The sequence below is a fragment of the Phascolarctos cinereus genome, unplaced genomic scaffold (genome assembly GCF_003287225.1).
Source record: "Phascolarctos cinereus isolate Bilbo 61053 unplaced genomic scaffold, phaCin_HiC Scaffold_726;HRSCAF=1367, whole genome shotgun sequence".
NCBI classification, from domain to species: Eukaryota; Metazoa; Chordata; class Mammalia; order Diprotodontia; family Phascolarctidae; genus Phascolarctos; species Phascolarctos cinereus.
The window spans coordinates 180758503-180902681 of NW_027556098.1; the positions used below are offsets into that span (position 1 = coordinate 180758503).

The window sequence follows — 144179 nt, forward strand, 5'->3', positions numbered from 1 at the left end:
ATGAGAATGAGGCCTCTGAACATTAGCAGTCTCACTTCCCAAGGTCCAAACTTCTTTAAGTGAATGTGAGAAAGTTACAAAAGGAGAGAAAAGAAGGATGGAATGGTGGGATAAGAAAGGGTCAAGGAGGAGAATAAGGAGAGGCAAAATTTTTGCACTCACATTACTAACAGTCTTAGGCATGACTGACTGAGGCTGAAAGGTAATATACTTGTTCGTCCAAGATTTCCTGTCAGGCAGCAAAGAAGGGAAAATGTAAGAATCTTGTAAAACTCAACTTTCCAGTTAGGGACTTTAAAAGTTTCTCTTATTTTAAGAGAGGATAGTACAGACATGACAGTACCCTGACCTCTTCACATGGAGTACTTCTCAAAATCCAAGAACTAAAATATTTCCCACATACATTAGGGCTTAAATTTACTTGTCATCCCTTTGCAGCCCTATATTTAACACTTAGCAAGCTTGGAGCAGAGGGATCAATTAAAACCTGGGTGTTCTGGGACCTTAGAAGGAGGGAAATACTGGCATAGTAGTATCTGTAAGCCAGGTTCTTGTGGGACACTATACCCCTTTTGTTTGGATTCCCTGTTGACAAGTATTCTGACATATGTTTATTTATATTTTTTTACATATGTGTGTATGTCTTATGTCTCTGAATAGCTTATAACTGTAGGAGCTATAATTTTTACTTTATATTATTTCCATAGCATCTATTACAATGCTTTATAAATGGTTGGGTGCTTACAAACATTATTTGTCAATTAAGGGGTTGACATATATTGATCAAACTGGTATAGTCATCTTCTTTCTCCTTAGTCATGATGCATGTCACATGAAGAGTTGCTGATGATTGGCATTGCTTATCTCAAATGACTATTCAGTTTGTTTATATAGTAGACAGTTTCATGCATAGCTGCATTTGTAAAGCAGCTAAGTCACACAATAATTAGAGTACTAAACTTCTTTTACTAGCTGTGTGACCTTGGATGAGTCACCTACAAAAAGGAGATATCAATAGCACCTTCCTTCCAAGATTTTTATAAGAATAAAATAGATAATTTTTGTAAAACATTTTGGAAAACTTAAAGAGTTATACATATGTTGATGATGGTGGTGCTGGTAATGGTTTTGGTTCATAAAAGTAAGAGAAACCCTGTCAGGAGAAGTGTAAGAGATACTTGTGATGCTTAAACTCCTGGGGCTTTCCAGTCAAGAGGGCAGAACAAGAATTTAGAAGAGGGTCAGACTTATTTGATGTCTCTCAAAAAAAAAAACACAGAAAAAGCAACACCACAAAAAAAGAAAAAAAATGCTAAAATGCTAAAAAGCCACATAGAGGGACATAGTCAAACAAAATAGAATATGAGTAATGTGTACAAAAAAAAGAAAGAAAATAAAACATGCCAGGATATAGCTGAAAAAAGGCTAGAATGCCAAAAAAGGCTAGAAGCAAATGCTAAATGGAAAAAATGAAATCTAACAACATAAGATATAGTAAGAAACAACTTCAACTGGATAAATAATGTATATGTCATTAGCTCCCCCCAAAAATTGGTATGAACATCTTAAAAGCAAAGGAATTTATAGAAGTGTTGTTGTTCCACAGAAGCAACTGGGTTACTAAAATGGAAAATATATCTATAGTAATACCCAAATGGGAGAACATGCTGGGAAAATGAATCAATTATTCAAAAATATTGAAAAATCTACAGTTTATTGGGCATCTGCAATGTCTGTCCAAGACATATCTACTGAGGGACCAGCCAGGATTAGAATCTATAAGGAAGCAATGACACAACTCTCAAAGGGTTGTTGGGAAGGGCATATAATAGGAAACGAAGTCTACTAGGCACTGGAGGAGAGAGAAAAACCTGTGGCAGTTCCTACCTTCAAAAAACTCACAGTCCACACATTTACATTTGTGGTTATGCCTCATTTTAAAACACAAATTATATTTACTGAGACTCTTTCTCTGGTATGTCAGAGTCTTAATATGCCTGATGATGCCCACCTATGCCCTCAAATTTCAGTTGATTATTTGAAACAAGTGGCCAAGTTTCTAAGGATGCTATGAGATTTCTTTATTGACAAATTAATCAATGGGCATCCTGGTATACACCAGGCTAGGTAAGTTGAAAGGCTATTATAAACAGGGTCAGAGTGTGGGTGACATTTTCCAGGAGTGAAAACTTACTAGGAGATGACTAATACTAAAAAAAAAAAAAAGTGTGGTAGTTAATGGCATGGGGCAGGAGGTCCCTTGAAGCCTCTATTGGCTGATGATGAGATAGCGTGAATGAGGTTATGTGGAGCTTTTGGGAGGTGGGAGATAATCCCTAAACCTGATTCAGATTCGTGTGTGAGCTTTGCATTGAGATGGTGGCTAATAAAAAAGCTTATTGGACGAATGAATTGGGAGTGCTGCTAGGCCAACAGCCAATCACAGATATTGATGGTCACTTTTTGGTTCATATCTTTGTTCTGGCAGCAAGTTGTGGTGGATCACTGGACCCAGAATCAGAAGACCTGGGTTCAAGCCTTGCTTCTGACACTTACTGGTCATATGACCTTAGGTCAACCACTTAGGATTTCTGAGCCTTGATATCTTCAACTATAATATCAAGATAATAAGTTTCTCTACTTTGTCTTTCTAGATCTATATCCTGCGAAGACGACAGATGTCTCTATTATTTATGAAAGGTCAATGAATAGATACCTTGGTACTCTTCAAGAGGAAGTCACAATCTACTACTTCTCATCTCTTCTTCCTTTGTATGACCTCCCTCCTGATGGTACTTGTGGGTACACACCATAATGCAGACACTCCAAGGGCAAATCCTGGATCAGCTGCTTTCCTGCGTGACCCTGGGCAGTCACCCCTTTCTCTTAGTTTCCTCATCTGTAAAATGAAACGGTTGAATTAGATGATCTCTAAGGTCCCATCTCATTCTCAGCCTATGAATCTATGTTCTTTGGGGCACAACTTGTTTCCTTTTCAGAGGCTTTAAGGAACAAACTTATTACTTAACTCTAGGTATTCAATGTTTCCTCTTTTTCTCTTCCTTTTCTATGTCATATTCTTCTACCTTCCTACCTCCTGACATGAATGCGAATTCCCTTTGGCCTTTTATTTGTTTTCTTTCTTTGCCACTATGAAGCATTTCTTCCATTCTTTCAAGGAACACTTCATTCTCTCTGATAACCTGGAAAGTGCATCAGCTTCCACAGTCTTTTCATTATCTCTTTGAAGGGGGATACCAACCGGCATTTTTGCAGACACTTAGTTGTTACTAGATGTCAGCAGAATTGCAAAGCACATTCCATGAGAAATTTCTCATGTAATTTCATGGTATTTAGAGCTGGAAGGGATCTTAGAGGCCATCTAGTTCAATTCATTCATTTTAAAAAGTAAGAGGCTTGAGATCAAGAGAAGCAAGTGACCTACTCTAAGTTACACAGCAAGTACACTGAGGAGTCAGAATTTGAGCTCAGGTTCTATGACTACAAATCCAGTTCTCTCTCCACTACACCAGACAGTTTTCCTTATCCTTGGTTCTTTGTCTTTACTGTTGGTTGCTCTTGTAACCAACTCTCATATCAAATTGTCAGGGTTAGCTGTCTGTCCTTTCCTCTCATTAGTTGCTTCATTATGCTACTCAACAGTGGGTAGGGGGAGGGCATCTCCAGTCATCCTTATTTATATCTTGCCAGTGGACCCAGATGGCTCAGGAGGAGAGAGTAAGGTTGGTGACTTTACACAGCCCTGTCTCACTTAAATGTAATTCAGTTGCAAGTCAGGACATTAGCTTCCCAATGTCATGTTCCTCTTCAAGAATGAAGGAAAAACAACAACAGCAATAACATCTTCATAGGAGAGTCAGACCTGGGGGGAAGACAGAAGAAAGCAAATGGTGAACACAGGTAAATTAGAAACAAAGGATGAGTTGGTTTGACATGATACAAACTCATCTTTGATTAACAATGTATGTTTTTTAGTTGAAAACATTTCAGTACAAAAACTGGAAAGATTATCACACACTGAAAGGAAGTCTGTCCTTTATTCCCAGAGATTGTTACCCTCACAACTTTCAATCACCAAGATTGCAAGTAAAATGGAGCTTGTTTAAAGCCTGTAAAAAAATTAGGGCAGCTCAAAGAAATGAATTGAGAGAAATAATTATTAATAGCCAGTTATTTGAGGAGATTGAGATCTCTCTTTTGTCTTTTTTCTTCATTTCAAGACCTCAGTCTCTGAAGGTTGAGTTAACCTTCCCCTCTATTCAGACCCCACCCATATGGAAACCATTGTGCTTTACTCAGGTTTGGGTGGGGATAAATTCCTTCAATAGATCGCAGGACACTGAGGGTAACTTAGAAGTAAAGACCATAATCCAAGTTCAAGCCCAGCCCCTCCTTGTAAAATTCATTCTCTCATTAATCGATAACCAAGGAGCACAACCAACCATCCCCAACCAAGAGTTGATTGCTACCCTTGGGAGAACCTCTCTTCCAAGGGACATACAAGCCATAAGCTGCTTCCATGATTGTCTTTGGTCTACGAGAGAGATGGCCAAATGACCATGCTTTTATTAAAATGCTGGCATTCTTAATAAAATAATTAAATTACTCAGAAATGATGTCTTTTCAACCTTTTAAATGCCATAGAATGTAATTGAATGGGATGTCTGATATTAATCACAGGAGTGCTATTCAATAAACACATAAAATTGGAGAAGAAAAAATGTCCACTATTAAAAATGAAAAAAAAAAAAAGCTAAAAAATGCGAAAAGAACCCACTAGCCTTGGGCCCTTGCTCCTATTGTATATTGATTCTGTTCACCAGGTCTTGGGTGTTAGAGGAGCTTTGACAGTAACTGTGTAAATGTCACAGCCAAGGCATAGGATAGAGTAGAGACCTCAGTTGTGGAGAATATTCCTTTGCTCAATGGAAAATCATTTCTGTATTTTGACATAAAAGTAATCCTTACAGGGATGTAAAGATGCTCTCTTTTATCAAGTAGCACTCCTGGAAATTGAAGTCTAAAAATGAAGTTAGAAGATTGACCCTGGAACTCAAATTTTCAAAAATTCCCAATAAACACTGCTTCAGGTATTGACTCCTCTAACACAATATCATAGATAATGATCATAACAACTGATATATAGAGTATTTAAAAGTTTTCAAAACATTGCATTACAAAAAACTACATTATCTCATTGAGCCTTTCAAAAACCCTATTAGGTAGGTACCGTAGGTATTATTATGCCTATTTACATAGAAGGAAACAGTGTCAAAAAGGATAAGTGACTTGCTGATAGTTGCAGAGCTTATGTATCAAAGGCTAGATTTGGACCCAGGGCATCATAACCCCAAGGCAAGGGGTCTACCCTGCCTGTCACTGGCTTTTCCATAATCAACAAAGATTTCCTCACAGAAGAGTTAAGATGATTCCTTAATGAAATATGATATGTTCTTCTGAGTTTCCATTTTTTTGTGTCTGTGTAGCTCAGTAAAAACTACTGAATTCTCAAGAAGCACAGCCAACCATCCCAGACCCTGATAACCCAATACACTTTTCTCTTTGTATTTCCTGTTCTGAAGATTCTTATAGGAAGATGGTCCCTAACCTTTGGAGTCATTCAATAGACCAACCCAACCTATAGCTCCCCATTCTGTTCTCACCATGAAAAGAAGTGATAGATGAAAATTAAGTGAACATACATGTCCAAGAGAGAATACAGTTGACTAGGGATGAGAAATCTTTCTTTATTTTCTCAAGTCTTTTGTGAAGGGAAGAAGGGAATTTTTCTATCTGCCTTCTCTTTTAGGTGCCATGAAGTAGGGCCAGTGTACGTAACTGGCAACCCTCAATGCTTCTCCTTATCAGACCAAATTACCCAAATTAGACAATGCAGAACTGACTTCCCTACTCACTGCAGTGATTCTTTCCCAAACTTCAGTAGCACCAGTGCTTGGAGGGTGGAGTGGAAGGAGAATTTATAATTGGTCTTGATTTCTCCTTGGAATCTCATCTCTGGATACATCACAAACTCAAGAAATCTCTTGAGTTGGGGGAACAATTAGACCTTGGGTGTTCTGAGATGTTAGAAAAGAGACAACTCTCTGGTGGAGGAGAGTGTCATGATATTTTTCTGGTAAAGCAGCTTCCAGAGTGTCACAGGTTCACAAATCCTTCTCTAAGTTTATTACTTTCCCTACCCACACCCCCCAAATTGTTATCAATTATAAATACAATGTGAAAAATTCAAAGGGCTCCAAGTGAGAACAGAAGTGAACCTGAGAAAAGAGTGACCTCTGACTCAATTTGGGAATTCCAGATCTGTGTGATAGTTGTAAATCATGGGACTTAACCATGGGACTTTCTCACTTAATGAATATTCATTTTGTCAATAATATCTTCTTCTCCAATAGCATTGTAGATCCACAGTGCAATTATTTAGGTAATGCCAAAGGTGGGAATGAACTTTTATTTCTTCTGGTTAAGTAAAGTCTTTATGTAAGAGCTGTCTTCCCATGGCAAATCCAACATAAAGAATGTATTATTATACTTTCAGTAAACAGAATAGTGCTTCTGAATTGTCATAATTTGTGGCCCCTATACCACCACTTTTAAGTTTTCTGGACACTGAACTCTGATTCCCACACAGGAATTCGGGAAAGCTGGAGTACTTACTCCTCTTCAATCTTTAATCCTAATCTTCCTTCCCAAAAGTTATGAGGCCCTGGACCTTTCTCTCCCTCTGCTCACCTCCCTGACTGATTCCATCAAATAGTCATTCATACTACTTCAATGAACTAGGAGTCACAAATTAATATACTTTTGTTACTGTAGAGAATCATCAGACTTTACCATTTGTATTGCTAATCCCTTTCATCTACTCTTTCTGATCTCCTTACCCTAGCACCCATGTCTTAACATTCAAGATTTTATAAAGCTTTAATAACAGGTGCTGGTAGGCCCTGAAGGAGGAGATTGGGAAGAATCTTTTCCCACCCAGATGCTACCAAGATCTTCCCTTCCCCCCAAACCTCTCTGTCATCTCTCCTCTTCCCAATTGATCTTCAAAAGTTTGTTATTCCTATTGCTTCATTATTCCCTGTGGATGGGAGTTTAGAATGCATACTTCTCTCTAACCTTTAGACTTATTCTCCCTTCCCCCTTCCGAAGACTGTGGGACCGTGGAGCCTCTACTTTTCTCCAAATGGTCACTCATAAAGCTTAGATGAGTTAGAAGTTACCAACAACAATCCTTCTGGCAATGTGGAAGAACACTGGACCTTGGATATACCCTCAAAACCACTAGATATTTCAAACTTCCCTGCTGATGCACCCAAAGTACCCATGGGTTTTATGATCTACAGCTGACCCTTACCATATATGTCTTCTCTTCTAATTAAAATGGGAGCTCCTAGGACACAGAGAAAATTTCAGGTTTCTATTTCTAACTCCAGGATATGACACAGTTCTTGCCACATAGTAAATGCCTAATAAATGTTTTTTCACTCACTCACACACTCATTTGGTATATAGAGACTGCAATATTAAATACTGCTCTCTAAACTTGTGTAAAACTTATAATTGCCAAATATGATACCTTTTTCTTAATTCTCATCCTTGACTTCTCTACAAGTTTTGACATTGTTGATGACTGCCTTCTCCTGGATACTCTCTTCTCTCTATTGTTAAATTACTTTTTCTTATCCTAGATGTCTGACTATTTGTCAGTCTCCTTTGTAACATTTATATCCAAGTTATACTTACTAACAACAGTGTTCCTGAAGGCCTTGACCTGGCCCCTTTTTTTCTCCATGGATGACATTTCACCAGTTGTTCTCATTAGCTAATGACAGAGTATGGCAGAGCCCTAAAACACAACCCAGCTCCTGAACCTTCCCACATGACCCCACCTAGATACTCAATAATCCTTTCAACTGTCCTTCCATTTTGGCCCCACTAAGCCCATCCTTCAATACACTGTTACCTCTGATCCAGCCCAGCCCTTCATCTTCTGATACCTCCAGACCACCCCAGGCTGCTTCCCACCCTTAATCTCATCTAGACCCCTTCTCCATAACTTCCAGGTCACTCCAGGCTATTTACAACTCCTTGATCCCATCCAAATCTTTCCCCATAAAAAAGGTCAGTCTTGTCCCTACCAAATGTGCAGATTCTAAAAATCTCCGCCGCTTCTATTGGTGACACAATAAACTTTGTTTTGGACTGAAAGGAGTCTTGAATGGTCGGATTCTTTCAAGTCAAACCCACATCCTTTGCCCTGTCATTTCAGGGTTCTTAGCACCCTAGACCACAACACAGACACTCTTTTTGCTTTTGTATTCTCAGTGCTTATCAGGTAAATGGCATACATTAAGAATTTTATAAATATTTCTTGACGAAAATTATGAGAATAAATGTGTTCTGGTATTTTTGAAGCTTTTCTAAATCCTTAAGTATACTTACAAATACCAAATGTTTCTGTAACCATTGGAAACAAAAGGTCTATCTGGTTGAAAAAGGCAATTAGTAGAACAATGAATAAAGTGCTAGGCCTGAAGTCAGGAAGACTCATCTTCCTGAGTTAAAATCTGGCCTCAGACACTTAGGAGCTATGTGACCCTGGACAAGTCAATTAATCCTTTTTGCCTCAATTTCATCATCTGTAAAATGAGCTGGAGAAAGAACTGGAAAATCACTTCATGACCTGAATGGGGTCACAAAGAGTTAGACATGACTGAAATGACTCAACAACAACAATATCTAGTTGAAAACCTACTTGATTTCATAATTGCAAACAGTGGGAAAATAAGTCATTCAACAGAAATGAGCATTGCATTAAACTTTGCTATACCTTATCTAGTTGGCAGAAAGAGAAGGGCAGAGAGACAGAGTAAGATAGGACCTTAAATGCCAACTGAAGGAGTTTTGGTCAATAGTTAGTAATACAAAGTTTTAGAAATGACTAATACGTATTTGTCATAAATTAAGAAGTCCAGCTAGTACGAGGTCCCTCTTGGTTCTAAGTCAGTAATGGTTCTAGTCAGTAGTGATTATGGGGGTTTTATGGTCTTAAAGTTCCTATCTGTGTCACAAAATGTTAAAGGAATATGATTGCTAACAGATTTGCCAAATTGATCTTCTGTCATTTCAGGGAGTTCAGGTGAAAAGCATCATCCAGCACAGAAAGAGCTTTAACAAACTTTAATCCTATTCACTAGAGAAAGAAGAAAACAGCTACTAGTAGGAATAGTCTTAGTGTGCTGCCTCCGTGACAAAGCGCAGGGTCTGGGGAACTACATTTTACATGAAGACTAAAAAACCTTTGGATTTGAGTATATCTACACACATATATATGTATATGTATATGTATATATGTGTATACATACATATGTATGTGTGTATACATATGTATACATATATGTATACATATATAGAGAGACAGACAGACAGACAGAAAGAGACAGAGACAGAGCATCTCTTATATCTCTGGGGATTTCCCTGTTATCTAAAGGGGTCACAAGTGGGAAAAGGTTAAGAAGCTCTGATCTAGTGGACCAATGAAGGTATTTTCTAAATTACCTAATGGAAAGGTTACAGTGCAGAACAGAGAAATGAGAATGAAGAATAGAGAAGTAGGACTATTAATCCCAATGTTACCATTCTGGCAAGATACTGAAAATGAGGGCCTGGGACTGTATCAATCAAGCTGTGTTTCACTGGCTCACATCTTTCTAAAATACAGGTCTGGCTACATGACTGATGATTCAATATATTCTAGTGTGTCTCTATTACCCTCCAGAGTCAAAGATGGAATCCTCTGACTTTTTTTTTCAGCCAAAGACAAGGTTTATTAAAGATCAGTCATATTAGGCAGACTCTTAAGGAATCTAAGCATTTGTGTCACTAATGCAAGTGGGCCAGATTTTAAGAGTCTGAGCCCTTGGCTAGACACTTAAAGAATCTGAGCCTCTGGCTAGATTTTAAGAATCTGAGCCCCTTAATAGAGACAAGATGGACCTTATATACAGAAAGACTGTGGGAGGGATCTAAGAGTGGCCAAGTAGTTTGAGGTGACTGTAGGAGGAGTCTAAGGAGGATCTGGATGGGAGTGGCCAGTAAACTGGATCTGGATTACATGGCCAAGGAAGAATGGAGTCTAGCTAGGATTAAGGGTGGGAAGTGACCAGGGGCAATCAGGAGGTAACAGAACAGAATGGAGAGATTGGACATAGCCACAATGAAAGGCCAGTTAATAGGATTATAGACTCCTTGGCCAGATGGGAAAGTCCAGGATTTTTCCTTTTTGGGGTCCAGATCCCAAAGACATGGTCTTTTCCTTTTAGGGGTTCAGATCCCATCCCCATCATCCCCCCTCAAACAAATGGGACCCAAATTCTTTTGAGGTGAAGGGCGAAGGTCTTGGCTTCTGAAACTGCTTCCTGCTGGCAAGGGGTGTAGAGCTGTCCCTGCCCTGAGGGTGTCCCAAAGAAGAGGTTGACTGGAGCCTAGCATAGGCTGCATCCAGAGGATGATGGGGGGGACATTGGCTGGTACCCGCTATTTGATACCAACTGTAGGTGAATGGCCCTCAGTGTGGAAGACAGAAATCTGACAGAAAAGAGTGCAGGGCTCGGATATAGGGAGAAGCAAAAGTGTAAGGGCCCCATTAAAATCATTTACATTTGACCTGCAGGATTATCTGATCTTGTTACTTTTTCAAAAGTTTAAATAACACTTTTGCAAGTAGAAGTTTTTCACCCCTGGGTTCAATAATTACACAAATGAATTTGCCAAGAGATTTACTTTCACTTCAATTATCATTGAAATTCTTCTCCCCAAACCAAACTGAAGATGTTTCTGATTTAATTTCAGTTGTTTGGGGGTGTTGAATGATTACACATTCAAGTCAAAAAGCTTTTTGGCAAGTTTACACATTAAAACAATAATCAACAATAGTCAAATTGTTTTAGTTGTAACCAGATTATGAAAAGTTGCTTGACATAACTGATACAAAAAGTTCACCAATTTGAAATTTGAAACAAACCTTTACCAATCAGGTGACTTCAGTTTTGTTAAATGCATTTCAAAATTACTTTGCACATAAAATCAACATCTCATCATTAAAAGTTAAAACTAAACTTTAAAAGAGTGTGCTGGGGCCTGTAGGTGATGAAGTGGATCTAGCACTGACCTTGGAGTTGGGAAGACCTGAGTTCAAATCCAGCCTCAGATACTTGACATTTAGTAGCTGTGTGACCCTGGGCACATCACTTAACCCCACTGACTAGGAAAAAACAAACAAAAAAAAAAGAGAGAGTGTGCTTACCCAAGTTCTGAGGCTAGTTTCTTTATCTTGATCCATCCCCCTTCCTTCTCTCCCCACAGCTGCTGGGAGTTGAAGGGGGTAAGCAGAATGTGCAAACCTGGGTGATGCTTCCAGGCAAAGGTTGCCCAAGGCCATTTGCTAGTAAGGTCCATGCTATACCTGCTGCCCCTCCCCCCTCCTTCCTTTCACGAGGTGGAGGAGGTCGAATTTGAAGGTGAGTGGGGGAGGGTGAAATTCTCTTCTCCTATGAGAGGGGTTAACAAAGATACCCTCTTGACTTAAGGGGAGTGGGAGAAGGGAGTTACCAGAGTTGTAGGGAGGTGTTTCAAAACTCCTTAATGATTGATCACAAAACCTCCAGAATCTCCTGAGATGTTTTTAGCTGTTCTAACTTTTTCCTGTAACCTCCAGGAAGGAGGATTCAGGGGTGTAGAGGGAAAGGAGTAAGTAAGGCTCAGGGAACCAAAAAGCACCTGCAGTTTTTCCAATTCCCTAGCACTGAGAGAATTGACAGAATTGGGCATATGGTTCTGGATAGGGTGTCCATCCTTATTCTCTATGCTATGGAAGGTGTACCTAGGTCCATGGCCTTGAACTGAACCAGTGGACTGAGAGCCTGAGAATGTCAGGCCAAGTGGGAGACAGTCTCATAGCTGCCTACCAGAAAAGCGCCTCTGAGTCTTCCTTGGTGCTTGGAGAGTGACCCCAGCTGCAGGGCAAGAAAGAAGGGGGAGAGGCTTACATATCTTCCAGTCTTAGCTAGAGAAGAATTTGAGATTAGGCAGTGTTTCCTGGTGAGGGAACCATAAGTTGAGGTCTAGAGGTTTAGGGGTACTGGGACCCCAAAATCATGACAAGTGGGTCTTGCCCAATTAATTCAGCCCAAGTCTTCTTTCAGCCAAAGACAATGTTTATTAAAGATCAGTCATATTGGGCAGACACTTAAGAAATATAAGGATTTGTATTGCCAGTGCAAGTGGGCCAGATTTTAACAATCTTAGCCCTTGGCTAGACTCTTAAAGAATCTGAGCCCTTCACTAGATTTAAAGAATCTGAGCCCTCTGTTTGACTTTCAAATCCTTTCATAATCTGCCTCCTTTCTACTCTCCCATTCTTACGGTTTATTCCCCTCACTTGCTCTGCCATCCTGTGACACTGGCTTCCTTGTATAGGCCTCATCACCTCACAACTAAATTATTTCAATAGCTTCAGGTGGGTCTGTCTGCCTCAAGTCTCTGCCCACTCCAATCCATCCTCCAATGAGCCACTAAAGTGCTTTTCCTAAAGTGCAGGTCCAAGCATGTCCCCCTCCCCCACTCCATAAACTCCAGTGGCTTCTCGTTGCATTTCAGATCAAATACAAATGCTCTACCATCCAGAGCCCTATATAACCTAGCCCCTTGCTGTCTTTCCAGTCTTATACCTTACTACTTGACACATCCTCTTTGTTCCAGTGACACTGGCTTCCTGGCTGTTCCACAAACAAAATACTCCATCTCTTGGCTCTAGGCATTCTCTCTGGCTTGGAATTATACATGCCTAGAATGCTCCCCCATCTCCACTCCTTCTACTGACCTCTTTGACTTCCTTTAAGCCCCAACTATTATCCCACCTTCTGTAGGAAGCTTCCTCAACAGCTTTTGATTCCAATGACTTTCTTCTGTTAATTATTTCCTCCTTATCCTGTATAAAGCTTACTTTGTATGTATTTGTTTGCTTGTTGTCTCCCCCGTTAGATTGTAAACTCCTTGAGGGCAAGGACTATCTTTTGCCTCTTGTTTTGTTTTCTTTTTTTTTATACTCAGTACTTAGCACAGTGACTGACATATAGTAGTAGCTTAATAAATATTTATTGATTGATTGCCATTCCTCACACGTGACATTCCATTTCCTATCTAGAGATGTTTTCACAGACTACTCCTATGCTGGCAATTCTCTTCCTCCTTATTCCATTTCCTGACGCCTCCACTTTCCTTCAAGTCTCAGCTAAAGTGCCTCCTTCTAAAAGAAACTTCCCCCAATCTTTCTGAATTTTGACACATTCCCTCTGAGATTACTCCCAATGTATCAAGTACATATCTTGCTTATACATAGTTGTTTGCGTGTTCTTCCCCACCACCACCACTTCCCCTTTTAAACAGTGAGCTCTTTGAAACCATGGACTATCTTTTATCTTTCTTTATATCTCCAGTGCTTACCACAGTGGCTGACACATAGTTGACACTTAATAAATGTTTGTTGACTGATTGACACTGTCAACGATTTTTAAATAAATCTGGAGAGAGGCAATACAGGATTGCAGAAAGAAAAATGTTCATCTGATTTTTTTTTAATGATAAGAATGGAGCCAGCCAACTTACTCCAGTGAACATGACTTTGATTCTTGGTTTAGCATCTGAGACATCATTCCCCAGAAAATCTGCCCCAAATCAGGGTGATTTTATGTCCATTCAGTCCACAGTTTAAAAATCCTCACCAATGTATGTACTTTCACTATACATCAAGGGGAATAAATTCACTCAAAGAAATGGCATTTAATGAAATAGCGTAAGAAAATAGCAATACCCAATACCACCCACTTGGCTTCTTCACCTTCAGGAGTATAACATTTGAAAAAGGTTATTTTCCTCTCCCTGTATCCCCTTTGGGAGAATTTAATGGCACCTTAGAATGGAAGTATGTTGCAAGATGCATGCATTTGCTCAGGTGGCCTGAGAAAGGAGTTTCTGACCTTGGGCTTCCCAGCATTCTTCTTTTTTGTTACTATCTGTGAGCACAGGTCAGAGAAAAGAGGTCTGATCATGTACTTCCCTAGACCAAGAAATGACAAAAGCAGAGACAATGATTGAAATCTTGAAAAAACATATGTGGAAGTAGATATGTACTTTCCTACTTGGCCTAAAATGAAATATCTCGGACCACATCACCTTTGTGTTTTCCCTCAAAAGTAGTTTCAATTTCAAATTTCAAGTTGGAACCACCTATAGCGGGGATTTCCTTAGCAACATAACATTTAGAGAAAGAAAAAGAATGTCCACGTGATCTCTGCAATGGAAAAGTAGAACTATGACATTTAATGGGTGGGAGGAAGAAAGGAAAGAGCATAACCTTACCATTAATTACTACCAACAGCCCTCCTTTCCTCCCCACACAATTACTGTGAGTTATTTGGATAATATAGGTCCCATGGAAAGGCAGTTTTTTTATACAGCAGCTGCACAGCATGTTTAGAAAATTGGGGAGACTAAACCACAGAGGGCAATGAATCTGGGAGGTACTGTGTAGGAACTTGTCAGAAAGCTAAGAGTTCATCGCAGTGGTAAAGTATTGTTTTGCTGGAAATCATGAGTTCAGATTTTTCTGAGGATTTGTCATTAGTGTGTTATATATTTTCTATATCTGTTTGTGGATTCCTATGAGTCCTTTGCATTTTCTAAAGGTTGAAATAAATTTGTTAACTACTATATGCATTTTTGACTTTGAATACTTATATGGGACTTGAGAAGCCTATGACCATAGTTGTGGAAATTTGGACAAAAATTATACCAAAACTTTATTTGAGAAATTTTTCCAGAGTAAAATCTGAGTAGAAATGTTGTAGTCTGAGAGGTTGAGACCTCTCAAAGACTGGAGTATAGGACAGGGTGGTCTGGAATGAATTCACAGACTCAAGCATTCTTTAAGTCAAGGTGGCAAAGATTTCTTGTTATGCTATACAGCAGGAGAGGATTCTCAAGGAACTTGCAATGGTGGGCAGAGCTCCTTAGGGAATTTGCAACCTAACAGGAATGATGTTAAAGCTTATATAGGCAAAGTAGTGGATTATGTGAAAGTATACTAATTGGGTGGTAACATACAACCTTAGGCACCAGCATCATTTTTTACTGGAAACCTCAGGGAAGGGGGTGTCCTAAGAGGTATGTTTTTGGTCTGTTATATCTGAAACAAGATAGCTTTGGAAGTTGACATCTATAGCTTTACCTCTGGATTACATATGGTAACTGTGGGAATCAGTACTTCATAGTTCTGCTGGTACAAGATAGTACTATTCATGCAAGGGAAATTCTACAGAGGTCAGCTTGTTCTTGTAACAGGGAGAGATAATTTGCCTCACTGGGCCCACTCATGTGTTATTGCCAGCAATAGGGTCTTTGGGCTGGGGAGAAAACTATCAGGGATAGTGCCTTTAGGCTAGGGAGAAGTATGATCTCAGAATTGAGGTCCAAGTACAGGCACTCAAGTACCCCATCAGAAACAATGGCCAAAGAGAGATGATCCATTTGGGATCCATCTGCAAGATTGGGTCCAGTGCATGTGAGACCACAATCTTGAGAGCCCATTCCTCTTGGGAGGAAAGGCATTCAGTGAGCCATGAGCTATACATTTCCCATTATCATACCTTTGCACAGGCTGTTCCCCATATTTGAATTTCTATACCCCCTACTTCTTAGAAATATGTAGGTTCTTACTAGATAGGATTCATATCAGATTTATATATACTCATTCTCAGTATACAGGGGCTTATGTAGCTTTCTTCAATGCTTCACAGAAGTGTCACTTCCTACATAAGTCCCATATTGATTTTCCCAGTAGTTAGTGCCATTTAAACCCTGATTTTAATTTTTATTTACTTTGTTCGACACGTATTTTTTTTCTCATCTGTTTATACATTGTTTCCCTTCTCTAGAATGTACGTTTCTTGAGGGAAAGTTTTTGTTTCTTCAGGACCTAATATAATACCTGGCAAATAGTATACTCTTTTTTTCCCCTTGGTGATGTAATTGGGGTTAAGTGACTTGCCCACAGTCACACAGTTAGTAAGTGACAAATATCTGAGACTGCATTTGAACTCAGGTCATCCTGATTCCAGGACCAGCGCTCTATTCACTGTGCCACTTAGCTGCCCCAAAATAATAGATTCTTAATAAATGTTTTTAGAATAAATAAGGTATTTAAACTATCAGTGTGAAAAGCAGATATGTATTAAGTAGCATGCTTTGAAAATACATATGTATGCAACAAATGTGGTCAGCACATATGCATGGGAAGGGAATAACAAAAAAACACACATGACCAGACATGCATGTGGAGAAACCATATGTAAGAGACCCAAAATAAAGAATGAGATATACTTTTTTTGATACAACAAATATAGTAAATTCTTTTGCTCCACTATGCATATTTGTCAAAAAGGGTTTTAGCTTTCTTTTCTTCTTTCTTTCAAGGTTAGGTGTGATTGAGAGGGAGAAAAAGTTTGAGTTTTGTAACAAATAAAAGAGCAGTGAGTTGTAAATACACACACACACACAGGCTTAATATAAGAAGAAACTTCCTTACAAAAAGGCTATCCAAAATTAGCTTGAGAGTTACTGAATTCCTCCTCATTGATGGTTGTCAAGAAAAAGAAGTATGAGCACTTATTAAAGATGCTGTAGAAATTTTTTCAGGTATATATTGGAGTAGATGGCCACTGAGGTCCTTTTGAACTATGAAATTCTATAATTGCATGATTATTTGAAGGTCTAAGGGTAGAGCATAATTGATTGGCTGAAGGCCATCTTTACTCCAGGTAGTAAATCTAGGGCAAAGAGGTCCTCAGTCAAAAGTGATGTCCAAGAAGTTAACAGGTTATAGGGATAAAAATAAAATAGAATAAAAAAAGAAAAACCAGAGCAACATTCCCTGGAGAGGTTCATTGCAGTGATAACAGATATAAAAATTCAATAATTCAAGTCTTCATAAATTTATTAAAAATTGCCGACCATGTACAAGACCTACAGCTAAGCGTGGGGTTTCCTTCCAAGTAAAAAATGAAATAATGTCTACTGTGAAAGAACTTACATTCTTGGGAGGATAAGAAACGAATACAAAGGGAAAGATCTTGTTATGACAGCCACCCAAGGAATCTGAGCTTTCTTTCTTTTTTTTATTAATTTATTTTAAACTTAAATATTAAAATTTAAATACACAATAAGAAAAGAAGAAGAAATGTATTATAGACTAAATACTAAAACTTAAGTAAAAAATAAGGAAAGAAAAAATAACATTGCCATGTGCACAGCAGAAATAAGAGAAGATTCAAAATATACAGCAAAAAAATTTCCATTTCTGTGGGAAAATTGGAACACTAATACATTGTTGGTGGAGTTGTGAAATGATCCAACCATTTTGGAGAACAATTTGGAACTATGGCCAAAGGGCTACAAAAATGTGCATACCCTTTGATCCAGCAATAGCACAACTAAGGCTGTATCCCAAAGAGATCAAACAAATGGGAAAAGGACCCACATGTACAAAAATATTCATAGCAGCTCTTTTTGTGGTGGCAAAGAATTGGAAATTGAGAGGATACCCATCAATTGGGGAATGGCTAAGCAAGATGTGGTATATGAAATGTAATGGAATACTATTGTGCTATAAGAAATGATGAACAGGCTGACTTCAGAAAAACCTGGAAAGACTTATATGGTCTGATGCTGAGTGAAGTGAGCAGATCCATTAGGACTTTGTACACAATAACAGCCACGTTATGCAATGACTACGATTGTTAAACTGAACCCTTCTCAGTATTACGAGGACATCTCCAGAGGCCTCGGGATGGAAAATGCTGTCCACATCCAAAGAAAGAACTATGGAAGTCGAATCACTATTACTTATTTTTACCTTCTGTTGAGTTTTGTTTCATCTTTCTGATGGTTCTTCCTATTGGTTTTAATTTTTACTTACAACTTCACTAATGTGAAAGTATGTTTAATGGGTATGTAAATGTAAAGCCTATATCAGATTATGGGCCATCTTGGGGGGGGGTGAGGGGAGGAAGGGGGAGAAAAATTTTCAACTCAAAAGCATATGGAAGTGATTGTTGATAAATCAAAATAAATTAATAAAATTTAAAAAATAAATAAAATGATTGAACAATGGGAAAAAATTTCCATTTCAAGAAAGTATAATGAATGCTTCACATTGTGTTCAGAGCTGTCCATCTTTTCATTACTTCCTTGTGAGTTTTCTTTTGTTCTCTGCTGTGCACTTTTTACTTTGTTCTTTTTCCCCCTTCCCTTCCCCTCCCCCAAGGTTACAATTAAGCACACACACACACACACACACACACACACACACACACACACACGTGTGTATACATACACACGCATAAATATATACACAAAAAACATATACATACACATATACACACAAGTGTATATACATATATATCACATATATATATACACTTACATATGCTTAGCTATCTATAGTTGTACTAATACATAGGCATATACATTCATATGCATCTATGTAAGACCATACTGTACTTATTTGTTCTGTTTCTCTGAGGATGGATAACATCTTCCTTCATAAGTCCAAGTCTTTCCATATTTTTTAAAGTCCACCAACTCATCATTTCCTACACCATGGCAAAATACCAACCTTATAGTGTTTAGTTATTTTAAATAGTCTGAAACAATATTGATTAATATGGCTGACATATAGTGCAGTTGCTCTCTTTTTTCCTTTTGATTAAATCTATTTTAGCTTTAACTTTGTCCGGGATCATGATTACTACCTGCTTTTTTTCCCTAATAAATTCTACTCCTGATCTTTATTTTATGTTTGTATGTATCTCTTATTTCCTATCCCTCCTGATTCCTCTGCTTTACTTCTACTTGCTACCTTGCCCCCCATTACTTAAGTTACTCCTCCTTCAAAGATCCCTCCCTTATCCTCTTCACCTTTTCCCCTTATCCTCTTGTTTGTATCTGAATTTAGAAGACTTTTATAGCCTTCCAAATATATATGGTATTCCCTCTTTATCCCATTCCCATTAATCTAGACACCCTTCTATACCCCTCCCTTGTCCTTTTCCTCACCTTCTTCTTTATAAATTTAGAAGACTTTTATTCCCTTCTCAATGTATATATTCTTCTCTCTTTAACCCAGGTCTGATGAGTAGGGTTCCCTCTAATAATACCTCCCTTATCTCCCCTCCACTTCCCCTCAGCCTTTTCTTTCTTCCTGAATTTAAAAGGCTTTTGCACCTTTATATATACATGTATGTGTGTAAATATATATATATATATATATATATATATATATATATATAGTATGTGTGTATGTATATATGTATTGTTCTCTCTTTAACCCATAGCTGATGAGGATTCCAGAACTACCAGCCCTCCTCCCCCATCTAATTCCTCTATATTATTTCTCTTTCTTGTACCTCATTTGTATAAGATAATGACTGTTTTACCTTTTCCTAAATGTTTTTTTTACTTTTTAGAATCACATAATACTCAGATGTGCCTTAATCTTTCCTTCAAACTATCCAATTACTAATAACAAGCTTAGACATATGTTTTACATTTCCTCATATAAAAAGTAAACAGTCTGCCCTTATTGAATCCCTCATAATTAGTCTTTCATGTGTACCTTATATTTCTCCTGGATCTTGTATGTCAAATTTTCTATTAAGTTCAGGGGTTTTTTTTGCAACAAAATCCTGAAAGCCTGGCAATTCATTGAATGTCTTTTTTTTTCCATTCAAGATTATGCTTAACTTTTCTTGGTATGACAGATGGGGTGACTGAGTAGCTGATCAGAGGGGGATTTTAGGAATCTCTTTGCTGGTGCTGAAGCAAGATTCCCTTACTTTACCTGGGCTTGGATCTGGGTCTCAGTACTGCATGGCAGTCCTGGGGCAAGGAGGAGCACTGGTGTTGTGGAGCTGGTAGTGGTGGTAAAAAGAGAATCTTCCTCAAGATTACAAGACAGAAAAGAGTGCTTGTGGTCACTCACAGACCAAAGCACAGGCCAGGAAAGGAGCAAACCTTAGATCATGCCACCTTGGAAGAACTGAAAATTTACAGGTCCCTAGGAATGTCTCTGAAAATAGCTGCACAAAACTCCTGAAGTTTGGGACAGTACACCCTCCACCCCTACCTTAACAAATGATTTAAAACTCAAATAATTGGCTGGGAACATGAGCAAACTGTGCAAAAAAGGGCAGACCATAGAACCTTTCAGTGGTGACGAAGAAGATCACAACATACAACCAAAAAAAGATAACAAAGTCAAAGCTCCTACATCCAAAGCCTCCAAGAAAAATATGAATTGGTCCCAGACCATAGAACTCAAAAAGTATTTTGAAAATCAAATAAGGGGAAAAATTGGGAAGAGAAATGAGGGTGATGCAAGAAAATCATGGAAAATAAGTCAACAGCTTGCTAAAGGAAACCCCCCAAAAATGCTGAAGAAAATACTGTAAAAATAGACTAAATGAAATGGCAAAAGAGGTCTGAAAAGCCAATGAGGAGAAGAATGCCTTAAAAAGCAGAAGTGGCCAAACGGAAAAGGAGTTCCAAAAGCTCACTGAGAAAAATAATTCCTTAAAAATTAAAATGGAGAAAATGCAAGCTAATGACTTTATGAGAAATCAAGAAATTATAAAACAAAACCAAAAGAATGAAAAAAATAGAAGACAATGTGAAATACCTCATTGGAAAAACAACTGACTTAGAAAATAGATCGAGGAGAGATCATTTAAAAAGTATTGGACTACTTGAAAGTAATTATCAAAAAAAAGGGCCTAGACATTATCTTTCAAGAAATTATCAAGGAAAACTGCCCTGATATTCTAGAACCAGAGGGTAAAACAGAAATTGAAAGAATCCACTGATCACCTTCTGAAAGAGATCCCCCCAAAACTCCTAGGAATGTTATAGCCAAATTCCAGAGTTCCCAAGTCTAGGAGAAAATATTGCAAGCAGCCAGAAAGAAACAATTCAAGTAATGTGGAAACACAATCAGGATAACACAAGATTTAGCAGCTTCTACATTAAGGTATCAGAGGGCTTGGAATATGATATTTTGGAGGTCAAAGGATCTAGGATTAAAACCAAGAATCACCTACTCAGCAAAACTGAGTGTAATCAATGAGGGGGAAAAATTGATATTCAATGACATAAAGGAATTTCATGCATTCTTGAGAAACCAGAGCTGAATAGAAAATTTTACTTTCAAATACAAGACTCATGAAAAGCATGAAAAGGTAAACAGGAAAGAGAAATCAAAAGAAATTTATTAAAGTTGAACTGTTTACATTCCTACGGAAAGATGATATTTGTAACTCATGAGACCTTCCTTGTTATTAGAGTAGTTGGAGGGAATATGTATATAGACAGACAGCACAGGGTGAGTTGAATATGAAGGGATGATATCTAAAAAAGAAAATTAAAGGGAATTTTAAAAATTAAGGGAAGAGAGAAATGTACTGGGAGAAGGAGAAAGAGAGAGGTAGAATGGGGTAACTTATCTCACATAAAAGAGGCAAGAAAAAACTTTTACAGTAGAGGGGAAGAGGGGGGAGGTAAGAAGGAACAAGTGAATTTTACTCACATTAAATTTGGCTTAAGGAAGGAATAACATACACACCCAACTGGGTATGGAAATCTATCTTACCCTACATGAAAGTAGGGGGGAAGGGGATAAGAGAGGGAGAGATGATAGAAGGGAGGGTAGATTGGGGAAGCGGGTATTCAGAAGCAAACCCTTTTGAGGAGGGACAAGGCAAAAGAGAGAATAGAATAAATGGGGACTGGGATAAGGTGGAGGGAAATATAGTTAGTCTTTCACAACATAACTATTATGGAAGTGTTTTGCATGACTACACATGCATGGCCTATGTCAAATTGCTTGCTTCCTCAATGAGGGTGGGTGGAGGGAGGAGAGGAGAGAATTTGGAACTCAAAGTTTTAGTAAAGAATGTTAGAAATTGTTTCTGCATGCAACTGGGAAATAAGATACACAGGTGAAGGGGTATAGAAATCTATCTTACCCTACAGGAAAATAGAAGGGAAAGGGCATAAGAGGGAGTGGGGGAAATAGAATGTATTGGATGAAGGGGGAATCAGAATTCATGCCATCATGGGGTGGGGGGAAGGGAGGGACGGGGAGAAAATTTGGAACTCAAAATCTTGTGGAAGTGAATGTTGAAAACTAAAAATAAATAAATAAATTGGGGTGGGGTAAGGTAATGCTGCCAAAAAAAAAAAAGGCTCCTTGGACCTAAGCACTCTTGTGTTGACTCTCACCCCTCCAATGGCCAGGTGAAAAGGAAAACTACAATACTGCTCAGTCATCCCTTAATGGCCCATAGTCAGAATATGTCCTTTTTTCAGTTATAGTAGATGACCTAGCTTGGAGTCAGAAGACATGGGTTTCAGTCCTATGGTTTAAGAAAAATACAGAATATGTAATCTTGCAGAACTAACAACCTCTCTACCACAAGCAACTTGCTAAGAATACGTTGCACTTTAAGTTGCTGATCTACATTGTTGGAGGGCATTCCCATATAGGAAGTTCCTCACCCCAATGAAATAACAGAATTAAACTGTCCTTTTTTTACCTCAAAGAAATATCCATATTTCAATGAGGGAATATTTTCCTCAAGATAATTATTACTAGGTTTTTGTTTTGTTTTGTTTTTTGGCTAGGCAATGGGGTTGACTTGCCCAGAGTCACACAGCTAGTGAGTATCCACTGTGCCCCCAGCTGCCCTCAAGATGGCTATTTCTATGGCATTACAGTCATTGCTGTCTTAGTCACAGAGTCTTCCTAAAATCCAAAAGGAAAGTGAATCCAAATGAGAGGGTTCTTCAAGAGAAAAATGAACTCATGCTACTACTATTTCTCCTGTGGGTCTCATTTCTGGCATATACCATTCAGAAATCAGAAAATGATGACAGAGAGAGAGCAGAGACATGCCTGGCATTTCATTAGTGGAGGACAGTATAGGAATGTGACCAACAGGTTGCATAATAAGATGGCTAAAGGGATTGAACAAGGAGACTGAGGCCTCCTTATTTAAACCTCTGCAAGTTAGTCCTGCCCCACACAAAACTCTTCCCAAGGTTCTTTTTACTTCCTTGTCCCTCAGGGAAGAGATTTAGTAGTTCAGCTAGGTGACACAATGTTATTCAAAATTTCAACCATATCACCAAGCAAAGAGTTGGGTGTGGACTGAAAATAGACGATGTTAATTAGTCCATTGGCACACATAACTGCAGTGAAGTGGGCACTGCAGGTAGAGAAAGTTTTGCTCCTGTCTTCAGCTGAATGGATTCTCAAAATGGCTGTTCTAATGCAGGTATAGGAGACAAGAACAGTGAAAAATAATGTTAAAGTTAGAAGGACAACATTAATGAAACCCACCCTCTGGATCAGTGAGTTGTTAGCACAGGCCAAAGGTAGGACAATAGGAATGTCGTGTAAGTAACAGTCTACTTCATTAGGGCCGCAGTAAGGAGACGGAAAGTGAGTGATGTCAGTATAGTGGCATGGATACAATCCATCAATGAGGTACATGTGGCTAGGACATGTCTGGGGTTCATAATGACTGATGGCAACAAAATGGTCATAGGACATCACAGAATATAGAATGCCCTCAGTGTACCCAAAAAATTATAGAAGAGTCGGGAGGCACATCCCTTATGAGAGATGGCTTGGCTATTTCTAGAGAGAAAGATCAGCAACTTGGGGGAGCTCACTGAAGGAAAAAAATATGTCAAAAGTAGATAAGAATCCCAAGAAAAAATACATGGGTGTGGGAAGGTGAGAGGAGAAGATGATGGCCAAGAGGATGAGCAAGTTCCCCAGCAAAGTCAAGAGGTAGATGAATAAGAAGATGACAAAGAGACAACCTCCAGCTTCTCTGTGTGTGGGATTCCCAGAAGAATAAACTCAATCACCTGTGTGTGGTTTTTATCTTCATAAGAGAGTTGGCCCTAGGGAAACACAGAACAGTAAAGATAGTTATTCAAGGTATGAATTTTTACCAATTCCTACGTCATGTAGAAAAATACTGACTTTACATATTACTTTAAAGTTTGCAAAGCACTCTGCATACAGTATCTCATCTGAACCTCATGACAGTAGTGTAAACTGTGTTCTTATTGTTATTTAGTCATTTCAGTGGTGTCTGACTCTTGGGGACTCCATTTGGGCTTTTCTTGGCAAAGATACTGGAGTAGTATGACACTTCCTCCTCTGACTTATTTTACAGATGAGAAAACCAAGGTAAAGAAGGTTAAGTGACTTGCCCAGGGCCACAAAGCTAGTAAGTATCTGAGGCTATATTTGAAGTAAGGTCTTCCTGACTGCAGGCCCAGTGTTCTATCCACTGTGCCACCTAGCTAAAGTAGGTGTTGCAGGTTTTATTAACTTCCATTTTTCAGATAAGGACACCGAGGCTCAAAAATGTTAAGTAATCATTGCATGGTCACAGAGTTAATAAGGGCCAGAGGCTGATTTGGTCCCAGTTCTTTCTAATTGTAAGTCTAATAGTCTATCCACTACATCATTCTATTTCTCCAGGAACAGCAAATCCTTTGTCACAGAAAAGGCTGAGCTAAATGTTTCACAGAATATTGTCCAGACTTTTCAGCCTTTATTCTTTGTGCCTGTATGTTCAGGTAAAAACTGCTGAATCCTCTGGGTCCAAGGGGTTCAGTCACCCATCCTCAGGCTCATAAATTTGTTGTATTTTACCTGCTGTTCTGAATTGTCTAATAGGAAAATAATCCCTAATCATTTTACAGCCCCATTCCACTTTACTTTCACTCTGAAAAGCAAATAGATGGCCAAAAATTTAGTGAATTCTGGGGTCAAGGGTATACTTATTTGGCTGAGATTTAGGTTATCTTTCTTCCTTTTCTCTAGTTTCTTGTGAGGGAAAGATTGGGGTTTTTCTATCCATACCTCCTTCTGTTTTAGGTGCCATGAGGCAGGACTAGTATTTTTTGTAGCTGGAGTTCCTGAGTGCTATCCTGAGCAGGCAAAATCACTCAGATTAGACAATTGACCTTCCCTATCCATTGCAATGATTCTTTCCTTGATATCAAGAACCCCAGGACTCACACAAGAATGAAAGTAGCATTAAAACTTCTTAATTTCTCTTTGGGTTTTCATAAAATGAGGGAATCTGTTGAGCATGGGGAACAATTAGACCTTGGGTATTTTGAGATTTTAGAAAAGAGGCAACACCTTGGTAGAGATCATACACACACACTCACACACATATATACATATATATACATATACATACATATATATGTGTGTGTGTATGTGTGTGTGTGTTTCCTGGCAAAGCATTATTAGAGTCTCACAGGTTCACAAAATCCTTCTGTGCGTTAGTTTTGCCACTCCGGCCTCAACATTGTTATAAACTACTGATACAATGTGAGAAAAATCAAAAGCCTTTGATATCTTCAAGTTAAAACATGACAACAGGAAAAGAAAGTGACCTCAGACTTAGTTGGGGAACTCCAGATGCCTGTTTCCTTTATAAACCACAAGACCTTCGCATTAAAATAAGATCTACTATATTAATAATAATGCTTCTCTTGCAACAGCTTTGCAAGACACCAAGTGCAAATGTTCCAGTAATTCCTAAGGTAGGCCTGAGTTTGGTTTTCTTCAGGGCAAATTTTAACTCCATAAGGAACGCATTATTATACTTTCAATCAAAGGAATAGATATAATGAAATCTCACTTTGTAGTTTCCGTACTTACACCTTCCCAAAATGAATAATACTTCTTTGCCTCCCCTACAATATCCCTATAACCTTAACGTGGAAAATTAACTAGCTGTTTCATTGTATAGGGATATAGCTGTGAAGAACAAAAATTGTGGTAACAAATACAATAAGTGATTTTAAAAGGCTTCCTGAATTCTTAAATATAATTAAGTGTGTCGAGTGATTTTATTACTCCTGAGGACAAGCATCTTTCTGTTGGAACACTAATCTAATTTCATAATGGCAATGAAAACAAGACACAATAGAACTGTGTATTTGCTAAGTAATTCTGAGTCATTTATTCTGGTAAAAATCTAAAAGAAGCCCTTAACTGCCAGGAAAAGGAGTGTATCTTTATTTAACAGGCTACAGGCTTCCACTAAAGGAATTTAAATGCTTTGTCATTAAGGTACACAATTCAGATATTATCAAACCCTCATAATTCTGAGTTATGAAGCCAATGATGTTAACTAGGATTTTGCAGACTTAACTTTTCCAGTTTTGGTCACTGAGAGTTAAGGAGATATGATTTCTGAGCTACTATTCTTTGAAAGACTGTAGAGATTCTTCAGTAGATAAATGGTATAGGGATATTCACAGGATTCTCAAAAGCAAGCTATCAATAACCAAATTAAAAATTGCTCCATAATACTAATAATAAGAGAAATACAAATGAAAAGAATTCCCAGGTTCCACCCAATATATCACATTGACCAAAAAAGAAAGGAAAATGAAAATTGCTGAAAGCAATGTGGGAGAATAAGTAATGTATTGTTGGTAAAGCTGTGAATTAGTCCAACCCCTCTAGAAAGTCATTTGGCTCTCTATCCCAAATTCTCTAAATTGAGAATAATCTTTGATCCAAAATATCACTACTAGGCAATTATTCCCAAAAGATTAAAGATAGAGGGAAAGGATCCATATATATGAAAATATTTATTTCAGCCTTTTTTGTTATAGTAAAGAACTGGAAAAAAATTACACACTCACCAATTGGGGAATAGTGAAGAAGCTGTGATATTTGAATGTAATAGAATATTATCACATTATAAGAAATAATGAAAGATGAATTTAGATAGATCTGGGAAGGCTTGTATGAACTGGTACAGAGGGAATCAAGCATAACCAGGAGAACAATTTATACAATAACTACATTTTAAAGGGAAAAAATGAATGGCATAAAAATTTTGGTTAGCTTGCCATAGCTTTAAAAGGTTTATGATTAAAAATGCCTCTTGCATCTTGGCAGAGACTGATGGACCATTACTGGAAAATGAGACACACATTCCAGACATGATCAATGTGTGAATTTGTTTTGCTTGATTATAATTGCTTATTATAAATAAGGGTAGCATTTTGTTTATTGTTGTTGTTATTTTATTGGCGGAGAATTGTGGGAAAGCACCAGAGGGCAATAGAAATGGCAATACAAAATGGCAATACAAAAAAAAGGACAAGTGCACAAATAAATTTTTTAAAAATACATAGAAGACAGCAGAAGGAAGTTCAGAATGGGACATAGACAAACAAGGCAGCATTGCTTCTGCAATGATAAATTTAATACATACTTTTTAAAAACTGCATTTCATACATGTAGAATTTCATATTCTTTATTCACTCCCTTCTCTCACAGCCCCTACTCCACAGCTTCCTTGCCAATATTCTTGGTGCCTGCATACACATTCCTCCCTGCTCCCTTCTTCCCATAGAGGGTTTGGGCTGGACTCTAATAGGAAATGATGGGGTGCTTGGGTACTTATGTTTGGGTGCTTGTGCTTGGACCCCAATTTCTCCCTAGCCTCAGAAACACTATCCCTGACAGTTTCTCCCCAGCCCAAGGACACTGTGCCTAGCAATTACTCATGAGTGGGCCCGACCCAGACCTTTATCTCTCTCCTTGGTGCAGTTACAAACAGCATCTGAAGGAATTATTAGTTTGAACTGGCTTTGCACTGGGTCATAAAGACATTCTGACCCACTGGACTATCTATAATACCACCCTACCTCATTATCTACATCCTGGGCTCCTCATTAACTGTATTCTAGACTCAAGACATATGTATACTCCCTACATCTATCTTGTCAAACAAGACATTGATTGGTGGCAGACTGGACAACTCTCAGTTACCCCTGAACACTAGTTAACTTAGTGACATAGCAGGCCTAAAACCACACCTCCATGTGGCCCCCCCCTTGTGGGCCTTTCCCAGTGAACTCTGGGTAAAACGCTTGTGCAGTAGGTACAAGAAGTGCATGTTCTTTTAAGAACTGACCACTCCTTAACACTCCCTGATCCCACCCTGAATCACCTGGTTAGCATATTTGGCACATGCTTTATTGTATTTTATCCTATATAAACTTTAACTGTACCACTCTAAGGTTGCAGGAATCCTTAAGAATCCTTGCCCACTGAAAAGCATAACAATAAACTTTGCCACCTTGACTTAAACAATGCTTAAGTCTGTGAATTCATTCTAGACGACCCATCGTGTACGTCAATCTTTGAAGGGTCACAACCTCTCAACCTCTCATACTGCAACAGAACCAAGGCATGAACTTAATCCCCTTCTCCTCTCCTGAGACTTAAGTGGTACAAAACATTGAGGGGTTTGTGTCTCCCATTGCTAAGGGGAATGTATTTGTGTGTTTGTGATTATATCTTTTGAAGTAAATTATCCCTTTGTAAAAGATTCAGAGTTACATTAAAAAAGAAAGATTATGGAGAATTAGAGATGTATCACAAGACTGGAGAAGCACAAATGTTGATCCGGTATTCAGGAAAGGGAAGAGAATGGAGTCCACAAACTAGAATACAATGAACTAGACTTTGATTCCTAGTTTGGCATATGAGGCACTCCTTTCTTATCTTCTGGCCCTCCAGAAAAGCTACCTCAGAGGCAAGATATTTTGTGGGTCTACATGGACCCAAACTATATACTTCACAAGTTCTTACTGAGGTATTTACTTTCACTAGTCAAAGGACATAGTAAATTCAGAGCAAAAACATATAATGAAAAATAAGACAAAAAGTAGTAATAGGACATTACCCCTAAGTCTATACCTTTTAAACTTTCCTTTTACATTATTTTTAGAGTCCCAAAGGACCAAGGGACAGACTTTTCTCCTCTCCATATTGAACAAGCAGGGAGTGACAATTTGTGGAAAACACACATGGCCAGGTGCAGGTGTTTCCCCAGGTGGCCTGCAAAAGAGTTCTTCAGCATCAACTTCCCAGTCTTCTTCAATGATGCTAAGCTATGCCTTTCTGGTTACCTTCCTGAACACAGGTCAGAGAGTAGCAACCTGATAGTTAACTTTTCCACCACAAGAGAAGCTTTCATCACTTCTTCCCTGGACTTTCCATGGCTCCAAAACTAGTGTCCCTACATCTGGTCTTTCCTGTTCCAATCTGTCTGACACTACTTGGTTAATTTTCCTAATGCAATGTACTGCTCTAATCATGTTGCCCATCCCTGTTCCCCTCCATCACAAAACCTCTATGCTTGTTGCATATTGAAAAAAAGGCCACATTCCTTACCTTGCCCACCTTACCCACCTCCCTCTACCCCCATCTTCACGTTATACCTTGATCAGAGAACCATAGTATCATACAATGTAGAACTGGCAGGAAATGGAGATATTATCTAAACCAACTCACTTATTCTACGAATGAGGAAACTGAGACCAATAAAGATTAAGTGACTTGCTGAGGTCATATGTAGAAGTCATATGTAGCAGTGCCAGAATGTGACCTAAGTTTCTCTGACTCCAAGTCATTTAACTATTTTCCCCTTTAACATAACAAATGAGCAGAAGTTGGAATACAAATTATGCCAACGAGGTCTATTAAGGCTAGTTACTGATATAATGACAAAGTGATAGGAAGCATCATAAGGATGGAGCACTAAGCTGAGGGAAATGGATTTTGGGGCCTCAGGGGATTGTTGGTTAGGGGAAATTTGTTTGTACTCTTAGACTTAGAGATCTTCTCTCCCATCATACTGGGAGTTCCTTAAGTGTAAGTCCCTCCCCCCATTTTTTTTTTTTACTATCCATTATGATAGAGACCTGGATCCAAGCAGAACTGAATGAATTGCTTTATCTGAGTAGTTCAAAGCTGCTGCTGGAACCTTTTTGTAGCCACATCAATAAACTGGAACTGGTGGAATGGAGGAGAAGGGATGAACTCAGAGAGGTTGAGAGGTACAGTGAAAACAGCACCTTTTCAACCTTTTATTACACTGTTCTTTCCTTCATTGTTTCTTCCATTCTTGTCATATTGGATCAGCCACCATTCCCCAAACACATCTGTTGACATTTGCTTATACTATTCATTAACATAGACCATTCTTTACTTATTGAAGTCCTACCTACTCTTCAAAGCCCAGGCCTACTTGTGGCCCCAAGTGAAATATAAAGGTCAGTGGGGGAAGGGTGATGAATCGGCATTCAGGATTAGCTTTCTTTAGTGTTAATTCATCAGATCACTTGGTTGAGCTTCTTGTTCTTTTATCTTGTGTCTAGTCTTCTCATTAGTCACATGACTTAGAAATCCTTTTGCACCAGAGGTTTTTAACATTTTTGTGCTATGGACCCTTTTGGCCATCTGATGAAGCCAATGGGTCCCTTCTTAGAATGTTTGTAAGTATATAAAATAAAATACATAGGATTAAAAAGGAAACCAATTATATTGAAATGTAGATATCAAAATATATATATTTTTAAAAATAACAAGTTCATGGATGCCAGGTTAAAAACTCATACTTACACTGACTTTTAAATGTAATTGATTACTCTTTAAACATAGGTGGACACTAACTTTTCAATTCAATAATTGTTGAGGTGTAGAGGTTTAGGGATACTGGAACCCCAAAATCACAACATGCGGGTACTGCCCAAAGAATTCGACCCAAATCTTTTTTCAGCCAGAGACAAAGTTTATTAGGGATAAACCATACAGGCCAGACTCTTAAGGAATCTGAACATTAGTGTTACCCATAAAGATGAGCAGTCATGAAGAAGTCTCAGCATTTAAATGAGGGCCAAGGTGGATCTTATATACACTCAAATAATTTTGGGTGTTCAGAGGAGAGGCTGGGAGAAAGATCTTGAAGCTGGGGTAAGTTTAGGGAGAATTCCAATGGGAATGTCTGGGAGGTTGAATAGACAATGGGAATAAAAAATGAAGGGAACTGGAAGGAAGAGGTTTGAATGGGGTCTGGATAAGATCAAAGGTGGAGATATGCTAGGGTCAAAGATTAAGCTTCATTAAATTTTCAAAGGGAGATAGGGAGAGTTGATAAAAAAAAAAACCATTGAGTAGAGTATGCCTCAGGTAACTGTTTGAGACCAGAGTGAGGTCAAAGAAAGTTTAAGAGTTTTCTGGGGCCCTTAGACAAATAGGACCCAAATTCTTTTTGAGGCAAGGGACAAAAGTCTTGGGTTGGGCCCATACCCCATCATAATGACAATTTGTCCCCCAGAGTATGAGCCAAGCAAGTTATGCTGGTATATACCAGTACTAGCTGCCAAAATAATAATCTAGGCTTCTAAGGAAACTGGGACTGGTAGATTGCTTGACCTTGAGAATTCTGAACTATAACAGGACTAAAGCCGATCAAGTGTCCTCACTGAGTTTGACTACTATGTGATGAGCCCCCTGAGAGTGGGTTGAACAAACCTAGATTGGAAAAATGAAGCAGGTCAAAGCTTCCATGTTAATCAACAGTAGGATTGGGCCTATGAGCAGCCACTTGACCTCCAGCCTTGGTAAGATAGGGAGACTCAATTTCCTTCCTTTTCTTTACAAAACAAGTATAAGTCTTGTGAGAGAATGTATTTCTGATAGAGAACTAGTCTAGCTAAGTTCAAAGAGATCATCATTAGGCTGGTTAAGAGTGATCAATTTTTGAAAACCAATTCAAATTGTAGAGAAATTCTGCTTACATTGATGGAGAGAATTCCAATGCCAACAAATCCATAGATCCTAGAAACATTGAAGTTTGACAGTATTCTTAATATATGAAGATTATATTAACTCATTGTCAATGCATTTTCTTTGACCATGTTGTAGTGTTATTGGATGTGGAACTCACTGAGGTGAGTCACTTCTCTGTAGACTATGGTTTCTTCCCTTCCAACTCAAATAATCTTTGAGTTACTCTTTCACTCAGGTTGATTGATTTATATTAATCCCCCTCCTTACTCTTATGTAGTATCCCTTGTGACCCATGGTGTATTTTAGTTATACAGGTATCCAGAGTTTAGGGGGCAAGTTGTACTACCTATTGGACATCTCATAAGTACTTTGAATTCAATGTATCTAAAACAGAATTCATTATCTTCTCTCCCCTGGCCAAACCTGCCCATCTTCATTCCAAAGTCCCTTTTTTCTGTTGAGGCCACCACTATCTTTCCCATCACCCAAGCTGGAAATCTTAGAGTTATCCTCGGTTTTTTACTAGCCTTCACTCATATATCCAATCAACTGCTGCATCTTGTTTATTGTACCTCCATGGCATCTCTTGCAGCTGTTCCCTTCTTTTAACTAATATAATAACCACACTAGTTTAGGTGTCACATTTTGCATGGACTATTGCACCAGACTCCTATTTTTTTTTTGCTTTCCAGTCTTTCTCCTCTCTAATCTATCATTCACTCAGTTGCGAAAATAATCTTCCTAAAGTCCTAAGCATCTACCTGCAAGTATTGTTGTGAGGATAATCAGTCAAATGAGATATTTGTTTAAAAAAATAAAGTGCTTAACCCAGTGTCTGTGCAGTAGGAGCTGCATAAATGCTTGTTGCCCACTGTATCCTGGGCCATCACTGGTCATCCTGACTTATGCTTTGCCACTGAACTCAGGTGACTCTGGAGAGGGAGTGAGGTTGATGACTGCATAGCTCTGTCTCACTTAAATCCAATTCACTTACAAGCCAAGACATTACCCTTGTGATGTCATCGGTCCTCTTCAAGAACAAAGGATGAACAACAATGATGGCAGTTGTAACAGAACAAAGCTAATTGACCATCACTTCATAAGCATCAGATTCTAATCAATTGTATGATAAAGAAAGCAGACAAATTTAGACAATCAGTCCTGTTTTTGATAATATATACCAAATGAACCCTATGAAATGAGAAATGACAAATAGGTCGTTCTCCAAGTCCCACTGTAAAAATTGTGAATGACCAAATATCTACGATAAGTCGGTAATTTGGTAAACATATTGACATTCCACATCAATTTTTCAGGAGAATAGAGCTTGAAGAGAAGTACATTTTAGCTCAATGGACTCCTTGAAGCTGTTCTGCTTTGGGGAGATGTGGATTTGGGAACATTTGTGGGTAAGAGACCCTCTGGGTCCAAATTCCTGGCTTATTTCCACCTTTTTCTGTCAGTGCAGTAATGATGCTTAGTCTGAGAACTATGGAAAGAGAAAGGAATTAGCTCCACACATCTTCCAACTACTCTGCTTGCCAACTCATTGTCCCAATGCTTAGAATTAGATGATTAGGACTAATTTTTGCTTTATCCCTACATGTGCACAAATGCATACACACACAGAACTAGACAAATATTATGTGTGTGTGTGTGTGTGTATAATATATGTATGTATACATATGTATATGTGTATATACATGTATAGGATAAAAGTAAAAAACAGATATATGTCCTTAGGAAGGAAGAATAAGTAAAAAAAGAGCTCTTAAATAAAAGTTTTTGTTTTTCATCATAATAATTTGTTTAAATAAGATGGCATTAATGCTCTATGATGTTAATTATAATCTTTGAACTATAAGTCTCAGTTAATACCTTCTTGGTCTGATACATTCTTTTATTAAGCATTTATTAAGTTTTTACTTTTATGTTTACTATGTTCAAGAAACTGTTCTAGGTTCTGGGGAGACAATGACACAAATGGACAATAGCCCTTGTCCTCTAAGACCTTATAAGGGACCTTGTAAGACTTTACATGAGCATTAAAATTAGAGTCAAATGGTCTGGCTTCAAATTCTGGCTCTGCTACCAGTGTGCCCCTGAACAAGCCACGGTTAAGAGGCCTCTGTGCTTCAGTTTCCTCATCTGTAAAATTAGGGAGTTTGACTGGATGATCTTAAAGGATCGACTCTAGCTCTTGGAACCCTAGTTTATCATTTGAAATAGGATTATAGGATCATAGTCTTAGACTTCAAAAAGACCCAAGAGATCATCAAGTTCAGTTCCCTCATTGTACAGATGTGGAAACCGAGGGCTTGGATAGATTAGGTGACTGTCCAAGGTTACATAACTAGTTAACTGAGGAGAACTTGAACCCAGGTGTGCTTGTCCTCATTCACTACCCTCACTCTGCATCAAAGCCACATTCCATGTCACCTAGTTGTGTGCCTTCATTTCTGATCTTCTCCTATGTATCAGGAATTGTTGGCCTTTTCACATTAAGAAAATTCACCCAAACACATGCTGTAAAGATTGATTTCCCAATGCACAGAGAACATCCTCATGCTCCGCTAATGGATCTGTAAATGTGGAAGAAGATGTGGGGCCTGTTTCCAAGGGATTCAAGATAACATGTAATGGGAAGTGCTCTGGATAAACTTTATCAGCAGATATTCTCTAACTGGTTCTGGTCTGCTAATCATGTGGCAGACAGTAGACTTTTTGAATGGTCACAGTTGTGGAACTGGAACTATGGCTAACTCTTCAAAAGACCTTGGCTATCTCTCTTAATGGACCCTACTCTTGAGACTCCTTTGCTGACAGTATCCAGTGAGAGACAATGTTGTGAGGAGGGAAGCCTTATGCCCACTCTCTCCAAAGTCAGCATGCGGCCCTTTGAAAAGAGGCCTTGGTCCTTTCACTTGGCATTGGTTCTTCCATTGTGGGTGGAGGAATTGAAAGCTACAACCTTGTGAATCTCTAAAAGTCAGGACAGCAAGCTTCTAGATAACTAGATGTCCAGCTATTCAGGTGTCCTGGAATTGAGTCAATCTCATGTTTTGTAGCTAGTCCTCCTTCAATGCCCTGAAGAGTAAAGAATGATCTTTTGAACTCAGTCCAACAATATCAGAAACAATGAGTCATTTGGTATGGATTCTACATTTAAACTTGAATGTGTTGGGACCAGCATTTTATAAGAATTGAGTGAAGTCTGAGCATACCTGCCCCAGAGAATGAGTTGGTGTAGGAAATAGTATGCCCCTGATATGGGTGTGGGGCCATGTGGAGGGGAAGGTGTTTGTACTTCTAGTCTTGCTATATCTTCGAAGTAAAAATCCCTTGATAAAAGTGAATTGATGTTAATTAGTTAAGCAAAACTTCTGTGCCAGTCACTGGTGTGGATGGAGGGAGGAAAAGACATACACAAAATGAAGGCAGCTTAAGTCAACAGCATTTAGAGAAGAGAAACCACAATGTCCCAGGATTGCCTCTAGAGCCCTGAAGGTGAAATGTAACAACTTGGGATGCAGGATAGTGAGCCCAGAGGGAGTATACCCTACATATTATATCTACTCTTCATGTAATTACATATATATATATATATATATATATATATATATATATATATATATATATATATATATATATATATATATATATATATATATATATATATAAAACATATATATATATATATAAACATATATATATATATAAAACATATATATATATATATATAAAACATATATATATATATATATAAAACATATATATATATGTGTACAATTGTACAATAAAGGAATTATATATATGTGTGTGTGTGTGTGTAATTACTCTGTATTTAGAATGTAAATTCCTTGAAGGCAGAGGTGATTTTTTCCTTTTCTTTGTATTGCTGGTACTTAGCACAAAGCCCAGAGTAAGCGCTTGATAAATGCTTATTGATGGATTGATTAGGAAAATATGATACATGCAATAAAATCTCCAGCTACCAAATAATTATTCTTCATAGTAGCATTAAAGAGATCCAGATTAATTTGCTACTTGTTCTTTCAAGGTAAAGAAATATTTCTTTGCCAACCATTAATCTGTAGGAAGGTTTTGTATCTTGTCTAAAATGATTATCCGTGAGTAGCATAACTCCACATATACTGGGTTGCTCCATAATTATGTCTCCTGTTATTCCTTATGCAGGTAATACTAAAATTAAGGCTAAGATGGTCTTGAATGAGGAGTTCATGAAATTTCCCTGATGCTCCCAAGGTAGAAGTTATCTCCTGCTCTTATATAATATAGATAATACTTTGTATCTCCAAATTTATTTTCATTTTTTATATTACATTATGATTCTTTGTGTAGACTCTTTCTCTTTACTCAACTTTAACTTACATGACCTTATTTGATTAACTGTTTTTAATGTATAAAAATATTGGTATCTCCCTGAGGCAGTTAGGTGGTTCAGTGGCTAGAATACTGGCCCTGGAGTCAGGAAGACCTGAGTTCAAATCTGGCCTCAGACACTTACTATCTGTGCAACTCTGGGAAAGTCACTTAATCCCAATTGCCTCCAAAAAAAATTTTTTTTAAATAATTGACTCAGAAAATAGATCCAGGAGAGACAATATGAGAGCCATAGGACTACCTGAAAGCCATAATCAAAAGGAGAAACTAGACAGCATCTTTCAAGAAATTATCAAGGAAAACTGCCCTGATATCCTGGAACCAAAGGGCAAAATAGACATTGAAAAAATCCACCAATCACCTCAGGAAAGAAATCCAAAAATGAAAACTCCAAGAAGCATTATAACCAAATTTCAGAACTATGAAGTCAAGGAAAAAAAATACTACAAATGGCCATAAAAAAAATCCAATTCAAATATTGAGGAGCCACAATCAGGATTACACAGGACTTGGCAACTGCAACATTAAAAGATTGGAGATCATGGAATATCGTATTCCAGAAGGCAAAGGATCTAGGACTACAACCAAGAATCATTTACCCAGCAAAATTAAGCATAATGCATGAAGGCAAAAAATAATCAATCAATTAAATAGAAGGATTTCAAGATTTCATAAGAAGACCAGAACTAAACCAAAAATTTGGCCTCCAATATTAAGACCCAAGAGAAGTATAAACAGGCAAAAATGGAAAAGAAAGCACAAGGGATTCCATGGAGTTAATTTATTTACATCCCTACACAGGAAGATGATACTTGTAATTCTTAAAAATTGTATCACTAATAGTACAGCTAGAAGGAATATACACAGACAGAGAGTACAGTGAATAAGGTGAATTTGAGGGAATGCCATTAAAAAAAGGATGAAAAAGGGAATACAATGGGTACAGAAGGGAGAGGTAGAATAGGGTAACTAATTTTGCATGAAAGGGCTTCAAAGACCTATTACAGTGGAGGGAAAGATGGGAATGTGGGCATCTCTTGAAACTTACTGTCATCAGTATAGGCTCAAAGGGGGAATCACATACACAATAAGTTGATATAGAAATCTATCTTACCTGACAGGGAAGTAGGAGGAGAGGAGACCAGATAAAGTGGGGGGAAGGCTGACAGAAGGGAGGGCAAATCAGGAAAGGTGGTAAACAGAAGCAAAACACTGGTGAGGAGGGAAAAGGTGAAAGGAGAGAGATAAGAGACAGGAGGAAGAATAGGACAGAGAGAAATACACAGATAGTAGTCATAAGTCTAATGTGAATGGAATAAACTCCCTCATAAAATTGAAGTGGGTAACAGGGTTGATCAAAAACCAGAATCCTACAATATGTTGTTTCCCACAAACACACATGAAGCAGAGAGACACACATAAAGTAAAGGTAAGGGGCCAGAGCAGAATATATTATGCTTCAGCTGAAGTAAAACAAAACAAAACAAAACAAAACAAGGGAAGCAATTCTAATCTCAGACAAAGTGAAAAAACAAAAATAGACCTAATTAAAAGAGATAAGGAAGGAAATTACATCTTGTTAAAAGGTATCAAAGACAATGAAGAAATATCAGTACTAAACATATATGTAGCAAGCATCCAAATTCTTAAAGGAGAAGTTAAGTGAGTTACAGGAAGAAATAGACAGCAAAACTAAGCTACTGGGAGACCTCAACTGTCCCATCTCATTAAGTCCCATCAAAAAATAATAACAATAAAGAAACTAAGGAGGTAAATAGAATATTAGAAAAGTTAGATATGACAGTCCTTTGGCGAGATTTAACCATACAGGGTGATACCATAAGCAAATTAGAAGAGCAAAGAATAGTCTATCTGTCAAATCTATGGGGATGGGAAGAATTCATGACCCTACAAAAGATAGAGAACATTATAAAATATAAAATAGATACTTTTGATTATATTAAATTAAAATACTTGTACAAATAAAACCAATGCAGCCAAGATTATAAGAAAAGTAGAAAGAGGAGAAACAATCTTTACATCGAGTGTCTCTATAATCATATGAAAAAGTGCTCTAAATCACTATTGATCAGAGAAATGCAAATCAAAACAACTCTGAGGTACCACATCCTATCAGATTGGCCAACATGACAAAACAGGAAAATGATAAATATTGGAGAAGATGTGGGAAAATTGGAACACTAATCCGTTGTTGATGGAATTGTGAATTGATCCAACTACTTCAGAGAGCAATTTGGGACTATGTCCAAAGGGGTAAAAAATTATGCATTTGACCCAGCAATAGCAATAGCACATCTAGGGCTGTATCCAAAAGAGATCATAAAAATGGGAAAAGGACCCACATGTACAAAAAAAAATTATAGCTGCTCTTTCTGTGGTGGCAAAGAATCAGCAATTGAGGGGATGCCCGTCAGTTGGGGAATGGCTGAACAAGTTGTGGTAGATGAATGTAATGGAATACTATTGTGTTATAGGAAATGATGAGCAAGTCAACTTAAGAAAAACCTGGAAAGACTTGTATGGACTGATACTGAGTAAAGTGAACAGAACTGGGAGAACATTATACACAGTAACAGTCACGTCATGCAATGACTAACTTTGATAGACTTAGCTCTTCTCAGAAATGCAAGGATCTAAGATATCTCCAAAAATCTCATGATGGAAAATGCTATCCACATCCAGAAAAAAGAACTATAGAGTCTGAATGCAGATTGAAGCATACTATTTGCTCTTTTTTTTCCCTTCTGTTTTGGTTTGTTTTGTTCCTTCTTTCTTGTGATTCCTTCTATTGGTTCTAATTTTTCTTTACAACATGACTAATGTGAAAATATGTTTAATGGGAATGTACATGTAGAGTCTATATAAGATTGCATGCCGTTTTGGGGAGGGAAGGGGAAGAGAGGAGGAGAAAATTTAAAACTCAAAAGCTTATGGAAGTGATTGTTGAAAACTATAAATAAATAATTTTTTTTACTGCAAGTATCTCTGATAAAGACCTCACTTCTCAAATATAAACAGAACTTAGATTTACAAGAATACAAGCCATTCCCCAATTGATAAAAGGTCAATGGATATAAACAGGTATTTTTCAAATGAAGAAATCAAAGCTACCTATAGACACATGAAGAAGTACTCTAAAACACTTTTGATTAGAGAAATGCAACTTTGAGGTACCACCTCACACCTGTCAGATTTGTTAATATGACAGAAAAGGAAAATAATAAATGCTGGAGAAGATGTGGAAAAATTGAGACACTAATGCACTGTTGGTACTGTTGTGAACTGATCCAACCATTCTGAAGGCAATTTAAAAGTATGCCCAAAGAGCAACCAAACTGGGGCCATCTCCAGTCATTCTGATCTATACCTGGCCCACTGGCCCAGATTGCCACAGAAGAAAAAGTGAGGTTGGTGAACTTGCATAGCCCTCCCTTACTTAAATACAATTCACTTGCAAGTCATGGCATCATCTTCCTGATGTTCTTCAAGAACAAAGGACAAAAACAATAGCCCTTTGATCCACTTCTAAGCCTATATCCCAAAAAGATCATAAAAAAAGGGAAGAGGACCTGCATGTGCAAATATATTTGCAGCAGCCCTTTTTGTGATGGCAAAACATTGGAAATTAAGGGTATGACCACTAATTGGGGAATGGCTGAACAAGCTGTGGTATAGGAATGTAATGGAATACTATTGTGCAATAAGAAATTACAGCAGATTTCAGAAAAACCTGGAAAGTCTTGTACAAATTGATGCAAAGTGAAATGAGCAGAACCAGGAATACACTTTATACAGTATCAGCAACATTGTGTGATGACCAACTATGAATGACTTAGCTCTTCTCGGCAATACACTGATCCAAGAGAAGTACAAGGGATTCATGAAGGCAAATGCTATCGATCCTGATAAAGAACTGATGGGCTCTAAATGCAGATCAAAGCATATTTTTTCACTTACTTTATTCTTTCTTATGTGTTTTTTTCCCCTTTTTGATCTGTTTCTTCTTTTACAACTGTGACTAATATAGAAACATTTTTACATGATAGCACACATATAAACTACATCAAACTGCCTACCATTTTCAGAAGAATGGAAGGGAAGAAGGGACTAAGAGTAAGGAGGGTAGGAGAAAAATTTGGACTTCAAAATCTTGTAAAAGTTGATGCTAAAATTTTTCTTGACATGTAACTGGGGGAAAATACTATTTAAAAAAACAAAACAAAACAAAAAGAAATCTGTGTCTCCCTGTATTTGGAGTCCAGCCCTAAGCTAAGGAAGGGTCTTTGTCCTGGTTTGCTGGGCAATGGGCAAGTATTGCTTAATAAATTAATATGCTTACAAGATTGAATCTTTGTATCCTAGACATTTCATCTTTCACCTGCCACAATACTGATACATTGCTCAAGTATATAAGGCAAAACTAGTGGGTCTTTTGAGTTGTCATTTAGCACTTCTCCAGCTTTCACCCCCATACTATGGCTTCCATATTCAAAGAGTATTGCTCATATCTAAGGTCCATTGCAGGATAATGAGGTTATGAAAGTATCCATATCTCAGATCTTAGAGGCAGAAAAAAGTAGAAATGACAGAAAAAAACATTCTTTTTATCATTTTATTCCTGAAAGAGAACCGTGAAAGAACAAAATAGACAGAAGAAGATTTGAAGAGACAATTGTGAGAAGCAGACCTGGCCCATTAGTTACACCTCCACAATGATTCCTGACCTGTATAACACATTTTTCAGGGCTCTCTTTACTTCCTTATTCCTCAAAGAATAGATTAAAGAATTCAGCATAGGGGAGACAAGGTTATTCAATATTTGAACCACAGCACCAAGCAAGGGGTTGGGTGTAGACTGTAGATAGATAATGATAACTGGTCCGTAGGCACACAGGATTGCAGTAAGGTGGGCACTGCAGGTGGAGAAGGCCTTGCGCCTGCCTTCAGTCGAATGAATTCTCAAAATGGCCATTCCAATGCGAGTATAGGAAACAAGAATAGCGAAAAATAGTGTTAAAGCCAGAAGACCAACATTAGTGAAACCTACCTTCTGGGCGAGGGAACTGTTAGCACAGGCAAGGGGTAAGACAGCAGGAATGTCACAGAAGTAATAGCCCACTTCATTTGGGCCACAATAGGGTAATGAAAAAGTGAATGTAGTTAAGATGGTGGCATCAGTGCAGCCCACCACCCAGGCACCCATAACCAGGACCACACAAAGTCTGGGGTTCATAATGACTGTATATCTCAATGGGTGACAAATGGCAACAAAACGATCATAAGCCATTACAGAATAAAGAACACCTTCAGTACACCCCAAGAAATGGTAGAAGAAGAGCTGGGAGGCACAGCCCCTATAAGAGATAGCTTGACTTTGCCCTGAGAGGTACAGTAGCATTTTTGGAGAGGTCACTGAGGGGAAAAATATGTCAAAAATCGATAAAAGTCCCAAGAAAAAATACATGGGGGTGTGAAGGCGAGAGGAGGATAAGATGGCCACCAGAATGAGTGAGTTCCCTACCAGGGTAAAGAGGTAGATGAAGAAGAAGATGACAAAGAGTGCGTCTCCAGACCCTCTGTGTGAGGGATTCCCAGCAAAATAAACTCAGTGAACTCTGTGTGGTTCTTCATTTTCACAGGAAAGTCAGTGCTGGAAGAAGATGCCAAACCAGAAATTGTGAGTAAAGATGTCAGAGACAGAGGATGAGTTTGATGAGCATAATACAATGCGTGTGAGGTCAATAATTTGTGGTTTTGGTTAAAGGCAACAGCTTAATCCCATAATTTATGATTCTTTCAAAAGACACCAATAGGTAGGAAAGCAAACCTGCCCTCTCCCATTAAGAAAGAACACCCACCGCTGTTTCATCAGACCACATTTATCTATTAGGTTAGAGTTTACAAAACACTTTTCTCAAAATGATATTTAGATATAAATAGTGTGTATATTATTGTCCTTGTTTTACAGATGAGGAAATTAAGGCTCAGAGAGTTGATATCACTTTGCTGAGTTCACCTAGCTGGTTAGAGGCAGTGTTGGCACAAATTCAGGGCCTTTGCTGACAAGTCTAGGGGTCTTTTTCTTTATCCTCTTCACTCAGTGAATGTAAAGGGAAACATTAAATTGGAAAAATTTTGGAAAGATGACAAAATATTTAAAAGGAAATAAGTGGAACCTATAACTAATGTGATGATAATAATTTTCTCCCAACAGAGCAACCTACGGTTGACAAATGTGTGAACCTGAGGCAGCTTTCTTAAAGCTCTCTGAATAGAAACAAAATGAAACAATGAAGATTTATTTAGTAGCCTCAGCTGTAATAGAAGATTATTATATTAGCAATTACTGGACATACAGTTAATCATTCAATTGACAAACCATTTATCAAATACCTGCTTTATACTAGGTACTGGATATAACATTTAAATAAATCATGGACCCTCCTCTGAAGGTATTTACAGTTTAGTAGGGACAGAAGATGTTAAATCAGACATCTATGAAACACAATAGTTCATGAAAGGGGCACTGCACATCTGGGAGATATTTGTGAAGTTTGACAGTTGAAAAAGTGGGAATGAATGAGATTGCTAAGGGAAAGATTATAAAGGGAGAAGAAAAATGGGATAAGTACAGTGAAAAGGGCTAAAGACAGCACCATCAACTCTGCAGGTAAATAAAAATGATTTTTTGTCACAGGAATGAAAAATTCATTTGGGGGTCTATTATGGACAGCTTATATGAAGGAAATTTAAAGGATGTGTGGTTAAGGAAGGCTCTAATAGTGGACATTATTATAGGTGGGGAAGGAAAAAGTATTAAGTATAAAAAATATTAAGTACCTACTATGTGTCTGGTACTATACTTAGCTCTTTGTATGAGATCAGAGTTCAGGGTACACTGAGAAAATCTAGGATAAATGGGAATAAACTTTCCTGGAGTTGGATAGCACTCTGAGAGTGATGTCCCTGCCTGAAATGGGATCTAAAAGAAAACAACAAACATCCAACCCTGCCGGGGCATGTCCTGGCATCATCACCATCACCACCACCAAAATGATTTATTTGGACAAGTTTTCAAGTAATTCAAGCAAGAAATTTAAAGAAGCAGGGATATTTCAGGAGATAAAATCATCAAAGCTGGTGATTCAAGAGGAATTAAATGGGGCAGCTAGGTGGTGCTGTGGATAGAGCACTGGGTCCCAAGTCAGGAGGACTGAGTTCAAATTTGACCTCAGACACATAACACTTACTAGCTGTGTGACCCTGGGCAAGTCATTTAACCTCATTGCCTAGAAGAAAAAAAAAGAGGAATCAAATAACTTGGAAGGTACTTGTCTGAAGCACTGATTAGAACAAACAAACTTAGAAGGGGGACTTACAGCTGGGGTCAGGGATCACACAGAAGTAGGCATAGACTTATTATCTGGACATTGGAAGACTTTCTTCAATGGTTTTGAGTTTTGAGCATTCCTGGACTGGAGACTCCATAGAGAATAATACAAAGGACCAAATAATCAGCTATTGAAATATAGCAGCAGCAGCTTTAACAAAGGCAAATTTTGCAGAGATGTTTTAAATAGGACTTCCTGAGCTATGGGACTTTTTTACTCAAGCAGAGTCAACATGTAAGACAGAGATTCTCTGTAGTCTAGGATGATTTAAGTATAGTCTTTTCTCCTTTCCCTCTATATTCCTTCATGTGGTGATCTCATCAACTTCCACGTATTTACTTACTCTTTCTCTGCTGATGATTCTCAAATCCACCTAGCCTTTCCTCAAACCTCTTTGCTCACCTCCAAGCTCATTTCTCCAACTTGCCTTTCAGACATCTCAAACTATATGTCTAACAGACATCTTAAACATATGTGCAAAACCAAATACATGACCTTTCCTCTCCCCTGCCCTGCACCTTCCATATTACCTTAGAGGTCAACACAATCCTTCCATTCCCTCAGGTTCAAAATCTAGGAGTCCTCTTCAACTCCTCACTATCTCTCACTCCTCATATAGAATCCGTGGCCAAGGCTTATCAGTTTTCCCTTTGCAACATCTCAAAAATATGTCTCCTGTTCTCTGACACTGCACCTACTCTGATGCAGGTACTCATCACTTTATAACTAGATTGTAGGTATCCTTCTAGGTCCTTGGGTGCAGCCTTTTGACTGAGTTCAAGTTTTACAGAACAAATCCTTTTATTAAGGTGATTTGTTCTATGAAGTTTTGATTCAATCAAAGGGACTCACTTGAGGCCTCTTAGAGGGCCACATGTGAACTCAAGGTAGCAGGTTCCTCACCCCTGAAGTTTATTGCAATAACCTCCTAATGAGGCTGTCCACCAGAATTATCTTCTCACTCTACTCCATTTTCCATTCAGCCACTAAAGTGATTTTCTTAAAAACTCAGGTCTGACGGAGTCACATTCTATACTCAAAAATTCCAGTGGCTCCCTATTGCCTCCAGGAACAAGTAGCAAATGCTTTTTTGGGTGTGTGTGTGTGTGTGTGTGTGTGTGTGTATGTGTATATATCTATAGCTATATATCTATATAGATAGACAGATAGATAGATAGTGATAATCATTTAAGATCAATTGAGCCCCAATAAGGGCCAAAAACTTGAATTAATCTTTTTCTCTCTGAGTGAACTGAAAACACCCCTTCCTGTGTCAGCAAATTCCAGGACCAGATGTAACTGACCAGCATTTTTCCTGTTCGTTGTCACTAAGCGCAGGATGTCTGGGATCAGACACTCTCTTGAATAATGGGACTCTTCTTATCTTGGTCTATAATTTCAATTGACACTTTTACATTCTCCTATTTTATTGTATTTACAACCTATTCAATTAAGAAAATTCCTTTCCCATGCTATATATTAAACAAATATATGGAGGCTGTATTTTTTTGTAACACAGACATCCTGAGTCTGATCACTCTCAACTGTATAAAACCTCTCTCATTTTGCTTAACCTCCGAGTCAGAATCACATTCTGGCTCCCATGTTAACATGATTCGCTAGCTAAAAGGGAATAAACTATATAATCATGTATCACCTAACTTGTTTGCCTTCTTTAACCAAACTTTCAGGTTAACAATAGATAGATAGATAGATAGATTGATAGATAATCTCCTAGCCCCTCTCTTACTTTTCCACCATTGTTACATCTTATAGCCTCTAGGATCAAATGCAAAATGCTATATTTGGCATTCAAAACTCTTCATAAACCAACATTCTCCTACCTTTCCAGTCTTTTTATACCTTACTCCTAAACATGGACTGTTCTATCTAGTGGTACTGGCCTTCTAGCTATTGAAGGAACAAGAAGTTCTCATCTTTCAGTTCTGAGCATTTTCTCTGGCTATCCTCCATGCCTGGAATGCTCTCCCTACTCTTTTTCCACCTATGGATGTCCCTAGCCTTCTTTAAGTCTCGACTAAAATCCTTCTTTTACTGGAAATATTTTTCATCCCCACTTTCTTCCAGTGATCCCCCTCTGTTAATTATTTCCCATTCATCCTGCATATCACTTGCTTTGTATATATTTGCATGTTGTCTCCCCATTAGATTGCAAGATCTTTGAGTGGAGGGACTCTCTTTTTGTATCTCTTAAGTATCCCAGCACATAGCACAGTGCCTGACACACAGTAGTCACTTAACAAATGTTTATTGATTGATTAATTACTTTGTGCAATGTACTGGGTTGAGTACAATGGGATATTAAAAAAAAATGAAAAAAGACATGGTACCTAATCTAAAAGTCCTTATGATCCACTAGGGGAGATAGGACACATGCATAGAGAATCACCATAAAAATTTAAGTAAAAGTGAGGTAAGGGTACAGACAGCAGAAAGAATCCTGGCTCTATAACCAGAGAATCTGGGCTCAAATCTTACTTCTGATACTTACTAACTTTTTATCTTGGGCAAGACCCTTAAGCTCCTGGGTTTCAATTTTCTCGTCTTTAAAATGAGAGGGCCTTTCTAGATAGACTGAAATTGATTTCAATTCTAGTTTTGTAATCCCATTAAAGGCAGAAAGCTTTATAAGAGCTCATTGAAAGGAATCTCCAGCAACAGGAAGCTAAGGCTTTTTGGAGGAGATGGTTTCTGATCTGACACTTGAAGGATGGGTAGAATTTATACAGAGGTAAGGAGGGACTTCGAGGTAGAGAAGATGATGAAAACAAGCCGTGGAGTTTTCTTCATTTGTATGATGAAAGGTATAAGATTTCTTTCAGCATTATCTTATTGACTATGTTTAGGGAATGTTGGAATGTAGGGTATGTGAAGGGAAGTAGATAGGGCTGGATAGAGAGAGTAGCACTAGACTACAAAAGGACTTTTAGGCCAGACTGAGTTTTTGCACCATTCAGAGAAATTAAACTGTTTTGAAAATGGTTTGATCAGAGCTATATCTCATGAAGGGAAACTAGGTGGGTCAGTGGACTGAGCAGTGGGCTTAGAATAAGGAAGATGAATATTCCTGAGTTCAAATCCAGCCTCAGACACTCACTAGCTATGTGACCCTGGGCAAGTCACTTATTCCTGTTTGCATCAGTTTCTCACTTGTAAAATGAGCTGGAGAAGGGAATGGCAAACCACTCCAATACTGCCAAGAAAACCACAAATAGAGTTGAGAAGAATTGGACAGGACTTAATAACAACTACAACAAAATACTTCGGATAGGTTAATCTTTGTAGGCTGGGACTAGGGTAAGGTGAGAGTACCAGGAGACAGGGAGATTTTTAAAGAGATTTTTCCTGGAAAGAAGTAAAGGTGTTTGCGGTGCAAATGGTTAAGTAGGGACTGATTTAAGAAAGCAAAGCAAAGCACTTGTACTCTGTTCAAACTTTAAGAAGTTTGGCCAGCAGGATCAAGCTATTGAAAGCCCTTGATCCAAGAGGATGACCTACTGCAGCAGCTCAGTCCCTCCTGTGTTCCTCTCTTATCTTTGGCATCTCAGTAATGGTCTTGGGGTGATCCCCAAAGCAACTCTCTCCTCTTCTAGGTCTTCTGAATACAATTTCTTCTTCCCTAATGAGCCTAAGAAGTGAGGACCAAAAGAATTAAGGGAAGCCCAGGGCACTTACTTGGTCAAAAAGGATGACTGACCAGGCTAAAAAATGTTTCTCTTCAAGGGTAGATGTACCCCTTCAGCTTAGTCCTTGAACTCATTTAGGTTCCATTGGGTAAGGCCTCGGCCCCAGCCAGGGACTCCAAATGTTCCTTTTTTGTCATCATCATCCATGGATAGGGTGACAATAATGTTGAGGTTTGTTCTGCCATCCACAGCAGCAAATTCCTAGCAAGCAGGAGGAGCTGCAATGTTTTTCATACTGCCAAGGCTTACATGGTCTTGATCTCCCTCTGGGTTACCATCCCCTGACATGCCCCCAGACATAGGGAGCCCACTGAGCAGAGGGACCAATTAATTAGATTTCAACTATGGTGGGGATTTAGAAATGAGAAAACAATAGTACAGAAAACAGTAATGAAGACGAACATCTCTGGAAATGGAAGGGTCCTAAGGGTGCTAATTCTGTTCTTAAATGCAAAGTTGTTGCTACTTATTAATCCTATGATCCAGCACTTAACCTTAGTGTCTGGCACATGGTAAGATTGCAATAAATGTTTATTGCCTGACTGCCTGATCTAAAAGGCCTGTATTGAAGGCTGCAGAAGCAGTTTCTTATAGTGCCTGAGCTGTTGCCATATCAAGGAAAACCCAGACCAGAAATACTGTTAGTCATGAGACTTGTGACACTTTATCAGTGCATGTGAAGAGACTGTGAAAAATGATTTTCAATAATCATTATTTTGGAGATTTTGAGCTTCCTCCAGCCCCCTTCTTCCAAAGTCCTGACTTTAGGTCTAGTTTTTCTTCAGAAGGATATTACTGATAATGAGATTTCATTGACTCTCCTAAACTTTGTCAGCCCCCAACCCAGTTCTCAAGTTATTTAATCCAAGGTAGGGAGCTCATTGTATTCTGTTCAGGCTAAGATATCTAGAGATTTTATCTAGATAGCCCAAATCCTGGGTGTGACCTGATACAGAGATTTCCTCTGTACAGAGATAAGATGATGTGGTGTGACATCAGTCCCTGTTGAAAGGGTATATAAACTATGCCCTAGAACCCCAAAATCAGCCCAGTTCTAGACTAGCTCCCATGCATGTGTGCTGCTAGCTTTGAGAGAAATAAACAATAGACTCAGACAACCTAATTCTGTTTGTTTTTCTTAGAGCAAACTCTGTGTATGGTTGACAAGACTGTGATTTTATACCGAGGAAACATATGCTAGAGTCATGGGATAAGCTCTGCTATGCTGTGCAATTTGGACTTTCCTGGTAATGCAAATTTTCCCTGTCCTAAAGAGCCAAGCTCCCTCCCTGCTCTCCCTTTCTCTCCCTTCATCCCCCAAGAGAACAGAGAATGTAAATCACAGGGGAAGAGGTCAAAATAGGTGACCAAGAGGGACTTGAGAAATGACAAACCAGAGCTATCACTTTTACCAATTTTGCTCTCCAGCCCAACTCCCTAATTTGCTGCTTTGCTGTTCTTCTTCCTCCTTGGTCCAAGGTTTGCCTAAGGTGTTCTCAAACTTAAGGGTCTCAGCACTCCTTTACACTTAAAAAAAAAAAGACTGAAGACCCCCAAGATAATTGTTTCTATAGATGATAACTATCAATATTTGCTCATTCCTTTGGACTTCCCCATCACAATCCCAGGAACCTCATGATCAGGAGCCTCATTATTCTGAAAGACAGCATCAGCCCCTCTGACTGGAGAGCAAAGGTTTCCTCCCCAAACCTCCTTTTAAAGAGAGCACCCAGGCCAGCCAACTCTAAATTTGCCTATGATGGACTTCCCCACCTAGCTGCCATATTTTCTCCTCTCCTTCCTTCCTCCCTTTTCAGCTTCCCTTTTTTTAAAATGCCCCCACCCATTAGATTATAAACTCCTTGAGGGCAGGGACTATCTTTTTGTCCTGTTTGCATCCCCAGCTCTAAGGGAAGTGGTCATCATATAGTAGGTGCTTAAGAAAAGTTTATGGACTATTAGAAATTCATTGTTCAATCATCACATTTATTAAGCTCCTACTTACTACAAAGCATTGTGCTAAACCAGGCCTTCACAAGTGGCTGTTTGCCATGGCCTGCCAAAGGATTTGGAGTGGCCCATGAAAAATGTAGAAGATGTAAAGAAAGTAAAGATATAATGAGTGCTTTGTCCGAGCCTTGATTTCCACCTTCCATCAGTCACTATTGTGGCCTTCATGCAATTTGGCAGATGGGTTGCTACTGCACACTCTCTACTGTGGCAACCAAGAGTCATCCATCTGTGTCTAATCTGAGAAGAGTGAGAGTTGTATCTTTTTGTTGTGTTTTCAGCGTTGAACAGGGGCAAAGTGAGTTCAGCCATGTGCCAATGCAGGTGATGCCCACTATGCAATAAGCAGCAACAATACCAGGGCTTTTTCCCCTCCGTTGCCTTCCAAGTTATGTGACTATTTGGCGCTCTCTCCAAGGTCAGACACTCAGAGGGGCAGCTAGGTGGCACAGTGGATAGAGCACTGGGCCTGGATTCAGAAGGACCCAAGTTCACACCGGCCTCAGACACACAACACTTACTAGCTGTGTGACCCTGGGCAAGTCACTTAACCCCATTGCCCAACCAAAAAACAACAACAAAACCAAACAAACAAACAAACAAAAAACAAGGTCAGGCACTCAGTTCAGTATTTCTTTGCTCGTGAGCAGTTGCTGTGGAGATTTTGGGGTTCTAACATTAAAGGTTTTTTGGTGATTTTGTAAAATGGGTGATAAAAAGAAACAAAAGATTGAATCAGAATATACAGTGTTTGATCTGGAGTAGACAAACGATACTTATCTACTTACATGAGAAACAAAATATTGTGCCTTGTTTGTCAAGAAGCAATAGGGGTTCTGAAGAAATACTGTCTTCATTGCCATTTTGAATAAAAGTATCCTGACTTAAGCAAATTGGACACCAATGAAAAACAAATTAAAGCATCCAAAATGTTGAAAGATCTCAGTGGGAAACAACAGTTTTTCAAGAAAGTAAAGTCAGAAAATGAGGCATCTGCTAAGGTTAGTTTTTAGATTTCTAAAGAAATCGTTGAGGCTGGGAAGTCTTTTACTGAAGATGACTCCATAAAGAAGTATTTGCTGATTGCAGTTTCTAGATTACATCACAATAAAAAAAAGAGTTTTTGAGAAATAGTTTAATCATTAATTATACCTTTACTTGGAAAGTGAATTGATAAAAACCTATCTGTGTCCAGAAGAAGTTTAGTCTATTTTAATGTTGGCCCCTACATACTGCCAAGTTGTACAGGTCTGTGCTAAGCCCTTAAGGGACAAAAAAGAGGCAAAAGATAGTCCCTGCCCTCAAGTAGCTTGCAATCTAATAGAGGGAAAAGACTAGGAAAAATACGCATTTAGATAGCTACATACTGGATAATTAGGAAATAATGAAAAGAGTGAAAGCACAGCCTTCTTAAGTGGGGTTTGCCAAGGCTTCCAGCACAAGGTGGGATTTTATTTGAAGTTTATAAATTTTTTAAAAAATAAATTAATTCATAAAAAAACTAACAATAACAAGCTGTGAGAAATGCTGAATTATTAGGTTCCCACATGAGTTGCAAAAAAGCAGGAAAGGTGATGAATGGCTAACTAATTAAGGGGAGAGTGACATTCCTCAGGCCAGTTAAGACAGCAGAGTTCCCATCTTTATAGTCCAAGCTGGTTGGGAGTCAATGTCCCACCGCAAGAATCTGCTAATATTCAGGTTCAGTGAACCTCATGCATACCCTAACTAAAGGATCAGGATTTTCCACCAATTGTAACTCGGATTGAAGTTTCTCTAATTAGGATACGGAATTGTGAACCTAACCAATTGTGAAACTTTTGATTGTAACTTGGACCAATCCGAGCCTTGGAGGGAGGGCTAAGGGGACCAGACTAACAGTATAAAGCTCCTCTCTCTGAGGTGCTCAGTGTGCTTCGTTTTTGCAAAGGAGTGCACGTGGTTGTCTGGAGAATTGAATAAAGGAATTTCTTCCTTCACTTTAAGAGAGCTGTATCTTGTTATTTCTACTCTTGGTTGGCTTGCAGTAGGCAATGACAGCTCCTCCCCTGCTGACTCCCCAATCTTGCCATTCTTGGAGGTCGTTGATAACAAAGCCAACTAAAATTAACAAATTACATAATTTTATGGAAATAACTATTTCTTCCCCCCTTGCCACGCCCCCACCAATCTCTAACATCTGGCCTAATAGAAGACATCTGGATTTTTTTATATCAGCTTCTGCATTCAATCTATTACAACGTGGTTTGGTTGAAATTTATGAAGAAAACTGGGCTTCACACAGCTACCGTAGTTGGACAAGGCAGGAGCATTTTAATGGGCAAATAACATCTTAGTATCTTGAAAATAACAACCTTGAGGACCCTCTGAAAATAATTTAGAGAGCCCCAGGTGTAGGCAGACCACACTTTGAGAATTCTTGACTTAAGGGCTTTTGGTGAACCCTTAAGAGCCATATGGTGAACGTTTGAATGTGGAGTAATGAATTTGCAGACAATCCCTTGATTGTCAATTACGTAGTTTGTGTTCTGCGCCTGGGGAGGGCGGGGCTTTCTAGGAAGCCTAAACCTTCTTTCATTTCCCAGCAAAACCAGCAAGGGGAAAGTACTGAGCAGGTAGGTAATGGACGCCCCCTCCCCAGAACCTGGGATTTTACCACCTCTCCCTGGATATAGTGCCTTTGCTGATGGTGTGCTTGGGTTTCCTTCCAGCTCTCCCACTCTCGTCCCCACCCCGCACCGAACCCTCCAAGCAAGTCACGCTGTTCTAGTTCAGGCTCTAGGGCTCAGATGTGTCTCTGTCCCTCCAGGGAGACCCCAGCAGACTGGGTATGGGGCCGCATATTTCGTTCTCTTCCTGATGGCTCACTGCCACGTATCCCATGCCCTCGACACCCCCATCAGCGCTGGGACAGAAGGGGTGCAGCTTCATCCCTCCTTCTCAGAGGTTCTTGCCGCTCTTGAAGTATGGTCTTTCTGGAAGCTCGCCCGCAGGAGTCATTTAAATCGTATCTGGCCCTTCTAGGTCCTGCATGCCAGGTCCCCCAGAGTCTGGATTACTCTTTCCGTCATGGCTAGGAGTCTCCCTTTAAGAATTAGTATCTGCACCACTGGGCACTGGCTGATTGAGGCCAGCAGGTATTCCTTATACTAAGTAGGGAGGGTGTGGCACTGAGAAGGAAGGAGAAAGTCTGTAAATCTGGGCTTTGGTTTGAGGCTTAGACTAGTCTGCTGTTTACTATCTTTGAAAAACAGCTTTCTCCCCCCACCAGGCTATTACTTTCCTTCTAAGCTTGAGAGTAAGGGTTGTGCATTTGAAGGAACTTCAGATTTGGAGCCAAGATTCAGAAGACCTCAATTTGAATTCTGTTTTTGAGTTTTGGACAAATCACTTCTTATATCTGGGCTTCAGTTTCCTCTGCTAAATGAGAAGCAAGTACTTCTTATGGAACCTTCCAGCTCTAACTTTCTGCCATTATGAGAACTTTGGCTTTGTTGCCCAGGCCTGGTATGTTTCTCCCATTTTGGATGATCTACTCACTGTTCAGTCACTTTCCATTGTCTACCTAAGTGCTGCCACTGGGGCAGAGTTCTGTTCCATCCTGATCTGCTGATACTGCAGGTTGTATTATCCAGGACTTTCTGCAGGGTCACTCCCTGTTTTGATAGAATTTTGCAGGCCCCACCAGCCTTAGCTAGGATTTGCCTGATTGCTCCTGATCAGTTCTTGCTGAAACTTGGGCCTGGATATTTTGGGCTGACTTGGGGGTGTCATGTGGAGTAAATGTGGACTCATCCACCGGCTGAGTTCTCAGGATGAGCCTAGGTTTACTGCTCTAAGGTGATATTTGACAAATATTTGTTAAACAGTTACCTTGTGCCAAGACAGCTAGGTGGTGCAGTGAATAGAGTGACAGGCCTGGAGTCAGGGAGACTCCTCATTCTGAGTTCAAAACCACCCTCAGACACTTACTAGCTGTGTGATCCTGGGCAAGTCCCTTAACTCTGTCTGCCTCTCAGTTCCTCCTCTGTCAAAGCACTCCAGTATCTTTGCCCAGAAAACCTTAAATGGGGTCAGGAAGAGTCTGACACCAATGAATCTGAACAGCAAAAAATGTGCTAGTCACTATGCTAGATGCTGAAGTTACAAGGAAAAGTAAAAACTCTCCTGCTCTCAAGGAGCTAATTCTGTGGGAAAAGAAAACATGAAAATAACTAGAAGTTATTTATTAAAGTATTATTAAGTACTAAATAAAAACTAAGGTTAAATATTAAAATGGAAGTTAGAACTGAGCATGGAGGACCAAGGAATTGTGCCACAGGTTTTCAGAGGGGAAGGGACACTTCCCATACATTTTCACTTTTTTGGTGTCCTTGGGAAATTTAGCCAAGGTTAGCAATGACTTTTTTGGACTGTTTTGACCTTTTAGTGTTCACTGAATGTTCAGAATAGTGTCTTACAAGATATCTTGCTAAATTTTTTAAAAATAAGCAATGACAGCACTATTTCTTTCCACAAAATATTAGGGTGCTGGTGGGAAGTCTCGTCTTCCCCAGAGAATCCCTGGGGAATGACACAGGTTAGTGACTGAACTGTGACTCAAGATGGAGACAAGACTGGAAGAAGACTTCATTGAGCATGACAACCCTGACAATACCCAATAGGATTGTGTATTTAGAAGTGTCAAGTCCTGAGATAAACCAAAGCCATGAGTTGAAGGATAAAGTATCTTTAATTTAGATACCAGGGTACCAAACTTGCCACCCTGGAGGATGTCCCTGCAGCCAACTCACTGGGAAAGGTTCTGTCAGCAGATTGAAGCCCACCCCTCAAAATACAGAGGAGTCCAAACTGGGTTGAAAGCAGAAATGTTTCATTAGGAGGAAAATCAGACACTAGTGCCAAAGCCCCTAGTACAGAGGAGCCCATAGACCAGGAGAGGCAGAGGAGATTTATGCTTTAAAATCATGAAGGGGAAGTTCATGAATGGACAGTATTTCTCAGGAAGAGATGGACAGAGAAATAGGACATTTTGCAGGAACAGTGGACCTCAAGGCTAGTTGCAGGGGCAGGGGCAGGAGAGGAAGGCACACAGTTCAGCAAGGTCAACCTGCAAAGGCATCTGGGAGTGATCAAGACCTTGGCTCCCTGCAGGCTACTTTCAGCAAACAGGTTTACTCTGTATCCAGTGCGTCTGCTTAGTAAGGTAACGCATAGAAAACCAACATATTAATCTTAGGGCCACTTCCACAGTTATTATACTTTGAGAAGAGTGGGAAGAAGTTACTGTTGCAGTCTGAGAGGTTTAGAGACACCTCAATGACTGGGAGTATAGGACAGGGTGGTCTGAAATGAATTCACAGACTCAAGCATTCTTTAAGTCAAGGTTGCAAAGATTTATTGTTGCGCTATACAGCAGGCAGAGGTCCTTAAGGAATTCTGCCATGGTGGGCAGAGCTCCTTAGGGAACTTGCAACCTAACAGGAATGATGCTAAAGCTTATATAGGAAAAGTAGTGAATTATGTGGCAAGTATGCTAATTAGGTGATAACATACGACTACATCATTCACTCCTGGAAACTGGGGAGGGTGGTTTCCTAAGGGGTGTGTTTTTGGTCTGTTATGTCTGAAACAAGATAGCTTTGGGAGTTGACATCTATAGTTTGACCTCTGGATTGTATATGTAACTGTGGGAATCAGTACTTGATAGTTCTGCTGGTACAAGAGAGTCCTGTTCCTGCAAGGGAAATTCTACAGAGGTCAGCTTGTTCTTGTGACAGGGAGATATAGTCTGCCTCACTGGGCCCACTCGTGAGTCACTGCCAGAGACAGGGTCCTTGGGCTGGAGGGAAACTGTCAGGGATAGTGTTTCTGAGGTCAGGGAGAAATATGATCTTAGAATTGAGGTTCAAGTACAGGCACTGAAGCACCGCGTCAGTATTATGATATTGTAAGGTCTGGTTATCAGTCCTCAGTGGCCCTTGGCAAGGAAACCCACATGATTCTGGCTGTTTTGCCCTTCATGCCATGAGTCCCAATGGAAGGGGACAAGGACATTAGAGGCTGAACTCCAGCTTAACTTAGGTTCCTTCATATGGTAAGATCTCTGAGTGGGGAGGACTTATGGTGTGATTTCAGCCCAACCTAATCATGAGTAAAGGTCATAAGAGCTAGAACTTTAAGTAAAAACATTACTGAAATTAGTATATTACTACAATCATTAAGGGAGTGCCAAGTAACATTTGGTATTAATAACTTTCTGCCATTATATCAGAAGATAATCTGATAAAGAAATCCAAGAACTGGAGGTAGAAAACCAGGTAAGTAGAAGAGTTGGGTAAAAGAGCAGTGGTAGCAGAAAAAGGTGTGATAAATATTGTCATCAAAGTATAGTGCAGACCACCTGAAAGAGGACATCAGTGAGAAGACTGAGACACATCATAAATTTGACTCAGACATTTCAATTCTGGAATCCTGCTGGAATCCTTTTCTTCTCCCTCTACTTCCCCAATCCGAACAGCTAATACTTTTTTGACTTTCCTTAATGATAATTTCATCCTTCAAAAAATGGAAAAACCAGGGGAAGTCTATTTTGAATCTGACTCTCACCAATAAGGAAGAACTGGTTGGGTGGGTGGAGGGGACAGAAACTTTGGTGGGGAAGTGATCACTCCAGCTTAGAATTTGTGATACAGAAGTGGAGAGCCAGGCAGAGTTTGACACATGCTCAGATTTTAAGAGCAGACTTCAAGGGGTGCAGAGACAGAAAAGTTTGAACTTCATGGTCCAGATTTCTACAGGTTTTCCAAAGCAGGAGGAAACCTCTTAAATCTATTGGATATTCCTTTAAGATTATGAGATCCTTAAAAGCAGGAACTATCTTGCTTTCTAAACTTGTATCACAATGCTTTGCACACAGTAAATGCTTAATAAATGCTTTGTTGTTCATTCAACTGACCTTTGTTGATGACCTCAATCCAAGACTGCTCTCAAAAATGAAATTCTTCAATGATTCCCATCAGGAAGACAAAGGGATTGTCTGAAAACCCCTGTAAGTGCTTGGAGAACTTTTCAACCTAGATTAAAAATAATTGTAAAGAAATGAAAGTAAGGTCAGGAAATGAAGATGAATTCAAAAGCATGCCTTTGTCCAGTAAGAATAATATTCAACCCATATAAGTCGTCAGCATTTCTGTAGATTACTAACAAAGCCCAAAAGCAGGAGAAAGAGAAATTCCATTTTAAATTAACATAGACATTATAAAATATTTGTGAGTCTGCTTGCAAAGACAAACCCAGAAACTACATGAACACAATTACAAAACACTTTTTTCTTTTTTTTTGGTGAAGCAATCAGAGTTAAGTGACTTGCCCAGGGTCACTCAGCTAGTAAGTGTTAAATGTCTAACCTGGATTTGAGCTCAGGTCCTCCTGACTCCAAGGCCAGAGCTCTATCCACTGCACTACCTAGCTTGACCACAAAACACTTTTCACACAAATAAAGTCAGATCAAAATAATTGGAAAAAACATCAATTGCTTGTGGGTAGGCTGAGCTAATATAATAAAAATGACAATTCCACCTAAATTAATTTACTTATTCAGTACCATACCAATCAAACTACCAAAAATTATTTTATAGAGCTACAAAAAAAATAATAACAAAATTCATCTGGAAGAACAAAATGTCCAGAATGTCAAGGAAATTAATGAAAAGAAATGCTAGGGAAGGTGGATTAACCATGCCAGATCTTAAATTGTACTATAAAGCAGCAATCATCAAAACTACTTGGTACTGGCTAAGAAATAGAGTGGTGGATCAGTGGAATAGGTTAGTATACAAGACATAGTAATCAATGATTAATAGTAATATGCTGTTTGATAAACCCAAAGACTAGCTTCTGGGATAAGAACTCACTATATGACAAAAACTGCTGGGAAACTGGAAAAGAGTATGGCAGAAACTTGGCATAGACCACCATCTTATACCATATAACTAGATAAATTTCAAAATGGATACACAATTTACATATAAAGGCTGATACCATAAGCACGGGGAGAGCAAGGAGTAGTGTACCTGTCAGATTTATGGAGAACAGAAGAATTTATGACCAAACAAGACAGAGAACATTATGAAATGTAAAATGGACAATTTCAATTAAATTAAATTGAAAAGTTTTTGCACAAACAAAGCCAATGTAACCAAGATTAGGAGGGAAGCAGAAAATTAGGGAAGAATTTTTACAACCAGTATCTCTGATAAAGCACTCATTTCTAAAATATATAGAGAATGAATCAAATTTATAAGAATTCAGGTCATTCCCCAATTGATAAATGGTCAAAGGATATGAAAGGCAGTTTTCAGAGGAAGAAATTAAAGCTATTTATAATCATATGAAAAAAATGTTCTAAATCACTATTGATTAGAGAAATGCAAATCAAAACAACTCTGAGTACCACATCACACCTATCAGATTACCAACATGACAAAACAGGAAAATGATAAATGCTGTAGAAGATGTGGGAAAATTGGAACACTAATGCATTGTTGGTGGAGTTGTGAACTGATTCAACCATTCTGGAGAGCAATTTGGAACTGTGCCCAAAGGGTTATAAAATTGTGTATACCCTTTGAGCCAGCAATACAACTTCTAGGTCTGTATCCTAGAGATCATTAAAAATTCAAAAAGTCCTAAATGTACGAAAATATTCCTAGCAGCTCTTTCTGTGGTGGCAAAGACTTGGAAATTAAGGGCATGCCCATCAGTTGGGGAATGGCTAAACAAGTTGTGGTATGTGAATGTAATGGAATATACTATTGTGTTATAAGAAATGATGAGCAAGAAGTTTTCAGAAAAACCTGGAGAAACATATATGAACTAATGCTGAGTGAAGTGAGCAGAATGAGAACATTGTATATAGCCACAATGTGCAATGAGGAGCTTTCATAGACTTACCTCTTCTTAGCAGTGCAAGGATCTCAGACAGCTGCAAAAGACTCATAATGGAAAATGCTGTCCACATCCAGAAAAAAGAATATGGAGTCTGAATGCAGATCAAAGCATATTCTTTGTGCTCTCTCTCTCTTTTGTTTTGTTTTGTTTTTATTTTTTTCTTCTTTCTCATGGTTTCTCCCATTGGTTCTAATTCTTCTTTGCAACATGACTAATGTGAAAATAGGTTTAATATGAATGTATATGTAGAGCCTGTATCAAAATGCATGCCATCTTGGAGTTGGGGGAAGAGAGATGGGGAGACAATTTGGAACTCAAAATCTTATGAATGTGAATGTTGAAAACTAAACATAAATAAATTTAAAAATAAATGGTTGCTAAATTGAATGGATGAATTAATGAATAAATGAAAAAGTATTTATTTAGAAGAAGCATAAAATTCAGGAGTGCTGAAACATATATTGAGCTGAGCCTGGTAAGGAAAGCTAAGGAACACCAAAAAAAATAAATGAATAAAAGAAGAATCTGGCTTCCTTTAGGATTTAGGTCACAGCTTGGTAAGACTCAGATAGGACAGTTCAGCATAACAAACTGTCCTTGGAACAACCACAAACCCTACCAATAGAAACAAACCCTTTTGATGACTTAATAGTTCCTCCCTGAATAAAGTGGGACTGCCCACTTATGTCATCAATCACCATTTTCCCCCTTCATTTACCAGTTCTGAGGCTGAAGCCCCTACTTATCTTCCAGGCTTTGTGGGTCTCTTATGTGTAGCAGCTAGTATACTTCTATTAGTAAGTAAGACTCACTGTGCCTAAGTGAGTCACTGACCTGAGGTTAGGGGAACTTGACCCTTGGGCTGTCAGATTGAATGGAGATGTGTCTATTGTCTTTGACCTCTTCTTTCCCTCTTTCCTGCCACCTTTGCCTGCCTTCTAACTGATGGGTTGTTTCTGGTAGAAAATTCTGGTTCCAATAAAAAGTGGTTGACAGTGGGGTTGGAACAGCATCTATGGATTACTTCAGATTTCACTTTACTTTTTTTTAAACAGAGTTTCACCATGGAACACGCTTGTGGTCTTCTCACCCGCTGCAAGCAGCCAGGTAAGTCCACCAGGAGTACAAGCAAAGATGAGAAAAAGGAGAGAGAACTCCAGAAGTGTGCAGCCCTTCTGTGGAGTCTTTGGGGGTGAGAATTGAGGACTGAAGTGCATTTCCTTCCTCCAGTGCCTCTTAAGAGCATCTCGGTGGCTGTGTCTATCCGTGAGTTTGTGGCAGATGTGTCTGCAAGCCTGGACTACAAGAATGAGGAAGCAGCTCCTGTGGAAGCATTCTTTGTGTTCCCCATGGATGAAGACTCTGCTGTTTATAGCTTCCAGGCTGTGGTGGATGGGAAGAGTATAGTGGCAGAAATACAAGAGAAGCAGCAGGTAGTGGGGATGGCAGGCCAGGGCTCCCCTTTGCTTTCTCCATGTTGAACCAATATGTTTTATTGTAGTCTCAGCTGGAAACACTGAGTTGCTTTTGTCCTCACTTGAGGTGCTGTTTTGCCCTTGGTATTCTCTTCTGTAAAACGAGGGGAATGAGCTAGGTAGTCATCAAGGGGCTTTCTGACTCTAATTCTCTGTTTCTTGACTGAAAGCATTTGGAGAGAAGTCAGCCTGAGTGGCTGTTCCTTCTGCCCTCAAGCCTGCTATCTTTTTCTCTCTGACTGCCTCCCCTAAGCAGTTATGTCTTCTTTTGCCTCTCTCCCCAAAGCCTTTTTTCCTCTTCTCCTTGTTCCCAAGATTTCCTCATTCCTGCTCTTCCTCTTGCCCCTCAGGCCCAGGAGAATTATGAGGATGCTATCTCCCAAGGCCAGCAAGCCTTCCTTCTGGAGCAGGATAGCAGCTCTGGTGACATCTTCAGCTGCAGTATAGGAAATTTGCCCCCTGGCCAGAAGGCTGCTGTCACTCTGAGCTATGTTCAGGAGCTATCCCTGGAGGCAGATGGGGCTGTTCGCTTTGTCCTGCCAGCCATTTTGAATCCACGCTATCTCCTGCAAGGTGAGGAGCCTGGCCTCCTCCAGTAGCAAGAGGTTGGGGATTGTGGATGGAAGAACAATGGGGGCATCTGGTTCTACCTGGATCCTGTGGCCTAGGGGAGAAAAGGGCCCTCTTTGTTCCTCCTGGGATCAGCACTGTGTGGCTCATTGCAGAGTCAGCTGAGGCAGACAACATCACCTCTGAAGTCCCTCGGGTTCCTGGCAAGGAGCTGCCTTACACGTTTAGTGTTAGTGCCAGTGTCTGCTCTCCGCATGGCATTGAGAAGGTCCAATCCAACTGTCCTCTGAGTCCCCTGCAGTACTTGGAGATGACAAGAAGGTTGCCCAGGTAACTAACTAGGCAGGAAGCACCATTGCCTTCTTGCCCTGCCCACTTCCATACCTCAAAGCAATGTCCTGAACTCACCCATAAGATGGTCATATTTTATCCTCTCCCCCTCCTTCTAGATCTAGACTTTTCTCTTTTCATACCAACTCCATCCTAGAACATCACTCACCAAATGGGAGGTTAACTTTCCAGCCCCTTCTTGTCACCTGGGAATCCAGAAGAAGCTCCTAGATTTCCTTCTTGTCTTAGCATTACTGTGCTCTGCCTCATCTTCATCCAGGTTTCCTTGGCTGAAGGGCATCAGTTTGATCGGGATGTTGAGATTCTGGTTTACTACAGGGAGGTGAACACACCCAGTGTCTCTGTGGAGCTGGCCCAGGCTGATGCCAAACCAGGTGAGCCATCTCAGGAGCTTGCTCACCTTGCTGAGCATATACCTCCCAGGCATGCTGACGCTTGGCAGAGAGGTATTGAAATAGTTGCAGGATGGTTGTCACTATGGTATGCAGTGGTGATCTCAGGAATCCAAAGAGGTACATTTATTACTTACTGAAAGAGAACAAGGAAGGATTTCATTATTATGCCGAATGTAGAAATGCTAAGGCTTAAAGAACAAAGTTACTGTTCTAACTGTTGAATATTATATTATAATACTTTGACCTAATTTAAAATCATAGAGTAGTACAGTGACAGACCCAGAATCTCAGAACTCAAGAGATAGCAAAGACCTTATTGTCTAATGCAGGATCTTTTTTTAAAAATTAATTAATGTGTTTTTCATTTTCAACATTCACTTCCTCAAAATTTTGAGTTCCAAATTTTCCCCTCCCTCACCCCAAAATGGCATGCATTTGAATACTCCTAATCTGCCCTCCCTTCTATCTCTCCCCCACTTCTCTTATCCTCTTCCCCTTCAATTTTCCATAGGGCAGTATAGATTTCTATACCCTATTTCCTGTATATCTTATTTCCCAGTTGCATGTGCAAACAATTTTTTTAATCTTTTGTTTTTAAAATTTTGGATTCCAAATTTTCTTCCTTCCTCCCTCCTCACCCACCCTCATTGAGAAGGCAAGTAATCTGATACAGGTTATACATGTGTAGTCATGTTGTGAAAAACTAAGTATATTTCCCTTCATCCTATCCTACTCCCCATTTATTCTGTTCTCTCTTTTGACCCTGTCCCTCTGTAGAAGTGTTTGCTTCTGATTACCTTGTCCCCCAATCTGCCTTCTGTCATCTTCCTAATGCCGGATCTTTTTGTAGAAGCTGTTGTGTAACTATTGCAGCCCTGCCATATGCTTGTATAGTTCGTTTTGTTGGAAGGACCTTGCATTTTATCCATCTTCCATTTAAGGTAATTAGAATGGGCATATGGTTCTAGCTGGATGAGATCTTTTGGAAATCTCTCTTGTGATGTGTGACCAGCCCAGTTGGTTTAGTCCAATGTATATTCCTCTCACGTACTTCACATAATATCAAGGGATTTAGAGGAATAGCCTGCACCTGCTGGCTTCTTGTCCTTAACAGTTTTTCACTGGCAATTTTGTAAGTTGTCTTAAGTCCTTTTGCAACTAGGACAAAAATGCAAACCAAAAATAAAAGCTCGAGGTGTAATAATTAAGCCCTCTCTCTTCACTCAGCTCCGTTTTTTTGGTTTTGTTTTTTGCCTCTGGATAGGTTCCCTGATGGGAGATCCAGCTGTAATGGTGAGTTTCTACCCTAGCATCCCTGAGTGTCAGGGAAGGAACACTGGTGAATTTATCTTCCTCTTGGACCGCTCAGGGAGCATGTCCTCTGGAATGAATAGCAAAGAAGGGGCCCAGAAGCGCATAGATAGTGCCAAGGTACCAGTTTATTTTCCCTTTTATGCCCCTTTTGCATGTCCTTTTTTTTTTCAGGAGTGAAAATGGAACTATGAGCTTAAATTAATTTTGTAAGGCACTGACTATTTCCTTGTGATGGGCTGAATTTGAATGTTACCACTTTAAGGGTAACTTACTGGGACTGGTGTCATGAAGGGGAGAACAGGGTGAGACCTGAGTGTCACAGGGATGGAAAATGGTGACTTTATTTTTTGAAAATCTCTTCTCACTCAGGAAACTCTGGTCCTGCTGCTGAAGAGTTTGCCCCTTGGCTGTTTTTTCAATATCTATGGATTTGGATCCTCCTTTGAATCCTTCTTCCTGTGAGTCTCTGTCTAGAGTCACAGAGGTGGGGAGGAGGGTGGAGGTTAAAAGGGGAAGTGTTAAGGAAGCTATTACAAATGATATAGTTACAGAATTTGTGAAGAGGTAGTATAAGACCTGTCTTTGGAGCTGGGATTTATGAGAGGGGCAGGAGGCTTAAGTTCTTTACACTGTTGGAAAATGTCTCTTATGGAACTCTCTTGTGTGTGTGTGTGTGTGTGTGTGTGTGTGTGTGTCTCAGAGAGAGTGTGGAGTACACACAGCAGTCCATGGAGTTGGCTGTACAGAGAGTAAAGGCTCTAGAAGCTAACCTTGGAGGGACTGAAATCTTAGAGCCACTGAAGGACATTTATAGCAAATCCTGCAGGCCAGACCACCCTCGGCAGGTGAGGACCTGGGACTGGGAGAAAGAGAGATACAAGTCTTGTTTTGTTGATGGGTCCTTAGCATTAATCCTGTCTGAAAGCCCAGTGATCAGGTGTTTTGGACGCAGTTGGGGTTAAGTGACTTGCCTAGTCACAGAAGACCCTGACACAGCAGTTTGGAAGGCTGTAAAACCTCCCAGGTGCCCTGAATGAACCACCTACCTCTCAGTTGTAGAGATAGTTTTAAATGCTTAGCACAATGTCTGGCACATAGTAGGGTGTTCCGCAAATGTGAATTGCCTTCTCCCTGCCACAGCCCCTTATCCCAGCTCTAATTTCATGAAGTCTCTCCTTGTAGACCCACGGTAATATTGACCTGAATTGTGAGGTAGCCTGCTCTATGTTGGGACACCTGCTTTAGTTTGGGTCAGGGGAGCCCTGGGTTGAGGAAACTGACGTGGCTTTGACAGGATCTGTGGCTGCTTGTCTCCCTCTCTGCAGCTCTTCATCTTCACAGATGGAGAAGTTGATGATACATGGAGGGTCATTGCTGAAGTTCAGCGTCATAACCAGAATCACAGGTATGGTTTTCAGGAGTCAGCCTGTGACACATATGTACTCACCATGTTTCTGGGCCACTGTTTCTTCATTTATAATATGAGGGATTTGGGCCAGAGAACCTGTTGAACAAGTAAACACACGGACTATGCCATTTCTTAGGAAGGAGCCACAGGAGGGCTTCTAGTACCTCTTTCACTATAGTTCACTTTTGATACAGTCAGACAGTAAGACAGGAATGGAGTCATAATAAGGGGTTAAATAAGCTTACTTTATTCTAATCTAGTCTTCTCAAAGGGAGTTTGCAGATAATGAGAGCTCCAACTCCTATAGCATTCCCTAAAAACACTTCTCAAAGGGGCCTGCATGAATGGGGGGCAACTACCCCTCCACTCGATGGGGTCAGTTGAGACCAGTACAGCTAGCGCTGTCCCCTAAATCTCCTCAAGCCTCAATGAGGGCCAATTGAGGTAAACACACAGATTCCCCTTTCCCAAGCCTTGATGGGGGCCGATCAAGGCACACACAGCATTCAGCCTGACCATTCACCCCTATAGGGGTCCCCAATCATTGACCAGTGCCCACTTACTTTATAGGGCAACAGACAAAGAGGCACATTGCCAGCAATAGTCTCATGATTTTACATCACTTCATCCCTATATCTTCCATGACTGCGCAGTAGAAAACTGTTTTGAATGAAGATTGTGAGAACTCATAAATAACACCTAGGAAGTAGAGATTGTTATGGCTATGGATCCTGGGAAGAAAACTCTAAGAAAGAATAACCAAACATCCACTTTACACACACTTAAATTCACCTTACTTACACAGCCTCAGAGGTTTCTTCCTGCTCTCCATCTATGATTCTGTGGTGATCATCTGCAGATGGCTGGGTACTAAAAAGGACTGATCCCTAACAGGCCTCCACCCTCTAAGGCTTTTGTCCTCTAATTCTCCACAGAGTAGGAGTCAGGAACCTTTTCCTAAAACTTCCTCTGGCCAGCCTGCTGTCTTCTCATTCCAGGTGTTTCTCTTTTGGAATTGGAGAAGGGGCTTCCACCAGCCTTGTTAAAGGCATTGCTCGGGCAGCTGGGGGCACTGCAGAATTCATCACGGGCAGGGACAGAATGCAGCCCAAGGTGGCATGGTTTTCTTTTTCTCAAAAGCATCTCTTCCAGACTGAGGCAGCACAGTAGCTTTCTGAACACAGATATGTCCTTGTCCCCATATCCTGTGCCGTAGCACTTTGTGTATTGAGGTGCTTTGGAAATGTGCCTGGGTGGGTGAAGTGGGACCTTTCCCTTTCTGGGCCTTGGGACTTTGCAGCTGTAGATCTGAGACCTCTTGAATGTGGAGCAGGCATGACCTCACTGTGTGTTGAAAGGGGTCCAGGATGTTCCCTGGGAAAGGCCCAGGTCATGACAGACAGAGTCTGAAGGGACATGAACATGAAGGGGATGAAAGGTACAAAGACTGGAGCTGGCCTCAGAGACCAGGACCTTTCCTTGCTTCCCTGGAGGTTCTGGCTCTGCAACTTGAACTTACCTTCATGGTTGACTGTCAATATCCCACTATCCCAATTTTCCTGTCAGGGACAAAAAGAATTGGAAACAGATTGCTGTGATGTATTCAGGAGTTTGGAAGGGGGTTGAAGCCTGGTTTCTCACATGACCAAGGAAGAGGAAATATCTTGTCTCTGCTTAATTATCCTCTCTCATCAAGTTGCTTTCCTTCCCCTTCAAGCTCTCCATTCTGTTCCCCCAGGCCCTCCGGTCCCTCAAGCGGGCCCTGCAGCCAGTGGTACAGGATGTCTCCCTGACCTGGACTCTGCCCCCTGGGCTGGAGACTACCTTGCTCTCTCCTCCTCCTACTGTCATCTTCCGGGGTCAGAGGTTAATCGTCTATGCCCAGTTGAAAGGGACAAATGCAGTAAGTCCCCATTCCTAATTTTGGGTCCCATGGTTGTGGTAGCAGACGTCCAAACTCTGTCCTGGGATTTTCCTTTTCTGGCAGTGGGTGGGTATGTGGGCTTATCCAGAGGATGACATGTGGAAGGGAGGAATAAGTGCTCTAATTTCCTTTCCTTCTTGTATATCTGGATTTTGGTAATTTTTTTTTCCTGAACATTACTCCATTCTGATCTATTGGGGTATGTAGGACAGAGTCTGTAGTCCAAGGATCTGTGTTCAAATCTCATCTCAAATGCTTATGACCTGGGACAAGTCACTAAGCTCCTTTAGACCTCCTTCCCAGCTATGTAAAATGAAGGGGTCAGTCTGGATGTGCTCTGAGATCACTGCAAGCTCTAGAGCTATGATCTTATGCTTGTGATTTAGACCTCAATACTCCATTAATGGACTACCTACTGCCTGACCTCTCTGCTTATCCTCTTCCAGTCCCAAAGAGGCAGCAGGTGAGGTATGTCTTCAATACAAGCTCCAAGGTGAAGGCTTCAGGAACACAGTGCCATTCTCCGTAAATGCCAAAGGAGATGACAAGTAAGAATCCTTGGTGATACCTCCTTCCTTTTTCACTTGCCTGTTGGACCCTAGTCTCCTATGGACCCATATATATCTATTCCTTTTATTTCCCACTACCTTTCTCTGCTTATTGGGAATCCTTAGGAATTGGGGGTTAGGACCACCTTCCTAGGTGCTAATAGGTAGCACAGAAGATTGTCCCTTTCCAGACTTACCATTCACCGCCTGGCTGCCAAGTCCTTGATCCAGACCCTTGATGGGAACTTACAGGATGCTGCAGAAGTGAAGAACAAAGTGGTGGATGTTAGCCTTCAGTCCGGAGTTGTCTCCTCTCATACTGCCTACATTGCTATCAATAAGGAGCTCAATCAGCCCATTCAGGGGCCCCTAACTCGGAGGGATATTCCATTGGCTGCTACCTACCTCAGTGCCTCATGTTTGCAAGGAAGAGCGTGTAAGGTGGATCTCAGCCCCTTGACTCATATTCTAGAGATAAAGAAGTTTATATTGGTATTTTCTGCCCTTTTGATTTTGGGATATTCTGCCTAGTGTTTTGAGATGCTTTGTTGGTATAGCTTTCCTGCTGCAATGGGTGGGGGGGGCTGTCTCTTGGGGGAGATGGAAAATCATAGAGAAGATAGAAATAAAGGGGAGGGAAGAAATATTAAGAAGCAGAAATCTTAGAGGGTAAGAAAGCCATACTTGCTAAAATTCTTGCCATTTTATTCTTGTATCCTGTAAGCTACAGTTATGTAAATGGCTGCAAAATATTCAGTAGATGGGTATTACCTACAAAGAAGATATTGGGGACACACCGAACGCTGTTGGAGGGGACCACTTTGACACCTACAGAGACAGAAGTTCCTGAAGAAAGGATCTTATAGCTAGAGATAGAGAGTATGCCTGGGGCCACACACCTTGAAGAATAGTCATCCTTCTTCTGGACTTTGTGTCTGACCCAGGGATACTAAGCCATTCTGATCTTTGCTTCTTCCTACTTGGTTTCAGATATGATGGCATCTCCTGCTTTCCAGCTGTGTTCATATGTTGTACCTCCAGTATCCAGCACCATGGGAATGTGTGGTAGTTTATGTGAGCTTGAGGCCTCGGATGGTAGCTATCTCTGTGACTCAGACTGTTTCACAATGATGACTGCTAGAGGTAAGATTCCATTTTTTGTTTTATTTTGCATTTTGGTCTATTCCACTTGTAAGATTTTTTTAAAGTGCCCACCCCCTCTTCAAAAAACAGAAGACTGCCATGTTTGCGAATTTGGAACAGCCTGCTTTTAAAATGGCATCACACCACAGTAGCTCAAGCATCAAGTTCACAGAGGATTCCATGGCTAGAGGTGAAGGGGACTCTGGACTCTGCTTTGTGTCATTACCACTTTGTGTGCTGCAAACCTCTTGTTCTAAATGATTATTTCTTTGAGGCTTTGCCTCTGAAAAGTATTAGGCAAGGGAAGGAAGTTGATTTGTCTCCCTGTTGCCACTGTGGGCCTTGCTTGGCTGCCTTGTCCCTTGGTCACTGATGTAATTTCTCACAAAGATGTACTTTTCCTGATAGCTAAGCATCAGCTCTTTCTTCTCCTCTCTTCTCTGCTCCAGTCTTCACCAGACTTTATGACTCCCAGTAAAAGGAGAGGATTCTTGTTTATAAAGGTTGGCACCAAACAGCTCCATCCTTTTCTAAGACCTACTATCACACATGTATCTGTGTGTAGGAATTGGGGGTTAGGACCACCTTCCCAGGTGTAAACTATGGGTTTATGAGAAGTCACTGCAGTTTATTAAGAAGGGAAGTCACAAGGTCAGGCCTATATTTTAGGAAAATCAATTTGCAGATGTCTGGAGGGTTGATTGGAGTGGGCAGAGACTTAAGTCAGAGAGACCAGTAAGGATGCAATGCAGCAATCCCAGGGACAGTGAATTAGGTTGATGATCATGTAGGCAGAAAGGGAAAAGAGTGCTATGGGAGGTAGACATGATCAGATTTGGCAACTGATCTGGCTGTGTGGAGTGAATAAGAGGAATTGAGGCTGACTCCAGGATCATAAATCTGTTGAATGAAAGGATGGCTGTGCCCTTAACAGAAATGAAATATAGGAGGCAGCTAGGTGATGTGGTGGACAGAACATTGGCCCTGGATTCAGGAGGACTTGAGTTCAAGTTTGGCCTCAGACATATAACACTTGCTGGCTGTGTAACCCTGGGCAAATCACTTGGCCCCACTGCCTAGCCAAAAAAAAAAAAGAAAATATGGAGAAGGATATATTTGGGAGAAGATGATGAGTTCTTTTGTGGACATGCTGATGTTAAGATGCCTACAGGATATTGAGTTTAAAATGTCAAATAGGTATTTTATTATGTGAGATTATAGCTCTAGTTGAGAGATGAGGGCTAGAAATATGGATGTGGGCATGATCTGCATGGAAATAATTAAATCGATGGGAGCTAGTTATGTCAACCATTCAGTATAAAGAAAAATAGAAGTCCTGAAAAAGAAACTTTGAGTATAACCAGTTATGGATCCTCATATAGATGATGGTACAGGAAGGAGACTAAAGGGTTGGCTAGTTGGAGGGCAGTGTCAAAAAATTGCTAAAATTATAGCCATTTTATTCCTGTGTCCCTTAAAGGACTCTTACGTAGAAGAATGACTATCCAAAGATCTAAGGATGCCTCCTGTGTTAATTGCTGCAGATAAATCGAGAAGGATTAGGATTGAGAAAAATCTATCTGATTTGGAAGTTAAGAGGCCATTGGTAATTTAGGAGAGAATAGCTTCAATTTAGTAATAAGATTAGGAAGCAAGAAAGATGTTGAGAGGTGAGATAATCAAAGAAGTAGAGTCAGAGATTGTAAATAATTTTTTGTTCATATTTCCTGGCAATCATCTGGAAATCCCAATCTTGGTCTCCATCTCAGTCTTTTCTTCACTTCCCATCTCTACTTTTTCCTCCAGTATTCAGCATATAGCAGTGATTTCAAAATAAAGCTGGTCGTCAGGCTTTAGTTTTTTGCGCAGTTCTTCATGATCTCCAGGATTGCCTTCTGGGTTTGTTCTGGTGACATCCTTTGCCCCTCAGGACCGGGAGGAGTGGATGGTGGTTTTTCAGGTGAGATCATCTCGGGAGGTTTTCCTGTCATGCGCTTGATTAGCTCTATGTCTCAGAAACTCAGAAGAGCTTTCTGTTTTTATGATCACGTAGACAAATGGTTCTTGAGCACAAAACCAGAAGCCGGAAAATCACAGATGGAAGTCTGATAGAAGAAAAAGGCACCTTATAAACCGGAGCTATTCAAAAGGCACATGGGCAGCCTTGAGGTAGTGGGTACACCTTCACAGGAGGTCTTTAAGTAAAGGCTGGGGGATGTTGTAGTGGGGATTCCTGTGGGGTTATATGGAATTTGACCAGGGGCCTACTGTGGTTCCTTAAAATTCTGAAATTTTGTGATTCTCTGTGTTAGTCTGTGTTAGGCTGTGTTAGTCAAGAAGTCCTCAACCATTCATTTTTTCCTCATTTTTCTCTGGCTGTTTAACAAATGATCTTCCCAGTGAATCTACTTCATTGTTCTTCTGAAGGCCAAAAATGTGCTTTACTGAAAAGACTTAGCCCCCAGAATGGGAAGCCTGTCAGACTTATTTCATGGCTCCACATGTTCTGCTTCTTCACCTCCTTCTCTACATTGAACTTGCCAACTTGTTAACTTGAGGTTCCCCCTGGTATAGTTTTACTTTCTGTTTCCTTCTATGACTCATTCAACTTCTTCAAAAATTTAGATGCTATACCGTTTGGTGCATATTTACTTAGTATTGATAATACTTCATTGTCTGTGGTATCTTTTCAAACACCTTGGTTTCCTTCCTTCTCTCTTTTAATTAGGTCTATTTTTGCTTTTGCTTTCTCCCAGATCATGATTGCTATTCTTGCTTTTTTTTAAACTTCATCTGAAGTATAACAGATTCTGCTCCAGCCCCTTACTTTTACTCTGTATGTCTCTGTTTCAGATGCATTTCTTGTAGACAACATATTGTAGGATTCTGGCTTTTAATCTATACTGCTGTCTGTTTTTATTTGATAGGTGAGTTCGTTCTCTTCATATGTGTTTTACTTCTTGTCACTGCCTCCTCCAATCCCCACTCCTTCTCTCAGCCCCCTTCCCTCTTCTCTTATCCTCATCACTATTTGCTTCCTTATAAGGTAAGATTGATTTCTATTTCCAACTGAGTATGTTATTCCATCTTTGAACTGATACTGATGAAAGTAAGGTTGAACTTCGCCTGCCACCCCCCTATCTTCCCTTCATTCTAAAAGCTCTTTAACATTTCTTTTATGTGAGATGATTTACCCCATTCTGTCTCTCCCTTCCCTCTATTCCCAGTGCAATCTTATTTCTTACCCCTCAATTTTTGTTTTTTTTTATATCATCTCATCATGTCATCTCACACCCGCGTCCTCTCTCTGTAAATACTCCTAATTGCCCTTATGGTGTTAAAGTTCTAAGAGTTACAAATATCATCTTACAATGTATGAAAATAAACAGTTTAACCTTGTTGAATCTCTTATGTTTTGTCTTTCTTGCTTTTGTTTTGCCTTTTTATGTTTCTCTTGAGTTTTGTATTTGAAGATCAGTTTTTTTATTCAGCTCTGGTCTTTTAATTAGGAATGATTGAAAGTCCTCTGTTTCATTAAGTGACCATTTTTTTTTATCCTGAAGTATACTCAGTTTTGCTGGGTAAGTGATTCTTGGTTATAACCCTGTCTCCTTTGCCTTCCAGAATATCTTATGCCACGCCTTTTGGTTGTTTTATGTAGAAGCTGCTAAATCCTGTGTAATCCTGACTGTGCTTCCACAATATTTGAATTGTTTCTTTTTGTCTGCTTGAAATATTTTCTCCTTGAACTCTGAAATTTGGCTATGATAGTCCTTGGAGTTTTCATTTTGGGATCTCTTTCGGGTTGTGATTGGTGGATTCTTCCTGTTGCTTTGTCCTCTGGTTCCAGTATATCAGGGCAGTTTTCCTTGATGATCACTTGAAATATGATGTATAAGCACTTTTTTGATCGTGGTGTTCTTGCAGTGCAATAGTTCTTAAATTATCTCTCCTAGATTTCTAGGTCAATTTTTTTTTACCAATGACAAATTTCACATTTTCTGTGTTTTTATCCATTTAATTATGTTTTATCTTATCTTGATGTCTTATAGAGTCTTTTGCTTCCTCATGCCCAATTCAACTTTTTAAGGAATTATTTTCTTCAGTGAGCTGTTGTACCTTTTTCCCCCTCAAATTTGGCCAATTCTATTTTTTTAAATATAAATTTATTTTTAGTTTTCAATATTTACTTCCACAAGATTTTGAGTTCCCAATTTTTACCCCATCTCACCCCCCCCCACCCCAAGATGGCATGCATTCTGAATATCCCTTCCTCTAGTCTGTCCTCTGTTCTATCTCTCCCCCCTTCTCTTATCCCTTTCCCCTCCTGTTTTCCTGTAGGACAGGATAGACTTCTGTACCCCATTTCCTGTATTTCTTATTTCCCAGTAGCATGTGGAAACTTTTTTTTAAACATATGTTTTTTAAAATTTATGTTTCAAATTTTCTCCCTTCGTCTCTCCCCACCCACCCTCATTGAAAAGGCAAGCAACTCAATATAGCTTATACATGTGCAGTTATACAAAACACTTCCGTAGCAGACATGTTGTGAAAACCTAACTCTATTTCCCTTAATCCTATCCTGCCCTCCCATTTATTGTATTCTTTCTTTTGACCCTGTCCCTCCTCAGAAGTATTTTTTTCTGATTACCCCCTTTCCCAATCTGCCCTCCTCTCTATCGATCCCCTGCTCTCTTGTCCCCTTCTCCCCCTATTTTCCTGTAGGGTAAGACAGATTTCCATACCCAATTGAATGTATGTGTTATTCCCTCCATAAGCCAAATCCTATGAGAATAAGATTCACTCATTCCCTCTCATCTTCCCCCATTTCCCCTCCACTATAAGAGCCTTTTCTTTTCTGTTTTTTTTTGTGAGATAATTTACCCCATTCTACCTCTCCCTTTCTTATTCTCCAAGTATAATCCTCTCATCCCTTAATTTTATTCTCCAGATATGACCCCTTAATCTTCAACTCACCCTGTGCCCTACATCTATCTATCTATCTATCTATCTATCTATCTATCTATCTATCTATATACATACATATAATTTTTTTCCTCCAACTACCCTAATACTGACAATGGTCTCATGAGTTATAAATATCATCTTTCCATGCAGGAAAGTAAACAGTTCAACCTTAATAAGTCTCTTATGATTTCTCTTTCCTGTTTACCTTTTCATGTTTCACTTGAGTCTTGTATTCAGCTCTGGTCTTTTCATCAAGAATGCTTGAAAGTCCTCTATTTCACTGAATGACCATTTTTTTCCCCTGAAGGATTATACTCAGTTTTGCTGGGTAGGTGATTCTTGGTTGTAATCCTATCTCCTTTGCCCTCTGGAATATTATATTCCATGCCCTGCGGTCCTTTAATGTAGAAGCTGCTAAATCTTGTGTTATCCTGATTGTGTTTCCACAGTACTTGAATTGTTTCTTTCTGGCAGCTTGTAATATTTTCTCCTTGACCTGGGAACTCTGGAATTTGGCTACAATATTCCTAGGAGTTTTCCTTTGGGGATCTCTTTCAGGAGGAGATCAGTGGATTCTTTCAATTTCTATTTTGCCCTCTGGTTCTAATATATCAGGGCAGTTTTCCTTGAAAGATGATTTTGATCATGGCTTTCAGATAGTCCAATAATTTTTAAATTCTGTCTCTTGGATCTATTTTCCAGGTTAGTTGTTTTTCCAATGAGATATTTCACATTGTTTTCTAATTTTTCATTCTTTTGGATTTGTTTTACAGTGTCTTGATTTCTCATAAAGTCACTAGCTTCAATTGCTCTATTCTAATTTTTAAGGAAGTTTTCTTCAGTAATCTTTTGGACTTCCTTTTCCATTTGGTCAATTTTTCTTTATAGGGCATTTTTCTCCTCATTGACTTTTTGGACATCTTTTGCCATATGGGTTAGGCTATTTTTTAAGGTGTTATTTTCTTCAGTATTTTTTGGGGTCTCCTTTAGCAAACTGTTGACTTGTTTTTCATGATTTTCTTGCATCACTCTCATTTCTCTTCCCAGTTTTTCCTCAAGTTCCCTTACTTGCTTCTCAAAATCCCTTTTGAGCTCTTCCAAGGCCTGGGACTGATTCATATTTTTCTTGGAGGCTTTGGATGTAGGAGCTTTGACTTTGTTGTCTTCTTCTGGTTGTATATTTTGATCTTCTTTGTTACCAAAGTAAGATAATATAGTCTGATTCTTTTTGCACTGCTTGCTTGTGATCCCGGCCAATTACTTAAGTTTTAAACTCTTTGTTAAGGTAAGAGTCTGCTACCAATGTGGAGAATGTACTGTCCCAAACTTCGGGGGTTTGTATAGCTGTTTTCAGAGATACTTGTAGGGATCTATAAATTTTTAGCTCTTCCAAGGTAGTATGATAAGGGGTGATGTATTTACTCCTTTTCTGGCCTGTGCTGTGGTCTATTTGTGACCACAAGTACTCCTTTCTGTCCTGGAACTGTGAGGAAGGTTTCCTGTCCACAGCCACTACAAGCTTCACCAGGCCAGCACTCCTCCTCACCCCAGTACTGTGACCCAGATCCAAGCATGGGCAAAGGAAGAGATGCCTGCCTCAGCACTGGCAAAGAGATCCATTCAATCCCTCTCTGATCGGCCACTGAATTCCCCCTCAGTCTGTGGGCCAGAAGCTCAGGTGGCAGCTGCCTTCCCAGGGCCGAGCTCTCTGGGAGCTGGAGCTGAGACCCCGCGCTCCTCTCAGCACCTCAGAAACAGACTTTTCCCACTGACATTCTAAGTTGTCTTTGGCATACATGGATTGAGGAGTCTGGAAACCACCACAGCTGCCTGCGATTCAATCCTCTGAGGCCCACTCCAGGTTCCCTGCAGCCTGCGCACCCACTCCGCACTGCACTCCTCTTCCAGCCTGGCACGACATACCATTCTGATCAACCATCCAGGTTGTCTTGGGCTGGAAATTTGTTTCACTCTGTCTTTTTATGGGTTCTGCTGCTTTAGAATTTTATATAATTTTTTTATAGGTGTACGGAGGGGGTTGGGGCAGGGCTCAAGCAAATCACTACTTTTAAACTCTGCCATCTTGGCTCGCCCCCAATTCTATTTTTTTAAGGGGTTATTTTCTTTGGTAAATTTTTGTGTGTCTTTTTCCATTTTTTGTGTTTCTTTTTCCAAGCAGTTGACTCTTTTTTCATGATTATCTTGCCTTGTACTCATTTCTTTTCTGAATTTTTTTTCTATTTAATTTACTTTTAAAATTCTATTCTAAATCTTATGAAAAATAAATGCTAAAAATGTCTCGATGTACAATTAGAAAAAAGTAAAATGCTATTTAAAATATTATCATTGTAGAGAAAATAAATTTTTAAAAAATCTTCTTTAACCTCTTCCATGAATTTTTTTTTGGGGCTCAGATCAATTTGCATTTCTCTTTGAGGCTTCACACGTAATCATTTTGACACTGTTGTTCTCATCTAAGTTTGTGCCTTGAATCCTCTCTGTCACCATAGTAACTTTATATAATCAAGTTCTTTTTGGGGGGGGGGGTGTTTGGGGGGTGGAAGAGTTTGCTCATTTTTTTCTTCCTATTTTGTGACTTTATACTTGTATGTGAGTGTTGGGCTCTGCTCCTACACTGTCCTATGCCTCTTGTCCCTAGGCTCTGGGGCCTTGCTACTGGCTTTCACTGGGCCTCAGGGCCTAGGTGCTGGCTTGTATTGATTGTGAGGACCTCCCTACTGCCTTGTACTGTGGGCAAGGTCTTGCTGCTGGTTGGCTAGTGAGGGGGGGCATCAGTGGTGGTCAGGAATGGGGGCTGGACCAGCTGATGGCCTGTACTAGGGACCAGTCCTTGCTGCTCTTTTGGACTGGAAATCCTGGCTTGCACTGGGGAAAGGCCTACCAGGTGTATTGCCCTGGGGCTCCACAAGGCCTTAGGGAACTTGTTGGGGGAGTTGGGGTCTGAGGCTCCACAGACATGAAACCTAGGGGATTTAAAACCAGCATTACTACTAGGTGCCCTCTCCATTTTACCCTTCCAATGCATTTTGCTTTGTGTCTAGTAGGACTTTGCAGAATGACATTTCCCCTCAGTTGCCATGGGGGTGTGAGTGATGCTGAAGTTTACTATTTATTCCCCCAGACATATCCCCTCCAGAGTCTCCACTTATGCAGCTGATTTCCCTCCAGAAGGCAGATGGGTCCTGGGAACTGGATGAAGCTCTGGCCTCAGTCCTGGGAATGAGCATTCAGAGTGCATTGGCTGCATTGCCTGATCAGGTAAGGTCCCAGAGAGAGGGAGGCATAGGGTGGCATGTTTAGGAGGGGAAGAGCAAGAGAAAGAGGGCAAGAAGAGCAATCCAGCTTTGGACAGAGTGATGGGAGCCATTGCCCATTAGGTGTGGTCTGTGACTGAGAGGTTGATGGAAATATTTCTTACCCTTAAAGCTGGATAGTTCCTCATGTTCCTCATGCTCAGTAAATATCTATTTATTGAGGAGAGTAGTAAGGGCAGGGAACTGGAAGAGGTAGATAATCAATCTGGGATCAGTTCTTTCTCTGGTCCTGGAGGGGCTAGGAACCATGCAATGGTTTGTCTGCCCCTTTCTGGGGTACCCTGACCCTGGGGCCTTGGGTTCTGTATATTCTCTAGAGTAAAGATGTCCCAAGGTGGGCCACTATCTTGGCTGTGCTGTGGATGCACAGCTCCAGTTGGGACGAGAGAGAAGAATGGGAACTCCTGGAAAGAAAAGGCTGTGGCATGGATCCAGGCTCGATCTGGTAAGGATACTGCCTTGAGGACCTTTTTCCATATACATCAGGACACTTGCTATTCCCTCAGGATACAGCTTCATGAGCTTGACTAGGGTGGGAGATGGAGGGATTGATGGACTGATTCCTTTCTGTTCCACTTTTTTGGTCTTTCAACTCAGAGGAAGGCCTCATAGGTAGTGAGGGACATAGAGGAGACACGAGAAGGTTAGAAATGCCTAAGGGAAAGGCTGGTGGGATATCAAGAACTCTCAACAGAGTGGTCTTGGCTCTCTTCACATTCCTTCTGCCAGGTTGCTAGCATCACTCCTCCCACAGCTGCCCTCAGGGTTAGGCTGAGACTGATCTTACAGCTATTCACTCCTCTGGTTTCAAGAATATTGTACCTCAGAAGTGTTTTGGGTCCAGGAAAAGTGAAAGGGGAATTTAAGAGATGAGAAAAGAGAAAGAGCATGACTCTTGGTGGGGATATAGCAGTGCCTTCTGTTAAACATAACAAATGCTTGATGAATGTTTGCTAGAGCTAGAAATGGTTGGGGGAGGGCAGAATTGGAGTAGGGGTAACTAGGTAGTACAGTGGATAGAGGGCTGGCCCTGGGGTCAGGAGGATCTGAGTTCAAAACTGGTTTCAAATATTTACTAGCTGTGTGATGTTTGGAAAGTCACTTAACACTATTTCCTTCAGTTCCTCATCTGTGACATGATGTGGAGAAGGAAATTGCAAACTACTCCAATATCTTTGCCAACAAAATCCCAAGTGAAGTCACAAAGAGTCAGACACTACTGAAATGATACAACTGCAACAAAAAGGGGGTCAAAGAAGGAATAAAGGAAAGGTAGATGAAAGGGAATAGGATGGAGGCTGGTGAAGTGAATGTGCTTCTCTGCTTTTCTTGCCATTTCTCATGTTATTCATCTTCTTGTGTTTACAGATCCCTCCCTGGGTGAATGCATCAAAGCTGCCAATGCTCTCCTGAAATCATCTGTGGATCCTGCTGTCTTTGGCCTATGAGAGTAGAAATGGAAGTGTTTATTTCTGGCTGCCACTCCTTACCCTCTGTGCTGCTAAAACCTGTTGCTGTGCCTTCCTTCCTGGTTATGCTCATTCCCAGTAGGGACTGTTCAGTCAGATTCCATTTGGTTCAATTCAAGTATTTATTAAGGGCTCTACTATGTGGGCATGTGCTAGGAGCTAATGCAATGAAGACAGAAGTGATACTCTGAGGAAAGCAGCAAGTACACAAATTAATAAATTGCAAAATATGTACAAAATAAAATAATTTTGGGGGGGAGAGGAGAAAGAAGGAAAAATCAAGAAAGAACTCTTCCTTTCAGTTTCACAAACACTTCTATAGTAGACCATTCTTTGTGGTTACCAGAATCTCTGTCACTGCATAAAATCCAGGAAGTGCAGGGCTGGGGAAGGCAGATAGTACTCTACCTTTTCCCATTCCCCCTTAGACTATGTCAAGGTGTAGTAAAGAAAGAATGGTTCCCCCCATTTTATTAATGAGTAAACAGAGGGAGGGAGGTGTCTAGTTTGAAGTGTCTTTTTGTCTATATGCAGGTAGGGATTTCACCATGACATATATTATTATCATAACAGAACTAGAATTATTTTTATTAGGTAACTTGAAAAATTTCTTGTAACACTTTATCTTGCACACTACCTAGGCAAAGCTGGTGAGCAGGTAATGACCCCAACAAAGAAAGGGATTCCCACTAGAGGTGGAAGGCAAGCATGAGGTTTAACCTAACTCTGTGCCTGGAGGATAGGCTTGGGAAGAGATACCTAAACTGCTTTGGACCATTCTGATTCTGTCTGTGTGGCCTTTGTATCCTCCAGTTCTACAAGCATGATGAGCCCCCCATGCCACCTATGGCAGCTGTTGGAGACATAGAGACTAATCTGTGGTCATGGAGGTGGAATTCTATGACTATGGGCTGTAGGCCCTTGGCTTTTAGGCACTGTTCTCTGCTCAACTAACAATAGTAGTAGAGAGATGTGGGTTAGAAATCAACATTTCCCTGTCTCTGAGATGAAGGAAAAGGCCTTCTCTGCATGTTACAATTTTATATCTCTACCTGCTGTGTCAGGGGTATTGAAGCTTTCAGAAACCTGTTGTTTCCTTCAAATATTCAACTATCAAGAATAAAATGACTTGACTATTAGTGCTGTTTGGTTTATGTTGTGTTTTCTTTTGCCTAGTCACAGTACCTTGTCCTTACACCTTTAAGCTGCTGTCCTGATTGCCTGCTTTTCCCAGGTGACAAACAATACCCCTTTCTGCTTTTTTTCTTCATATGTGTTGAAATGTCCCATCTCATAAGTAGGACCCCATAATTCAGCCTCTAGTCCCCATTCCCTTGGGTTGTGGATACCCATAGCAGGACTTCCCAGGAATGTCTTGATAAGCTTGCAATTCATGGCATTGGTGGAGGAGATAGAGCAATAGAAGGATCTAACGTTGTTAAAAATCTGCCTAGTTATCTGGTATTGGGTAAGCATTCTCAATCTATTTAGTGAAAGATACACAATCTTGACTACAGCTGTTCTCACCTTTCTTATTTATCAATTTTTTTAGAGACACCAGAGGGTTCTAAACAATTAGATCCAAGAACTTCCTCCAGGCCAAGGACCTTGATGCTCAGGGACTGAAGGATTTATAGATCTTTGGGGAGTCCCTGGGAGGTTTCTTCAGAAGTTTGGAGATTCCTAATATAATAACAGGCCAATCTTCAGAAGTGTGCTTATATGTAGTGGGGATTTCTCATAACTAGCTAAGGACCATGTCCAAGTCAATCACAACCACTTATGTGAACAGGCTTTTCACAGGTCATCAGCTACAGCACATCTCAGCTGGGGCTTTCCCACAGTCTATCAAACATCTGTGATTTGCCAGCAGTAACCCGGGGATCAAGCAAGTTGTGGTTTCAAAGCCAAGGTCACTTAGGAGTGGCAGTACTTATTTCTAGGGGTGAGGGAATATTGCAAATACAGTTCTCAACACAAGTTAATACATGTTCTGAAAAGAGGCCTGGCTAATACAGCATGGATGATCTTATGAATTAAATGCAATTACTATGATCAATACCTGATTAATTAAGCAAACTCAGCTTACTACCATTAACTAACATAACTAACTTAAACTTCATCCCATTCTGCTCAGTTCATTAACTATAACTCATACCCATTAATTCACAATGAACTGAGCAAATACTGACTAAATCAAGTTATCAATATCAAAATTATCTTTACACTAAGAACTGTCAATAAAACTAATAATTTAATCTAAGGTAGAGAAGCCCATTGTGTTCTGCTAAGGCTTGGGTGGAGACTTTTGTCTAGATAGTCCAAATCTGGAGGTGGTTCAGTAAAGAGGTTTTTGGTTAATCTCATAATTTTTGATTCTGTCAAAAGACACCAGTAGGCTATGAAAACAAACCTTCCCTCTCCCATTAAGAAAGACCACCCTCAGTTGTTTCATCAGCTAAAATATGACTTAAAATATGAAAGGAAGAGCTAAAAAAAATGTTTGGAGAGAGAGGGGATGGGCTGGGCAAAAGCAAGTCCATGTGCTCTAAGGGCTCTCAGCCCCAGTCCTAGGCTGGATGCCCTTGTGCCAGCTTCTGATGGTATAAGCATGTTGAGAGGGTGTGAGGAAGTTTGATTTATTTTAATTAGAAAGATTGAAAATGAAAATTTTGTAGCTTGATTTGCAAACCAATAGATAAAGTTATAGAGGGTTAGAAGGAATTATATCCACTAGCCTTTCAGGATAAATTTGTAGGAAGGTCTTATTAAATCTAGTAAGACATAAATATTAATCTTCCTGAGTTCAAATCCAGCCTCAGACACTCGCTACCTGTGTGACCCTGGGCAAGTCACTTAACCTCATTGTATCATTTCCTCACCTGTGAAATAAGCTGGAGAAGGAAATGGCAAACCACTCCCATACTGCCAAGAAAACCACAAATAGAGATAGGAAGAGGTGGGCAGGACTTATCAACAACTACAGCAACAAAATACTTCAGAAAGATTAATCTGTGTAGGATGAGGGTAGTGTGGTATGGGAGTAACTGGTGGCAGGAAGATTTTTAAAGAGATTATTCCTGGAAAGAAGTAATTGTGTCTGCACTGGCAATGAGAAAGTAGGAACTGACTGGAGAAAGCAGAGCAAAGCACTTGTAGTCTATCACTTTAAGAGGTTTGGCCAGCAGGATCAAGCTATTGAAAGCCCAGGATCCAAGAGGATGAGCTTCCATAGCAGCTCACAGTCCCTCCTGTGTTCCTCTCTTGTCTTTGGCATCTCATTAATGGCCTTGGGGTGATCCCCAAGGTGCACTCTCTCCTCTCCTAGGTCATCTGAACACAATTTCTTCTTCCCTAATGAGCCTAAGAAATCAGGACCAAATGGATTAAGGAATTTCAGGCCACTTAGTTGGCTAAAAAGTATGACTGACCAGGCTAAAAAATAATCTTTTTCTTCAAGGATAGAGGTACCCCTTCAACTCAGTCCTCAAAGGCATTTAGGTTGCACAGGGCAAGGCCTAGGCCCTAGCCAGGGACTCCAAATATTCCTTTTTTTCTCATCCTCATTCAGGAATGTTGATGTTCATTCCCCATCCACAGCAGCAAATTCCGACCAAGCAGGAGGAGCTACAGTGTTTTCCATACTGCCAAAGGTTTTCATGGTTTTGGTCTACCTCTGGGTTCCCGTCTACTCATATGCTCCTAGCCATAGGAAGCCCACTGAGTAGAGGGACCAACTAATTAGATTTTAAACCATGGTGGGGATTTGGAAATGAGAAAACAATAGTACAGTAATCAAGACAAACATCTGTGAAAATGGAAGGGTCCTGATCCTGATCCTAAGTAGAAAACTGCTGCTACTCATTAACCCTGTAAGGCAGCACTTTGCCTAGTATCTGGCACATAGTAGGATCATAACAAATGTTTATTGACTGCCTGCCTGATGTAAACTGCCTGTATTGAAAGCAGCATAAGCAGTTTCTGCTAATGCCTGAGCTTTCCCCATATCAAGGAAACACCAGACCAGAAATATTGTTCCTCATGAGACCTGTAACACTCTATGAGAGGGTATGAAGAAAAAGGCCATGTGATTCTAAATATATTCTAGAGTCATGGGATAAACTCTATGTTGTGCAATTTAGACTTTGCTGATAATGAAAATTCTCCCCATTCTAAGGAGCCAAGCTCCTTGCCTGGTCTTCCCTTCTCTCCCTTCATCCCCCAAGAGACCAGAGAATGTAAATCACAGGGGGAGGGGTCAAAATAGGTGACCAAGAGGAATTTAAGTAATGACAAACAAATCAGGGCTATCACCTTTACCAATTTTGTTCTCCAGCCCAACTCTCTAATTTGCTGCTTTGCTGTTCATCTTCCTCCTCGGTCCAAGGTTGGCCTACGACATTAGTTTTCAAACTTCAGGGTCTCAGCCCTCCTTTACACTTAAAAAAAAAAGACTGAAGACCGCCAAGATAATTGTTTCTGTAGGTAATAACTATCAATATTTGCTCATTCCTTTGGACTTCCCCATCACAATCCCAGGAACTTCATGATCAAGAATCTCATCATTCTGAAAGAGAGAATAAGCCCCTCTGTTTGGGGAGCAAAGGCTTCCTCCCCAAACCTCCTTTTAAAGAGGGTACCTGTCCAATCAACTCTTAATTTGCCCATGATGGACTTCCCCATCTAGCCACCATACTTTCTCCTCTCCCTTCTCCTTCCTTCCTTCCTTTTCAGCTTCCTATTTTTTTAATGCTCCCTCCCCCTTATTAGATGGAAAACTCCTTGAGAACAAGAACTGTATTTCTTTTTCTTCTTTGCATCCTCATCTCATAAGAAGTCACCATATACTAGGTGCTTAATAAACATTAATGGACAATTAGAAATTCATTGTTCAATCAATTCACATTTATTAAATTCCTACTTAGGTGCAAAGCATTGTGCTAAGCCCTTCTGGGACAAAAAAAAAAGGGCACAAGATAGTCCCTGTTTTCAAGGAGCTTACAATGTAATAGAAGAAAACAACTAGCAAATAAATAGGCATGAAGCTAGCTGTATACTGGATGAATAGGAAATAATTAAAAGAGGGCAAGCACTGTCCTCTGAAGTGGGGTTTGCCAAGGCTTCCTGTAGAAGGTGCAATTTTAGTCAGGACTTGAAGTTTATAAAATTTTTAAAAATATATTAATTCCACAAGAAAAAAACAATAGCAAGCACACTAAATTTAACAAATTACATCATTTTATGGAAATAACTTTTCCAGAATAAAAACAATGAGAAAGTGGCATTGTTTTGCTCCTCCCCCATCTCTAACATGTGGCTTAATCGAGGATATCTGGATTCTCCTTATCAGCTTTTACATTCAATCTATTATAATTCGTTTTGGTTGAAGTTTATCAAAAAAACCTGCTGTCACCCAACTACAGTAGTTGGACAAGGGAGTGATGGGGTATGGGCCCAAGCCAAAATCTTTGGCCCTCACCCCAAAAAGAATTTGGGTCCCATTTGTCTATAGGCCCCAGAAAACCCTTAAACTTTCTTTGAATTGTCAAGGAAGTCACAAGCTATTGCCTGAGACTATTATCCACTCAACTGGCATTTTCTTATCTCTTATTCTTGTTCCTATCAACTGGTCTTGATACCCTAATGAAGCTTAGTAAATCTCCCAACCTTGATCTTATTCAGACCCCATTCAACCTGTTCCTTCTCTATCTTCTGGTTCTTTGTTACCTTAATAAAGCCTATCCCACCATTGTGTGTTCCAAGACGATCCCATTCAACTTCCCTGGCACACCCATTGGGATTATCCCTCAACTCTTCCCCCCAGTCACCCCAGCTTCAGGATCCTCTTCCCAGCCCCTCCTCTGGTCACTCCAAATTACTTGGCTGTATATGATCCATCCAGGCCCCCAGTTAAACACTGAGATTTCCTCATGCCAGCTCGTCCTTAAGAGCATCATTAATGTTCCCGTTCCTTAAGAGTCTAGCTAGTATGGTTCATCTGTAGTAAACCTTGTCTTTGGCTGAAAGAACACTTGGGTTGAATTCATTCTGACAGGACCTGCATGTGGTGATTTCTGGGTCCCAACACACCTAGCATCTACACCAAAATAGGAGGAGTATTTTAATGGGAAAATAACCTCTTAGTATTATGAAAATAGCAAACCTGAAGACACCGCAGTAGAATTTAGAGAACCCCAGGGGTGGGTAGACCACACTTTGAGAATCCCTGATTTAAGGGTTTTTGGTGAACCCTTAAGAGCCATTTGGTGAATTTTGAATGTAGAGTAATGAATTTGTAGACAATCCCTTGAATTTCAATTACATAGTTTGTATTCAGTGCCTGGGGAGGGCGGGGCTTTCTAGGAAGCCTAAACTGATGCTTCTTTCACTTTGCAGAGCAACTAGCAAGGGGAAAGTACTAAGCAGGTAGGTAATGGACTCCCCCTTCCCAGAACCTGGGATTTTCCCACCTCTCCCTGGATATAGCGCCTTTGCTGATGGTGTGCTTGGGTTTCCCTCCAGCTCTCTCACGCTCATCCACGCTCCCCACCGAACCCTTCAAGCAAGTCCCACTGTTCTAGTTCAGGCTCTAGGGCTGTCAGGGAGACCCCCAGCAGACTGGGTATGGGGCCTCATATTTCGTTCTCTTCCTGATGGCTCACTGCCATGTATCCCATGCCCTCGATACCCCCATCAGCGCTGGGACAGAAGGGGTGCAGCTTCATTCCTCCTGCTCAGAGTTTCTTGCGGCTCTTGAAGTCTGGTCTTTCTGGAGGCTCGCCCGCAGGAGTCATTTAAATCGTATCTGGCCCTTCTAGGTCCTGCATGCCAGGTCCCCCAGAGTCTGGGATTACTCCTGGCGCCAAGGCCAGGAGTCTCCCCTTAAGGCCAGCAATGATTCCTTAAGCTAAGTACGGAAGGTGTGGCACTGAGAAGGAAGGAGAAAGTCTCTAAATCTGAGCTTTGGTTTGAGGGCTTAGACTAGTCAGCTGTTCACTGTGTTTGAAAACCAGCTTTCTCCCCCCACCAGGCTATTACTTTCCTCCTAAGCTTGAGAGGAAGGGTGTACACTGGAAAGAACTCTGCACTTGGAACCAAGATTCAGAAAACCTGAATTTGAATTCTGTTTCTGAATCTTGGACAAATCACTTGCCATCTCTGGGCCTCAGTTTCCTCTATTAATGAGAAGCAAGTACTTCTTATTGAACCTTCCAGCTCTAACTTGCTGTCAATATGAGAACTTTGGCTTTCTTGCCCAGGCCTTGTATGTTTCTCCCATTTTGGATGATCTACTCACTGTTCAGTCCCTTCCTATTCTTTACCTAAGTGCTGCCACAGGGGCAGAGTTCTTGTTCCAGCTGGATCTGCTAATATGGCAGCTTCCATTATCCAGGACTTTCTGCCTGTTCTGATTACATTTTGTAGGCCCTACCAGCCTTAGCTAGGATTTGCCTGATTGTTTCTGATCACATTTTTGCTGAAACTTGAGGCTGGATGATTGGAGCTGACTTGGAGATGTCATGTGGAGTAAATGTGGACTCAAACATTGGCTGAGTTCTCCGGGGAAGCCTAGGTTTACTGCTCTAAGGTGATAATTGACAAATATTTATATTAAACAAGTGCCAAGACAGCTAGGTGGTACAGTGAATAGAGGGCCAAGCTTGGAGTCAGGAAGACTCCTCCTCAGTGAATTTAAACCCACCCTCAGACACTTATTAGCTGTGTGATCCTGGAGAAGTCCCTTAATCCTGTTTGCCCTCAGTTCTTCCTCTCTAAAAATGAGTTGGAGAAGGAAATGTCAAAGCACTCCAGTATCTTTGCCAAGAAAACCAAAAATGGGGTCAGGAAGAGTCTGACACCGTTGAACCTGAACAGCAAAAATTGTGCCAGGCACTGTGCTAAATGCGAAGTTACAAGGAAAAGTAAAAACAACTTCTGCTCTCAAGGAGCTCATATTCTATGGAAAAAGAAAACATACAAATAACTAGATATTTATTAAAATCCTAAATAAAAACTGTTGTTAAATAATAAAATATTTTAAAAATAGAAGTTAGGACTGAGCATGCAGGGCCAAGGAATTGTGCCACAGGTCTTCAGAGGGGTAAGGACACTTCCCATGAATTTTCACTCCTTTGGTTTCCTTGGGAAATTTAGCCAAAGTTAGTAATGACATTTTTGGATTGTTTTGACCTTTTGGTGTTGACTGAGTGTTCAGAGTTGTGTCTGGTAAGAAATCTTGTCAGAATTTTTTTTTAATAAGCAAGGGCAGCACTATTTCTTTCCATAAGATATTAGGGTGCCAGTGGGAAGTCTCCTTGTCTTCCCCAGAGAGACTCTGGGGAATGATACTGGTCAGTGACTGACCTGTGGCTCATGGTGGAGACAAGACTGGGAGAAGACTTCATTGAGCATGACAACCCTGACTATACCCAATAGTACTGTGTATTGAGAAGTGTCAAGTTCTTAAATCAAAGCCACAATTTTAAGAATAAAGCATCTTTATTTGAGATACCATGGTAGCAAATTTGCCACCCTGGGGGATGTCCCAGCAGCTGAATCACAGGGACAGGTTTTGTCAACCAGGTGAAGCCCACCCCTCAAAATGCAGAAGAGTTCGAGCTGAGTTGAAAGCAGAAAAGTTTTATTAGGAGGAAAATCAGATAGCAGTGCCCAAGCCCCTAGTACGAAGGAGCCCACAGCCCAAGAGAGGTAGAGGAAATTTATGCTTGAAAACCACAAAGGTAAGGTTCAGGAGGGGTTGGGAAAAAGAATGGAAAAATCTTTCCCAGGAACAAGATGTTTTTCCCAGGAAGCAAGATGTTTTGCCAGAGGAGTTGAACACAAGGTTAGTTTGAGCCAGTTTGGGGGTGGGGGCACAGCTCAGCAAAGTCAGCCGGCAAATACCAGCAAAAATGTCTGGGAGTGACTTTGTCTCCCTGCAGACTCCTGATTAGTTCAGCAAACAGGCTTATTCTGTGTCCAGTTTGTCTGTCTGGTAAGGTAACTCATAGAAACCAGTCATATTAATCTTAGGCGCACTTCCTCAGTTCTTTTACTCTGAGAAGAGGGGGAGGAGGTAGTATGAGGTAACGAGGCCTGGTCATGACAACTCAGTGGCCTTTGGCAAGGGAACCTACTTCATTCTGGCAGTTTTGCCATTCATACCACGAATCCCAATGGAAAGGGACAAGGACATCGGAAGATGAACTCTAGCTTAACCTAGGTTCCTTTACATGGCAAAATCACTGGATGGGTGGGGATGTAGGGTGCATTTTAGTCCAACCTAATCATAAGTAAATATCTTAAAAATAGGAATATAAAAAATTACTGAAATTCTGACATTACTGGGATCATTAAGGGAGTGGAAGAAACATTTGGTGTTAATAATTTCCTGACATATTAACAATTTTCTGTCAGAAGATAATCTGATGAGGAAATCCAAGAACTGGAGGTATAAAGCAAGATGGGTAGAAGAGTTGGATAAAGATCTGTGGTAGCAGAAAAAGATGGGATAGATATTATCATCAAAGTATAGTGCAGACCATCTGAAAGAAGACATCAATGAAGAGACTCAGACATATCACAAATTTGACTCAGACATTTCAATTCTCTAAACATTTGCTAGAACGCTTTTCTTTTCCCTCCCCTACCCCAACCTGAATAGCTAATAATTTTTTGACTTTCTTTAATGGTAGTTTCATCCATCAAAAAGTGGAAAAACCAACCAGGGAAAGTCTATTTTGAATCTGACTCACCAATAAGGAAGAAATGGTTGGTAGGTGGAGGGGACAGAAACTTTGGTGGGGAAGTGATCACTGTAGCTTAGAATTTGTGATGGAGAAGTGGAGAGCCAGGCAGAGTTTGACACATGCTCTAGATTTTAAGAGCAGACTTCAAGGGGGACAGAGACAGAAAAGGTTGAATTTCATGGCCCAGATTTCTGCAGGTTTTCCAAAGCAGTAGGAAACCTCTCAAATCTATTGGAGATTCCTTTGAGACTGTGAGATCCTTAAAAGCAGGAACTATCTTGTTTTCTAAACTTGTATCACAGTGTTTTGCACACACTAAATGCTAAATAAATGCTTTGTCTTTCATTCAACCAACCATTGTTGAAGACTTCAGTTCAAGACTGCCCTGAAAAGGAAATTTGTCAATGATTCCCATCAGGTAGACAAGGGGGAATTGCCTAAAGAAAACTCCCTATGAGTGCATGGAGAACTTTTCAACCAACTTAGATTTTTTTTAATAGTTCAAAGAAGGTGAAAGCAAGGTCAGGTAATGAAGAACGCATTCAAAAGTATGCCTTTGTCCTCTAAGAATAACATTTAAGAATGCTGAAACATGGATTGAACTGAAACTGGTAAGGAAATCTCGGGAAGATTAAAAAAAAACCGAAAAGGAGAATCTGTGGTTTCCTTTAGTGTTTAGTCACAGCTTGGTAATACTCAGGATAGTTGAGCAACAGGGGCAGCTACGTGGTGCAGTGGATAGAGCACTGGCCCTGAAGTCAGCAGGACCTGACTTCAAATCCAGCTGCAGACCAAACACTTGACTCTTACTAGCTGTGTGATTCTGGGCAAGTCACTTAACCCCAATTGCCTAAAAAACAAAACCAGAAACAAAACAGGATAGTTTGGCACTAACAAGCTCTGCTTGAAAACAACCTCAGCCTCTTAGCAATAGAAACAAACCCTTTTGTTGACTTAATAGTTCCTCCCTGAATAAAGTGGGACTGCCCACTTATGTCATCAATCACCATTTTCCCCCTTCATTTACCAGTTCTAAGGCTGAAGCCCCTACTTATCTTCCAGGCTTTGTGGGTCTCTTATGTGTAGCAGCTAGTATACTTCTATTAGTAAGTAAGACTCACTGTGCCTAAGTGAGTCACTGACCTGAGGTTAGGGGAACTTGACCCTTGGGCTGTCAGATTGAATGGAGATGTGTCTATTGTCTTTGACCTCTTCTTTCCCTCTTTCCTGCCACCTTTGCCTGCCTTCTAACTGATGGGTTGTTTCTGGTAGAAAATTCTGGTTCCAATAAAAAGTGGTTGACAGTGGGGTTGGAACAGCATCTATGGATTACTTCAGATTTCACTTTACTTTTTTTTAAACAGAGTTTCACCATGGAACACGCTTGTGGTCTTCTCACCCGCTGCAAGCAGCCAGGTAAGTCCACCAGGAGTACAAGCAAAGATGAGAAAAAGGAGAGAGAACTCCAGAAGTGTGCAGCCCTTCTGTGGAGTCTTTGGGGGTGAGAATTGAGGACTGAAGTGCATTTCCTTCCTCCAGTGCCTCTTAAGAGCATCTCGGTGGCTGTGTCTATCCGTGAGTTTGTGGCAGATGTGTCTGCAAGCCTGGACTACAAGAATGAGGAAGCAGCTCCTGTGGAAGCATTCTTTGTGTTCCCCATGGATGAAGACTCTGCTGTTTATAGCTTCCAGGCTGTGGTGGATGGGAAGAGTATAGTGGCAGAAATACAAGAGAAGCAGCAGGTAGTGGGGATGGCAGGCCAGGGCTCCCCTTTGCTTTCTCCATGTTGAACCAATATGTTTTATTGTAGTCTCAGCTGGAAACACTGAGTTGCTTTTGTCCTCACTTGAGGTGCTGTTTTGCCCTTGGTATTCTCTTCTGTAAAACGAGGGGAATGAGCTAGGTAGTCATCAAGGGGCTTTCTGACTCTAATTCTCTGTTTCTTGACTGAAAGCATTTGGAGAGAAGTCAGCCTGAGTGGCTGTTCCTTCTGCCCTCAAGCCTGCTATCTTTTTCTCTCTGACTGCCTCCCTAAGCAGTTATGTCTTCTTTTGCCTCTCTCCCCAAAGCCTTTTTTCCTCTTCTCCTGTTCCCAAGATTTCCTCATCCTGCTCTTCCTCTTGCCCCTCAGGCCCAGGAGAATTATGAGGATGCTATCTCCCAAGGCCAGCAAGCCTTCCTTCTGGAGCAGGATAGCAGCTCTGGTGACATCTTCAGCTGCAGTATAGGAAATTTGCCCCCTGGCCAGAAGGCTGCTGTCACTCTGAGCTATGTTCAGGAGCTATCCCTGGAGGCAGATGGGGCTGTTCGCTTTGTCCTGCCAGCCATTTTGAATCCACGCTATCTCCTGCAAGGTGAGGAGCCTGGCCTCCTCCAGTAGCAAGAGGTTGGGGATTGTGGATGGAAGAACAATGGGGGCATCTGGTTCTACCTGGATCCTGTGGCCTAGGGGAGAAAAGGGCCCTCTTGTTCCTCCTGGGATCAGCACTGTGTGGCTCATTGCAGAGTCAGCTGAGGCAGACAACATCACCTCTGAAGTCCCTCGGGTTCCTGGCAAGGAGCTGCCTACACGTTTAGTGTCAGTGCCATGTCTGCTCTCCATGGCATTGAGAAGGTCCATCCAACTGTCCTCTGAGTCCCCTGCAGTACTTGGAGATGACAAGAAGGTTGCCCAGGTAACTAACTAGGCAGGAAGCACCATTGCCTTGGTGGCCCTGCCCACTTCCATACCTCAAACCCTTCCTTTTTATTTCCAAGTACTGTCCAGTGTTCTGAACTCACCCATAAGATGGTCATATTTTATCTTCTCCCCCTCCTTCTAGATCTAGACTTTTCTCTTTTCATACCAACTCCATCCCAGAACTCCATCACTCACCAAATGGGAGGTTAACTTTCCAGCCCCTTGTTGTCACCTGGGAATCCAGAAGAAGTTCCTAGGATTTCCTTCATGTCTTAGCATTACTGTGCTCTGCCTCATCTTCATCCAGGTTTCCTTGGCTGAAGGGCATCATTTGATCGGGATGTTGAGATTCTGGTTTACTACAGGGAGGTGAACACACCCAGTGTCTCTGTGGAGCTGGCCCAGGCTGATGCCAAACCAGGTGAGCCAATCTCAGGAGCTTGCTCACCTTGCTGAGGATATACCTCCCAAGCATGCTGACGCTTGGCAGAGAGGTATTGAAATAGTTGCAGGATGGTTGTCACTATGGTATGCAGTGGTGATCTCAGGGATCCAAAGAGGGATATTTATTGACTTACTTAAAGAGAATAAGGAAGGATTTCATTATTATACCAAATGTAGAAATGCTAAGGTTTAAAGAAAAGAACAAAGTTACTGTTCTGACTGTTGAATATTATACTATGATACTTTGACCTAATATAAAATCATAATGTACAGTGACAGACCTAGAATCTCAGAACTGGAAGAGATAGTAAAGATCCTACTGCCTAATGCAGGATTTTTTATAGAAGCTATTGTGTAACTATGGCATCCCTGCCATGTACTTGCACAGTTGGTTTTGTTGGTAGGACCTTACATTTTATCCATCTTCCATTCAAGGTGATTAGATTGGGCACATGGTTCTAGCTGGATGAGATCTTTTGGAAATCTCTCTTGTGATGTGTGACCAGCCCAGTTGTTTTAGTCTAATATGTATCTCTCATGTACTTCACATAATGTCAAGGGAATTAGAGGTATAGCCTGTACCTGATGGCTTCTTGTCCTATACAGTTTTTCATTGGCAATTTTGTAAGTTGTCTTAAGTCCTTTTGCAACTAGGACAAAAATGCAAACCAAAAATAAAAGCTTGTGTAATAATTAAGCCCTCTTTCCTCACTCAGTTCCTTTTCCACTTCATTTTGCTTTCTGGTGACCTGTGACATAAATTTTGTGAGGTTTTTATATTTTTTGGTTTTTGTTTTTTGCTTCTGGGTAGGTTCTCTGATGGGAGATCCAGCTGTGATGGTGAGTTTCTACCCTAGTATCCCTGAGTGTCAGGGAGAGAACACTGGTGAATTTATCTTCCTCCTGGACCGCTCAGGGAGCATGTCCTTCCAAATGAATAACAAAGGGCCCAGAAGCGCATAGATACTGCCAAGGTACAAGCATTTTTTCTCTTTTATACCTCTCTTCCATATATCTTTTTTCAGGAGTGAAAATGAAACTATGAACTTAAATTAATCTTGTAAGGCAATGACTATTTCCTTATGATGGGGTGAATTTGAATGTGACCACTTTAAAGGTAACTCATTGGGACTGGCATCATGGAGGGGAGAGCAGAGTGAGACCTAAGTATCAGAAAGATCGAAAATGGGAGATTTTATTTTATATTTTTAATCAATTTATTTATTTTTAGTTTTCAATATTCGCTTTCACAAGATTTTGCATTCCAAATTTTCTCCCTATCTTGTCCCTCCCACCTTCCTAAGACAGCGTGCATTCTGAATAACCTTCACTTAATCTGCCCTCCTCTTCTATCTCTCCCCCCTTTTCTTATCCCCTTCCCATTCTATTTTCCTATAGGGCAGGGTAGATTTCTATACCCCATTTCCTGTATATCATTTTTCCCAGTTGCATGTGAAAACAATTTTCAACATTTGTTTTTAAAACTTTGGGTGCCAAATTTTCTCCATCCTATTCCTGTCCCCTTTTATTCTATTCTCTCCTTTGTCCCTATCCCTCTTCAAAAGTGTTTGCTTCTGATTACCCCCTCCCCCAATCTTCCTTCTTCTCTATCATCTCCCTGCTCTCTTATCCTGTTCCCCCCTATTTTCCTGTAGGGTAAGATAGATGTCCATACCCAAATAAATATGTATGTTATTCCTTCCTTAAGTCAAATCCAATGAATATAAAATTCATTCATTCCCTCTCACCTTCCCCCCACTTCCCCTCCACTGTAAAAGCCTTTTCTTGTCTGTTTTATGTGAGATAATTTACCCCATTCTACCTCTCCCTTTCTCCTTCTCCCAGTATAATTCTCTCTCACCCCGTAATTCTATTCTCCAGATATCACCCATTCAACTTCAACTCACCCTATGCCTCTATCTATCTATCTATCTATCTATCTGTCTATCTATCTATCTATCTATCTATTTATGCATATAATTCTTTTCCCTTCCAACTACCCTAATACTGACAAAAGTCACATGAATTACAAATATCATCTTTCCATGTACAAATGTAAACAGATCAACTTTAATAAGTCCCTTATTCCTGTTTGCCTCTTCATGCTTCTCTTAAGTCTTGTATTTGAAAATCAAATTTTCTATTCAGCTCTGGTCTTTTCATCAAGAATGCTTGAAAGTCCTCTATTTCATTGAATATCCAGTTTTTCCCCTGAAGGATTATACTCAGTTTTGCTGGGTAGGTGATTCTTGGTTGTAATCCTAGCTCCTTTGCACTTGGAAATATCATATTCCAAACCCTCCAGTCCCTTAATGTAGAAGCTGCTAAATCTTGTGTAATCCTGATTGTGTTTCCACAACACTTGAATTGTTTCTTTCTGGCGGCTTGCAATATTTTCTCCTTGACCTGGGAACTCTGGAATTACACTGCAGTATTCCTAGAAGTTTTCCTTTGGGGATGTCTTTCACGAGGTGATCTGTGGATTCTATTTTCTATTTTACCCTCTGGTTCCCTTATATTCAGTTTTACTGGATAATTTCTTGAAAGATGATGTCTAGGCTCTTTTCTTGATCATGGCTTTCAGATAGTCCAATAGTTTTTAAATTCTCTCTCCTGAATCTATTTTCCAGGTCAGTTGTTTTTCCAATGAGATATTTCACATTGTCTTCTATTTTTTTTTCATTCTTTTGGTTTTGTTTTATAATTTCTTGATTTCTCATAGAGTCATTACCTTGCATTTGCTCCATTCTGATTTTTAAGGAATTGTTTTCTTCAGTGAGCTTTTCTACTTTGTTTTCCATTTGGCCACTTCTGCTTTTTAAGGCATTCTTTTCCTCATTGGCTTTTTGGACCTCTTTTGCCATTTGGGTTAGGCTCTTTTTTTAAGGTGTATTTTCTTCACTATTTTTGGGGTCTCCTTTACTTTTAGAAAGTTGTTTAGTAGTTTTTCATGATTTTCTTGCATCACTTTCATTTCTCTTCCCAGTTTTTCCTCTACTTCTCTTACTTCTCAAAGTCCTTTTTGAGCTCTTCCATGGGCCTGGGACTGATTCATATTTTTCTTGGAGGCTTTGGATGTAGGTGCTTTGACTTTGTTGTCTTCTTCTGGTTGTTTGTTTTGATCTTCTTTGTCACCAAAGAAAGATTCTATAGTCTGACTTTTTTTTTGTGCAGTTTGCTATGTTCACAGCCAATTATTTGAGTTTTAAATCCTTTGTTAAGGTAGGGGTTTACTTCCAGTGTGGAGGGTGTACTGTACCAAGCATCAGGGATTTTGTGCAACTGTTTTCAGAAATATTTCTAGGGACCTGTAAATTTTCACATCTTCCAAGGTGGTATGATCAAGGGCAAGGTGTTTACTACTTTCCTGACCTTTGCTCTGGTCTATGAATGACTACAAGCACTCTTTTCTGTCTTGGAACTGTGAGGAGGATTCTCTCTTTACTGCCACCAGGAGCTCTACCATGCCAGAACCACTCCTCACCCTAGGACCACCACCCTGAACTGTGACCCAGATCCAAGCGTGGACAAAGCAAGAGAATCCTGCCTCAGTGCCAGCAAAGAGATGCCTGCAGTCTCCCTCTGATCAGCCACTCTATTCCCCATCAGTCTGTGGGCCGAGCTCAGGAAGCAGCCACTGCCCCAGGGCAGCACGTGGACTGGAGCTGGGACCTAGCTTCTCTTTCACTGTGGTCACGGACATTTCCTAGTGACCTTCTAAGTTCTCTTTAGTGTTTGTGGATTAAGAAGTCTGAAAACTGCCACAGCTGCCTGTGATTCAGTCCTCTGAGGCCTGTTCCAGGTTCACTAAGGCCTAGTCTTTGCCTGGGCACACATGCTGAACTGCATTCTTCTCCCAGCCTGGTGCAATACACCTTTCCAATCAACCATCTAGGTTGTCTTTGGCTGGAAATTTGTTTCACTTTGTCTTTTTGTGGGTTCTGCTGCTTTAGAATTTTTTTAGAGTGATTTTTTATAGGTATTCAGAGGGGTTTGGGGGACAGCTCAAGAAAGTCACTGCTTTTACTCTACCATCTTGGCTCCACCCCGACTTTATTTTTTGAAAATCTCTTCTCACTCAGGAAACTCTGGTCCTGCTGCTGAAGAGTTTGCCCCTTGGCTGTTTTTTCAATATCTATGGTTTGGATCCTCCTTTGAATCCTTCTTCCCGTGAGTCTCTGGCCAGAGTCACAGAAGTGGGGAGGAGGGTGGAGGTTAAAAGGGGAAGTGTTAAGGAAGCTATTACAAATGATATAGTTACAGAATTTGTGAAGAGGTAGTATAAGACCTGTCTTTGGAGCTGGGATTTATGAGAGGGGCAGGAGGCTTAAGTTCTTTACACTGTTGGAAAATGTGTCTCATGGAACTCTCTTATGTGTGTGTGTGTATGTGTGTGTGTGTGTGTGTGTCTTAGAGAAAGTGTGGAGTACACACAGCAGTCCATGGAGTTGGCTGTGCAGAGAGTAAAGGCTCTAGAAGCTAACCTTGGAGGGACTGAAATCTTAGAGCCACTGAAGGACATTTATAGCAAATCCTGCAGGCCAGACCACCCTCGGCAGGTGAGGACCTGGGACTGGGAGAAAGAGACACACAAGTCTTGTTTTGTTGATGGGTCCTTAGCATTAATGCTGTCTGAAGGCAGCAGTGATCAGGTGTTTTGGAGGCAGTTGGGGTCAAGTGACTTTCCCAAAGTCAAACAGCTAGTAAGTGTTCTGTGTCTGAGGCTGGATTGGAACTCATGTCCTTCTGACTCCAGGGCTGGTGCTCTGTCCACTGGACCACCTAGCTGCCTAATGTTAATACTAAGAACAGACTTGAGAGGTCTAATAGGATCTCCTCCCATAAGAATAGTCTGATCCCTTGCACTAGGAATGAAAACTATTGACAATACAATAACAATTGAAAATTCATATAGCAATTTATGATGCAAATGACATAAATGAGAAATTATATAAATGATAATGGTATCATATATATAATTTGATTCTTACAACAACATTGTAGGTTGGTTCTACAGATGTTATTATCTCCACCTTACAGCTGGTCAAAGTAAGATTTTGGATTGAGTGACTTGCTCATGGCCACAGAATTAGTGATAGAGATGACTTTAAACCCAGGTATTTAGTGACACATAAATTCATCTTTCTATTACACCCACTGCTTCTAAAAACGTTTGCAGGGTTGCAGTGAAAGGTCCCACTCACAGAAGACCCTGACTCAGCAGTTTAGGAAACACTATAACTTCCCGGGTGCCCTGAATGAACCACTTATCTCACAGTTGTGGAGATAGTTTTAAGTGCTTAGCACAGTGTCTGGCATATAGTAGGGTGTTCCACAAATGTGAATTGCCTTCTCCCTACCACAGCCCCATATCCCAGATCTAATTTCATGAAGTCTGTCCTTATAGATCCACAGTAATATAGACCTGAATTGTGAGGTAGCCTGCTCTATGTTGGGACACCTGCTTTAGTTTGGGTCAGGGGAGCCCTGGGCTGAGGAACCTGACGTGGCTTTGACAGGATCTGTGGCTGCTTGTCTCCCTCTGCAGCTCTTTGTCTTCACAGATGGAAAAGTTGGTGATACATGGAGGGTCATTGCTGAAGTTCAGCGCCATAACCAGAATTATAGGTATGGTTTACAGGAGTCAGCCTCTGACACATACTTACTCACCATGGGTCTGGGCCTCAATGTCTTCATCTGTAATATGAGGGATTTGGGCCACACGGCCTCAGAGGTTTCTTCCTGCTCTCCATCTGTGATTCTGTGGTGATCATCTGCAGATGGCTGGGTACCTAAAGAAGGACTCTGATCCCTAACAGGCCTCCACACCCTAAGGCTTTTGTCCTCTAATTCTCCACAGAGTAGGAGTCAGGAACCTTTTCCTAAAACTTCCTCTGGCCAGCCTGCTGTCTTCTCATTCCAGGTGTTTCTCTTTTGGAATTGGAGAAGGGGCTTCCACCAGCCTTGTTAAAGGCATTGCTCGGGCAGCTGGGGGCACTGCAGAATTCATCACGGGCAGGGACAGAATGCAGCCCAAGGTGGCATGGTTTTCTTTTTCTCAAAAGCATCTCTTCCAGACTGAGGCACCACAGTAGCTTTCTGACACAGATATGTCCTTGTCCCCATGTCCTGTGCTGTAGCATTTTGTGTGTTGAGGTGCTTGGGAAATGTGCCTGGGTGGGTGAAGTGGGACCTTTCCCTTTCTGAGCTTTGGGACTTTGCAGCTGTAGATCTGAGACCTCTTGAGTGTAGAGCAGGCATGACCCCACTGTGTGTTGAAAAGGGTCCAGGATGTTCCCTGGGAAAGTCTCTGGTCATGACAGACAGAGTCTGAAGGGACACGAACATGAAGGGGATGAAAGGTACAAAGACTGGAGCTGGCCTCAGAGACCAGGACCTTTCCTTGCTTCCCTGGAGGTTCTGGCTCTACAACTTGAACTTACCTTCATGGTTGACTGTCAATATCCCACTATCCCAATTTTCCTGTCAGGGACAAAAAGAATTGGAAACAGATTGCTGTGATGTATTCAGGAGTTTGGAAGGGGGTTGAAGCCTGGTTTCTCACATGACCAAGGAAGAGGAAATATCTGTCTCTGCTTAATTATCCTCTCTCATCAAGTTGCTTTCCTTCCCCTTCAAGCTCTCCATTCTGTTCCCCCAGGCCTCCGGTCCCTCAAGCGGGCCCTGCAGCCAGTGGTACAGGATGTCTCCCTGACCTGGACTCTGCCCCCTGGGCTGGAGACTACCTTGCTCTCTCCTCCTCCTACTGTCATCTTCAGGGGTCAGAGGTTAATCGTCTATGCCCAGTTGAAAGGGACAAATGCAGTAAGTCCCCATTCCTACTTTTGGGTCCCATGGTTGTGGTAGCAGACGTCCAAACTCTGTCCTGGGATTTTCCTTTTCTGGCACTAGGTGGGTATATGGGCTTACCCAGAGGATGGCACGTGGAAGGGAGGAACGAGCGCTCTCATTTCCTTTCCTTCTTCTATACCTGTACCTTGGTAATATCTTTTTCCTGAACATTACTCCATTCTGATCTGGTGGAGTATGTAGGACAGAGTAATCATTCTGTAGTCCAAGGATCTGTGTTCAAATCTTACCTCAAATGCTTATGACATAGGACTGGGGACAAGTCACTAAGCTCCTTTAGACCTCCCTTCCCAGCTATGTAAAATGAAGGGGTCAGACTGGATGTGCTCTGAGATCACTGCAAGCTCTAGAGGTGTGATCTTATGCTTGTGATTTAGACCTCAATACTCCATTAATGGGCTACCTACTGCCTGACCTCTCTGCTTATCCTCTTCCAGTCAAAAGAGGCAGCAGGTGAGGTATGTCTTCAATACGAACTCCAAGGTGAAGGCTTCAGGAACACAGTACCATTCTCCGTCAATGCCAAAGGAGATGACAAGTAAGAATCCTTGATGATCCCTCCCTCCTTTTTTCTCCTGACTGTTCTTGAGGCTTCTCTTCCTTTCTTTCTCATTAACTTCTCTTCTATGGACCCATACATGTCTTCTTTTTATTCCCCACTACCTTTCCCTGGTTATTTGGAATCCTTAGGAATTGGGGGTTAGGACCACCTTCCCAGGTGCTCATAGGTAGCACAGAAGATTGTCCCTTTCCAGACTTACCATTCACCGCCTGGCTGCCAAGTCCTTGATCCAGACCCTTGATGGGAACTTACGGGATGCTGCAGAAGTGAAGAACAAAGTGGTGGATGTTAGCCTTCAGTCCGGAGTTGTCTCCTCTCATACTGCCTACATTGCTATCAACAAGGAGCTCAATCAGCCCATTCAGGGGCCCCTAACTCGGAGGGATATTCCATTGGCTGCTACCTACCTCAGTGCCTCATGGTTGCAACCCTATTTAAGAAGTGCACGTAAGTGGTGGATTTCAGTCCTTTGACTCATATTCTAGAGATAAAGAAGTCATATTGTTTTTTTCTGCCCTTTTGATTTTTGCATGTCCTGCCTATTGTTTTGAGATGCTTTATTGGTGTACTTTTTCTGCTGCAATGGGTGAGGGGGGGACATCTTTTGGTGGAGATGGAAAATCATAGAGAAGAAAGAATTAAAGGGGAGGGGTAGAAATATTAAGAAGCAGAAATCTTAGAGGGTAAGAATGCTATACTTGCTAAAATTATAGCCTTTTATTCTTGTATCCCTTAAGCTACAGTTATGTAAATGGCTGCAAAATGTTCAGTAGATGGGTATTACCTACCAAGAAGATATTGGGAACACACTAGGGGACCACTTTGACACCTACAGAGATAGAAGCTCCTGAAGAAAATATCTTATAGCTAGAGATAGAGAGTATGCCTGGGGCCACACACCTTGAAGAATTAAACTTCTTTTCTCTGTCTGACTCAGGGATACTGAGGGTGTTCTGATCTTAACTCCTGTCCTGCTGGGTTTCAGGTAGTTTGGGACCTCGTCGTCACTTTCTATGTTCATATGATGCATCTTCAGCATACAACAGCTTAGGAGAATGTAATGATTCAGGTGAGCTTGAGGACTGGGATGACAGCTATCTCTGCAACTCAGACTCTTCCACAATGATATTTGCCAGAGATGAGATTCCATTTTTTATTTTATTTTGCATTTTGGTTATTCCACCTTTAGGATTTCACGGAAGTGCCAACCCCCTCTTCAAAAAACAGAAGACTGCCATGTTTCCAAATTTAGAAAAGCTGTCTTTTAAAATGGCATTACCCCCACGTAGCTCAAGTATCAAGTTTGCTGAGGATTCCATGGCTAGAGGTGAGGGGGACTCGGGACTCTGCTTTGTCATTACCACTTTGTGTGCTGCAAACCTCTTGTTCCAAATGATTATTTCTTTGAGGCTTTGCCTCTGAAAAGTATTAGGCAAGGGAAGGAAGTTGATTTGTCTCCCTGTTGCCACTGTGGGCCTTGCTTGGCTGCCTTGTCCCCTGGTCCCTTATTTCATTTCTTACCAAGATGTACTCTTCCTGGTGGCTAAGCATCAGCTCTTTCTTCTCCTCTTTTCTCTGCTCCAAACTTTACCAGATTTTATGACTCCCAGAAAAAGGAGAGGGTTCTTGTTTATGGAGGTTGGCACTAGACAGCCCCATCCTTTTATAAGATCTGCTATCACACATGTGTGGAGTGCTTCTTAATATGTAAACTGTGAGTTTATGAGCAGTCCCTTCAGTTTATTAAGATGGAAATCACATGGTCAGGCCTACAGTTTAGGAAAATCACTTTTGCAGATGTTTGCTGCATGAATTGCAGTGGGGAGACACTTAAAGCACAGAGGCTAGTAAGGAGGCAATGCAGTAATCACAGGGACAGTGAATTAGGTTGATGATCATGTAGGTGGATAGAAAGGTAAGAGAGTGTTATAGGAAGTAGACATGATCAGATTTGGCAACTGATCTAGCTGTGTGGGGTGAATAAGAGAAACTGAGGCTGAGTCCAGGATCATAAATCTGTTGACTGAAAGGTTATGACCTTAACAGGAATAAATTATGGATTTGGGGAGGAAGATAATGAGTTCTTTTGTGGACATGTTAACATTGAGGTGCCTACAGGATACTGAGTTTAAAATGTCAAATAGGCATTTTATTATGTGAGATTATAGATCTGGGCATGATCTGCATGGACAAAATTAAATCTATGGGAGCTGGTTATGTCAACTCCTCAGTATAAAGATAAAATAGAAGTCCTGAGGAAGAACCTTTGAGTATAATCAGTTATGAATCTTTACATAGGTAATGGTGCAGGAAGGGAGATTAAGAAGGATTGGCTATATGGTGAGTAGCGTCAAAAAATTGCTAAAATGGTAGCCATCTCATTCCTGTATCCCTTAAAGGACAGTTACAGAGAAGAATGACTATCCAAGAAGCTAAGGATGCCTCCAGTGTTAATTGCTGCAGATATGTTGAGAAGGATTAGGACTGAGAAAAATCTATCTGATTTGGAAGTTAAGAGGCCATTGGTAATTTAGGAGAGAATAGCTTCAATTTAGTAATAAGATTAGGAAGCAAGAAAGATGTTGAGAGGTGAGATAATCAAGGAAGTAGAGTCAGAGATTGTAAATAATTTTTTGTTCATATTTCCTGGCAATCATCTGGAAATCCCAATCTTGGTCTCCATCTCAATCTGTTCTTTATTTCCCATCTCTACTTTTTCCTCCAGTATTCAGCATGTAGCAGTGATTTCAACAGAAAAAACTGTAGTCGTCAGGTCTTTAGTTTCATGCTCAGTTCTTCATGATCTCCAGGATTGCATTATGGGTTTGTTCTGGTGACGTCTTTAGCCTCCACAGGATCAGGAGGAGTAGATGGTGGTTTTCAGGTGAGATCATCTCAGGAGGTTTTCCTGTCATGTACTTGAATAGCTTTATGTCTCATGAACTCAAGAGAGCTTTCTACTGTTATGATATGTGTACAAGTTGTTCTAGAGGACAAAACCAGAAGCTATAGTTAGAAGTCAGAAAATCACAAATGAAAGTTTGATATAAGAAAAAAGCACCTTATAAACTAGAGCTCGCAAAAGAATAATGGACAGTCTCAAGGTAGTAGATACCCCTTTACAGGAGGTCTTTAAGTAAAGGCTGGTGGGATTTTGTAGTGGGGATTCCTATGGGGTTATATGGAATTTGACCAGGGGCCTACTGTGGTTCCTTAAAATTCTGAAATTTTGTGATTCTCTGTGTTAGTCTGTGTTACTCAAGAAATCCTCAACCATTCATTTTTGCCTTATTTTTCTCTGGCTGTTTAAGAAATGATCTTCCCAGTGAATCTACTTCGTTGTTCTTTTGAAGGCCACAAATGTGCTTTACTGAAGAGACTTAGCTCCCAGAATGGGAAGCCTGTCAGACTTATTTCATAGCTCCACATGTTCTGCTTCTTCACTTCCTTCTCTACATTGAACTTGCCAACTTATTAACTTGAGATTCTCCCTAGTTTAGTTTTACTTTCTGTTTCCTTCTGTGACTCATTCAACTTCTTCAAAAATTCAGATGCTGTACCATTTGGTGCATATCTTTTTAGTACTGATAATACATCATTGTCTGTGGTATCTTCAAACACCTTGGTTTCCTTCCTTGTCTCTCTTAATTAGCTCTATTTTTGCTTTTGCTTTCTCCCAGATCATGATTGCTATTATTGCTTTTTTTTTTTAACTTCATCTGAAGTATAATAGATTCTGCTCCAGCCCCTTACTTTTACTCTGTATGTCTCTGCTTCAGATATATTTCTTGTATACAACACATTGTAGAATTCTGGCTTTTAATCAGTACTGCTATCTATTTTTATTTTATGCGTGAGTTCATTCTATTCATATGTATAATATTAATGAATAACTGTGTATTTCCTTCCACCTTGTTTTGCTCTTGTTTATAGTTCTTCCTCTCTTCCCTTTTATCCTGTCCCTCCTCCCAGGTGTTTTACTTCTCAACACTGCCTCCTCCAATCCCCACTCCTTCTCTCAGCCCCCTTCCCTCTTCTCTTATCCTCATCACTATTTGCTTCCCTATAAGGTAAGATTGATTTCTATTTCCAACTGGGTATGTTATTCCCTCTTTGAACTGATAATGATGAAAGTAAGATTAAACTTTGCCTGCCATTCCCCCACCCCCGTCTTCCTCTTCATTCTCAAAGCTCACACCTCTTTTACGTAAGATGATTTACCCCATTCTATCTCTCCCTTGCCTCTTCTCCCACTACAATCTTCTTTCTTACCCCTCAATTTTTGGGGTGTTTTTGGATATCATTCCATTATAGTCATCTCACACCCACATCCTCTGTCTGTGAATACTCCTAATTGCCCTTATAGTGATAAAGTTCTAAGAGTTATAAATATCACCTTGCCGTGTATGAAAATAAACAGTTTAACCTCATTGAATCTCTTATGTTTTCTCTTTCTTGTTTTTGTTCTACCTTTTTATGTTTCTCTTGAGTTTTGTATTTGAGGATCATTTTTTTTATTCAGCTCTGATCTTTTAATTAGGAATGCTTGAAAGTCTTCTATTTCATTAAATAACCATTTTTCCCCCTGAAGGAGTATACTCAGTTTTGCTGGGTAAGTGATTCTTGGTTGTAATCCTATCTCCTTTGCCTTCCAGAATATCTTATTCCAAGCCTTTTTGTTCTTTTATGTAGAAGCTGCTAAATCCTGTGTAATCCTGACTGTGCCTCCACAATAATTGAATTGTTTCTTTTTGTCTGCTTGAAGTATTTTCTCCTTGAACTGGGAGCTCTTAAATTTGGCTATGATAATCCTTGGAGTTTTCATTTTGGGATCTCTTTCAGGTGGTGATTGGTGGATTCTTGCCATTTCTGTTTTGTCATCTGGTTCCAATATATCAGGGCAGTTTTCCTTAATGATCACTTGAAATGTGAAAAGTGTAAGGACTTTTTTTGATCATGGTGTTCTTGCAGTGCAATAATTCTTAAATTATTTCTCCCAGATTTCTAGGTCAATTTTTTTTCTACCAATGACAAATTTCACATTTTCTATTTTTTTGTCCTTTTAATTATGTTTTATCATCTTGATGTCTCATGGAATATTTTGCTTTCTCATGCTCAATTCTAATTTTTAAGGAATTATTTTCTTATTTTCTTCAGTGAGCTTTTGTACCTTTTTTTTTCAAATTTGTGCAATTCTGTTTTTTTAAGGAATTATTTTCTTTGGTGAATTTTTATTTATCTTTTTTTCCACTTTTTGTGCTTCTTTTTCAATTCAGTTGACTATTTTTTCATGATTCTCTTGCCTTACTTATTTCTTTTCCCAATTTTTCTTCTACTTATCTACTTTACTTTTAAAAATCCATTCTAAATCTTGTAAAAATGAATGCTAAAAATACCTTGATGTACAATTTTAAAAAAAAAGTAAAATACTATTTAAAACACTATCATTGGTGGGAAATAAATTAAAATCTTCTGTAAGCTCTTCCATGACTTCTCTTTGAGCTGAGATCAATTTGCATTTTTCTTTGAGGCTTCACATGTAATCATTTTGACACTGTTACTCTCATCTAAGTTTGTGCCTTGAAGCCTCCCTGTCGTCATAGTAACTTTATATAATCAGGTTCGTTTTTGTTTTTGTTTTGGGGGTTTTTTTGCTCATTTTTTCTGCCCATTTTGTGACTTCATACTTGTATATGAGTGTTGGGCTCTGCTCCTACACTGTCCTATGCCTCTTGTCCCTAGGCTCTGGGGCCTTGCTACTGGCTTTCACTGGGCCTCAGGGCCTAGGTGCTGGCTTGTATTGATTGTGAGGACCTCCCTACTGCCTTGTACTGTGGGCAAGGTCTTGCTGCTGGTTGGCTAGTGAGGGGGGGCATCAGTGGTGGTCAGGAATGGGGGCTGGACCAGCTGATGGCCTGTACTAGGGACCAGTCCTTGCTGCTCTTTTGGACTGGAAATCCTGGCTTGCACTGGGGAAAGGCCTACCAGGTGTATTGCCCTGGGGCTCCACAAGGCCTTAGGGAACTTGTTGGGGGAGTTGGGGTCTGAGGCTCCACAGACATGAAACCTAGGGGATTTAAAACCAGCATTACTACTAGGTGCCCTCTCCATTTTACCCTTCCAATGCATTTTGCTTTGTGTCTAGTAGGACTTTGCAGAATGACATTTCCCCTCAGTTGCCATGGGGGTGTGAGTGATGCTGAAGTTTACTATTTATTCCCCAGACACATCCCCATCAGAGTCTCCACTTATGCAGCTGATTTCCCTCCAGAAGGCAGATGGGTCCTGGGAACTGGATGAAGCTCTGGCCTCAGTCCTGGGAATGAGCATTCAGAGTGCATTGGCTGCATTGCCTGATCAGGTAAGGTCCCAGAGAGAGGGAGGCATAGGGTGGCATGTTTAGGAGGGGAAGAGCAAGAGAAAGAGGGCAAGAAAGAGCAATCCAGCTTTGGACAGAGTGATGGGAGCCATTGCCCATTAGGTGTGGTCTGTGACTGAGAAAGGTTGATGGAAATACTTTCTAGCCCTTAAAGCTGGATAGTTCCTCATGTTCCTCATGCTCAGTGAATATCTATTTATTGAGGAGAGTAGTAAGGGCAGGGAACTGGAAGAGGTAGATAATCAATCTGGGATCAGTTCTTTCTCTGGTCCTGGAGGGGCTAGGAACCATGCAGTGGTTTGTCTGCCCCTTTCTGGGGTACCCTGACCCTGGGGCCTTGGGTTCTGTATATTCTCTAGAGTAAAGATGTCCCAAGGTGGGCCACTATCTTGGCTGTGCTGTGGATGCACAGCTCCAGTTGGGACGAGAGAGAAGAATGGGAACTCCTGGAAAGGAAGGCTGTGGCATGGATCCAGGCTCGATCTGGTAAGGATACTGCCTTGAGGACCTTTTTCCATATACATCAGGACACTTGCTATTCCCTCAGGATACAGCTTCATGAGCTTGACTAGGGTGGGAGATGGAGGGATTGATGGACTGATTCCTTTCTGTTCCACTTTTTTGGTCTTTCAACTCAGAGGAAGGCCTCATAGGTAGTGAGGGACATAGAGGAGACACGAGAAGGTTAGAAATGCCTAAGGGAAAGGCTGGTGGGATATCAAGAACTCTCAACAGAGTGGTCTTGGCTCTCTTCACATTCCTTCTGCCAGGTTGCTAGCATCACTCCTCCCACAGCTGCCCTCAGGGTTAGGCTGAGACTGATCTAACAGCTATTCACTCCTCTGGTTTCAAGAATATTGTACCTCAGAAGTGTTTGTGGGTCCAGGAAAAGTGAAAGGGGAATTTAAGGTATGAGAAAAGAGACAGAGTGTAACTCTTGGTGGGGATATGGAAGTGCCTTCTGTTAAACATAATAAATGCTTAATGAATGTTTGCTAGAGCTAGAAATGGTTGGGGGAGGGCAGAATGGGAGTAGGGTTAGCTAGGTGGTATAGTGGACAGAGGGCTGGCCCTGGGGTCAGGAGGATCTGAGTTCAAATCCAGCCTTACTCGCTGTGTGACCCTCAGCAAGTCACTTACTTAGCTCTGTTTGCCTCAGTTCCTCATCTGTAAAGTGATCTGGAGAAAGAAATGGCAATTTCTAATACTTTGGAATATCTTTGCCAGCAAAACCTCAAATGGGTTCGCAAAGTGTCAGACACTACTGAAATGATATAACAACAACAAGAAGGGGAAAAAGAATGAATAAAGGAAGGAGGGATGAAAGGGAATAGGATGCAGACTGGTGAAGTGAATGTGCTTCTCTGCTTTTCCTGGCATTTGTCTAGCTATCCATCTTCTTGTGTTTACAGATGCCTCCCTGGTTGAATGCATCAAAGCTGCCAATGCTCTCCTGAAATCATCTGTGGATCCTGCTGTCTTTGGCCTATGAGAGTAGAAATGGAAGTGTTTATTTCTGGTTGCCACTCCTTACCCTCTGTGCTGCTAAAACCTGTTGCTGTGCCTTCCTTCCTGGTTATGCTCATTTCTGTAGGGACTGGTCAATCAGATTCCATTTGGTTCAATTCAAGTAATTTTTAAGGGCTCTACTGTGTGGGCATGTGCTAGGAGCTAATGCAATGAAGACAAAAGTGGTAATCTGGGGAAAGCAGCAAGTACACAAATTAGTAAATTCTAAAATATGTACAAAATAAATAATAATTTTGGGGGGGAGAGGAGAAAGAAGGAAAAATCAAGAAAGAACTCTTCCTTTCAGTTTCACAAACACTTCTATAGTAGACCATTCTTTGTGGTTACCAGAACCTCTGTCACTGCATAAAATCCATGAAGTGCAGGTCTGGGGAAGGCAGATCACTATAGCTTTTCCCCTTTCCCCTTTACACTATCTCAAGGCATATTAAAGAAAGAATAGTTCCCCCTGTTTTATTAATGAGTAAACAGAGAGAAGGAGGTGCCTAGTTTGAAGTGTCTTTTTGTCTATGTGCAGGTAGGGATTTCACTTTTGAGGAGAGTTAAAATTCAGATAATGGTAGGACATGCATCTACCATGACATGTATTATTGTATAACAGGACTAGAATTATTTTTATTAGGTAACTTGAAAAATTTCTTGTATCACATTATCTTGCACACTACCTGGACAAAGCTGGTGAGCAGGTAATGACCCCAACAAAGAAAGGGATTCCCACTAGAGGTGGAAGGCAAGCATGAGGTTTAACCTAACTCTGTGCCTGGGGAATGGGCTTGGGAAAAAATACCTAACCTGCAATGGACCATTTTGATTCTGTCTGTGTGGCCTTTGTATCCTTCAGTCCTACATGCGTGATGAGCTCCCAATACTACCTATGGCAGCTGTTGGAGACATAGAGACTAATCTGTGGTCATGGAGGTGGAATTCTATGACCATGGGCTGTGATCCCTTGGCTTTTAGGCACTGTTCTCTGCTCAACTAACAACAGTGGTAGAGAGATGTGGGTTAGAAATCAACATCTCCCTGTCTCTGAGATGAAGGAAAGGCTTTCTCTGCATGTTACAATCTTATATCCTCACTTGCTGTATCATGGATGCTTAAGCTTTTCAGAAACCTGTTATTTCCTGCCAGTATTCAACTACCAAAAATAAAAGGACTTGCCTTTTAGTTATCTTTGTTTTATCTGATATTTTCTTCTTTGTCCTTATACCCTTAAGCTGCTGTTCTGATTGCCTGCTTTTCCCAGGTGACAAACAATACCCCTTCTCCTCTTGTTCTTCACGTGTATCCAACTGTCCCACCTTATAAGTAGGACCCCATAATTCAGCCTCTAGTCCCCATTCCCTTGGGTTGGGGATACCCATGGCAGGATTTCCCAGGAATATCTTGATAAGCCTGCAGTTCATGGCTTTGATGGAAGAGAAAGAGCAATAGAATGATCTAACATCCTTAGAAATCTGCCTAGGTATGTGGTATTGGGAAAACATTCTCAGTCTGTTTAGTGGAAGATAAACAGTTCTGACTCCAGCTGTTCTCACCTTCCTCTTTAACTTATCAATTTATTATTAAATGCATCCTTTTCAGATCATGATGCAATAAAAATTATATGTAATAAAGGGCCATGGAAAGATAGACTAAAAAATAATTGGAAACTAAATAATCTAATCCTAAAAAATGATTGGGTCAACAACAAATCATAGAAACAATCAATAATTTCATTCAAGAGAATGACAATAATGAGACAACATACCAAAACCTATGGGATGCAGCAAAAGCAGTTCTTAGGGGAAGTTTTATATCTCTAAATGCTTATATAAATAAAATAGAAAAAGAGGAGATTAATGAATTGGGCACACAACTAAAAAAACTAGAAAAAGAACAAATTAATAATCCTCAACTAGACACAAAATTAGAAATATTGAAAACCAAAGGAAAAAGTAAGAAAATTGAAATTAAGAAAACTATTGAACTAATAAATAAAACTAAGAGCTGGTTTTATGAAAAAACCAATAAAATAGATAAGCCTTTGGTTAATTTAAAAAAAAGAAAGAAGAAAACCAAATTACTAGTATCAAGAATGAAAAGGGTGAAGCTACCACCAAGAAAGGAGAAATTAAAACAATAATTAGGAATTATTTTGCCCAACTATATGCCAACAAATTTGACAATCTTAGTGAAATGGATACATATTTACAAAAATATAAATTGCCCAGATTAACCGAAGAGGAAGTAAAATACTTAAATAACCCCATCTCAGAAAAAGAAATTGAACAAGCCATTGATGAACTCCCTAGGAAAAAATCTCCAGGGCCAGATGGATTTACATGCGAATTCTATCAAACATTTAAAGAACAATTAATTCCAATACTATATAGACTATTGGGAAAATAGGTGAAGAAGGAGTCTTACCAAATTCTTTTTATGATACAAATATGGTGTTGATACCTAAACCAGGAAGAGTCAAAATAGAGAAAGAAAATTATAGACCAATTTCTCTAATGAATATAGATGCAAAAATTTTAAACAAAACACTAGCAAGTAGATGCAGCAACTTATCACAAAGAATAATACACTATGACCAGGTAGGATTTATACCAGGAATGCAGGGTGGTTCAATATTAGGAAAACTATCAGCATCATTGAGTATCAACACCAAAAAACAGAAACCACATGATCATCTCAATAGATGCAGAAAAAGCTTTTGATAAAATACAACACCCATTCCTATTAAAAACACTAGAAAGCATAGGTATAAATGGAGTCTTCCTTAAAATAATAAATAGCATCTATCTAAAACCTTCAGCAAGCATTATGTGTAATGGGGACAGGCTAGAAGCATTTCCAATAAGATCGGGGTGAAACAAGGATGTCCATTATCACCACTGTTATTCAATATTGTACTGGAAACCTTAGCTTTAGCAATAAGAGAAGAAAAAGAAATTGAAGGCATTAGAATAGGCAAAGAAGAAACAAAGCTATCACTCTTTGCAGATGACATGATGATATACTTAGAGAATCCTAGAGAATCAAGTAAAAAACTACTTGAAATAATAAACAACTTTAGCAAAGTTGCAGGCTATAAAATAAACCCACATAAATCATCAGCATTTCTATATATTACCAAAAAGCCCAACAGCAAGAGATAGAAAGAGAAATCCCATTTAAACTTACTGTAGACATTATAAAATATTTAGGAGTCTACCTCCCGAAACAAACCAGGAACTCTATGAACACAATTACAAAACACTTTTCACACAAATAAAATCAGATCTAAATAATTGGAAAAACATCAGTTGCTCATGGGTAGGCTGAGCTAATATAATAAAAATGACAATCCTACCTAAGCTAATTTACTTATTCAGTGCCATACCAATCAAACTACCAAAAAATTATTTTATAGAGTTAGAAAAAATAATAAGATTCATTTGGAAAAACAAAAGGTCCAGAATATCAAAGGAACTAATGAAAAGAAATGCAGGGGAAGGTGGCCTAGCAATTCCAGATCTTAAATTGTATTATAAAGCAGCAATCATCAAAACTGCTTGGTACTGGCTAAGAAATAGGGAGGTGGATCAGTGGAATAGGTTAAATATGCAAGACACAGTAGTCAATGACTATAGTAATCTATTATTTGATAAACCCAAAGACCCCAGCTTCTGGGATAAGAACCCACTCTTTGAAAAAAACTGCTGGGAAAACTGGAAAAGAGTATGGCAGAAACTAGGCATAGACCCAAATCTCACACCATATACCAAAATAAAGTCAAAATGGGTTCAGGACTTAGATATAAAGGCTGATACCATAAGTAAACTGGGAGAACAAGGAATAGTTTACCTATCAGATCTATGGAGAACAGAAGAATTTGACCAAACAGGAGATAGAGAACATTATGAAAAGCAAAATGGATAATTTTGATTACATTAAATTGAAAAGTTTTTGCACAAACAAAGCCAATGCAACTAAGATTAGAAGGAAGGTAGAAAATTGGGAAAGAATTTTTACAACCAGTCTCTCTGATAAAGGCCTCATTTCTAAAAGATATAGAGAATTAAGACAAATTTATAAGAACACAAGCCATTCCCCAATTGATAAATGGTCAAAGGATATGAACAGACAGTTCTCAGATGAAGAAATTAAAGCCATCTATAGTCATATGAAAAAATGCTCTAAATCGTTATTGATTAGAGAAATGCAAATCAAAACAACTCTGAGGTACCACATCACACCTATCAGATTGGCCAACATGACAAAAAGGAAAATGATAAATTTGGAGAGGATGTGGGAAAATTGGAACTAATACATTGTTGGTGGAGTTGTGAAATGATCCAACCATTTTGGAGAACAATTTGGAACTATGCCCAAAGGGCTACAAAAATGTGCATACCCTTTGATCCAGCAATAGCACTTCTAGGGCTATATCCCAAAGAGATCAAACAAATGGGAAAAGGACCCACATGTACAAAAATATTCATAGCAGCTCTTTTTGTGGTGGCAAAGAATTGGAATTTGAGAGGATGCCCATCAATTGGGGAATGGCTGAGCAAGTTGTGGTATATGAATGTAATGGCATACTCTTGTGCTATAAGAAATGATGAACAGGCTGACTTCAGAAAAACCTGGAAAGACTTATATGGTCTGATGCTGAGTGAAGTGAGCAGATCCAAGAGGACTTTGTACACAATAACAGCCACGTTATACAATGACTAAGATTGTTAAACTGAACCCTTCTCAGCATTACGAGGACATCTCCAGAGGCCTCGGGATGGAAAATGCTGTCCACATCCAAAGAAAGAACTATGGAAGTCGAATCGCTATCACTTATTTTTACCTTCTGTTGAGTTTTGTTTCATCTTTCTGATGGTTCCTCCTATTGGTTTTAATTTGTACTTACAACTTCACTGATGTGAAAATATGTTTAATGGGTATGTAAATGTAAAGCCTATATCAGATTGTGCGCCGTCTTGGGGAGGGTGGGGGGGAGGAAAAGGGAGAAAAATTTTCAACTCAAAAGCATATGGAAAAAATTAAAAATAAAAAAAAGAGAAAAAAATAAATAACTTATCAATTTATTAGGGACAGATGCAGAGTTGGGTCCCTAAGCAATTAGATCGAAGACCTACCTCTTGTCCAAGGACCTCAGTGCTCAGGGACTGAGGGATTTTATAGATCCTTGGGAAGTCCCTGGGAGGTTCCTTCAGAAGTGTGGAGACTCCTAATACAATAACAGGCTAATCTTCAGAAGTGTGTGTGTATGTAAGGGGGATTTCTCATAACTGTCTAAGGACAATGTTCAAGTTAACCACAACTACTTTTGTCAGCAGGCCTTTTATAAGTCATCACCTACAGCTCATCTCAGCAATGGCTTTCCACAGACCCTCAAACATCTTTGATTGGCCAAAAGTATCCTAGGGGACCAAGCAATTTGTAGTTTTAAAGCCAAGGTCACTTAGGAGTGGCAGTAGTGATTGCTAGGGTGAAGGGATATCGCAAATACAAGTCCTTAACACAAGTTAATATATATTCTTAGAACAGGCCTAACTAGTATAGCATGAAATGATCTTATAAATCAGATGCAATTAATATGATCAATCCATGCTTAATTAATTAAAACTCATCTTAATATTAACTAACGTAACTAACTCAAACTTCATCCCAATCTGCTTAATTCACTAACAATCACTGATACCCATTAAGTCACAATGAACTGAATAAACACTGATTAAATCAAGTAAGGATATCATGATTATTTTTCTACTAAGAACTGTCATAGGACTCAGTAATATAAAGCAGTCTTAAAACGACTTAGAGAAAGTAGTTTCCACAATAGTCTTAACATCAGTTTCAAGGAAGTCGTGCTAAGGGCAGTAAAGGAATGAGCAAGTATAAAACAATATTAGGCCCTGGCTACTTGAGATTTTATTTGGAAAATAAGACCTCTATGCAAAAGCAAGAGTGAAAACTCTGGCCTTGGAAACAAGGAAGCAAGGATTTTAGTCCTTCCCTTCCACCGTTATTCGAGAAGATACTTAGTATTAAAAAAAAAAAAAGGTGAGAGGAAAGAAGGCTGGGAAAATAAATAGAAATAGGTGATTCTAAATATTATTATAGAAATATATTTCAGTTTTATATTCTATATTCTGATCTATAGTTTGGTTGTCCTTTGGACATAGTTCCAGATTGTTTTCTACCATGGTTGGGTTAGTTCTCAACTCCACTGTCAGTGTTTGCAGGTATTTTAAATGCGATTTCTAATGACTTGCCCACAGTTCCACAGCTAGAAAGTGTGACATCTGATCCAAACTCTCTTTCCTGCCCAGCCCCTATTATGTTCTTTTGCTCTCATACCTGTTGTTAACAACTTAAACTATTTCATTAGACCCTGTGCTGCATTTTGAGGTTTTTGTGGAAATACTTTCAAGGAAGCTATTTCTTCATGTCTTATAGGTCTTATTGAGTTTGGGGTGGCTTTCAGACACGTATGTGAGATTTGAGATTTTGCTAAATGAATATTGCTTAGGCATAGTTTAGAGAGTCATCAAAGAAAACTCTTTGGGGGTTGTTTCTATTCTTTGAGAATATGTTTTATGCCTTAGCTCATTTATAAGGTGTATATATGATGGTTTATCCGGAAGGGTTAGATAAAAGCACTGCCTGATATAGCAGTGGATAGTGACTGAATCAAAGACAAGTAGAATATGGAAAGTGGTCATCAATACCTTCAGCAAGGAGAACAAGGAAATCTCTGGGATTCTAGGCTACTGAATGGTATCTAGAGACTCAGGCTACTTCTCCTTCTTTCTCTTGTCCCAGCTCTTTTCTGAAAAGTTGCAAAAGAGAAGAGAGAGAGAGGATCAGGGAAGGAGGTAAAAGGAAACATGGATGAATCCTGACAGGAGGAGCATGCACATTTTGAATAGGAATTAAGTGAAACTGATGTTTAGGTGGCTGAATGGATTTATCAAGCTACTTCTGCCTGTAAAGCCTTGGTAGAGAAGCACCTTGACCCTTCTTCCAGACAGAATCCTAGAACCAGTGATGAGTTCTTACTTCTCCCCTTTCCCTTTACTTTATCTCTGCCTACAAAAAGAAAGCAATTTGCTCTTAAATTTCTGTTCTTCACATATTATTAAATTAAAATTCGCATAGAACAGAATCTTCCCCCCCACCTTGTTCTGTCGTACAAATTAAAAATGGCAGTAAGACCAACTAATTTGAAATTTTCAGCAAGTTTAAACAACAGAAACCACCAAAACGTCATTTTAACGATTATCTGAGTAGACGCTGTTGTAGTCAAAGGAACTTTCATTAAAAACAAAATTTGTCAAATGCCTTTTTTAGAAAAGACTGGGCACTGTTCACTATCAAATGCATAGTTCTCTCGGCTGCTCATGCGCTCCTTTAAGGTTGCCTTTGTAATAAAAGACTGGTGGCTGCACAGAGAATATCCTCATGCTCGGCTAATGCATCTGTGCACGTGGAAGAAGCTGTGGGGCCTGTTTCCAAGAGATTCAAGATAACATGTAATGGGAAATGCTCTGGAGAAACTTTATCAGCAGATTCTCTACCTGGTTCTGGTCTGCTCATCATGTTGCACACAGTAGACTCTTTGAATGGCCACAGTTGTGGAACTGGAACTATGGGTATCTTTTCAAAAGACCTTGGCTATCTCTCTTAGTAGATTCTATTCTTGGTTTGACTCTTTCACTGACAGAGTCCAGTGAGAGACAATGCTGTGAGGAGGAAAGCCTTAGCCCCTCTCTCTCCAAAGTTAGCATGTCGCCCTTTGAAAAGAGGCCTTGAGGGGGGCAGCGAGGTGGTGCAGTGGATAGAGCACTGTCCCTGGATTCAGGAAGACCTGAGTTCACATCCAGCCTCTGACACCTAAGCACTTACTAGCTGTGTGATCCTGGGCAAGTCATTTAACCCCATTGCCTAGCCAAAAAGAAAAAAGAAAAAAAAGAAAAGAGGCCTTGATCCTTTCACTTGGCATTGGTTCTTCCATTGTGTGTGGAGGAATTAAAGCTACAACTTTGTGAATCTCTGAAGGTCAGGAGAACAAGCCTTCCAGGTGACCAGATGACCAGGTGTTCAGGTGTCCTGGAATTAAGTCAATCCCATGTTTTGTAGCTAGTCCTGCTTCAATGCCCTGAAGAGTAAACAATGACCTTTCGAAGCCAACCCAACAATATCAGAAACAATGAGTCATTTGGTATTGATTCTGCATTTGAACTTGAACTTGTTAGGAACAGCATTTTGTAAGAATTGAATTAAGTCTGAGCACACCTGCCCAAGAGAATGAGGAGGTATAGGAAATAGTATGCCCCTGAGATGGAAGTGGGGTCGGGTGGAGGGAAGGAATTATGTTCATTTCCTAGTTTATGTAGCTCAGAATTCCCAGGAGGAAAAGAATGGAATACTGGAATGCTTAGGGCAGCTCTTTTTTCTGGTATGTCTCAAAGGAGACTCAAAAAGAGACTCCAGCTCTTTAAGCAAGCAGAGCAAACATTTATACAGAGCTGGGAATTTTCACCACCTGTCTTTATAATAGGGAAATATATGAATTTATGGGTGATAATCTTTTTCTTTTAAAGTGCTAAGATTATTGGACCTTAAAATGATTATTAGTGATTACAAATCCAGATTTGATTTCATTTAAGTCAAAATCTGTCCAGAAGAAAATAATAACAGGGTCTGAGAGTACTCTCCCTATCATGATTATTATGGTGAATTGCAACCTAACACCAAAAGGATATTTGTTATTTGGTGTTAAGGAATTTACTAGCTGTATGGCCCCAAGAAAGTTCTATTTGTTTCAGTTTACTGTGCAATAAGGAGATAATAATAGCAACCCACCTCCCAGAGTTTTGAGGATCACATGATTGTAAAGTGCTTGGCATAGGACAAATGCTCTCTGAAAGTTAACTATTTTTATTATATCTTCAATTAGATGTAATTGCTTTATACTTGGTAACTTTATACGAGTTATTAGATGTGATCAGTATACAATGCCAATGGTGATGAGATGAATGATTTTTTGTGTAAGGTAATTTGGAAGTGTACCCAACTAAATTAAGTTCACCTGATTGGTAATTAATTGATTTTGTTTCAAGTTTTAAATATGTGATATTGTTTATGGTACTGTTATATTTCTAAATTTTCTTTTATTGTGCAATTTGTTAAACAATTCTATAACCTATGTAGTTAGAAAAACAATTTCTCTTATAATCTAGATTTTGTTGGATTAATAATTGTACTGTGAAAAAAAATGAATGTGGTAGGAAGCTGTTAGGTCATTCTATCTGACCATGTGTTGTAATATTCTGAAATACTGTAATTTAAGAAATCATAACCTTCCAAGTTTTATCTGTGTTTAACAGCAAATTTCACCTAAAATTATTTGGCTGTCACTTATGACAGTCAGCTGGAAACTGCTAAGATCCTACTCAGACCAGAGAACTTCATCAGATGGTGTCCCAAGAACCAGACTTGATGAGATGAGACTTCTGAGCCTTCAATAGAGAATTTTATTCACTGTTTATTTTTTACCTTTGTATCTTTTATCTGTAAGGTCTACTTACTAAGGAGGACTGGCCACTTTGGTTTTGTCAATGCATAGATCAATTTCTCTCCTCCTCCCCAACCCCCCTCCCCCAACACATTGCTATCAGTCATAAATCCCAACACCCTTGATGAAGTGTTGGCCACTTGGTTAGTGATTCATTGCGGAGGCTACATCTCTCAGAATCATTAGGGGAATGTAAAAATTGATCATTAATAACTAGTATCTTGAAGATTCAGAATTCTCCTTGTCATCTTCTTACAAAATCTTGATTTTAAGTTCGCCTTTTTTCTTCAGAAGGACATTACTGATAATGAGATTGAATTGACTTTCCTCATCCTGGTCACCCTCCACCCAAGTTTGCAATGGTAGGGAAGCCCATTGTGTTCTGCTCCAGCTCGGGTAGAAACAGATTCTTTTGTCTAGCTAGCCCAAATTGGGTGTGGGGGAGGGGAGCTGATGGTATGATAAAAAAAAAGGTATATCCTCTGTCCAGAGGTAAAATGATGATGGGGTGACATCAGCCCCTGTTGAAAGGGTATATAAATGGTGCACCCTAAATCCTAAAATGAACTTAGTTCCAAACTGCAGCTCCCATACATGGACTCATGCAGGCTGCTGCCTTGAGAGAAATGAACATGGATACAACCTGATTCTGTTTGTCTCTCTTAGATGAAATTCTGAAGATTGACAATCTTCAGTATAACCCCAAAAATGGTAGAAGAAGAACTGGAATGCACAGCCCCTATAACATATAACTTGTCTTTGTCCTGAGAGGTACAATAGCATTTTAGGAGACATCTCTGAAGGAAAAAATATGTCAAAAATTGAAAAAATTCCCAAGAAGAAATAGATGGGGGTGTGAAGGTAAGAGGATAAGATGGCCACCAGAATGAGTGAGTTCCCTACTAGACTAAAGTGGTAGATGAAGAAGATGACAAAGAGCACAGTCTCCAGAACCTCTGTGTGAGGGATTCCCAGTGAGATAAAGTCAGTCAGCTCTGTGTGGTTCTTCATCTTTGCAGGAAAGTCAGTCCTGGAAGAAAACATCAAACCACAAAGTGTGAGTAAAGATGTCAGAAATAGAGGATGAGTTTGATGAGCAGGGTACAAATACATGTGAGGTCAATAATTTATGTTTTTAGTTAATCTTATAATTTATTATTCTATTGAAAGATAGACTGGGCATCTCTTTTTGTCTCTTTTGGTATCTCTGAAGTATTCCAGCACATAGCATAGTACCTGGCACACAGTAGTTACTTAAAAGTAATTACTTTTTGTTATTCATTATGATAGTGAGAGTTTTTACTTAAATAAAAAAAAGACATCGTACCTGACATAAAGGTATATATCATCAATAGGGAAGATAGGATATATGCATAGAGAACCTCCATTAAAAAAAATAGAATGAGATAAGGGTATAAGATAGCAGAAAGAACCCTGGCTCTGGAACCAGAGGGTCTGGGTTCAAATCCTACTTCTGATACTTACTAATTTTTTATATTGTGCTTTCAATTTTCTCACAAGTAAAATGAGAGAGCCTTTCTAGATGGACTGAGATTGCTTTCAACTCTAGTTTTGTAATCCTATTAAAGAAAGAAAGCTTTTATAAGAGCTCATTGAAAGGAATCTCCAGCATCAGGAAGCTAAGAAGGCTTTTTGGAGGAGATGGCTTCTGATCTGAGACTTGAAGGATGGGTAGAATTTACACAGAGGTAAGGAAGGACTTTGAGGTGGAGAAGATGATGAAAACAAGACATGGAGGTTTCTTCATTTGTATAAAGAAAGATATAAGATATCTTTCTTTAAAAAAATATTTATTTTTAGTTTTCGACATTCACTTCCATAAGATTTTGAGTTTTAAATTTTCCTCCCCTCCCTCTCCTCCCCCCTCCCAAAGATGGCATGTAATCTGATATAGGCTCTACTTATACATTCATATTAAGCACATTTTCACATTAGTCATGATGTATAGAAGAATTAGAATTAATGAAAGGAACCACTAGAAAGAAGAAATAAAACAAAACCACAAAAGAAAAAGAGAGCAAATAAAATGCTTCAATCTGCATTCAGACTCCATGGTTCTTTTTCTGGATGTGGATATCATTTTCCATCATGAGATTTTTGGAGATGTCTTAGATCCTTGAATTGCTCAGAAGAGATAAGTCTATGAAAGCGGCTGTGTACAATGTTCTCCTTGTTCTGCTCACTTCACTCAGCATCCGTTCATATAAGTCTTTCCAGGTTTTTCTGAAGTCAGCCTGCTCATCATTTCTTATAGCACAATAATATTCCATTGCATTCATATGCCACAATTTTTTCAGCCATTCACCAGTTGATGGGCATCCCCTTAATTTCCAATTCTTTGACACCTCACAAAAGCTGCTATAAATATTTTTTGTACATGAGGGTCCTTTTCCCATTTTTATGATCTCTTTGGGATACAGACCTGGAAGTGGTATGCAGGGCCAAAGGGTATGCACAACTTTATAGTCCTTTGGGCATAGTTACAAATTTCTCTCCAATATGGCTAGATCAATTCATGACTCCACCAACAATGTATTAGTGTTCAAATTTTCCCACATTTCTAACATTTATCATTTTCCTGTTTTGTTATGCTAGCCAATCTGTTAGGTGTGATGTTGTACCTTAGAGTCATTTTGGTTTCATTTCTCTAATCAATAGTGATTTAGAGCATTTTTTTTAATATGACTATAGATAGCTTTAATTTCTTCTGTTGAAAACTACCTGTTCATATCCTTTGACCATTTATCAATTAGGGAATGACTTGTATTCTTATAAATTTGACTCAGTTCTTTATATATTTTAGAAATGAGGCCTTTATCACAGACACTGGCTGTAAAAATTATTTCCCAGCTTTCTGATTCCCTTCTAATCTTTGTTACATTGGCCTTGTTCATGCAAAAGCTTTTCAATTTAATGTAATCAAAGTCATCCATTTTGCATTTCATAATGTTCTCTATCTCTTGTTTGGTCATAAAGATTTCCATTCTCCATAGATCTGATAGGTAAACTATTCCTTGCTCTCCTAGTTTGCTAATAGTATCAGTCTTCATATCTAAATCATGTACCCATTTTGACCTGGTAAAATATTGGTCTATGCCTAGTTTCTGCCATACTATTTTCCAGTTTTCCCAGAAATTTTTGTCAAATAGTGAGTTCTTATTCCAGAAGCTGGAGTCTTTGGATTTATCAAATAGTAGATTTCTATAGTCATTGACTGTTGTGTCTTGCGTACCTAACCTATTGCACTGATCCACCACTCTATGTCTTAGCCAGTTCTAAGTAATTTTGATTGCTGCTTATAATACAATTGAAGATCTGGTGCAAGTAGGCCACTTTTGCTTCCATTTCTTTTCAATAATTTCCTTGATATTCTGGACCTTTTTTTCTTCCAGATAAATTTCATTATTGATTTTCTAGCTTTATAAAATATTTTTTTGGTAGCTTGCTTGGTATGACACTGAATAAGTAAATTCAGGTAGAATTGTCGTTTTTATTATATTAGCTCAGTCTACCCATGAGCAACTGATACTTTTCTAATTATTTAGATCTAACTTTGTGTGAAAAGTGTTTTGTAATTTTGTTCATATAGTTCCTGAGTTTGTTTTGGCAGGTAGACTCCCAAATATTTTATAATTTGTACAGTAACTTTATATAGAATTTCTCTTTCTATCTCTTGCTGTTGGGCTTTGTTGGTAATGTATAGAAATGCTGATGATTTATGTGGATTTATTTATATCCTGAAACTTTGCTAAATTTGTTTATTATTTCAAGTAGGTTTTTACTTGATTCTCTAGGATTCTCTAAGTATACAATCATATCGTCTGCAAAGAGTGATAGCTTTGTTTCTTCTTTGCCTATTCTAATTCCTTCAATTCCTTTTTCTTCTCTTATTGCTAAAGCTAACATTTCTAGTACAATATTGAATAACAGTGGTGATAATGGACATCCTCCTTTCACCCCCAATTTTATTGTAAATGCTTCTAGCTTATCCCCATTACATATAATGCTTGCTGATGGTTTTAGATAGAAGTTACCTATCATTTTAAGGAAAACTTCATTTATTCCTATGGTCTCTAGTGTTTTTAACAGGAATGGGTGTTGTATATTTTCAAAAGCCTTTTCTGCATCTATTGAGGTAATTATACTATTTCTGTTAGTTTTGTTGTTGATATGGTCAATTTTGCTGACAGTTTTCCTAATATTGAACCAGTCCTGCATTCCTGGTATAAATCCTACCTTGTCATGTGTTATCCTCAAGATTAGTTACTGTAATTTTGTTGCTAATATTTTATTTAAAATTTTTGCATCTATATTCATTAGGGAAATTGGTCTATAATTTTCTTTCTCTGTTCTGGCTTTTCCTGGTTTAGGTATCATCACCATATTAGCATCATAAAAAAGAATTTGGTAGGACTCATTCTTCACCTATTTCCCCAAATAGTTTATGTATTATTGGAATTAATTGTTCTTTAAATGTTTGATAGAATTCACTTGTAAATCCATCTGGCCCTGGAGATTTTTTTATAGGGAGTTCATTGTTGGCTTGTTCAACTTCTTTTTCTGAAATGCGGTTTTGTAAGTATTTTATTTCCTCTTCCCTTAATCTGGGCAATTTATGTTTTTCATAAATATTCATCTATTTCACTAAGATTGTCAAATTTATTGGCCTACAGTTGGGCAAAATAGCTTCTAATTATTGCTTTGACTTCCTCTTCATTAGTGGTGAATTCATCCTGTTCATTTTTGATGCTGGTAGTTTGGTTTTCTTCTTTCTTTCTTTCTTTCTTTCTTTCTGTCTGTCTGTCTGTCTGTCTTTCTTTCTTTGTCTGTCTTTCTTTCTGTCTTTCTTTCTTTCTTTCTTTCTTTCTTTCTTTCTTTCTTTCTTTCTTTCTTTTATCAAATTAACCAAAGGCTTATCTATTTTATTTTTTTTCCATAAAACCTGCTCTTAGTTTTGTTTATTTGTTCAATAGTTTTCTTAATTTCAATTTTATTAATCTCTATTTGGTTTTTAGAATTTCTAATTTGGTATTTAATTAAGGATTTTAATTTGTTCTTTTTCTAGCTTTTTTAGTTGCATGCCCAATTCATTGATCTCCTCTTTTTCTATTTTATTCATGTAAGCCTTTAGAGCTATAAAACTTTTCCTAAGAACCACTTTTGCTGCATCCCATAAGTTTTGGTATGTTGTCTCATTTTTGTCATTCTCTTGGATGAAGTTATTGATTGTTTCTATGATTTGTTGTTTGACTTACTCATTCTTTAGAATTCGATAATTTAGTTTCCAATTAAATTTTAGTCTATCTTTCCATGGCCCTTTATTGAATGTAATTTTTATTGCATTGTGATCTGAAAATGGAGAATTTAATATTTCTGCCTTTCTGCACTAGATTTTGAAGTTTTTATGCTCTAGTACATGGTCAAATTTTTGTGTATGTGCCATCTACTGCTGATAAAAAGGTATATTCCTTTCTATCCCCATTCAATTTTCTCCAGAGGTCAACCATATCTAACTTTTCTAAAATTGCATTCATCTTTTTAACTTTTTTCTTTTTTTTTTTGGTGAGGCAATCAGGGTTAAGTGACTTGCCCAGGGTCACACAGCTAGTTAGTGTCAAGTGTCTGAGGTTGGATTTGAACTCAGGTCCTCCTGACTCCAAGGCTGGAGCCCTATCTACTGAGCCACCTAGCTGCCCCTAACTTTTTTCTTGATAGACTCATCTACTTCTGAGGGGGAGGTTAAGGTCCCCCACTAGTATAATTTTGTTATCTGTTTCTTCTGGTAACTCTTTTAACTTCTCCTTTAAGAATTTGGATGCTGTATATGTATGCACTTGGTGCATCTATGTTTAGTAATGATCTTACTTTATTGTCTATGGTACCTTTTAGCAGGATGTAGTTTCCTTCCTCATCTCTTTTAATTAGATCTATTTTTGCTTTTGCTTTCTCTGAGATCAAGATTGCTAACTGATTTTTATTACTTTAGCTGAAGCATAACATATTCTGCTCCAGCCTTTTACCTTTACTCTGGGTATATCCCTCTGCTTCAAATGTATTTTTTGTAAATAACATATTGTAGGATTATGGTTTTTAATCCACTCTGCTATCTGCTTCAATTTTATGGGAGAGTTCATCCCATTCACATTCACAGTTATAATTACTGCCTGTGTCTTTCTCTCCATCCTATTTCCCGCCCCTCCCCCACCCTGATTATGCTTTTCTCTCTCCTTTCTCCCTTTCCCTCATCACTAGAGTTTTGTTTTCAACCACCAGCTCCCTCAGTCTGCCCTCCCTTCTGTTAGCTCCCTCTTTTTTCTTTCCCTTTACCCTTACTATTTCTTCTCTCTCTTCTATTCACTCCGTACTTTTTCTTTTCCCTTTCTCTTCCTACTTCCTATAGGGTAACTGATTTAACAACTGATATTATTTCCTTTTTGAACCGAATCTGATGACAGTAAGGTTCAAACAATGCTCATCTCCCTCCCTTCTTTCCCTCTACTGTAGTAGGTTTTAGTGTCTTTTCTTGTGATGTAATTACTCCTGTCTGCCTCCTCCTTTCCTCTTCTCTCAGTAAAATTCCTTTTCACTACTTAGATTTTTTTATTAGCACTTCAAAGTCAACTTATGCCCATGCCCTCTGTCTATGTATACCCCTTTTTACATGTCATAATAACAATACAGTTCTCAAGAGTGACAAGTGACATCTTTCTTTGTAGAGATGTAAACAATTTGCTCTTATTAATAGCATGTTTTTTTTCTTTCCTGTTTACTTTTTTATCTCTCTCTTGAGTCTTGTATTTGAAGATCAAATTTTCTATTGACCTCTGGTCTTTTCTTCAGGAAGGTTTGGAAGTCTACTATTTTGTTGAATGTCCATCTCCTCCCCTGAAAGATTATGCTTAATTTCACTGGATAGTTGATTCTTGGTTGTAATCCAAGCTTTTTTGCCCTATGGTATATCCTATCCCATACCCTCTGATCTTTTCATGAAGAAGCTGCAAGGCCCTGCATAATCCTGACTGTGGACCCATGATATTTAAATTGTTTCTTTCTGGCTGCTTGCAGTATTTTTTTCTTTGACATAGTAATTTTGGAATTTGGCTACAATATTCCTTGGTGTTTTCAATTTGAGATCTCTTTCAGGAGGTGATCAGTGGATTCTTTCAATGACTATTTTACCCTGTGGTTCTAGTACCCTTAGGGCAGTTTTTCTTGATGATTTCCTGAAAAATGCTGTTTAGGCTCTTTTTTTCATCATGGTTTTCAGGTAGACCAATAATTTTTAAATTGTCTTTTCTGGATCTATTTTCCAGGTCAATTGTTTTACCAATGAGGTATTTTACATTTTCTTCTATTTTTTTCATTCTTTTGTTTCTGTTTGACTGATTCTTAATCTCTCATAGAATCCTTAGCTTCCACTTGCCCAATTATAATTTTTAATGAATTGTTTTCTTCTTTTGGATTTTATACCTCCTTTTCCATTTGGTCCATTTTACTTTCTAAGGGGTTCTTCTCTTCAGTGAGTTTTTGTGCCTCCTTTTCAATTTGTCCAATTCTACTTTTTAAGGAGTTGTTTTCTTCAGTGTACTTTCCCCCCCCTATTTTGCCAATTTTTTTTAAGGACTTATTTTCTGCAGTTAATTTTTGTCCTTCCTCTTCCAAGCTATTGACACTCTCTTGCATAACTTTCATTTCTTTCCCCAACTTTTCTTCTATCTCTCTTATTTGACTTTTAAAATTCTTTTTGGGCTCTTCCAAGAAGGCTTTTTGGGCTGGAGACCAGTTCATATTCCCCTTCGAGGTTTCTAATGTGGGTATACTGACAATGTTGTCCTCTTCTGAATTTGTGCCTTGATTTTCCCTGTCTTCATAATAAGAATCTATGGTCATTGTCTATTTCTGCTTTTTTCTCATGGTATTTGCCTATTTCTTGACTTTAAAAAAGTTGAGTTTTCCTGCTGGAATACAGGGGGCACTGACCCAAGCTTCTTTTGCTGAGACCCCTGGACCTGGTCACTGGCTTTGTGTGCTGGGGCCTCAGATGCTGGCAGTTGGAGGCTGTAGGATTCTGGCAGCTTACCTGGTGCTGGGCTGGGGTCAGCCACACTGGAGCTCTCAGGGTAGGGGTGCAACGTCTGGCCCCAGGTTGACATCTGCTCACCCAGGCCTATCACTCCTTTCTTTGGTTCCTGCTCACACAGGCCTTGGACAGGGATGTTTCCATGCTTGCAGATGTCTGGAGCTTTGCCTTCTGGAGCTGTGCTTTCTAGAATTGTGTTTAGGCACCAGGAGATTTGGCTACTGGAGAAGGCCTTCCCACATGGTTTTACCAGCTGGTGTCTACTGGTTCCCCTGCCTGTACTGAGTTACTCAGTGAGTCCTGGTATGGCACTTGCCTTCTCCACATCAGGGGGCTCAGGATCTCCCCCTGGTTTGCTGAGGTGGGGCTTGCCACTGGCTTGCTGGAATGCCTCCCATCCTTCACTGCTTCCACTCCCCCAGGGCAAGGGGGAGGCCTTTCCTGTTAATCCCCCAAGCTTCCTGGGCTACAAGACTGCTGTACCCAGTCTTTCTGTTGGCACAGCTCTGCCAGGGTTTTTCCTGGGGCGATATTTTCTGGGCTTTCAGAGGTCAATAAGGGAGGGTAGGAGCAACTTGCTTTTTACTCCTCAATCTTTGCTCCTGGAAGTGAAAGTCAAATATAAGATCTCTTTCAGCATTATCTTATTGATTATGTTTAGGGAATATGGAGTAATCCCTTTTGGTTAGAATGTAGAGTATATGAAGTGAAATAGTAGATAGGGCTGGATAAAGAGAGTAGCTCTAGACTACAAAAGGGCTTTTAGGCCAGACTGAGTTTTTGCATCATTCAGATAAACTAAAATATTTTGAAAATCATGATTAGAGCTATACCTCAGGAAAGGCAACTAGGTGGGTCAGTGGACTGAGCGCTGGGCTTAGAATAAGGAAGATGAATCTTCAAATCCAGCCTCAGACACTGGCTACCTGTGTGACCCTGGCCAAGTCACTTAACCCCATTTGCATGGGTTCCTCACTTGTAAAATGAGCTGGAGAAGGAAATGGCAAACCACTCCCATACTGCCAAGAAAACCACAAATAGAGATAGGAAGAATTGAACAGGACTTAACAACTACAACAATAAAATACTTCAGAAAGATTAATCTGTATAGTATGGAGTTAGTGTGAGGTGGGAGTAACAGGAGGCAGGGAGATTTTTAAGGAGATTATTCTTGGAAAGAAGTAAATGTATTTGCATTGGCAACTGGAAAGTAGGAACTGATTTGAGAAAGCAGAGCAAAGTACTTGTAGTCTATCACTTTAAGAAGTTTGACCAGGAGGATCAAGCTATTGAAAGCCCAGGATCCAAGAGGATAAGCTTCCATAGCAGCTCACAGTCCCTACTGTGTTCCTCTCTTGTCTTTGGCATCTCAGTAATGGCTTTGGGGTGATCCCCAAGGTTCACTGTCTCCTCTCCTAGGTCATCTGAACACAATTTCTTCTTCCCTAATGGGTGTAAGAAGTAAGGACCAAAAGAATTAAGGAAGTCCAAGTCCCTTCCATGGGACAAGGCCTAGGCCCTAGCCAGGGACTCCAAATATTCCTTTTTTTCTTATCCTCATTCAGGAATAGGGTGACAATAATGTTGAGGTTTGTTCCCCCATCCACAGTAGCAAGTCCCTACCAAGCCAGAGGAGCTGCAATGTTTTCTATACTGCCAAAGGCTTACATGGTCTTGATCTCCCTCTGGGTTGCCATCCCCTGACATGCCCCCAGACATAGGGAGCCCACTGAGCAGAGGGACCAATTAATTAGATTTCAACCTTGGTGAGGATTTGGAAATGAGAAAACAATAGTACAGAAAACAGTAATCAAGACAAACATCTCTGGAAATGGAAGCATCCTGATCCTAAATAGAAAACTGTTGCCACTCATTAACTGTGATCTAGCACTTTGCCTAGTGTCTGGCACATAGTAGTGATAGGGCATGTGACCTGGACCGCCCAAAAAAAACCCAGCCCCTGAACCTTCCGGTATATCCAAGCCTAGATTCTCAAAAATCCTTTCAACTGTCCTTTCACTGTGGCCCAGACCCAGCTCAATCTTCAATTCTCTGTTACTTATGACCTAGTCATTGTCCGTTACCTCTGGACTACTTCAGGATACTTCCCACCCTCAATTCCAACTAGACCTCTTCTCTGTTACCTCCAGGTCAGCCCAAGCTATTTGCCAGGAAGGATTTGAGAAATGACAAACAAATCTGGGCTATCACTTTTACAGATTTTGTTTTCTAACCCAACTCCCTAATTTACTGCCTTGCTACTCATCTTCTTCCTTGGTCTAAGGTTGGCCTAAGGCAGTAGTTTTCAAACTTTACTTCTTTAGACTTCAAAAAATTGATTGAGGACCCCCGAGATAATTGTTTCTGTAGGTAATAACTATCAATATTTGCTCATTCCTTTGGACTTCCCCATCACAATCCCAGGAACCTCCTGGTCAGGAGCCTTAGCTGAAAGAGAACATCAGCCCCTCTGACTGGAGAGCAAAGATTTTCTCCCCAAACTTCCATTTAAAGAGGTCATCCAGGCCATACAGCTCTTAATTTTCCCATGATGGACTTCTCCAATTAGTTGCCAAACTTTTCTTCTTTTTCTCTCTTTCCTTTTCAGCTTCCTTTTTTTTTTTTTTAATGCTCCTTTCTCTTAGATTGTAAATTCCTTGAGGGCAGGGACTATCTTTCTTTTACCTGTTTGCATCCCCAGCAGTTAGGGAAGTAGTTAGCATATAAGAGGGGTTTAATAAACTTTTATGGACTATTAGAAATTCATTTCTCAATAAATTCACATTTATTAAGCTCCTACTTAAGTGCAAAGCATTGTGATAAACCCTTCTGGGACAAAAAAGAGACAAAAGATTAGTCCCTGACCTCAAGGAGTTTACAATCTAATAGAAGAAAACAACTAGCAAACAAATAGGCATAAAGCAAGCTGTAATTGGATAAATGGGAAATAATTAAAAGAGGGCAAACACTGCCCTCTGAAGTGGGATTTGCAAAAGCTTCCTGTAGAAGGTGGGATTTTAGTTCGAACTTGAAGTTTATAAAAATTTTTAAAATGTATTAATTCACAAGAAATAACAATAGCAAGCCCACTAAACTGAACACATTACATAATTTTATGGAAATAACTATTTTCTAGATTAAAGACAATGAGAGAAAGTGGCGTTGTTTTGTTCCCCCACCCCATCTCTAACATCTGGCTTAATAGAAGACATCTGGATTCTCATATCAGCTTCTGCATTCAACCTTTTATAATTTGTTTTGGTTGAAGTTTATGAAGAAAACCTGGCTTCACGCAGCTACTGTAGTTGGACAAAGAGGAGTATTTTAATAGGTAAATAACATCTTAGTATCATGAAAACAGAAACTTTGAGGACACCAGAAAAGAATTTAGAGAACCCCAGGGGTAGGCAGCCCACACTTTGAGAATTCCTGACTTAAGAGCTGTATGGTGAACGTTTGAATGTGGGGCAATTAATTTGCAGACAATCCCTTGAATGTCAATTACATAGTTTGTATTCAGTGCCTGGGGAGGGCGGGGCTTTCTAGGAAGCCTAAACTGATGCTTCTTTCACTTTGCAGAGCAACTAGCAAGGGGAAAGTACTGAGCAGGTAGGTAATGGACGCCCCCTCCCCAGAACCTGGGATTCTACCCCCTTTCCCAGGATATAGTGCCTTTGCTGATGGTGTGCTTGGGTTTCCCTCTAGCCCTCCCACGCTCATCCCCACCCCCCACCGAACCCTCCAAGCAAGTCGTGCTGTTCAAGTTCAGGCTCTAGGGCTCACATATGTCTCTGTCTCTTCAGGGAGACCCCAGCAGACTGGGTATGGGGCCTCATATTTCGTTCTCTTCCTGATGGCTCACTGCCATGTTTCCCATGCCCTCGACACCCCCATCAGCGCTGGGACAGAAGGGGTGCAGCTTCATTCCTCCTGCTCAGAGTTTCTTGCGGCTCTTGAAGTCTGGTCTTTCTGGAGGCTCGCCCGCAGGAGTCATTTAAATCGTATGGCCCTTCTGGGTCCTGCATGCGAGGTCCCCCAGAGTCTGGGATTACTCTTGGCGCCAAGGCTAGGAGTCTCCCTTTAAGAATTAGCATCTGCACCACTGGGCACTGGCTGATTGAGGCCAGCAGGGGTTCCTTATACTAAGTAGGGAGGGTGTGGCACTGAGAAGGAAGGAGAAAGTCTCTAAATCTGGGCTTTGGTTTGAGGGCTTAGACTCGTCTGTGTTTGAAAACCAGCTTTCTCCCACCAAGCTATTAACTTTCCTCCTAAGCTTGAGAGGAAGGGTTGTGCATTGGAAAGAACTCCGCACTTGGAACCAAGATTCGGAAAACCTGAATTTGAATTCTGTTTCTGAATCTTGGACAAATCACTTCCCATCTCTGGGCCTCAGTTTCCTCTGTTAAATGAGAAGCAAGTACTTCTTATGGAACCTTCCAGCTCTAACTTTCTGAGAACTTTGGCTTTGTTGCCCAGGCCTTGTATATTTTGCCCATTTTGGATGATCTGTTTACTGTTCAGTCCCTTCCTGTTCTTTACCTAAGTGCTGCCACAGGGGCAGAGTTCTTGTTCCAACCTGATCTACTAATACTGCAGGTTCTGTTATTCAGGACTTTCTGCAGGGTCACTCCCTGTTCTGATTGCTTTTTTAAAAATTTTTTTTAATTTTTAGGCAGTTGGGTTAAGTGATTTGCCCAGGGTCACACAGCTAGTAAGTGTCAAGTGTTTGGTCTGAGGCTGGATTTGATCTCAGGTCCTCCTGACTTCAGGGCCCGTGCTCTTTCCACTGAGCCACCTAGCTGCCTCTCTGATTCCTTTTTGCAGGCCCCACCAGCCTTACCTAGGATTGTTCCTGATTACATTCTTGCTGAAACTTGGGGCTGGATATTTAGAGCTGACTTGGAGGTGTCAAGGGGAGCAAATGTGTGCTCATCCACTGGCTGGGTTCTCAGGGTGAGCCTAGGTTTACTGTATTAAGGTAATAATTCACAAATATTTATATTAAACATTTACCATGTATCAAGACAGGTAGGTGGTGCAGAGGGCCAAGCTTGGAGTCAGGAAGACTCTTCCTCAGAGAGTTTAAACCCACCTTCAGACACTTACCAGCTATGTGATCCTGGACAAGTCCCTTAACCCTGTTTGCCTCTCAGTTCCTCCTCTGTAAAATGAGTTGGAGAAGGAAATGTCAAAGCACTCCAGTATCTTTGCCAAGAAAACCAAAAATGGGGTCAAGAAGAGCCTGACACCATTGAACCTGAACAACAAAAACTGTGCTGGGCACTATACTAAATGCTGAGGTTACAAGGAAAAGTGAAAACATCTCCTGTTCTCAAGGAGCTCATTCTGAGAGGGGAAAAAAAATGCAAATAACTAGAAGTTATTTATTAAAATATTACTAAATACTCAATAAAAACTGCTATTAAATATTAAAATAATACTAAAATAGAAGTTAGGGCTGAGCATGGAGGGCCAAGGAATTGTGCCACAGGTTTTCAGAGGGGTAGAGACACTTCTCATGAATTTTCACTCTCTTGGTGTCCTGGGGAATTTTAGCCAAGGTTAGCAATGAGTTCTTGGGATTGTTTTGACCTTTTAGTGTTCACTGAATGTTCAAAGTTGTGTCTTAGCTATTTTTTCAGAATTTTTTAAGTAAGCAAGGATAGCACTATTCTTTCCATAAGATTTTAGGGTGCCTGTGGAAAGTCCTTTTGTCTTCCCCTGAGATCCCCCAGGGGAGAGATATAGGTCAGGGACTCATCTGTGGCTCATGGTAGAAAAGAGGCTGGGAGAAGACTTAGTTAAGCATGACAACCCTTACTATACCCAATAGGATTCTGTATTTAGAAGTGTCAATTCCTGAAATAAATCAAAGCCACTAGTTGAGGAATAAAGTTTCTTTAATTGAGAAACCAAGATAGGTTCCAGGGTACAAACCTGCCACCCTGGGGAATGGCCCGGCAGCTAACTCACTGGAAAAGGTTCTGTCAGCAGGGGTGTAGAGGAGTCCAAGCTGGGTTGAAAGCAGAAATAGTTTATTGGGAGGAAAATTAGACACTAGTGCCAGTGGTCCCAATTACAGAAGAGTCCATAGCTTAGGATAGGCCCGGAGATTTATCCGTGAAAACCACATAGGGGAGGTTCAGGGAGTGCCTGGGGAAAAGAACGGACAATCTTTCCCAAGAAAAGGTGGACATGGAAGCAGGATGCTTTGAAGCAACAATTGATTACAAAACTGGTTGGAGCCAGTTGGGGGAGGGGAGAGAGTAGTTTACAGTTCAGCAAGTTCAGCCAGTGAACACTGGTAAAGGAGTCTGGGAGTGAACAACACTATGGCTCCCTGCAGGCTCTTGATTGGCTGCGTTCAGCAAACAGGCTTACTCTGTGTCCAGTGTACCTGCTTGGTAAGGTCACTCATAGAAAACAGACGTGTCAGTCTCAAGGGCACTTCCATAGTTCTTATACTTTGAGAAGAGGGGAAGGAGGTAGAATGAGGTAGCCAGGCCTGGTCCTGCCACCTCAGTGGCCCTTGGCAATTCCTTAGCAAGGAAACCCACTTCATTCTGGCTCTTTTGCACTTTATGCCTTGAATCACGATGGAAGGGGGCAAGGACATTAGTAGCTGAACTCCAGCTTAATTTAGGTTTCTTTACATAGTAGAATCTCTGGGTAGGGGGACTTAGGATGCCATTCAGTCCAACATAATCATGAATAAATGTCTTCAGAGTAGGAATGTAAAAACATTACTAAAATTCTGACATTACTGGATCATTAAGGGAGTGGCAAGTAACATCTGGTATTAATAATTTTCTGCCATTATATTAGCAATTTTCTGTCAGAAGATAATCTCAGGAAGAAATCCAAGGACTGGAGGTAGAAAGCAAGGTGGGCAGAAGAGTTGGATAAAGATCTGTGGTAGCAAAAAAAAAAATGTGGTAAATATTGTCATCAAAGTATAGTGCAGATGACCTGAAAGATGACATCAGTGAGGAGACTGAGCCACATCACAGATTTGACTCAGACATTTCAGTCTTCTAAAGATGTGCTGGAACTCTTTTCTTCTCCTCTCCTTCCCCAACCAGGACAGCTAGTATGTTTTTGACTTTCTTTAATGATAATTTCATCCTTCAAAAAATGGAAAAACCAACCAGGGGAAGTCCATTTTGAATCTGACTCTCACCAATAAGGAAGAACTGGTTGAGTGGGTGGAGAGGACAGAAACTTTGGTGGGGAAGTGATCATTCCAGCTTAGAATTTGTGATACAGAAGTAGAAAGCCAGGCAGAGTATGTCACATGCTCTAGATTTTAAGAGCAGACTTCAAGGGGTGCACAGACAGAAAAGGTTGAATTTCATGGCCCAGATTTCTGCAGGTTTTCCAAAGTAGTTGGAAACCTCTTAAATCTATTGGAGATTCCTTTTAGACTGTGAGGTCCTTAAAACCAGGAACTATCTTGCTTTCCAAACTTGTATCACAATGCTTTGTACACCCAGTAAGTACTTAATGAATGCTTTGTTGTTCATTCAACCGACCATTGTTGATGACCTCAATCCAAGACTGCTCTCAAAAATGAAATTCTTCAATGATTCCCATCAGGAAGACAAAGGGGGATTGTCTAAAGAAAACCCCTATAAGTGCTTGGAGAATTTTTCAAACAACCTAGATTAAAAAAAATAATTGTAAAGAAAGTGAAAGTAAGGTCAGGAAATGAAGAATGAATTCAAAAGAATGCCTTTGTCCTGAAAGAATAACATTCAAGAGTGCTGAAACATGTATTGAGCTGACACTGGTGAAAAAAACTAAGGATGACTCCCCCACCTCCAAAAAAAAAAGAGTAAAAATCTGGCTTTTTTTAGGATTTAGGTCATAGCTTAGTAAGACCCAGAGAGGATAGTTCAGCAGTAACACACTTTCTTTGGAAACAACCACATACCTACAAATAGAAATAAACACTTTTTTGAATTAAAAGTTCCTCCCTGAATAAAGGAGGGACCGCCCACTTATGTCATCAATCACCATTTTCCCCCTTCATTTACCAGTTCTGAGGCTGAAGCCCCTACTTATCTTCCAGGCTTTGTGGGTCTCTTATGTGTAGCAGCTAGTATACTTCTATTAGTAAGTAAGACTCACTGTGCCTAAGTGAGTCACTGACCTGAGGTTAGGGGAACTTGACTCTTGGGCTGTCAGATTGAATGGAGATGTGTCTATTGTCTTTGACCTCTTCTTTCCCTCTTTCCTGCCACCTTTGCCTGCCTTCTAACTGATGGGTTGTTTCTGGTAGAAGATTCTGGTTCCAATAAAAAGTGGTTGACAGTGGAGTGGAAACAACATCTATGGATTACTTCAGATTTCACTTTACTTTTTTTAAACAGAGTTTCACCATGGAACACGCTTGTGGTCTTCTCACCCGCTGCAAGCAGCCAGGTAAGTACCAGGAGTACAAGCAAAGATGAGAAAAAGGAGAGAGAACTCCAGAAGTATGTAGCCCTTCTGTGGAGTCTTTGGGGGTGAGAATTGAGGACTGAAGTGCATTTCCTTCCTCCAGTGCCTCTTAAGAGCATCTCGGTGGCTGTGTCTATCTGTGAGTTTGTGGCAGATGTGTCTGCAAGCCTAGACTACAAGAATGAGGAAGCAGCTCCTGTGGAAGCATTCTTTGTGTTCCCCATGGATGAAGACTCTGCTGTTTATAGCTTCCAGGCTGTGGTGGATGGGAAGAGTATAGTGGCAGAAATACAAGAGAAGCAGCAGGTAGTGGGGATGGCAGGGCAAGGCTCCCCTTTGCCTTCTCCATGTTGAACCAATATGTTTTATTGTAGTCTCAGCTGGAAACACTGAGTTGCTTTTGTCCTCACTTGAGGTGCTGTTTTGCCCTTGGTATTCTCTTCTGTAAAACGAGGGGAATGAGCTAGGTAGTCATCAAGGGGCTTTCTGACTCTAATTCTCTGTTTCTTGACTGAAAGCATTTGGAGAGAAGTCAGCCTGAGTGGCTGTTCCTTCTGCCCTCAAGCCTGCTATCTTTTTCTCTCTGACTGCCTCCCCTAAGCAGTTATGTCTTCTTTTGCCTCTCTCCCCAAAGCCTTTTTTCCTCTTCTCCTTGTTCCCAAGATTTCCTCATTCCTGCTCTTCCTCTTGCCCCTCAGGCCCAGGAGAATTATGAGGATGCCATTTCCCAAGGCCAGCAAGCCTTCCTTCTGGAGCAGGATAGCAGCTCTGGTGACATCTTCAGCTGCAGTATAGGAAATTTGCCCCCTGGCCAGAAGGCTGCTGTCACTCTGAGCTATGTTCAGGAGCTGTCCTTGGAGGCAGATGGGGCTGTTCGCTTTGTCCTGCCAGCCATTTTGAATCCACGCTATCTCCTGCAAGGTGAGGAGCCTGGCCTCCTCCAGTAGCAAGGGGTTGGGGATTGTGGATGGAAGAACAATGGGGGCATCTGGTTCTACCTGGATCCTGTGGCCTAGGGGAGAAAAGGGCCCTCTTAGTTCCTCCTGGGATCAGCACTGTGTGGCTCATTGCAGAGTCAGCTGAGACAGACAACATCACCTCTGAAGTCCCTCGGGTTCCTGGCAAGGAGCTGCCTTACACGTTTAGTGTTAGTGCCAGTGTCTGCTCTCCGCATGGCATTGAGAAGGTCCAGTCCAACTGTCCTCTGAGTCCCCTGCAGTACTTGGAAGATGACAAGAAGGTTGCCCAGGTAACTAACTAGGCAGGAAGCACCATTGCCTTGGTGGCCCTGCCCACTTCCATACCTCAAACCCTTCCTTTTTATTTCCAAGTACTGTCCAGTGTTCTGAACTCACCCATAAGATGGTCATATTTTATCCTCTCTCCATCCTTCTAGATCTAGACTTTTCTCTTTTCATACCAACTCCATCCCAGAACTCCATCACTCCCCAAATAGGAAGTTAACTATCCAGCCCCTTCTTGTCACCTGGGAATCCAGAAGAAGCTCCTGAGATTTCCTTCTTGTCTTAGCATTACTGTGCTCTACCTCATCTTCATTCAGGTTTCCTTGGCTGAAGGGCATCAATTTGATCGGGATGTTGAGATTCTGGTTTACTACAGGGAGGTGAACACACCCAGTGTCTCTGTGGAGCTGGCCCAGGCTGATGCCAAGCCAGGTGAGCCAATCTCAGGAGCTTGCTCACCTTGCTGAGCATATACCTCCCAAGCATGCTGACGCTTGGCAGAGAGGTATTGAAATAGCTGTAGGATGGTTGTCACTATTGTATGCAGTGGTGATCTCAGGGATCCAAAGAGGGATATTTATTGACTTACTGAAAGAGAATAAGGAAGGATTTCATTATTATACCAAATGTAGAAATGCTAAGGTTTAAAGAAAAGAACAAAGTTACTGTTCTGACTGTTGAATATTATACTATGATACTTTGACCTAATTTAAAATCATAATGTACAGTGACAGACGCAGAATCTCAGAACTGGAAGAGATAGTAAAGATCCTACTGCCTAATGCAGGATTTTTTGTAGAAGCTATTGTTTAAGTATGGCATCCCTGCCATGTACTTGCACAGTTGGTTTTGTTGGTAGGACCTTACATTTTATCCATCTTCCATTCAAGGTGATTAGATGGGGCACATGGTTCTAGCTGGATGAGATCTTTTGGAAATCTCTCTTGTGATGTGTGACCAGCCTAGTTGTTTTAGTCCAATATAAATCTCTCATGTACTTCATATAATGTCAAGGGATTTAGAGGTATAGCCTGTACCTGATGGCTTCTTGTCCTATACAGTTTTTCATTGGCAATTTTGTAAGTTGTCTTAAGTCCTTTTGCAACTAGGATAAAAATGCAAACCAAAAATAAAAGTTCAAGGTGTAATAATTAAGCCCTCTCTCCTCACTCAGCTCCTTTTCCACATCAGGTGGCCTGTGGTCTATATTTTCGTTTTTTTTTTTTAATATATTTTTGCCTCTTGGTAGGTTCCCTGATGGGAGATCCAGCTGTAATGGTGAGTTTCTACCCTAGTATCCCTGAGTGTCAGGGAGAGAACACTGGTGAATTTATCTTCCTCCTGGACCGCTCAGGGAGCATGTCCTTCCAAATGAATAACAAAGAAGGGGCCCAGAAGCGCATAGATAGTGCCAAGGTACCAGTTTCTTTTCCCTATTATGCCCCCTTTGCATGTCTTTTTATTTTTCAGGAGTGAAAATGGAACTTTTGGGCTTAAATTAATCTTGTAAGGCACTGACTATGTCCTTGTGATGGGCTGAATTTGAATGTTACCACTTTAACATAACTCACTGGGACTGGCGTCATGAAGGGGAGAACAGGGTGAGACCTGAGTGTCACAGGGATGGAAAATGGTGACTTTATTTTTTGAAAATCTCTTCTCACTCAGGAAACTCTGGTCCTGCTGCTGAAGAGTTTGCCCCTTGGCTGTTTTTTCAATATCTATGGATTTGGATCCTCCTTTGAATCCTTCTTCCTGTGAGTCTCTGTCTAGAGTCACAGAGGTGGGGAGGAGGGTGGAGGTTAAAAGGGGAAGTGCTAAGGAAGCTATTACAAATGATATAGTTGCAGAATTTGTGAAGAGGTAGTATAAGACCTGTCTTTGGAGCTGGGATTTATGAGAGGGGCAGGAGGCTTAAGTTCCTTTTACACTGTTGGAAAATGTCTCTTATGGAACTCTCTTGTGTGTGTGTGTGTGTGTGTGTGTGTGTGTGTGTGTGTCTCAGAGAGAGTGTGGAGTACACACAGCAGTCCATGGAGTTGGCTGTGCAGAGAGTAAAGGCTCTAGAAGCTAACCTTGGAGGGACTGAAATCTTAGAGCCACTGAAAGACATTTATAGCAAATCCTGCAAGCCAGACCACCCTCGGCAGGTGAGGACCTGGGACTGGGAGAAAGAGAGATACAAGTCTTGTTTTGTTGATGGGTCCTTAGCATTAATGCTGTCTGAAAGCAGCAGTGATCAGGTGTTTTGGAAGTATTGGTTCAAGTGACTTGTCCAGAGTCAACCAGCTAATAAGTGTCTGAGGCTGGATTGGAACTCATGTCCTTCTGACTCCAGGGTTGGTGCTCTATCCATTGCCCCTTTTTGCTGTCTCATATTAAATCAAGAGTAAAAAACAGACTGGGGAGGTCTGAGTCTCTCCTCCCATAAGAAGAATCTCATCCTTTGCTTTAAGAATAAGACCTATCGGCTGTACAATATCACCTGAAAATTCATATAGCTATTTATGATATAATTGAAAAATGATCTAAATGATATATAAATGATATTTATATAATTTATATTATTTGATTCTTACAACAACATTTTAGGTTAGTCCTACAGATCTTATTATGTCCACTTTAAGCTGGGCAAAGTAAGATTTTGGGTTTCATGAGTTGCTCATGGCCACAGAAATAGTTAGTGATAAAGATGGCTTTGAACTCACATCTTTACTGATGGACTACAAGTCCATCATTCTTTCTATTCCCCCCCACTGCCTCTCCACATCTTGCAGGGTTGCTCTGAAAGGTCCCACTCACAGAAGACCTGACTCAGCAGTTTAGGAGGCTCTGAAACCTCCCAGGTGCCCTGAATGAACCACCTACCTCACACTTGTGGAGATAGTTTGAAGTGCTTAGCACAATGTCCGGCACATAGTAGGTGCTTCATAAATGCTTATTGCCTTCTCCCTGCTACAGCCCCATACTCCAGCTCTAATTTCATGAAGTCTGTCCTTATAGATCCACAGTAATATAGACCTGAACTGTGAGGTAGCCTGATCTATGTTGGGACACCTGCTTTAGTTTGGGTCAGGGGAGCCCTGGGCTGAGGAACCTGACGTGGCTTTGACAGGCTCTGTGGCTGCTTGTCTCCCTCTGCAGCTCTTCGTCTTCACAGATGGAGAAGTTGGTGATACATGGAGGGTCGTTGCTGAAGTTCAGCGCCACAGCCAGAATCACAGGTATGGTTTTCGGGAGTCAGCCTCTGACACATACTTACTCACCATGGGTCTGGGCCTCAATGTCTTCATCTGTAATATGAGGGATTTGGGCCAGACGGCCTCAGAGGTTTCTTCCTGCTCTCCATCTATGATTCTGTGGTGATCATCTGCAGATGGCTGGGTACCTAAAGAAGGACTGATCCCTAACAGGCCTCCACACCCTAAAGCTTTTGTCCTCTAATTCCCCACAGAAGTATGAGTCAGGAACCCTTTCCTAAAACTTCCTCTGGCCAGCCTGCTGTCTTCTCATTCCAGGTGTTTCTCTTTTGGAATTGGAGAAGGGGCTTCCACCAGCCTTGTTAAAGGCATTGCTCGGGCAGCTGGGGGCACTGCAGAATTCATCACGGGCAGGGACAGAATGCAGCCCAAGGTGGCATGGTTTTCTTTTTCTCAAAAGCATCTCTTCCAGACTGAGGCACCACAGTAGCTTTCTGAACACAGATATGTCCTTGTCCCCATGTCCTGTGCAGTAGCATTTTGTGTGTTGAGGTGCTTGGGAAATGTGCCTGGGTGGGTGAAGTGGGAACTTTCCCTTTCTGGGCCTTGGGACTTTGCAGCTATAGATCTGAGAGCTCTTGAATGTGGAGCAGGCATGACCCCACTGTGTGTTGAAAGGGGACCAGGATGTTCCCTGGGAAAGGCCCAGGTCATGACAGACAGAGTCTGAAGGGACATGAACATGAAGGGGATGAAAGGTACAAAGACTGGAGCTGGCCTCAGAGACCAGGACCTTTCCTTGCTTCCCTGGAGGTTCTGGCTCTACAACTTGGACTTACCTTCATGATTGACTGGCAGTATCCCACTATCCCAATTTTCCTGTCAATGACCAAAAGAATTGGAAACAGATTGCTGTGATGTATTCAGGAGTTTGGAAGGGGGTTGAAGCCTGGTTTCTCACATGACCAAGAAGGAGGAAATATCTTCTCTCTACTTAATTATCCTCTCTCATGAAGTCTCTTTCCTTCCCCTTCAAGCTCTACAGCTTCCATTCTGTTCCCCCAGGCCCTCCGGTCCCTCAAGCGGGCCCTGCAGCCAGTGGTACAGGATGTCTCCCTGACCTGGACTCTGCCCCCTGGGCTGGAGACTACCTTGCTCTCTCCTCTTCCTCCTGTCATCTTCAGGGGTCAGAGGTTAATCGTCTATGCCCAGTTGAAAGGGACAAATGCAGTAAGTCCCCATTCCTACTTTTGGGTCCCATGGTTGTGGTAGCAGACGTCCAAACTCTGTCCTGGGATTTTCCTTTTCTGGCACTAGGTGGGCATGTGGGCTTACCCAGAGGATGGCATGTGGAAGGGAGGAACCAGAGCTCTCATTTCCTTTCCTTCTTGTGTACCTGGACCTTGGTAATATCTTTTTCCTGAACATTACTCCATTCTGACCTAGTGGTATATGTAGAACAGAGTAATCGTTCTGTAGTCCAAGGATCTGTGTTCAAATCTCACCTCAAATGCTTATGATCTCAGACAAGTCACTGAGCTCCTTTGAGCCTCTTTTCCCAGCTGTGTAAAATGAAGGGGTCAGAATGGATGTGGTCTGAGATCACTGCAAGCTCTAGAGCTGTGATCTTATGCTGGTGATTTAGACCTCTGTACTCCATTAATGGACTACCTACTGCTTGACCTCTCTGCCTATCCTCTTCCAGTCCAAAGAGGCAGCAGGTGAGGTATGTCTTCAATACAAGCTCCAAGGTGAAGGCTTCAGGGACACAGTGCCATTCTCTGTGAATGCCAAAGGAGATGACAAGTAAGAATCCTTGGTGATCCCTCCCTCCTTTTTCACCTGCCTGTTGTTGAGACTTCTCTTCCTTCTTTTTCTCATTAATCTCTCTCCTATGAACCCATACATCTATTCTTTCTTATTCTCCACTTGCTTTCCCTGGTTATTTGGAATCCTTAGGAATTGGGGGTTAAGACCACCTTCCCCGGTGCTCATATGTAGTTCAGAAGATTGTCTCTTTCCAGACTTACCATTCACCGCCTGGCTGCCAAGTCCTTGATCCAGACCCTTGATGGAAACTTACAGGATGCTGCAGAAGTGAAGAGCAAAGTAGTGGATATTAGCCTTCAGTCCGGAGTTGTCTCCTCTCATACTGCCTACATTGCTATCAATAAGGAGCTCAATCAGCCCATTCAGGGGCCCCTAACTCGGAGGGATATTCCATTGGCTTTTACCTATTTCCGTGCCTCATACCGGCCTCAACCAACGCGTCAATTATTTGGAAAAGGTATTATTTGGATCTGAGCCCCTTGACTTATATTCTAAAGATAAAGAGGTCATATTGGTGTTTTCTGCTGTTTTAGATTTTGGAAATCTTGGCTAGCATTTTTAGATACTTTATTTGAGCAGCTTCCTGATTCAGTGGGAGGGGGGAAGCATCTCTTGGGGGAGATAGAAAATCATAAAGAAGAAAGTGGAGGGGGAAGAAATATTAAGAAGCAGAAATCTTAGAGATCAACGAAGTCATACTTGTTGAAATTATAACCATTTTATTCCTGTATCCCTTAAACTACACTTATGTAGATGGGTACAAAATTTTGTGTAGTTGAGTATCATGTACCAAGATATTGGGGATACACTGAACAGCTGGTGTAGGGGAGAACTCTGACACTTAATAGAGACAGAAGACGCTGATGCAGGTGAGCTTGATGACTGGAATGATAACTGTCTCTGCGACTCAGACTCTTCCACAATGATATCTGCCTGAGGTAAGATTCCATTTTTTTGTTTTATTTTGTATTTTGGTTTTTTCCACCTTTAGCATTTTCCCACAATGCCTGCCTTCTCTCTGGAAAGAAGAATGCTGGCATGATTGCAAAATTGAAAGGACCTCTTTTGAAAATGGCATCTCCCCAACATAAGTCAAGGTTCATGCTCTCAGAGGATTCCATGGATAGAGGTGAGGAGGACTCTGACTCTGCTTTGTGTCATTACTACTTTGTATGCTGCAAACCTCTTGTTCCAAATGATTATTTCTTTGAGGTTTTACCTCTGAAAAGTATTAGGCAAGGGAAGGAAGTTGATTTGTCTCTATATTACCACTGTGGGCCTTGCTTGGCTGCCTTGTTCCCTGGTTCCTTATATCATTTCTTCACAATGATGTACTCTTTCTCGTGGTTAAGCCTCAGCTCTTTCTTCTCCTCTCTTCTCTGCTCCAATTTTCACTAGACTTTCAGTAAAAGGAGAGGATTCTTGTTTGTGGAGGTTGGCACCAAAAAGCCCCATCCTTTTCGTGGATCTGGTATCACAGATGTGTCTCAAATGCTCCTTAGTATGTGATCAGTGAGGTTTCAGGAGTCACTAAAGTTTATTGAGAAGGGAAGTCATGTGGTGAGGCCTACATTTTAGGAAAATCACTTTTGTAGTTTTCTGGAGCTTTAATTGCAGTGGAGAGATACTTAAACAGAGAGACTAGTGAGGAGGCAATGCAGTAATCCTAGTGACAGTGAATTTGGTTGATGACCATGTAGGTGGATAGAAAAGGAATAGAGTGCTATGGGAGGTAGACGCGATCAGATTTGGCAAGTGATCTGGCTGTGTGTGGTAAATAAGAGGAATTGAGGATGACTCCAAGATCATAAATCTGTTGACTGAAAGGGTGGCTGTGCCCTCAGCAGAAATAAAGAAATTATGAAGTAGGATGGATTTGGGAGAAAGATATGAGTTCTTTTTTGGACATGTTGAGTTTGAGATGCCTACAGGACATTGAGCTTAAATTGTTGAATAGGCTTTTGATTATATGAGACTATAGCTCTAGGAGGGAGATGAGGGCTAAAAATATAGATCTGGGCATGATGTGCATGGAGATAATTAAAGCGATGGGAGCTGCTTATATCAGTTACTCAGTATAAAGAGAAAATAGAAGGCCTTGGGTAGAACCTTTGGGTATAAACACAATTAGGGATCCTTTTATGAATGATAGTCCATTAAGGGAGACTGAGAAGTTTTGGCTAGATGGACAACAGGGTCATAAAAATTGCTAAAATTATAGCTATTCATTCCTGTAACACTTAAATTGCAGTTATCTAGAAAAGTGAATATCTAAGAAGATAAGAGTCCCCACAGTGTTAATTATTGCAGATAGGTTGAGAAGGATTAGGATTGAGAAAACTCTATCTGATTTGGAAGTTAAGAGGCCATTGGTAATTTAGCCAGTACCAGATTGTTTTGATAATTACTGCTTTATTAACACAGTTTGAGATCTGGTACAGGGCGACGGAGCCAAGATAGCAGAGTGAAAGCAGTGACTTGCTTGAGCTCTCCCCCAAACCCCTCCAAATACGTGTAAAAAAAATGGCTTTAAACAAATTCTAAAGCAGCAGAACCCACAAAAAGACAGAGTGAAACAAATTCCCAGCCCAAGACAACCTGATGGTTGATTGGAAAGGTGTATCGTGCCTGGCAGGTAGAGGAGCGCGATTTGGTGTGGGTGTGCAGGCCACAACGAACCTGGAGCAGGCCTCAGAGTGCTGAATTGTGGACAGCTGTGGCAGTTTCCAGACCTCTCAACCCACAAACACCAAAGACAACTTAGAAGGTCAGTGGGAAAAGTATGTTTCTGTGGTGAGAGAAGAAGCACGGTGGTTTCAGCTCCAGTCCCCGAGCTTGGCCCTGGGGTGGCACCTGCCTCCTGAACTTCTGGCCCACAATTGAGTGGGTGATCAGAGGGAGATTGCAGGGATCTCTCTGTTGGTGCAGGATTCTCTTGCTTTGCCTGTGCTTGGATCTAGGTCACAGTTCTGGGTCCTGGGGCGAGGAGGAGTGCTGGTGTGGTGGAACTTGTAGTGGCTTTGTAGAGAGAATCCTCCTCACGGTTCCAAGACAGATAAGAGTTCTTGTGGTCAGTCATAGACCAGAGCACAGGCCAGGACAGGAGTAAACACCTCACCCTTGATCATAGCACCTTAGAAGAACTGAAAATTTACAGGTCCTTAAAAGTGTCTCTGAAAACAGCTGTACAAAACCCTGAAGCTTGGAACAGTACATTCTCCACATTGGAAGCAGACCTCTACCTTAATAAAGAGTTTACAACTCAAGTAATTGGCTGGGATCATGACCAAACCTCGCAAAAAGAATCAGACCATAGAATCTTTCTTTGGTAACAAAGAAGATCAAAATATACAACCAGAAGAAGACAACAAAGTCAAAGCTCCTACATCCAAAGCCTCCAAGAAAAATATGAATCAGTCCTAGGAGTTGGAAGAGCTCAAAAAGGATTTTGAGAAGCAAGTAAGAGAAGTAGAGGAAGAACTGGGAAGAGAAATGAGAGTGATGCAAGAAAATCATGAAAAACAAGTCAATAGCTTGCTAAAAGAGACCCAAAAAAATACTGAAGAAAATAATACCTTAAAAAATAGCCTAACCCAAATGGCAAAAAAGGTCCAAAAAGCCAATGAGGAGAAGAATGCTCTAAAAAGCAAAATCGGCCAAATGGAAAAGGAAGTCCAAAAGCTTACTGAAGAAAATACTTCCTTAAAAATTAGAATAGAGCAATTGGAAGATAGTGACTTTATGAGAAATCAAGATGCTGTAAAACAAATCTAAAAAAATGAAAAATTAGAAAACGGTGTGAAATATCTCATTGGAGAAACAACTGATCTGGAAAATAGGTCCAGGAGAGAGAATTTAAAAATTATTGGACTATCTGAAAGCCGTGATCAAAAAAGAGACTAGAGATCTGGTACAGCTAGACCACCTTTCTTCATACTTTTTTTTTCATTGATTACCTTGATATTCTTGACCTTTTCTTCTTCCAGATGAATTTTATTTTTTTTTTCTATCTTTGTGAAATAATTTTTTGGTAGTTGGATTGGTATGACATTGAACAAGTAGATTAATTGCGGTAGAATTTTCATTTTTATTAAATTGGCTCAGCCTACCCATGAGCAATTAAAATTTTCTAGTTGTTTAGATCTGACTTTATTGTTTTGAAGTATTTTATAATTTTGTTCATATAGTTCCTGGCTTTGAGTTGGTAGGTAGACATTGCCCCCCAAATATTTTATATTGTCTAGTTATTTTATTTTTTCAGTTTAATGTTTTATCTTCCCCTGTTACATGTAAAACATATAGTTTAACATTCGTTTTTAAAATTTTGAGTTCCAAATTCTCTCCTTCCCTCCCCAATGCCTTCATTGAGAAGGCAAGCAATTTGACTTAATTATACGTTAATTATTTTCAATGGAATTTCTTTTTCTATTTTTCTTACTGTTGGACTTTGGTAATATATCGAAATACTAATGATTTGTTCAGATTTATTTTATATTCTTCCACTTTATTAAAGTTGTTAATTATTTCAGCTAGTTTTTTAGTTGATTCTCTAGGATTCTCTTAAGCATATCATCAGATCATCTGCAGAGTGATAGTTTTGTGTCCTCATGACTATTCTGATTCTTTTAATTTCTTTTTCTTCTCTTATTGCTATAGCTAACATTTGTAGTATAATATTGAATAATAATGGGGATAATGGGCATCCTTGCTTCATATCTGATTGTACTGGGAAGGCTTCTAGCTTATCCCCATTACAGATAATGCTAGTTGATGGTTTTATATAAATATTACTTATTTTAAGAAAGGTTGCCTTCCTATACTTTCTAGTGTTTTTAATAGGAATTGATGCTGTATATTGTCAGAGTCTTTTTCTGCATCTGTTGATATGATCATATCATTTCTGTTGGTCTTTTCATTTATGTAGTCAATTATGCTGCCAGTTTTCTTTATTGTACCAGCCCTGGTATATTCCTAGTATAAATTCTACCTGTTCATAGTGTATGATCCTTGTGATATATTGCTATAATCTTCTGGCTAGTATTTTGTTTAAATTTAAATTTTTTTTCACCAATATTTATTAGGAAAATTGATTTATAATTTTCTTTTTCTGTTTTCACTCTTCCTGGTTTAGGTATTAGCACCATAATTTGGTAGGTCTCATTCTCTGCCTATATTTTCAAATAGTTTATATAGTTATTGGGATTAATTGTTCTTTTAAATGTTTGGTGGAATTCACTTGTGAATACATATGGCCCTGGAGATTTTTTCTTAGGAAGTTCATTGATGGTTAGTTCAATTTCTTTTTCTTAAATGGAATTATTTAAGTATTTAAGTAATTTAAGTATTTCCTCTTCTATCAATATGGGCAACTTTTATTTTTGTAAATATTCATCCATTTCATTTAGATTGTCAGATTTATTAACATATAATTGGCAAAATAGCTCCTATTAATTGTTTTGATTTCTACTTCATTGGTGGCAAATTTGGCCATTTCATTTTTGATACTGGTAGTTTTGTTTTCTTCTTTCCTTTTTTAAGTCAAATTAACCAATGGTTTATCCATTTTATTGTGTTTTTCCCCCATGAAAATCTGCTTCTAATCTTATTTATTATTTCAGTGGTGCTCTTACTTTCAATTTTACTAATCTCTCAGTTTTCAGGACTTCCAGTTTGGGGTTTCATTGAGGATTTTAAATTTATTTTATTTTATTTTATTTTTTAAAAGGCAATTGGGGTTAAATGACTTGCCCAGGGTCACACAGCCAGTAAGTGTCAAGTGTTTGGGCTGAGGCCGAATTTGAACTCAGGTCCTCCTGACTTCAAGGCCAGTGCTCTATCCACTGCGCCACCTAGCTGCCCCTACTTATTTTTAATTTTTAACCTTAAGCAAGGTTGTTTTTTTTTAAAAGTTTGCATACCCAGTTCATTGAACGGTTCTTTCTCTATTTTATTGATGGAAGCAATTAGAGATATAAAATTTCCCCTAAGTACTGCTTTGTCCTGTGTCTCATAAATTTTGGCATGTTATCTCATTGTTGCTGTTCTCTTTAGTTAAATTATTGATTGTTTCTGGCATTTCTTCTTTGACCCACTTATTCTTTAGAATTAGATTATTTAGTTTCTAATTCATTTTTAATTTATCTTTTTACTTTATTGAATGGAATTTTTATTGTGTTACGATCTGAAAAGGATGCATTTAATATTTCTGCTTTTCTGCATTTGGTTGTGAGGTTTGTATGTCCTAATACATGGTCAGTTTTTGTGTAGGTGCCATGTACTGCTGAGAAAAAAGGCATATTCCTTTCTAATCAATTTTCTCTAGAGAGCTATCATATTTAACTTTTCC

General features: G+C 40.1%; 5 protein-coding genes and 1 pseudogene across 8 annotated transcripts in view; 4 read left to right on the plus strand and 2 right to left on the minus strand.

Moving 5' to 3' along the window:
• Positions 1-23012: 23012 nt before the first annotated feature.
• On the minus strand, positions 23013-28095 carry LOC110207121 (olfactory receptor 10N1-like; annotated as a pseudogene).
• A 12881-nt stretch (positions 28096-40976) lies between these two features.
• Positions 40977-41908, minus strand: LOC110207072 (olfactory receptor 10N1-like). Its single transcript, XM_020984688.1, is given in 2 exon segments — positions 40977-41839; positions 41842-41908. Coding segments are annotated over 2 exon segments (930 nt in total).
• A 10020-nt stretch (positions 41909-51928) lies between these two features.
• On the plus strand, positions 51929-66263 carry LOC110207267 (von Willebrand factor A domain-containing protein 5A-like). Its single transcript, XM_078146909.1, is given in 14 exon segments — positions 51929-52000; positions 59393-59444; positions 59568-59770; positions 60163-60385; positions 60538-60684; positions 60687-60712; positions 60993-61107; positions 62393-62559; positions 62812-62900; positions 63143-63287; positions 63768-63847; positions 64849-64963; positions 65589-65753; positions 66161-66263. Coding segments are annotated over 13 exon segments (1536 nt in total). The 5' UTR covers positions 51929-52000; positions 59393-59401; the 3' UTR covers positions 66179-66263.
• On the plus strand, positions 66178-78376 carry LOC144454361 (von Willebrand factor A domain-containing protein 5A-like). The gene is given in 7 exon segments (XM_078146152.1): positions 66178-66242; positions 66514-66758; positions 67313-67465; positions 75576-75712; positions 76086-76181; positions 76183-76213; positions 77137-78376. Coding segments are annotated over 7 exon segments (807 nt in total). The 3' UTR covers positions 77217-78376.
• A 5211-nt stretch (positions 78377-83587) lies between these two features.
• LOC110207122 (von Willebrand factor A domain-containing protein 5A-like) lies at positions 83588-106622 on the plus strand. Its single transcript, XM_078146153.1, is given in 25 exon segments — positions 83588-83663; positions 88351-88402; positions 88526-88728; positions 89118-89340; positions 89492-89552; positions 89555-89601; positions 89604-89633; positions 89636-89661; positions 89974-89992; positions 89995-90087; positions 90922-91053; positions 91056-91084; positions 94193-94247; positions 94250-94280; positions 94525-94669; positions 95659-95738; positions 96034-96201; positions 96635-96935; positions 97418-97518; positions 97736-97989; positions 98528-98611; positions 98732-98869; positions 103767-103903; positions 104281-104407; positions 105334-106622. Coding segments are annotated over 24 exon segments (2607 nt in total). The 5' UTR covers positions 83588-83663; positions 88351-88359; the 3' UTR covers positions 105414-106622.
• Positions 106623-126640: 20018 nt separating this feature from the next.
• The window catches only part of LOC110207266 (von Willebrand factor A domain-containing protein 5A-like), a 20615-nt gene continuing 3076 nt past the window's right edge, over positions 126641-144179 (plus strand). The window contains exons 1-16 of one of the 4 annotated variants that reach the window (XM_078146911.1): positions 126641-126726; positions 131490-131541; positions 131663-131865; positions 132258-132480; positions 132633-132808; positions 133121-133235; positions 134053-134219; positions 134472-134560; positions 134809-134953; positions 135948-136027; positions 136322-136436; positions 137069-137233; positions 137709-137809; positions 138028-138290; positions 138825-138962; positions 142965-143172. In XM_078146911.1, coding sequence (XP_078003037.1) covers positions 131499-131541; positions 131663-131865; positions 132258-132480; positions 132633-132808; positions 133121-133235; positions 134053-134219; positions 134472-134560; positions 134809-134953; positions 135948-136027; positions 136322-136436; positions 137069-137233; positions 137709-137809; positions 138028-138290; positions 138825-138962; positions 142965-142987 — 2046 coding nt within the window. In that variant the 5' untranslated portion in view covers positions 126641-126726; positions 131490-131498 and the 3' untranslated portion in view covers positions 142988-143172. Of the gene's footprint in view, positions 126727-131209; positions 131233-131489; positions 131542-131662; positions 131866-132257; positions 132481-132632; positions 132809-133120; positions 133236-134052; positions 134220-134471; positions 134561-134808; positions 134954-135947; positions 136028-136321; positions 136437-137068; positions 137234-137708; positions 137810-138027; positions 138291-138824; positions 138963-142964; positions 143173-144179 lie in introns of those variants that run through there. The other 3 variants (XM_020984895.2, XM_078146910.1, XM_020984896.2) reach the window with 3 other exon arrangements.